This window comes from Taudactylus pleione, unplaced genomic scaffold (assembly GCF_031769625.1).
Source record: "Taudactylus pleione unplaced genomic scaffold, aTauple2 ptg000484l, whole genome shotgun sequence".
Classification (NCBI taxonomy): Eukaryota; Metazoa; Chordata; class Amphibia; order Anura; family Myobatrachidae; genus Taudactylus; species Taudactylus pleione.
The window spans coordinates 602,703-721,248 of record NW_028284886.1 but is presented as its reverse complement, the minus strand read 5'-3'; the positions used below and the strand labels follow the sequence as shown (position 1 = coordinate 721,248).

The 118,546-nt window shown below is 48.2% G+C and overlaps 1 protein-coding gene across 2 annotated transcripts; it reads left to right on the top strand.

Moving 5' to 3' along the window:
• The first annotated feature begins 7,025 nt into the window (after positions 1-7,025).
• LOC148502732 (transport and Golgi organization protein 6 homolog) lies at positions 7,026-117,314 on the top strand. Of its 2 annotated transcripts, XM_088449379.1 has the most exons (18): positions 7,026-7,132; positions 10,570-11,231; positions 11,422-11,538; positions 12,295-12,445; positions 13,726-13,862; positions 15,121-15,286; positions 49,227-49,300; positions 52,960-53,072; positions 53,592-53,768; positions 56,072-56,195; positions 57,410-57,598; positions 57,682-57,813; positions 71,283-71,645; positions 71,721-71,778; positions 86,201-86,353; positions 98,955-99,106; positions 99,520-99,633; positions 116,185-117,314. In XM_088449379.1, exons 1-18 carry the CDS (start codon positions 7,069-7,071, stop codon positions 116,359-116,361), a joined length of 3,123 nt encoding a protein of 1,040 aa, XP_088305505.1. In that variant the 5' UTR covers positions 7,026-7,068; the 3' UTR covers positions 116,362-117,314. The 2 variants fall into 2 exon arrangements, with proteins under 2 accessions (XP_088305505.1, XP_088305506.1); XM_088449380.1 differs by lacking the exons at positions 98,955-99,106; positions 99,520-99,633 and having other exon boundaries at positions 116,185-116,275.
• Positions 117,315-118,546: the final 1,232 nt, after the last annotated feature.

Genomic DNA, 118,546 nt, shown 5'->3' with positions numbered 1-118,546 from the left:
TTAATCCATCATTGTACTTTATATACCCTTATTGAATACGAAAAACCCTAAAAGTCATTTTTAGGGAGCAGGGGTAGATCCAGAACAGAATCACAGGGGGGCAGGGTTGGGCTCCATGATAGGGGAAGGCGGGGGTGTTATTTTGCTGGGGGGAGCCGCCACTGGTTATTAGTCTATTGCTTGCAGTCTGTGTGTATTATGAAGACCGTGAGCAATTCCAAGTTATTACTACAAACAGCTATTTGAGATATACCTGACACCCCTATAGCACCACACCTTAGGCCCGGGGAGTAACTGTGTTTTCCACCCATTATGGAGACAGTGCAGGATTCTTTTGCTTTTCCATTATTTTGTATATGGAGACGATGAGCTGGGAACATCAGGCCATCGCTTATTTGTACCATCTTTTCATAAAAGCCTACAGAGTGTCTGGGAGACTCCCAATCATGGCCGGAATGGCCGTCTGAAAGCCTAGCCGCCTCCATTAGCTCTCCTCTTCATCAGCAATGTCAGGGCAGGCTGCCAGGGACATTACTGCAGAGGTGTTGTGCCGGGTACACACTAGACGATATGTTGTCCGATCCGGGAGTCGGATGACATATTATATATATTGTACACATTGGCGAGTGTGTACCCGCTATGTTGCTGATGATGGAGGGATTGTGCATCGTGTAAAAAAAAATCGGTAAGTGTGTAGGCACTTTAAACATCAACCCCAGTCATCGCATTTAAAGATATGTAATAAGGGCCTGATTCAGCAAGGATCGCAGTTGCTAATATGCACGCAATCGTCCGCTTGTTGCGCAGTGCGCAAACTAGCTATTGTGATCGGGACAGCGATTGCAGAGGCTACGCAAGACTCTCGCAGAGTGATTGACAGGAAGTGCCGTTTGGGGGGGTGGCGGGGGAGTGGTTGGGTGAACGCAGGCGCGGCAGTGCGTTTCAGCACAGTTGCATTTGCATGCATAAATTATCCACTACGATACCAGATGCCGCCTGAGGCCTCATAGCCTGCGCTGAAGTTAGCAATTCCTGAGTGCGGTCTGTCCTGCCTTACCTGTGCGTATGAGTCCGATGTTACCGATTATTTCGCTATGTTGCTAAGGTATACGGAAGTAAGGGGAAGCGGGCGTCCTTATGTTAGGCTGCGATCGCAATGCGAATGCCATTATTTGCATATCACCGCTGATATTATCAACTGCGTTGTGTGCATATTAGCAGAATAGCAATTCTTGCTGGATCAGGCCACAAAGAAACTTAACATCAGAATATCAGTAATCTCAACTATTATCTCAGTATTATTATCAGTATGCAGAGAAGTACTCACCAACACAGGGTAAATTTGAAAGCAATTCTAGTTAAGTTGGTTTTGTGGAATGAGAGAGGGGCTTCCCAACATCGCATGATATATATAAGCCGCGATTCAATTCAAAGCGATGGTGAATAGCCCCGGGAGGGAGCTTCCGGAGCTATTCAATTCAGCGTGATGTTTGGCCTGACTAAAGGATGCTCCTGGGGGTGCAAGGAGAAATACGACAAAAGTGCTGATCGCGCGGCTGTTTGCCGGTTTAGCGCAGCGCTAATAGCCTTGCGGCCAGCACTTTAGTTAGATAAAGCCGTTTCTCGAGAACCGGCATTCTCAGAATTAACAGTGTGCTGAATTGAATTGCGGTCATAGATTCTTAAAACATCATGTTCTGGATACTGATACTCTTAAGTCAGGTTATCAGGGTAAAAAAAGTGGGTTGGATATTTGAATCATTCGCTACACTCAAATTAATCTAGATAAGTCTGTATTTTATTTCTAAAAAAAAAAAAGCTCATCCCGTAAGATTCAAAATACTTGGGAAGACTGAGACAGGTACATTACTGTAAGTAAGAGGAAACATTTTTGCATTCTGTATCTAATCTATTCTTTTACAATATCTATATTTCACTGCTCTATCTCCCCCAAGTGTTGAAAGCAGGTATGACACATCTCTCTCAAACCCAGTGAGATATTTTTATGTGGCTCTGAACTCAAAACACAGATAAAAATAAAAACCAGCCCATCACTGATTCATGTCGCTCATATATCTCACTTCCAATTGGTGGACATATGGAGACAACAACACCCTGTGTACAGTCATTTCTCTTGGCATTCTCCGAACCACAAGTCTTATGTCAGGATAGGTCTGGTTCAATCTCATCAGCTCTAGCACCTGGCAAGTAGAGTGGAAGAATTACAGATAGACACTGTAACAATCTCCAGACTTGTAGGACGCAGCAAAGTAAAGCCGTATGCGAGGATCGGAACACTATATTGTAGAGATATATATCGTACTGATCAGGCGTTTGCGATGGTCGTTCATTGCATCATCCCATCTGCTGTTCTGCACAGATGGGACGCTGCAATGAACGACCCGGGGCAGTTATACGCAGCATGTAACCATATATTACGCCGTCATACGCTGGATTGTGCAGTGTGTACAGCGCGCGTGATGTATCGTTACATCTCATCGCACTGTCGTATCGTGTGTATACTGAATTTAAGATCCGAAATGCAGCTGGAAACTGAAGTACATCTATAAATCTGAAATTATTGCAGATTAGTCTGTAAAAAAGTTCAAAAGTCCTTTTTTTATGTTAGTCCTCTTCCACTCGTTCCTCAAAGAGAAAGAAAAGAATATACCATTCAATAGATGTAGGTGGGTATAATGGAATTGTAATATTCCTACTTACATCTAAGATTTGGTAGTCCGTCTCCAATCAAATTTCCTCTCAGATTTGGTGTAACCCTTGAATGTACAATCCTGATCATGCGTACCCGCTGTCACAGGGAGGAGGTCACATCACACACCCGCCGGTGGCCTACTATACCCATGTGGATGGTAGGGAATGACGTTGGACACTGGCTGATGACGTCAAGGTCCTCTCCGTGAAGGGGAACTAGACACCACAGCGGTTATAATAAAACAAGGATTACAAGTGCACAACTCCAACATTATTAATTATATATAATACATTTTGCAATAGAATTTTGCAATAAATGATGAGGTTTTAGCATAATCATGGCCATGGTTATGGGCCTACCCACCGCGCCCAGGTCACCTCTGTAGGTAGGTCCCTAACATACTGGGGTTGACATCCAGAGTGCAGGACACCCCCAAACAAGCCCAGCTGAGCCACCCCAGGGCATCACTCTAATGAGGAAAGGTGAAGTGTAGAAAGGTGTAGGATAGATAGGAGCAGCTGCTGCTGCATGTAGGGAGGTGAGAAATAAAGATGTGAAAATAATACATATATATTAAACAAACAATGAAAGTGCTAAAAGTGCAAGAAAGGAAATATGTGTATATAATGCGATGCCCTGAAGCAGCCCAACCAAATCAATCCAGGGGACCCACGCCCCAAACATCAACCCATAGCTGCACTGCAGTATAACCATTTGTAGGACTTACCTAGATTGTGCCTCTTACTAAAGTGCAGTCAAAAGGCCAGATCCCTGCTTAAGACCAATAGGGGACAGGTGGGAAGGGGTGCTAGCCTAGGCTGTGGGAGTCACAGCGGGTGTGTGATGTGACCTCCTCCCTGTGACGGCGGGTACACATGATCAGGATTGTGCATTCAAGGGCTTACACCAAATCTGAGAGGAAATTGAGGGAGAAGGACTACCGAATCTTAGATGTAAGTAGGAATATTACAATTCCATTATACCCACCTACATCTATTGAATGGTATATTCTTTTCTTTCTCTTTGAGGAACGAGTGGAAGAGGACTAAAAAAGAGGACTTTTTAACTTTTTTTACAGACATCTGCAATAATTTCAGATTTACAGATGTATGTATAATCACTGATACAGTAAAGAAAGTTGCGCCTGGTAAATTTTGGTAATGCATGTTCTTATATATATATATATATGTGGTGGGGATCACATTTTTACTAAGCAGCATTTTCACCTGTGTGTAGCGCAGAATGTTATAATTGTTTTCCACTGAAGTACACCTGGCTAGTCTCCCGGGTGTCTGGGAGACTCCCAAATTTCGGGCAGTTCTTCAATAATCCCAGGAGAGTAGACATCATCCCAGATCGCTGGGGAAGTGGGCAGTCCGGGGGTTTCATGATGAGATTTGCGGTGAATTGTGTCATCATGGCCTCTTAGCGGTGCACAATGCCAGAAATGTACATCAGGGTACGGGGGCCACAAACGTAATTCACTGTGAGTATATTACTTCAGTATTCGATAGCTCCTCCAGTGGGTGTCATCTCATCCAGCTATTGCCTATTTCCCACCGGTGCATCCTATGTAGTGTGCCAAAGATGGCTGCCTCGTCTGGTAACTTCATGGGTAGAATGAATAATCCTTGGAATTTATGACCCAAAATGGCTGCCTCACCTCTGTATTGTGTGACTGCTTGCAGGAATCAGGGCCAGCTGTGGAAGGGAGAGGTACTAATCATCGCACAGGACAAATCCAGGAGGTTAGATCTTGTTTTACATATGAGACCATTATTTTGCTCACTTTCTTCAAATGAATAAGCCTATTATATTGGTAACTGCCAGAGCCGTAACTAGACTTTTTGGTGCCCTGTGCCAGAAAAAGCATTGGCGCCCCCCCTCCATTTTTTAAATAGGGACTGAAAAATGGCCATGGCTTCATGGGGAGGGGCCAGGGAAGAGATAGGGGAGGCCAGGAGATGCTGGGGATAAAAGAAGAGGAAGCTACCAGTAAGAATTATAATAAACAGGAAAACTGACAGGCCCAAACAGCGCCCCCTGCCTTTGCGGTGCCCTGTGCCATGGCACTGGTCGCACTACCCTAGTTACGGCCCTGGTAACTGCTATTGGCGAAAACTGGCGAATAGTTTAAATTACTTGCAGGCTCAACTGATTAACTGAGTGTGGACTATAGCGAGAGCATATCTGAGTTGAACTAGGGATGGCCATCGACCATTGATGATTGGCAAACATTGATGGTTAACCACCAATGGTCGTTAGCTTTGCCATCGATGGCGGAGATCCAATGATTCCCCGCCATCGATGACTCAGAGCTCCACATTGTTTTAATTTTTTTTATCTCTGGGACACAGAGCATAACTCCACCCCCGCCATGACCCTTGAAGGCCAGTCCCCCAAATCTGATTATCCCACTACCCATGGAACTACTAGAACAGGACTGACCATTGGTGGGTGAAATCATTGATAGTTTCCTGTCGATGGTTACATGCCATCAATGTTAGCCACCAATGGTACTCTACTGAACATTGATGGCTAACCCACCGGTGGCCATCCCTGAGTTGAACTTATATTGCAGATCTCTCTTCTCGAGCTTAACCCAAAAACAAACCAGGCCATATCAATCCTGAAGTTGCGCTGGCAATAGCAGCGGTCTACAGAGTGCTTGTTTCCAACAGTGAAGTTTAGCTCCCAACATTTGGCAGGAGGGGAGATGGATGCTCTGTGCGCATCATAAAAAGGCATGGCCTTGTAATATGGGGGGTGGCTTTGCAGTATAAGTGCGTGCCCACATGGCACTTCCCGCTACTCTCGGGGGATGTGGCCTAATCACGGGAGGTGTATCCACACTCCTCTTAGAAAAAAAAGAACTAAGCACTGAGGTTAGGGGCACTGTGAGCCTCTCATCCAGGGGCAAATCCAAGCAAATCGGTGTGATCACTCCCCCCCGACAGGCAGTGGAGAGGAGACTGCTGCTGCTACCCAGCAGCAGTAGTCTCCCTGGTTCCACTGCAGCCCAGCACACAGCAGCATGCGCTGGGCTCCTGACAGGTAAGGAGCAAGCCAGCAAGCCCGATTCATTTAATTAATACTCCCCTCCCCTTTTTCGGCACCCCTGCCTGGTCTATAGGTGGAACAGGGGAATCTGGTGAGACCAGTTGCAGGCAGGAGTGTTAAAATATACTAGTGATGAGGGCAGAAGAACTTTGGGTTTCTAAAGAAAATAAAAGAGGTGCCGGTACTCGACACCATCAGAAAAAAAGCACTGCCCCAGGTCTCTGCATTTATTTTCAAATAGATGGGGTGTCTTAAGGATGACAATGCACCAATCCACTGGGCACAGTCACCCAATGATTGGACCAGCTTAACACTGGCAATATCCATAAATCATGTCCTCCTTGGTCACCAGGTCTACACCCAATTAAGTCATTATGGGACACACGGGAATGAGACTCCTGCACAATGGCAGGTATTGGTAGACTGATTGCCACTGGGCACACAAGTTGTACTGGCAGACGTGGAGGCCTAACGCCTGCTCAAGTTCGTTCTACTGGTGTTTTCATTCGTGTGTCCACTACCTGTACGTGCACTCACCCCAGGTAAAAATCACTTATGTAGCTTAGCCCTATCAGCAGACGGGTAGGGGTGAGGGTACGGGTACTAATTGCCTGTGCCCGGGCTTCCTTAGGGGCTTGTGGAAGCTGTACAGGGGGATGAATGCCCTCCCCCCCCCGCTTTGTGGTGGCGCACACAGTGGTTTTCATTTTTTCGGAGTGGGCACAGCCACGCACCCAGTATTTGGTGACCTCTCCCCCCATCACTGGCCCCATCATTGCTCTCTATGGCCATGCCTATAAGCAGAAAGACTACTGTTGCTGAATAACCCTCGTCTTATAGTGACACAATGAGGAAATAAATGACTAACCCGGTCAGTGCACAAGTTGCCTTATCTGAGCTCTGCTATGGGTGTTTTTTATTACTATTTTACTAGATCAGATTATTATTATTATTTACTTATATGGGGCCACAAGTGTTCCGCAGCGCCTTACAAATGCAGTAACTGACTGGTTGCTTGCAGTATTACAGCACATTATATTAATGTTAGTAAAATATTATCTTTTAATTTGTATTTGACCTCAGCATGCTGATATGTGCACATTTTGAAGCTATGAAATCATTTCCACCCCCCCAACCCCCAGTGATACTCGCAAAAATCACACTCAGACTCAGTTGTTCCATCCACACAGTGAGAGAGAGCATGCCACACCTTGCCACGCGCAATATGGCTGCTTTCCACAGGATTCGCGTCATGATGACGTAATACACCTGCGCCGTGTGTTGGGTGTAGAAAGATGGCAGCCAACTTGAACGTTGGGACGGTGATTGAGGCGCTGAAAGTATTGATTACTCCAAAAGGTGAGCAGAGGCTGGGAGAAAGCTGAGGCCGCCTGCAGTCCCAGAGCTGGGGTGGAACTACATCTCCCAGCATGCTACTGGCGTCAGAGCATGCTGGGTCCTGTAGTTCCATAGTATCCCACAGTCCAGCCCTACTGCTGTTTATCCTGTACACAGATGCATTATTATAATTCAGTGCAAAAAGATGCTGTATGTCTGACCTGGCCTCTGTGTTGTGTGACAGACACCCCCCTGTATAATCACGTGCCATCTATACTAATATACTGTCATGTCTTTGCTTTAGGATTTTTCTGGATCTATAAAGTTTGTGTAAAATAAATATTACTGGTCATATAACAGCAAATGAGAGGAAATGGAAACCAGTTTTAGTTAAAAAAGTAAACATTAGAAGAACAAAACGTGGTGGATTGTACAGAGGGGGTGCCCTCCATATTGAAGACGTCACCTGATCCTAGATAGAGCAGAGATTGTATCATTTATGTAAATCCATTATAGTGTCCTTCACGGAATACCTGCTTTAGACATGAAGGGTGCAATTCACTTAACTGCGAGGTGCCGGTGTTCCTACCATTTCCCTGGCACCCCGCAGCCACCGGCATCCCAATTTTTCCTTCTATCCCATAGAGGTGTGCAGGAAAATGTGCTGTATTGTTGTACTGTAATTCTCGAGGGTGAGCGCAGCTGAACTTGGTGCCCGCTTATCTCTGGGAATAAAATATGGGGCTTAGGGGCTTAAAAATGAAACGTTGGCATATTTTCTGCATCTGGTCACTTCATATTCCACATCTGCACGCCTTGCCTGTACTGTGCTTGCACAATAGCGTAGCTGTTCCGCCTCTCCAAGCACAAGGTGGGTAGGTTTGGACATCAAAGATCGATAATTCAAATATGTCAGTGTTTGGGGTTTATACTTGGTGCAGTTTCGGTTTGATAAAGGTAATTAGATTTATCGTCTGGATGAATACATTTGCCCCTATGCAGACTTCAGTATTACTTCTCTACTCTTGCCCGATTTCCTGCAAACATTTAAATTAAAAAAAGTTACTATTCCCTTTAACATGGCCCATTTAGTATGTACACACACTGTATAGGCTGCCAGTACACTGATAAGATTCCTTTGCAGTTACATCTGCCTGTCCTTGTAACACTGCCAGCCATTTGCAGCTCTCTTGTCATTCAGCACAAAGGTAATATTGTATTACTAGGGTACATACTTGTGCCAGGCATGTGGTGTCTGTGTTCCCATACAGCAGTGATAAGGTAATATTGTATTACTAGGGTATATACTTGTGCCAGGCATGTGGTGTCTGTGTTCCCATACAGCAGTGATAAGGTAATATTGTATTACTAGGGTACATACTTGTGCCAGGCATGTGGTGTCTGTGTTCCCATACAGCAGTGATAAGGTAATATTGTATTACTAGGGTATATACTTGTGCCAGGCATGTGGTGTCTGTCTTCCCATGCCGCAGTGACAAGGTAATATTGTATTACTAGGGTACATACTTGTGCCAGGCATGTGGTGTCTGTGTTCCCATGCAGCAGTGACCAGGTAAATGACTCCTGTTGCTAAAAACCACTCCAACCCTGTGCTTTTAAATGATAACCCTTCACCAGAAGTTGTTCAAGTGCCTCCCAGGCTGCTCAGATCAATCAGAGGCGGTCGCAAGAAGCGATCGCTCTCTCTGAATGAGGGCGGGCGCTTCTTTTTTTTTTTTGTGCGGCCTCCTGGTCGCAAGCTAAGCTGTGGGTTACCACTCACAGCTTAGCGAGCGACCAGGGTGATGGTCGCGATGGTCAAGACCATCGCGACCATCGGGGCTTGCGACCAGACCCCAAGGTCTGGGCACTCGCAAGCCCCAGGGAGCTTTCCCGGCCCGCCTACAAAACGGGGCGAGCTGTCGATCAACATTGACAGCCGCCCCTTTTGTAGCGAGCACCGGAGCGAGAGAGTTTCACTCTCGCTCCGGGGCTTGCGCACACGCAGTGCGGCCGCTACACGTGCGCAGGGCTACCCGTCAACACGGTTGCGAGCACATCGGTGCTTGCGACCGGGTCTGAATGACCCCCAGAGTCCCTCACATTACTACTTCACCCTTGCTGCGGTCTGTGATGGAAGAAGCTAGTCTCCCGCTCGCATGTGCAGGTTATCAATATTCCAAGCGATCGATTATTTTTCAGAGGGATACGTTCAGCGGCAGTCGGGATGCCGACGCTTACATTACCGGCACGGGAATCCCGACGGCCAGTCAGATACCCAACCCCTTTTCAAATGATGATCACAATGTATCAATACCAGGCATATACCAAAGATCAATCCGGACTCTACTGATGTCCGACCCTAAATGGGGGGCTACAAGTGCAAGATATGCACGACTGTATATTGCACCGTTGTGTATATGTGTAGAGTGATAATTGGGCACTAGGACACATCTGTGTGTTGTACACATATGCTGGAGTGCTGGTCTACAACAAGCCAGACGTTTGAGGTTAGTTTCACTAGAAATGAAAAATAATTGTTATTCTTTCTTAGTAACGCATTCGACTTAGTAGTTAGTAGAATGCGTTACTAAGAAAGAATAACAATTATTTTTCTTTTCTAGTGAAACTAAGGACCTCATTCAGACCCGCTCGCAAGCGGGTCGATGGTGGGGCACGGCGCGTGCGCAAGCCCCGGAGCGAGAGAGATATTCTCTCACTACGGGGCTCGCTACAAAAGGGGCGGCTGTCGATGTCGATCGATAGCTCGCCCCGTTTTGTAGGTGTGGTGGGGGGGTGGCCAGACAAACGGTGGCCAGACAAACATTCCTTCAGGAACGCCTGCCGTTTGTAGGCGGCCCTACTGACATCACCAGGGATGTCAGTAGGGAGCTTCCTGCTCTGTTAGAGCAGGAAGCTGCCTGGGGCTTTCGGTAGATGAGACCCGACCCCAAGGGTCTCGTCGCAAGCCCCGATGGTCTCGACCATCAGCAAGTCACTCGCTAAGGCTGTGGGTGGTAACCCACAGCTTAGCGAGCGGCCAGGAGGCCGCCTTTCAAAAGAAAAGCGGCCGCCCTCATTCAGAGCGAGCGCTCGCATTTTGCGAGCGGATCTGAATGAGGTCCTAAGTCCATTTAAACTATTGTTATATATTTATTATTTTCAAACCAAAATAGAAAATGTTTTTTTTGTAGTTACTATGGGGGCAATTTAGTCACTAGCGACTGTCAGAAGTTGCCAGCGTTCGGACCATTTCCTTGTCAACTCACGGCCACAAGCTTCACAAATTTTCCTTCTCAGCCCATCGGGGTGCACAGGAAAATCAGAGATGTGTCTCTGTAATGTTTGCTTACATCGCTGAGAAATGAATTGTGGTGTTAATGTTAGTATACTAGCTTCTATGTAATACATGAAGTGCCAGTGTATTCTGATCTATATGTGTAATGTATTTATTACAGATGCTGGGTCAGTCGCTCATGGTACCGATGAACAAGTTGCCTTACTCAGTACATTGCAGCTCAATGTGTCCTGCCTGCAGGAGGAACTTCAAACGGCTCCTAAATGGGAGGAACTACGGATCCTGAGGGCCAGGGTCTCCCGGGCGGCCACATGGCTGGAAGGAGGCTCGGAAATCCCCGCAGATCCATCATGGAAGTTCACGTCAGAAGCTCTGCTCTTACTCCTCTCTCTTAAGGAGTGTATGACTCAGTTGGCTGCCTCTTTCCAGCCCCCGAAACCCAACCTGAGGACTCCTGAGGCTGCCCCAGCGCTGAGCCCAGACACACTTAGCATTGCTCAGCAGAAGACCGTCCAGTCTGTTCTGCAGTTTGTTGTGTCTCTGGGAATCTGCCCATATCTACTGCCCGGGATTGGCCTCCCCTTGAAACATCGTTCCACATTTGGAGCCCTCGTGTGCTCAATGGCGTCATGTGACCTGCCCCAAGTTTGTACCCGCAGGCTGTACATCTCCTGCACTGCTCTATTGGAGGTGTCTGGCCATTCGTCACTGGGGACTATACTCTTTACTCAGCATCTTGGGGACCTCATGGCTGGGCTGTGCCAGCTGGGATACTGCCCGACCAAAGCAAACTGCGATCCGGGCACAGAGGGGAGACTGAAGGTAGAATACATTGCTGGAGCCACCATGGGCGGTGACGGTGTATATGATTACTTTATGTTGTCCGTTTCCTGTTCCCTTGGATCGCATACAACACTGGCCTGGAATGAACAACTAAAATACATTAAATGTTTATATTCTATGTCTGTATCGCTCCAATAGCTTTTCTTTTTTTCTCTTTTTTTTTTCCAAGAATCTGACGGAGAGCGAGAGGAGCCAATGTAAGGAGGCTCTGAGGGGTCTCCTGGATCAGTTATACCAGCCGCTGGTCATCAGAGAGCTGCTGGTCTTGCAGGGGAGACCCAGACAGGTACAATTTCTATATGACTGTAGTCCAGTCTTATCTAATATAGGGGGGAATGTATCAAGCCATCTACAGAGGAGAAGCTGCTTATAGCAACCAATCAGCATCCACCTATTATTTTATAGACTCTGCCTAATCAATGCTAGCTTGAAGCTGATTGGTTGCCGTGGAGAACTTCTCCACTGTTGAAGGTTTGATAGATTCCCACCAGTGTTCTTTCTGTTTAGAGCTGTGTCCAGTTAACCGTTTACTACTTTAATAGTTTTTTTTTAGTAACTTTTTCTTTAGTGTGTTTGTTTCTTTTAATTGCTATTTTTTAGAATAGACATTTGTGATGTCTTTTTTTTCTAATAATATCTTATTTGTGGAGTTGCAGTCAGTGGATGATATTTTTTTATTTTGTATTGAGAAAGTATAGTATTCATTCTGACAATTATTTCACTAATGCAATACAGATTCATGTAGTCACACACAAGCCGTCCTAGTTCTGTTTCTGCAAATGCATCCTCAAGGACCTTATTTAATGAGTGTGCTAGAAGCACCAGAGCAGAGAGCGACACCCTAGGCAGGAAAGAATAACCGCAGGTTCCAAAGGTTCCACATTTAACGTTTACCGGTTGTCTTCATATCCATTTAGGTGCATGTTTCAGGTTTACTTTCTTTATCTTCATTGTCAGGGTTTGTTAATCGTCTTTGGTAAAGAAAGAACACATTAGCTCTATATGACTTGACTGCAGACACTGATTCCTACCCTATTTCCAGGGTCCCCGTCCTTCTGGTGTTGCAGCCACAGTGCAGCGTGCCCCGGCTCCTGCCTGGCTGCGCCGTCTCTGTGGGCAGCTGCTGACTGAGCGACTTATGAGGCCACATGGGGTCCAGTCTGTGGTGCGCGGGATCCTAGAAGGAGCTGGAGGTTGGTTTAATATTAGAAATGCTTTATTGCGCTTAAGGGATTGGCCGATGCCAGCACAGTGTCAGTGATTGTCCAAAGCCAGGAACTAGCCCAGTGTCTGTAATCATCAGTTGTCCAGTGCCAGGAACTAGCATAGTGTCTACAAGCAGCAATTGTCCAAAGCCAGGAACTAGTACAGTGTCTGCAATCACCAATTGCCCGATGCCAGGAACTAGCACAGTGTCTGCAATCACCAATTGCCCAGAGCCAGGAACTAGCACAGTGTCTGCAATCACCAATTGCCCAGAGCCAGGAACTAGCACAGTGTCTGCAATCAGCAATTGTCCAAAGCCAGGAACTAGCACAGTGTCTGCTATCACCAGTTGCCCGATGCCAGGAACTAGCACAGTGTCTGCAATCAGCAATTGTCCAAAGCCAGGAACTAGCACAGTGTCTGCAATCACCAATTGCCCGGAGCCAGGAACTAGCATAGTGTCTGAATCACCAATTGCCCAGAGCTAGGAACTAGCACAGTGTCTGCAATCACCAATTGCCCAGAGCCAGGAACTAGCACAGTATCTTCAAGCAGCAATTGCCAGGATCCAACACAGTGCCTGTAATCACCAATAACTCAGAGCCAGGAAACAGCTTAGTGTCTGCAAGCGGCAATTGCCCAGAGCCAGGAATTAGCAGTGTCTGCAATCACCAATTACTCAGAGCCAGGAACTAGCACAGTGTCTGCAATCACCAATTGCCCAGAGCCAGGAACTAGCACAGTGTCTGCAATCACCAATTGCCCAGAGCCAGGAACTAGCACAGTGTCTGCAATCACCAATTGCCCAGAGCCAGGAACTAGCACAGTATCTTTAAGCAGCAATTGCCAGGATCAAACACAGTGCCTGTAATCACCAATAACTCAGCAATTGCCCAGAGCCAGGAACCAGCACTCTGCCTGTGATCATCAGCTATTCAGAACTAATGCTGTAATCACAAATTACACAGAGCCAGGAACTAGCACTGTGCCTGTATCGAATAAACGTGTTTCCCCACTTGAAACTACAAATGTTATTCCACTACCTCATATACTAAGTCCCCCCCCCACATCTCTTTTATTGGGAGCTCATTTGGATTTCCTTACCCCATGTTTCATGTCATTGGGCCTGATTCAGAGATGGAAAATATGCAAAAGCTGCAGGAGGCGCCTTGTGTTCTGCATACAATCCGCTTCCTTAGAGCCAAAAAATGGGCAATTGGTGATTTTTTGCAACACCAGGTAAGGAGCGGACTCTCTTATATTACAGTGGGTGCAGCTGGGGGACGCGAAGCGGAAGCTGCTGCCAGCAATTGGAAGAAGTGTGATGCCGTAGCCAAGATCCTGGCATCCTGTCCGCAGCAGTCACTGACCGTGGAAGAATATTACCAGAAGGTCTGCCCACAGGTAACAGACCACGGAACTGTCACTATTGGTCACTGCCAAAAATTGCCGTATTTGTCTTTTATTCTTAGTTATTGGTTAGTAGAGAACATGGGCCTGGTTCTGAGCGGAACTCATCGGCGGCTGCTGTTTTCATTCGCCCGCGACTTCCTACTTACTCTAATGTGAGAGTCCGCCAGTGTGTTCAGCAAATTCTGAACGACTGCACGGAGAAGCTTATCCCGCCCACTGTTTTTACATCCACAGCCGGAGTCGCTGTCACTAGTATCGTGACAATGTGCCCACGTTCAAAAGATCCTTTAAAAACAGGCTGTGTCTGCACGCTACGGTCACGTATTGAGGCCGGCTTACCCGCCTACGACACTCCTATGAAACTGGGCATGGTCACTGTTCAGATAGGCCCATTTCTAGTGTGGTTTCTCTACTGGCAGATCAATCCGTCCGCACTGCCGATGTCCTTCAGTGAACGTCTGCCTGATCCGGCTTAGCCGGCGATATTCTTTCTTTGGCGCATTCGCAGTATGCTGAAATTCGTGACATCTGTCCACAAATGCTCTTGCGTCTGACTCAGAACCAGGCCCCATAAGTGCTCACTGTCACCCTGATTTTGGGGAGTACCACTGTGCACAAGCCTGCTCAGACATTTGAGGAAACCATTTTACATTGTACTGCATGCAGCTGTTGCTGGCTGTGTCTGGCGCCCCTATTGCTTTCATTCCTCAGAACAAGGCAGCAGAGGAACTGTGCTAGATCAACCTGTAGCCAATCGCAGCATACTAAATTTATCAGCAGTGCAAAGTATTTCAGATTGACTAACTCCCGTGCCCCCAAGTGATAGCTGTAGTATCCAATTTCTGCATTAAAACATTAAGGGCGGAACTCAATTGTTGCTCCTGTCGGGCGCGATCAGCTGGCAGCACTCCATTTCAGCTCGCAGCCCCAGGGGGGTGCGAGCCGAAATAGGCGAAAAATGACCTGTTTGGGCGTCCAAACTGCACTTTTCGCGATCGCGCCCAGCACTTTGGTCGGGGGAAGCCGATTTATGTGGCTAAACCCGACCCTTTGGGCGCGATCAGCGCAAAAAAGCAGTAACAATTGAATAGCGCCCCGTGATCTCTCGTCACTTTAGACGGGAGATACGGACTGCGAAAACAATTGAATATCGCCCTTATAATGCAGTTTAGTGATGAGGTTCCTTTCAGACTAGTGTTGGAAACACCGGGGTGGTAAATGCAAATTTATTTTCTTCTGTCGTTCCCAGATCCTGGACTTACTACACATCCAGGACACGCTGACAGCACGTCAGTTTCAAAGAGTCGCTACTGAAACTTTCCTGAAGATGGCACGGGATCACCCTCAGCTGGCAGAGGAACATCTCATTCTACCCATGCTGCAGCCCTTACTGTGCTGCACCATGGCACAAGCAGGTGAGCGGCTGAACTGCCACAGAGAGACGGAAATGTATGAGCCACTTACCTGTAGGCTGTAGTGAGGAGGTAGTTCTTCCCCCTAAAATGCTTTCATCTCATGCACCCGATTGCTGATGCTGAATACGTCTATTTGCAGTTAAATTCCTTTTTGTCTTTCAAAAATATATTTATTGTGGCTCAAAACAGTACAGTAGAAAACGTCAGGAAATCAGGACATTAAAGAATAAAACAATGAGCAGTTTGGTGGGATTACAGAATATATACCTAACTATCATTTACAGTTATGTTTATTCAGAGATCATAGCTAGAGAGGCCAATCCCGGGTTGTTATTTCAATCCCAGGATTCGGGATTGAAAAACGCTCAATCCCGGGATTACTGGGATTGAGTTGGACAATGGGGCCGGCAGTGCGGCTAAAGGGGCGGGCCGAAGTGGGGCTGCGCAGTGTGATGTCACACTGCGCAAAGCTCCCGGGTGAGTGCTTCAAGTGCTCAGTGCTACCCGGCATATCAAAAAACGAAATAGCGCATGCGATCATTAGTCCCGAAATCCCGGGATTGGAAGCTCCAATACCGGGATTCATATCCCACCAATTTTGGGCCAAAATCCCGGTATCCAATCGATCCCGATCCCAAGATTGGTCTTCATAATCAGCGCCTTTATTTAAAACGGCAATAGAAATAAATGCCAGACAAGCCTTGTTTAGCATGTATCTCTATTGCCGTTTTAAAATCATCAGTCAAAGCCACTTATGATCGGTGAATTTGACAAACGGCATCTAAGTAAATTTACCCCTCAGTGTGTGAGGGGCTGGACGCTCAGTGTATAAGGCCATAGACTAGTCATGTGTGTTGATGCATTACTCTTCATGCACTATGAAACGTCTGATTCTCCGATGTGCATTATTTATTCAGAAATTGTATTAATTTTTTAACAAATTTTTATCACGTATTTCATTTTAGAAAAACGTATTTAATTTTAGTTACAGTGCAGCCCAGGTTACGTGACCAGCGAGTACCTGGCGCATCCTATAGACCAGGGGTGGCCAGAATTTTGTACTCTGGGATCTACATTTAAAGCTAAAAATATTTTGTAATCTACCGAGTATCTACATTTGCTCACAAGCGTGAAAAAGGGGAGTGGTGTGCAAAAATGTGGGCGTGACCTCACAGCAAGGGGCATGGGGACTGTCCTGCTAAAATCACACATTGGCCCACCAGAGGGGAAAAAAAAACATATACACCTATTGGCCCTCACATAAAAAAAATATATACATTAAATTGCCCCAGCCCCCTACAGAATACTGACCTGTCTGAGAACGAGGAACTCCAATTTTTTATTGGACGCTGCTGAATGCTGTTGGACAGGGACGGGCCAACGCGATCGGCTGGTTGAGTGTCTGCGGTCGGCCACCCCTGCTATATACACTCCGGGTAATTACATTCTATCAGCTGCCTGTGCCCAGATTGCATACAAATGCTATCATTAATAAATGGGCCCCTGTATGTGATATAGCTTCTACTCACCCCTGGAGACCTGCGCTTTGCTCTCTCCATATCTGGGGGTTGTAGTGCACCAGAAACAATAATATTATTATGCTCTAAAAGACCATGGGAAGTATATTTACAGCAGCTACTTTAATCCCACCAGCGTCTGATTGGTTGTTATTACATGAGCCAGTGCTTTCTATGCAGACGATACAGATAAATGGTCGGAGTGGCCGCAACATAAGAGCAATTCTTATGTAACTTGTGTTCAACTCTACATGAGCCCCATTAATGTATATTGGGCACAATATGGTGACACTTGATAGTTTATACAGTACAGGTACAATAACACATATGGTACAGGTGCTTGTTTATACAGGACAGGTACAATAACACAATAATATTGGAATAAAAGAGAGGGGGAGGGAAATAACGGACCCACCCAACCTTCCAGTCATTCCTAAGTTCCAAGCCCAGAAAATAAAGACGTTCTCCTCACACAGATATTACTGCACCTTCCCTGGAGTTGATGTCACCCTGCTTTGGAACCTGGGTAAAAGCCCCCAGACCTCTCACAGCTGCCCTATCCCAGCAGATTATGACACAACATAAATAATAGATTCAAACAGAATTTTATTTATAATTGTCTCTAAATACAGATAATTGCTGCAGCTGTGGGACACGGGAAGCAGTCACTTTGGTGGCAGGAACTTGGCTTCAGCCGTGGGATACAGGTGGTCTTCAGTTAGGATGTGGAAGCACCTGCAGCAGATTTGTTTATGAGAGTCAGCTGTGGGATACGGGAGGACTTGATTGGACTTCTACTCCCTCAACCACAAAGCAGCCCTAATTCAGGTGTGTGGGAGGTGCTGGGATACAGGAAACCTTCCCCCTAAGGGCGCCTCTGGTCTTCCGTTTAGGAGCCGGAGCATCAGATGTCTTTCTTGGCTTCAGCGCCTGGAGACGGGAGGGTTTCGGATTTAAGGCAGGAGCTGGTTCAGATCTTGTGCTCCGGTTCATCTGTGGCAATATCGGCAATTTACTAACGAGCAGTGGAGATGCTGGTAGTTTGCCCAGGGTTGCCCAGCTACAGCCATCATCGGCAGAGTCTCTATATGGCTGTGCTTTGATGCCGTGTCTTTGTGCAGGGCACTGTTCCTGCCGGCCCATGTTAGACGGCTGTTTGGAGGCTGAGTTGTGTAACAGCCTGGCGTAGATTCTATTTTCTGCCTTCTTTTTATAGTCGTAGAAATCCTCACCTAGGTTATATGGCTTTCTAGGTGAGACATGTTTCCCCTCTACATGTGTGTCCTTCATGGTGGCATATGGACTTGTACAGCTGTCCGGCCTGGATGAAAATGGACTTGTTGATGCAGAGCTACATGCTGGGCTCCTCGATGGAGGGAGATGGGAGAGTTTCACATCTGAGGCATGATACACTGGTCCAAATGTTTTTCTTGGATTCATCTGTGGCAATAACGTCAATTTAGTAATGAGCAGTGGACATGCTGGTGGTTCGCCCAGTGTTGCCCTACTACAGCCATCACCAGCAGAGTCTCTAGATGGCTGTGCTTTGATGCCATGTCTTTGTGCAGAGCACTGTTCCTGATGGCTCACGTTGGACGACTGTTTGGAAGCTGAGTTAGGTAGCAGCCTGGCGTAGATTCTATTTGCTGCCTTCTCCGTATAGTCATAGAGGTCCTCACCTAGGCTATATGGCTTTCTAGGTTTCTCCTCTCCATGTGTGCCCTTCATGATGGCATATGGACTTGTTCTGCAGCTGTCCTGGCTGGATGAAAATAATGTGGAGCTACAAGCTGGGCTCCTTGATGGTATAGAACCACGACTATACGTGGCCAATTCTCTCATTTCTCTGGGAAATTGTAAATAATTCACTGACGAAAACCCCTGCTGCTCTGTAGGCTTACAGGCAGACAGTGGTACAGAATTGCCAGCCAGCAGGGTTCTTAACAGTCACCTGACAATGCCCTTTATGACATAACACTGCTTACAGGTTCTGATGTCACCACTTATGCCTTAAAGGGCCAGTGACACGCTAAATTGTGTTTGTATATAATGCTTTTTATATATAGGGAAATATAGGTTTAGGAACACTTCAGCTGCCATTAAAGTGCAGTAGATTGGCATTGCCCAGGTTAGACCTGTGCAATCTAGATGGTGTTGCCTCTACCCCATGAAAGCCCTTCCGCCATCACTGAGGCCACACTGAGAGGCTTCCACCAGAAAGCAATCATAATAAATATAATGGATAAATTCTTATACAATGTGTCAGTGGAGGCTGAGTGACCCTGAGTCACTGCGGATAAGGAGGATGATTCATGCACCTTGTCCCTGGTCAGATATCATTCATATAGTAACACACCTGTGGAGATCTCAGTGGCTGCCTGTATTCCTGCACCTATATAGCTAACGGCATTAATGACAAGCACAGAATATAATTGGGTATTGTGGCGGCCAGTGTGTTTGGAGAAGTGTTCGCAATGGTTGCCTGTATATATCGAAACTTGGAGAGATTCAGGGGGAGATGTATCGAGCCTTGGAGAGAGATAAAGTGAAGAGATATTAAATACCAACCAATCAGCACAGTGTTTGAAAAATGACAGGATCTGATTGGTTAGTACTTTATATCTGCCACGTTAGACACTGATTGGTAGGTTCTTAAGCTCTCTCCACTTTCTTTCTCCAAGGATTAGTACATCTCCCCCTCCCTCCCAATGTCACTAATGACGAGCATAGAACATAATTGTTATTTGCAGTGATCGGTGTGTAGTAGTGAGAATGGAAAATGTGTAAGAAATAACAGGGACGAGATGAACCAGCCATACTGAATACACAGGCATGTAGCACCAGTATATAGGAGTCCGGGGTGAGAGCTGCAGGTGCTCAGCGCTGCCCGACATAAAAAGAAACTAAATGGCGCATGCGATCGTTAATCCCGAAATCCTAGGATTGGAAGCTCCAATTCCGGGATTCAAATCTCGACTATTTTAAACCAAAATCCCGGGATCCCGCCGATCCTGATCCCGGGATTGGCCTCCCTAATCATGGCCCATTAGCCTAATGATGAACGGAATGTATTTAACAGGGGCATTTTAGGACTGGAGGGTGCCCATGTGCAGATGTTGGAAGTTCCAGCATTACCTTCGGAAATATGGCACCGCCACCATATTTTCGGTGATTACTTCAGAAACATGGCGCCAGTGCAATATTTCTGAAGATATCGTCAGAAGAAAAGAGCAGGCGAGACCGGACACGGTGGCTGAAATGGATGCAGTGTGGGCCCCCTGGATCCAGGGGCCCAGGTGCACCTCACACGCCCTGCCCTCACTATAGATCCGCAACTGTTATTCAAAGATTGTGCAACCAATTGATGCGGACCAACGTTCCAGCAGGAGTGAAAATATTTTTTTCTACTTCAGGGTCCATAGGGTATCCACAGGATACCTTGGGGTATAGGTGATGACGTCAGACATCGGGCACCATAGGATGCACTAGGGTCCCCCTCCTATACCCCGCCCCCGAGCCAAGGCATCTCAGTTTAGTTTGGTGCCTGGCCGGAGTCGGATGCACCTGTTAGAGGGGGGCCATGAAGATCCCCTGAAGTTTTCTTCAATGCAGCTGTGGATGCACATCTGGAAGTACAGCATGGACAGTCAGTCCTGACGTCCATGCTGTCTTCCCTACACCCCCGCCGGTACCAGAACGCCGGTACCGATCCGGGGATGCTGGTAGGCATCTGGGGTCACAGCTAGCGGTGACCCCAGATGTTTAGGACCATGGCCGGATTTAAGGGGGTCAGCAGGTAAGCAGCGGGGTCCCACGGTGGGTCCCCGCTGATACATGGTCCAGAGTCCCCAGGCTGGGGGCTCCCTGGGGACTGGCTGCAGCGTGGAGCCAGGTAAGAACCTGCGCTTCCACTAACCCCCTGGGACAGCAGGACCGCGGCAGAGCGGTAGCGCTGCGGCGTCCCAGGGGTTAAGTGCATGCCAGGGGAGCGCGCCTTCCCTGTCTCACAGCCGGCGCCTCCCCCGCTGCACACAGCCCTCTCTGCACACGCCGACTGGCCCTGTGGCAGCGTTCCTCCCCCAGGCGAGCCTCCTCTATGCTCCTCGGTGGCCATCTTCGAGAACGCATGGTGAACGCTGCTGGAAGTCTGGACGGAGGCATCGTGGTCTGGGTCCCCCCGCATACCTCTCCTCCGCTATGGTCAGGTCTGTGTATGCAGCGCTGTGTCCTACCAGACTGTGTCTGTGTAGTTGAGTATCAGCGCTGATAGTACAGGAATTCGTTTTTCTGTGCATTGTATGTGACTGTGCTAGCGCTGCTGTCTGTAGTTTTAATTTCTTACTGTCAGCCTTATCACTGTCCCTGCTCTTTCTGCTAAAGTCCTTGCGGTGCGGTGCTGCAGGGTGGTCTCTCGCTATACTAAAAGTATTGGTGAGAGGGGTCACATACTTTCCACCATTATGTCTGAGAGTGACTTTCCTCCCCAGCTTCAGTGTACTACGTGTAAAGTACCTATAGCGGAGGGGGAGGGTAACGCGGAGGGCCTATGTCGGAAGTGTTTTTTATTGGCGCGGCCAATTACGGTCACAGCACCGGTACCGGAGCCACCCTGGGCTTGTTTCGCTCAGGCGCTTACAACCTTAGTGGGCCAGTTAGCTCCGCAACCCGCGTTCTCACAGATGGGATTGTCCCAGCAATCAGTGGTGTCGTCACCCATGCAGGGTTTCCCGAGGCAATTGGTGGTACCCCGCAGTCTCCCTATTTCCCCTCTCCCTATCTCTCAGGAGCCGGCGTGGGTTAATTCTCTGACAAGTTCTGTACAGCACTTGTCAGAGGTGTTACAAGGGGAGTCTGTGTTGCGGCCACATAAGAGGCCGGTGGCGTCTCTGTCGGCTCCTTATGAGGATGACGAAGTGACGTCTGATGATGGGGAGATTCTGGATCTTTCCGACCAGGAACCTCTCCGTACTAAAGAGGCGGACGCTAGGTCCAAGGTATATATTCCTGGACTTATTCGGGCAGTCCGCACAGCTTTGGTGATTGAGGACGAAGTTCCTCCGGCTTCAAAATCCAAATATGCCTTTTTTAAGGATGTTAAAGGTGACGCCACAGTCTTTCCTCTTTCGGGTCAGTTGGTGGACCATTTAGAGGAGGCGTGGAAACAGCCTGGCAAACGATACCAGCCGCAGAGGCGTTTGGCGGTGGCTTATCCGTTCGCGGATAATTATTTTTCTAAGTGGGAATCCCCTCCACAGGTGGATTCTTATGTGACACGCCTCGTCCGTAGTGCCACTTTACCCATGCCATCCATGTCCTCCCATAAGGATGCTACGGACCGCAAGGTGGAGATCTGCCTAAAGTCCATTTATTCCCTTGCGGGGGGGGGCAGCTAGGCCGGCTATGGCCATTTGCTGGGTTGCCAGAGCTATGGAGCGCTGGGCTGATACGTTGGAGGCGTCCTTCGAATCCGACTGTTCGGCTGAACAGACGGAGTTGATCGGAAATCTCCGGGATTCGGCCACTTATATCAACGAAGCGGCTTTGGCTATTAGTACCCTGGCGTCTCGAATTTCTTCGGCAGCTGTAGCTGATCGTCGTACCTTGTGGTTGCGATCTTGGAAGGCGGACGCTGATTCCAAAAAGGGTTTGGAAGCGTTGCCTTTTAACGGAGAAGTTCTCTTTGGTCCGGACCTGGACAAAATTGTAGCCACGCTGGCAGCAGCCAAATCGGCATGTCTGCCGTCTGCTGCAGCTCCTTCCATTTCAGGTACGTCGTCCTTTCGGCCTTATAGGTCCCAGGGTAGGCCTTAAGCACAGTCCTTTCCCCGACAGGCTGGCCCCAAAAAATCGGCCAAGCCCCGGAAGCAGGCCTGGAGTACCAGACGTCCGGCCCCTAAGTCAGATGACAAGCCTGCGGCCTGACGGGCCGGGCCTCCCTTTGGGGGATCCCAAAGTGGGAGGCCGCCTGCTGCAGTTCGCCCGGTGTTCGGTCACCACGACAGACACTTGGGTTCTCGAGGTGGTCTCACACGGGTATGCCCTCTCCTTCCGGCACAGACCCCCGTCTCGTTTTTTCACCACGGGTCTGCCATCAGACCGGAACAAAGCCGCGGAGCTGCGGAAGGTCTTTCACACTATGCTCCAGGCTGGAGTTATAGTGCCTGTTCCATTCTCCCAGAAGGGCCAGGGTTTCTAATCCAATCTCTTTTTGGTGTAGAAACCCAATGGGTCATTTCGTCCGATACTCAACCTCAAAGCTCTCAACAAGTCTTTGCGGGTGCCGAAGTTTCGGATGGAGACCCTACGGTCCATCATTCTGGCGCTGGAACCTGGGGACTACATGGTGTCATTGGACATACAGGACGCTTACCTGCATGTCCCTATTTTTCGCGCCATCAGCAGTTCCTCAGTTTTGCAATCCGCAGCGACCAGTTTCAGTTCCGGGCGTTACCTTTTGGCCTGGCGACAGCACCACGTGTTTTCACCAAGGTGATGGCGGTCATGGCGGCTTCCCTGCGGCTGCAGGGAGTACGCATGTTGCCGTACTTGGATTACCTTCTCTTAGTGGCAGGATCTCCGGAGCTCCTTCTATGCCACTTGGACCTGACCATTGCGGTACTGCAACGGCACGGCTGGTTAATAAACTGGCAGAAGTCCACCCTGATCCCATCTCAGCGGATTCTGCACCTCGGAGCCTTATTGGTCTCTGGACAGCAAAGGATCTTTGTGACGGGGGAAAAGATCTCTGCCTTGCAGTTGCGGGTGCGCAGTTGTCTGCATAGCCGCCGGGTGTCTCTACACTCGGCGATGAGGTTACTGGGTTCCATGGTGTCGGTTTTCGACATGGTGGAATATGCCCAGTTTCACTCCAGACCTCTGCAGCACCTGATCCTGTCCAAATGGAATGGACTGCCTCAGAGCTTAAAGTCCCAGACGATGGTGCTTACTTCGGAGGTTCGTCTGTCTCTTGCCTGGTGGTTGCAGACGACCCATCTCAACAAGGGTCGTCCGTTCTGGGTGGCGAATTGGGTCCTGTTAACAACGGACGCCAGTCTTCGGGGCTGGGGAGCAGTCTCGGGTCCACACTTGTTCCAGGGCAGGTGGACTCAGGCAGAAACAGAGCTTCCAATAAACATCTTGGAACTCTGAGCGGTTTTCAATGCTCTCCAGCAGGCTCACCGGGTTCTTCAAGGTCACCCAGTGCAGGTCCAGTCGGACACCGCTACCACCATGGCCTACATAAATCGGCAAGGAGGAGCCCGAAGTCGGGCGGCTCTCGTAGAGGTGTCCCGAATCCTGGTATGGGCGGAGCGCAATCTTCCAGCCATATCAGCAGTCTTCATCCCGGGAGTGCTAAACTGGGAGGTGGACTTTCTCAGTCGCCAGGACGTTCATCCGGGGGAATGGTCTCTGCACCCTGACGTTTTTCAACTACTGGTGGACAGGTGGGGTCTTCCAGAGATCGACCTCATGGCGTCCCGGCACAACAACAAGTTGCCGGTGTACGGGTCTCGCACAAGAGACGAAAAGGCGTCTCTGGTGGATGCTCTGTCCGTCCGGTGGACGTTCCGGTTCGCGTATCTGTTTCCTCCGGTTTCCCTTCTTCCGCGAGTGATCCGGAAATTCAAACAGGAAGGAGGGACGCTCCTGTTGGTAGCTCCCGCATGGCCCAGACGGCACTGGTTCTCAGACCTGCAGGGTCTGTCCGTGGACAGTCCTCTGCGTTTACTGCTACGACCGGACCTTCTGTCACAGGGTCCTTGTCTTCACCCGGACCTGACTCGGCTGTCTTTGACGGCGTGGCTGTTGAGACGGCCATGTTGAGGTCCAGGGGGTTTTCCTGCTCTGTAGTGCGAACCATGCTAAGAGCTCAGAAACCGTCTTCCGCGAGAATATACCATCGCGTGTGGCATACGTTCTTCCAGTGGTGTCGACCGAGAGGTTATGCACAGCGGGAGTTTCGTCTGTCTAGAGTGCTAGACTTCCTGCAAGCGGGACTAGACCATGGGCTTCACCTTGCTTCTTTGAAGATGCAGGTGTCTGCCCTGTCTGTCTGGTTTCATCGTAGGATTGCTACAATCCCCGATGTGCGCACCTTTATGCAAGGTGTTCTGCGAATTCAGCCGCCATTTGTTCCACCTGTGGCGCCTTGGGACTTGGCTGTGGTCCTGAGGGCTCTCCAGGGACCGCCGTTTGAACCACTGGGCTCAGTGGATCTTAAATGGCTAACAGCTAAGACTGTTTTCCTTCTGGCCATAGCTTCGGCCAGACGTGTTTCTGATTTAGGGGCTCTCTCTTGTAGACCCCCTTTCTTGATTTTTCATGGGAACAGGGCAGTGCTACGCACTCGTCCTGAATTTCTTCCCAAAGTTGTTTCCCGGTTTCATGTTAACGAGGAAATAGTTGTACCGGCTTTTAACTCACCTGGCCTTTCAGTGAGTGAGGCCACTTTGGATGTTGTGTGGGCCTTAAGAACTTATGTTGACCGCACTTCTTCGTTTAGGAAGTCGGACGCCTTGTTTGTCCTCTATGGCTTCCATAAAAAGGGTTGGCCTGCTTCAAAGCAAACTTTGGCAGCCTGGATCCGTATGGCGATTTCAGAAGCCTATCTTCATGAAGGCCTACCGGTTCCTCCTTCTGTGAAGGCTCATTCCACTAGGTCTGTGGGTCCTTCCTGGGCAGCTCGACGTGGTGCCTCTGCAGTCCAGATCTGCAAGGCAGCCACGTGGTCATCTGTCCATACCTTTGTGAGGTATTACGCGTTTGACACCTTTGCCTCTCAGGATGCTTCCTTCGGGCGGCGGATTCTCCTTTCAGCACAGGAGCGTCCCCACCCTTAAAGGATACTGCTTTGGGACATCCCCAAGGTATCCTGTGGATACCCTATGGACCCTGAAGTAGAAAATATGAGATATGGTAAGAACTTACCCTTGTTATCTCTATTTCTACGAAGTCCATAGGGTTCCACAGGACTCCCGCCCTGTCGCACCTGTGCTGCAGATGGGCTTTACTCTGGTCACCGGTTTTTCCGTCTCCCTTTGGTGAGAATGTGATTCTTGTGTGTGTCCATATCTTTTTTCTCTCTCTTCCTTCTCCTCCTCCGGCCTGTTGCTTGGTACGAAACTGAGATGCCTTGGCTCGGGGGCGGGGTATAGGAGGGGGACCCTAGTGCATCCTGGGAGGCTGAAAACTTAACTCTATAGTGCCCGATGCCTGACGTCATCACCTATACCCCAAGGTATCCTGTGGAACCCTATGGACTTCGTAGAAATAGAGATAACAAGGATAAGTTCTTACCATATCTCATATTATTTTTATTCAAATTTTTTGCTGAAAACTAATTTGAAAATATTAGAAATTAAAGTTTCCTTCTGTAATCATGATTGACAAAAATTGGATATCGCCCATTTTCTGTTATATAAAGTCTATTATGTAAATCAGAGGTAATTTTCACCACATAATGCTGTCATTCGGCATTAAATTCCATTTTGTGACGTCTTGCTCCTTTTTGTTTTGCACAAGTTTTCCCATTTAAACGGGAAATTAATGGATTTGTGCTACTAGATTGCCGGGTCTGGAAGGAGCTGCGTAATACTGGGGGCCTTTCTTGCCCAATACGGCCTGGGTGCACTCAGGGTGCCTTGTATTGTGCTCACATGCAGAATACGGCCTGGGTGCACTCCGGGTGCCTTGTATTGTGCTCACATGCAGAGTACGGCCTGGGTGCACTCCGGGTGCCTTGTATTGTGCTCGCATGCAGAATATGGCCTGGGTGCACTCCGGGTGCCTTGTATTGTGCTCGCATGCAGAGTACGGCCTGGGTGCACTCAGGGTGCCTTGTATTGTGCTCACATGCAGAATACGGCCTGGGTGCACTCCGGGTGCCTTGTATTGTGCTCACATGCAGAATACGGCCTGGGTGCACTCCGGTTGCCTTGTATTGTGCTCACATGCAGAATACGGCCTGGGTGCACTCCGGTTGCCTTGTATTGTGCTCGCATGCAGAATACGGCCTGGGTGCACTCGGGTGCCTTGTATTGTGCTCGCATGCAGAATATGGCCTGGGTGCACTCCGGATGCCTTGTATTGTGCTCACATGCAGAATACGACCTGTGTGCACTCCGGGTGCCTTGCATTGTGCTCGCATGCAGAGTACGGCCTGGGTGCACTCCGGGTGCCTTGTATTGTGCTCACATGTAGAATACGGCCTGGGTACACTTCGGGTGCCTTGTATTGTGCTCACATGCAGAGTACAGCCTGGGTGCACTCTGGGTGCCTTGTATTGTGCTCACATGTAGAATACGGCCTGGGTACACTTCGGGTGCCTTGTATTGTGCTCACATGCAGAGTACAGCCTGGGTGCACTCTGGGTGCCTTGTATTGTGCTCACATGTAGAATACGGCCTGGGTACACTTCGGGTGCCTTGTATTGTGCTCACATGCAGAGTACAGCCTGGGTGCACTCTGGGTGCCTTGTATTGTGCTCGCATGCAGAGTACGGCCTGGGTGCACTCCGGGTGCCTTGTATTGTGCTCACATGCAGAATACGGCCTGGGTGCACTCCGGGTGCCTTGTATTGTGCTTGCATGCAGAATACGGCCTGGGTGCACTCTGGGTGCCTTGTATTGTGCTCGCATGCAGAGTACGGCCTGGGTGCACCGGGTGCCTTGTATTGTGCTCACATGTAGAATACGGCCTGGGTGCACTCCAGGTGCCTTGTATAGTCCTCTGCCCTCCTCCCCATGCTTTGTGTATAGTCCTCTGCCCTGATCCCCATGCTTTGTGTATAATCCTCTGCCCCCTCCCCATGCTTTGTGTATAGTCCTCTGCCACCCTCCCCATGCTTTGTGTATAGTCCTCTGCCCCCCTCCCCATGCTTTGTGTATAGTCCTCTGCCCCCCTCCCCATGCTTTGTGTATAGTCCTCTGCCCCCCTCCCCATGCTTTGTGTATAGTCCTTGCCCTGATCCCCATGCTTTGTGTATTGTCCTCTGCCCTCTTCCCCATGCTTTGTGTATTGTCCTCTGCCCCGATCCCCATGCTTTGTGTTTAGTCCTCTGCCCTCCTCCCCATGCTTTGTGTATAGTCCTCTGCCCTCCTCCCCATGCTTTGTGTATAGTCCTCTGCCCCCCTCCCCATGCTTTGTGTATAGTCCTCTGCCCCCCTCCCCATGCTTTGTGTATAGTCCTCTGCCATGATCCCCATGCTTTGTGTATAGTCCTCTGCCCTGATCCCCATGCTTTGTGTATTGTCCTCTGCCCCCTCCCCATGCTTTGTGTATTCTCCTCTGCCCCGTCCCCGTGCTTTGTATATTGTCCTCTGCCCCCTCCCCATGCTTTGTGTATTGTCATCTGCCCCCTCCCCATGCTTTGTGTATAGTCCTCTGCCCCCCTCCCCATGCTTTGTGTATAGTCCTCTGCCCTCCTCCCTATGCTTTGTGTATTGTCCTCTGCCCTGATCCCCATGCTTTGTGTATAATCCTCTGCCCTGATCCCCATGCTTTGTGTATAGTCCTCTGCCCCCCTCCCCATGCTTTGTGTATAGTCCTCTGCCCCCCTCCCCATGCTTTGTGTATAGTCCTCTGCCCCCCTCCCCATGCTTTGTGTATAGTCCTCTGCCCCGATCCCCATGCTTTGTGTATAGTCCTCTGTCCCCCTCCCCATGCTTTGTGTATAGTCCTTGCCCTGATCCCCATGCTTTGTGTATTGTCCTCTGCCCTCCTCCACATGCTTTGTGTATTGTCCTCTGCCCCGATCCCCATGCTTTGTGTTTAGTCCTCTGCCCTCCTCCCCATGCTTTGTGTATAGTCCTCTGCCCCCCTCCCCATGCTTTGTGTATAGTCCTCTGCCCCCCTCCCCATGCTTTGTGTATAGTCCTCTGCCCCCCTCCCCATGCTTTGTGTATAGTCCTCTGCCCCCCTCCCCATGCTTTGTGTATAGTCCTCTGCCATGATCCCCATGCTTTGTGTATTGTGCTCTGCCCCCTCCCCATGCTGTGTGTATTGTCATCTGCCCCCCTCTCCATTTTGTGTATTGTTCTCCGCCCTCCTCCCCATGCTTTGTGTATTGTTCTCTGAAACACCCCCTATGATTGTAGTGTGCCCTCCGCCCTGTGAAAAGCATACCTTTGCATGCGGCGGTCCGTGGTCTCCTGCCGATCCAGGCTTTGCCACTGCAGAGTCTGTACTGACGGCAACGTCATCAAATGATGTACGCGCCGGTGCAGGTGATCCAGGTGCCGGCTGCCGGGCAGTGCTACTGAGGCACTGACTGTAGAAGGGATACGAGCAGATCACCCCGTAGGCCCGTGTTACCAGCCGCATACAGTGTTACAATCGCCCTGAAAGCGGCAGGTGCTTAAGTGGCCAGTATGTAAGGTGGAACGGCGTACTGGTTCGTACCACCTTACTTAAACCACTGCTATCCTTTGGGCCTATTTTCCATAAAGGGCCTGGAGCTGTAGCTCCACCCGCCCCATGGTTAATCCGGCCCTGATTGTGCTCACATGAAGAATACAGCCTGGGTGCAGTCCCATCGATCCTGATCCCAAGATTGGTCTTCCTAATCAGCGCCTTTATTTAAAACGGCAATAGAGATAAATGCCAGACCAGCCTTGTTTGGCATTTATCTCTATTGCCGTTTTAAAAGCATCAGTCAAAGCCACTTATGATCGGTGACTTTGACAAACGGCATCTAAGTATATTTACCCCTTTTAGTGTGTGAGGGGCTGGACGCTCAGTGTATAAGGCCATAGACTAGTCATGTGTGTTGATGCATTACTCTCCATGTACTATGAAACGGCTGATTCTCCCATGTGCATTATTTATTCAGAAATTGTATAAATTTTTTTAACAAATTTTTATCAAGTATTTCATTTCAGAATCAATTGAGTCAATTCACCCAACACTAGTTACAGTGCAGCCCAGGTCACGGGACCAGCAAGCAGAGGAGTACCTGGAGCATCCTATAGACCAGGGGTGGCCAGAATTTTGTAGTCTGGGATCTACATTTAAAGCTAAAAATCTTTCGTGATCTACCGAGTATCTACATTTACTTGCGAGCGTGAAAAAGGGGAGTGGTGTGCAAAAATGTGGGCGTGGCCTCGAAGCAAGGGGCATGGGGACTGTCCTGCTAAAATCACACATTGGCCCCCCAGAGGGAAAAAAAAAAAACATATACACACATTTGCCCTCACATAAAAAAAATATATACATTAAATTGCCCCAGCCCCCTACAGAATACTGACCTGTCTGAGAAAGGGGAACTCCAATTTCTTATTGGACGCTGCTGAATGCTGTTGGACAGGGACGGGCCAACGCGATCGGCTGGTTGAGTGTCTGCGGTCGGCCACCCCTGCTATATGCACTCCGGGTAATTACATTCTAGCAGCTGCCTGTGCCCAGATTGCATACAAATGCTATCATTAATAAATGGGCCCCTGTATGTGATATAGCCCAGATGTGGGAGAGTCCGGCTTCCACTCATCCCAGACGACCTGCGATTTGGTCTCTCCATGTCTGGGGGTTGTAGTGCACCAGAAACAATAATATTATTATGCTCTAAAAGACCATGTGAATTATATTTATAGCAGCTAATTTAATCCCACCAGCGTCTAATTGGTTGTTATTGCATGAGCCAGTGCTTTCTATGCAGACAATACAGATAAATGGTCGGAGTGGCAGCAGCATAAGAGCAATTCTTACGTAACTTGTGTTCAACTCTACATGAGCCCCATTAATGTATATTGGGCACAATATGGTGACACTTGATAGTTTATACAGTACAGGTACAATAACACATTTGGTACAGGTGCTTGTTTATACAGTACGGGTACAATAACAAATATGGTACAGGTGCTTGTTTATACAGTACAGGTACAATAACACAATAATACTGGATTAAAAGAGAGGGGGAGGGAAATAACCGACCCACCCAACCTTCCAGTCATTCCTAAGTTCCATGCCCAGAAAATAAAGATGTTCTCCTCACAGAGATATTACTGCACCTTCCCTGGAGTTTGTCACCCTGCTTTGGAACCTGGGTAAAAGCCCCCAGACCTCTCACAGCTGCCCTATCCCAGCAGATTATGACACAACATAAATAATAGATTCAAACAGAATTTTATTTATAATTGTCTCTAACTACAGATAATTGCTGCAGCTGTGCGACACGGGAAGCAGTCACTTTGGTGGCAGGAACTAGGCTTCAGCCGTGGGATACAGGTGGTCTTCAGTTAGGATGTGGAAGCACCTACCCCAGATGTGTTTATGAGAGTCAGCTGTGGGATACGGGAGGACTTGATTGGACTTCTACTCCCTCAACCACAGAGCAGCCCTAATTCAGGTGTGTTGGGAGGTGCTGGGATACAGGAAACCTTCCCCCTAAGGGCGCCTCTGGTCTTCAGTTTGGGAGCCGGAGCATCAGATGTCCTTCTTGGCTTCAGCGCCTGGAGACGGGAAGGTTTCGGATTTAAGGCAGGAGCTGGTTCAGATCTTGTGCTCCGGTTCATCTGTGGCAATAACGGCAATTTACTAACGAGCAGTGGAGATGCTGGTAGTTTGCCCAGGGTTGTCCAGCTACAGCCATCATCGGCAGAGTCTCTAGATGGCTGTGCTTTGATGCCGTGTCTTTGTGCAGGGCACTGTTCCTGCCGGCCCACGTTAGACGGCTGTTTGGAGGCTGAGTTGTGTAACAGCCTGGCGCAGATTCTATTTTCTGCCTTCTTTTTATAGCCATAGAAGTCCTCACCTAGGCTATATGGCTTTCTTGGTGAGACATGTTTCCCCTCTACATGTATGTCCTGCATGGTGGCATATGGACTTGTACAGCTGTCCGGCCTGGATGAAAATGGACTTGTTGATGCAGAGCTACATGCTGGGCTCCTCGATGGAGGGAGATGGGAGAGTTTCACATCTGAAGCATGATACACTGGTCCAAATGTTTTTCTTGGATTCATCTGTGGCAATAACGGCAATTTAGTAATGAGCAGTGGACATGCTGGTGGTTTGCCCAGTGTTGCCCTAATACAACCATCACCAGCAGAGTCTCTAGATAGCTGTGCTTTGATTCCGTGTCTTTGTGCAGAGCACTGTTCCTGCGGGCTCACGTTAGACGAATGTTTGGAGGCTGAGTTAGGTAGCAGCTTGGCGTAGATTCTATTTGCTGCCTTCTCCGTATAGTCATAGAGGTCCTCACCTAGGCTATATGGCTTTCTAGGTTTCTCCTCTCCATGTGTGCCCTTCATGATGGCATATGGACTTGTTCTGCAGCTGTCCTGGCTGGATGAAAATAATGTGGAGCTACAAGCTGGGCTCCTTGATGGTATAGAACCACGACTATACGTGGCCAATTCTCTCATTTCTCTGGGAAATTGTAAAAAATTCACTGACGAAAACCTCTGCTGCTCTGTAGGCTTACAGGCAGACAGTGGTACAGAATTGCCAGCCAGCAGGGTTCTTAACTGTCACCTGACAATGCCCTTTATGACATAACACTGCTTACAGGTTCTGATGTCACCACTTATGTCTTAAAGGGCCAGTGACACGCTAAATTGTGTTTGTTTATAATGCTATTTTATATATAGGGTAATATAGGTTTAGGAACACTTCAGCTGCCATTCAAGTGCAGTAGATTGTACAGGTCTAACCTGGGCAATGCCAATCTAGCTGGTGTTGTCTCTACCCCATGAAAGCCCTTCCACCATCACTGAGGCCATACTGAGAGGCTTCCACCAGAAAGCAATCACAATAAACATACTGGATAAATTCTCTTATACAATGTGTCAGTGGCGGCTGAGTGACCCTGAGTCACTGTGGAGAAGGAGGATGATTCACACACCTTGTCCCTGGTCAGATATTGTATATGTCGGTGCGTTTTAGCAACTGTGGAGATCTCAGTGGCTGCCTGTATTCCTGCACCTATATAGCTAACAGCATTAATGACAAGTACAGAACATAATTGGGTATTGTGGTGGCCAGTGTGTATGGAGAAGTGTTCACAACGGATTGCCTGTGTATATATATATATATATATATATATATATATATATATCGAGCCTTGGAGAGAGCTAAAGTGAAGAGATATTAAATACCAGCAGCGGCGTGTGTGATCCGATCTAATGTTAATTATGTTGTGTAATCAGTGAATTAAGTGTGTTATAACATGCACTTAGTGAAAGATCATTTTAAAAACTAAATAGAATGGGTTATAATACATAAGAATTCTCATAGAAAGCTGCATGTATGATTAATGAGGGACGCTGATGCTGCTATTCTGTATCTACATATTTCCCAGAAGCACTGGCTGTAATAGGAGAGATCTCCTTTCTGGATAATTTGAGAATAGTAGTAAGCTTACTGAAGGGTGATTCCATCCGAATAACGTGACTAGTAAATAATTTTTTGCACACAATATTCTGGCAGATATTGTCTGATTAGTAATTCTATACACCCTGAATTTAGTGGTGTATAAGGATGATTACTCCTAGATGTTGATTTTGATCTGACAGTGAAAAACAGAATCGCATGAATAAAGATATGCATGTTAATGTGTTGATATATAAATGAACTATGCTATCTGATTAATGGGCATTTATGAGCCTATATAGGAATTCCCTATAGGAGTGATTGTATGATATGGCAACACCTCTTAATGTGATGACACACAATGAGCCACGCTACTTGGTGGACAGACAATTAACTAGAGAGCCCATATAAGGATCCTTTATGTGGATACATGACTATATAATATGTTAATATCCCTCAGAAACAACTTTTAACACACTTAATAATTGACTGAATTTTGAAAATATTTGATACTGAATGGATTATGTGTGACTTATGTGTGCTATTTTCATGAATTTGAATTAGACATTTAAACACACGGTCCTATTGTATTAATTAGACACAGTCACAAACGATAACAGTCAATCTTTATTATAACATAGTAGGTCAGGAGTCAGGACACATACGTCGCATTTTATTTTTAATCACATTTTCTTTCTTTATTACACTTAGTAATTTTTTAAACAATTTTCGCTGCTCCTCTTTCCCAATAGGGTATTAGCCTGTGATAAAAATAAAAGTTACGTTTTAATAAAAGTGCACTACTTATGACATTTCATTTCTGTATTTCTCTTTTTGTGTATATGATATAGGTGTCAGTGGTTGCACCCCTCAATCAAAGAATTGTTTGATTTCTACTTCAGGGTCCATAGGGTATCCACAGGATACCTTGGGGTATAGGTGATGACGTCAGGCATCGGGCACCATAGAGTTAAAGCTTTCAGCCTCCCAGGATGCACTAGGGTCCCCCTCCTATACCCCGCCCCCGAGCCAAGGCATCTCAGTTTAGTTTGGTGCCCGGCCGGAGTCGGTTGCACCTGTTGGATGGGGGCTATGAAGAGCCCCTGAAGTTTTCGTCTATGCAGCTGTGGCTGCACATCTGGAAGTACAGCATGGACAGTCAGTCCTGACGTCCATGCTGTCTTCCCTACACCCCCGCCGGTACCAGAACGCCGGTACCGATCCGGGGATGCTGGTAGGCATCTGGGGTCACAGCTTAGCGGTGACCCCAGATGTTTAGGACCATGGCCGGATTTAAGGGCATCAGCAGGTAAGCAGCGGGGTCCCGCAGTGGGTCCCCGCTGATACATGGTCCAGAGTCCCCAGGCAGGGGGCTGCTGCCTGTACTTTCATTTTCTAACTGTCAGCCTTATCACTGTCCCTGATCTCTTTCTGCTAAAGCCCTTGCGGTGCGGTGCTGCAGGGTGGTCTCTTGCTATACTAAAAGTATTGGTGAGAGGGGTCACATACTTTCCACCATTATGTCTGAGAGTGACTTTCCTCTCCAGCTTCAGTGTACTACGTGTAAAGTACCTATAGCGGAGGGGGAGGGTAACGTGGAGGGCCTATGCCGGAAGTGTTTTTTTATTGGCGCGGCCAATTACGGTCACAGCACCGGTACCGGAGCCGCCCTGGGCTTGTTTCGCTCAGGCGCTTGCAACCTTGGTGGGCCAGTTAGCTCCGCAGCGAACGTTCCCGCAGATGAGATTGTCCCAGCAATCAGTGGTGTCGTCACCCATGCAGGGTTTCCCGAGGCAATTGGTGGTACCCCGCAGTCTCCCTAATTCCCCTCTCCCGATCTCTCAGGAGCCGGCGTGGGTTAATTCTCTGACAAGTTCTGTACAGCACTTGTCAGAGGTGTTACAAGGGGAGTCTGTGTTGCGGCCACATAAGCGGCCGGTGGCGTCTCTGTCTGCTCCTTATGAGGATGACGAAGAGACGTCTGATGATGGGGAGATTCTGGATCTTTCAGACCAGGAACCTCTCCGTACTAAGGAGGCGGACGCTAGGTCCAAGGTATATATTCCTGGACTTATTCGGGCAGTCCGCATAGCTTTAGTAATTGAGGACAAAGTTCCTCCGGCGTCTAAATCCAAATATGCCTTTTTTAAGGATGTTAAGGGTGACGCCACAGTCTTTCCTCTTTCGGGTCAGTTGGTGGACCATTTAGAGGAGGTGTGGAAACAGCCTGGCAAACGATACCAGCCACAAAGGCGTTTGGCGGTGGCTTATCCGTTCGCGGATAATTATTTTTCTAAGTGGGAATCCCCTCCACAGGTGGATTCTCATGTGACACGTCTCGTCCGTCGTGCCACTTTACCCATGCCATCCATGTCCTCCCTTAAGGATGCTACGGACCGCAAGGTGGAGATCTGCCTAAAGTTCGTTTATTCCCTTGCGGGGGGGGGCAGTGCGGCCAGCTATGGCCATTTGCTGGGTTGCCAGAGCTATGGAGCGCTGGGCGGATACGTTGGAGGCGTCCTTCGAATCCGACTGTTCGGCTGAACAGACGGAGTTGATCGGAAATCTCCGGGATTCGGCCACTTATATCAACGAAGCGGCCTTAGATATTAGTACCCTGGCGACTCGAATTTCTTCGGCAGCTGTAGCTGCTCGTCGCACCTTGTGGTTGCGATCTTGGAAGGCGGACGCTGATTCCAAAAAGGGTTTGGAAGCGTTGCCTTTCAACGGAGAAGTTCTCTTTGGTCCGGACCTGGAAAAAACTGTAGCCACGCTGGCAGCAGCCAAATAGGCATGTCTCCCGTCTGCTGCGGTTCCTTCTGGTTCAGGTACGTCGTCCTTTCGGCCTTATAGGGCCCAGGGTAGGCCTAAAGCACAGTCCTTTCCCCAACAGGCTGGCCCCAAAATATCGGCCAAGCCCCGGAAGCAGGCCTGGAGTACCAGACATCCGGCCCCTAAGCCAGATGACAAGCCTGCGGCCTGACGGTCCGGGCCTCCCTTTGGGGGATCCCAAGGTGGGAGGCCGCCTGCTGCAGTTCGCCCGGTGTTGGTCAGTCACCACGACAGACATTTGGGTTCTCGAGGTGGTCTCACACGGGTATGCCCTCTCCTTCCGGCACAGACCCCCGTCTCGATTCTTCACCACGAGTCTACCATCAGACCGGAACAAGGCGGCAGAGCTGCGGAAGGTCTTTCACACTATGCTCCAGGCTGGAGTTGTAGTACCTGTTCCATTCTCCCAGAAGGGCCAGGGTTTCTATTCCAATCTCTTTTTGGTGCAGAAACCCAATGGGTCGTTTCCTCCGATACTCAACCTCAAAGCTCTCAACAGGTCTTTGCGGGTGCCAAAGTTTCGGATGGAGACCCTACGGTCCATCATTCTGGCGCTGGAACCTGGGGACTACATGGTGTCGTTGGACATACAGGACGCTTACCTGCATGTTCCTATTCTTTCGAACCATCAGCAATTCCTCAGGTTTGCAATCCACAGCGACCACTTTCAGTTCCGGGCGTTACCTTTTGGCCTGGCGACAGCACCACATGTTTTCACCAAAGTGATGGCGGTCATGGCGGCTTACCTGTGGCTGCAGGGAGTCCGCATGTTGCCGTACTTGGACGACCTTCTCTTAGTGGCAGGATCTCCGGAGCTCCTTCTACGCCACTTGGACCTGACCATTGCGGTACTGCAACGGCACGACTGGTTAATAAACTGGCAGAAGTCCACCCTGATCCCATCTCAGTGGATTCTGCACCTCGGAGCCTTATTGGACTCCGGACAGCAAAGGATCTTTGTGACGGGGGAAAAGATCTCTGCCTTGCAGTTGAGGGTGCGCAGTTGTCTACAGAGCCGCCGGGTGTCTCTGCACTCGGCGATGAGGTTACTGGGCTCCATGGTGTCGGTATTCGACATGGTGGAATATGCCCAGTTTCACTCCAGACCTCTGCAGCACCTGATCCTGTCCAAATGGAATGGACTGCCTCAGAGTCTAAAGTCCCAGACGATGGTGCTCACTCCGGAGGTTCGCCTGTCCCTAGCCTGGTGGTTGCAGACAACCCATCTCAACAAGGGTCATCCGTTCTGGGTGGCGAATTGGGTCCTGTTAACAACGGACGCCAGTCTTCGGGGCTGGGGAGCAGTGTCGGGTCCACACTTGTTCCAGGGCAGGTGGACTCAGGCAGAAACAGAACGTCCGATAAACATTCTGGAGCTCCGCGCGGTGTTCAATGCCCCCCGGCAGGCACATCGGGTTCTCCAAGGTCACCCAGTGCAGGTCCAGTCGGACAACGCTACCACCGTGGCCTACATAAATCGGCAAGGAGGAACCCGAAGTCGGGCAGCTCTCGTAGAGGTGTCCCGAATCCTGGTATGGGCGGAGCGCAATCTCCCGGCCATATCAGCAGTCTTCATCCCGGGAGTGCTAAACTGGGAGGCGGACTTTCTAAGTCGACAGGACGTTCATCTGGGGGAATGGTCCCTGCACTCGGACGTTTTTCAACTGCTGGTGGACAGGTGGGGTCTTCCAGAGATCGACCTCATGGCGTCCCGGCACAACAACAAGTTGCCGGTGTACGGGTCTCGCACAAGAGACGAAGAGGCGTCTCTGGTGGATGCTTTGTCCGTCCGGTGGACGTTCCGGTTCGCTTATCTGTTCCCTCCGTTTTCCATTCTTCCACGGGTAATCCGGAAATTCAAACAGGAGGGAGGAACGCTCCTGTTGATAGCTCCCGCATGGCCCAGAAGGCACTGATTCTCAGACCTTCGGGGTCTGTCCATGGACAGTCCTCTGCGGTTGCCTCTACGACCGGACCTTCTGTCACAGGGCCCTTGTCTTCACCCGGACCTGACTCGGCTGTCTTTGACGGCGTGGCTGTTGAGACGCCCATATTAAGGTCCAGGGGGTTTTGCAGCTCTGTAGAGCGAACCATGCTAAGAGCTCGGAAACCGTCTTCCGCGAGAATATACCATACGTTCTTCCAGTGGTGTCGACCGAGAGGTTATGCACCGCGGGAGTTTCGTCTGTCTAGAGTGCTAGCCTTTCTACAAGCGGGACTAGACCATGGGCTTCGCCTTGCTTCTTTGAAGGTGCAGGTTTCTGCCCTGTCGGTCTGGTTTCATCGTAGGATTGCTACAATCCCTGATGTGCGCACCTTTATGCAAGGTATTCTGCGAATTCAGCCACCATTTGTCCCACCTGTGGCGCCTTGGGACTTGGCTGTGGTCCTGAGGGCTCTCCAGGGACCGCCGTTTGAACCACTGGGCTCAGTGGATCTTAAATGGCTAACAGCTAAGACTGTTTTTCTTCTGGCCATAGCTTCGGCCATACGTGTTTCTGATTTAGGGGCTCTCTTGTAGACCCCCCTTCTTGATTTTTCATGGGAACAGGGCAGTGCTGCGCACTTGTCCTGAATTTCTTCCCAAAGTTGTTTCCCGGTTTCATGTTAACGAGGAAATAGTTGTACCGGCTTTTAACTCACCTGGCCTTTCAGTGGGTGAAGCCACTTTGGATGTTGTGCGTGCCTTAAGGACTTATGTTGACCACACTTCTTCGTTTAGGAAGTCGGACGCCTTGTTTGTCCTCTCTGGCTTCCGTAAAAAGGGTTGGCCTGCTTCAAAGCAAACTTTGGCAGCCTGGATCCGTATGGCGATTTCTGAAGCTTATCTTCATGAATGCCTGCCGGTTCCTCCTTCTGTGAAGGCTCATTCCACTAGGTCTGTGGGTCCTTCGTGGGCAGCTTGACGTAGTGCCTCTGCAGTCCAGATCTGCAAGGCGGCCACGTGGTCCTCTGTCCACATCTTTGTGAGGTATTACGCGTTTGACACCTTTGCCTCTCAGGATGCTTCCTTTGGGCGGCGGATTCTCCTTTCAGCACAGGAGCGTCCCCACCCTTAAAGGATACTGCTTTGGGACATCCCCAAGGTATCCTGTGGATACCCTATGGACCCTGAAGTAGAAAATATGAGATATGGTAAGAACTTACCTTTGTTATCTCTATTTCTACGAAGTCCATAGGGTTCCACAGGACTCCCGCCCTGTCGCACCTGTGCTGCAGATGGGCTTTACTCTGGTCACCGGTTTTTCCGTCTCCCTCTGGTGAGAATGTGATTCTTGTGTGTGTCCAGATCTTTTTTCTCTCTCTTCCTTCTCCTCCTCCGGCCTATGGCTTGGTACGTAACTGAGATGCCTTGGCTCGGGGGCAGGGTAGAGGAGGGGGACCCTAGTGCATCCTGGGAGACTGAAAGCTTTAACTCTATGGTGCACGATGCCTTACGTCATCACCTATACCCCAAGGTATCCTGTGGAACCCTATGGACTTCGTAGAAATAGAGATTACAAGGGTAAGTTCTTACCATATCTCATATTTTTTTTCATATATATGATATGAGGGTTCTATTTGTTCTATCCTAATTGAAAAATAATGATTCTTGTGCGACTGTAGATTTTTTGTTGGATTAAATACCAACCAATCAGCACAGTGTTTGAAAAATGACAGAATCTGATTGATTAGTACTTTATATCTGCTAAGTTAGACACTAATTGACAGGTTCTTTAGCTCTCTCCACTTTCTTTCTCCAAGGATTAGTACATCTCCCCATCCCTCCCAATGTCACTAATGACGAACTTCATTGTTATTTGCAGTGAACTGTGTGTAGTAGTGAGAATGGAAAACGAGTAAGAAATAACAGGGAGGAGATGTACCAGCCAGACTGAATACACCGGCATGTAGCACCAGTATACATGAGTCCGGGGTACTTGTATCTGGTCGCAGAGAGCGCATCCATCCTCAGACGCCGCACGGCTGGGGGCCGGGGCAGTGTCTGGGTGAGAGCTGCAGGTGCTCGGCGCTGCCCGGCATAAAAAAAAAACTAAATGGCGCATGCGATCGTTAGTCCCGAAATCCTGGGATTGGAAGCTCCAATTCCGGGATTCAAATCTCGACTACTTTAGGCCAAAATCCCGGGATCCCGCCGATTCTGATCCCGGGATTGGCCTCCCTAATCATGGCCCATTAGCCTAATGATGAACGTAAAGTATTTAACGGGCATTTTAGGACTGGAGGGTGCCCGTGTGCAGATGTTGGAAGTTCCAGCATTACCTTCGGAAATATGGCACCGCCACCATATTTTCGGTGATTACTTCAGAAACATGGCGCCAGTGCAATATTTCTGAAGATATCGTCAGAAGAAAAGAGCGGGCGAGATCGGACACGGTGGCTGAAATGGGTGCAGTGTGGACCCCCCTGGATCCAGGGGCCCAGGTGCACCTCACAAGCCCTGCCCTCACTATAGATCCGCAACTGTTATTCAGAGATTGTGCAACCAATTGATGCGGACCAACGTTCCAGTAGGAGTGAAAACATTTTTATTTTTCTTCAAATTTTTTGCTGAAAATGAATTTGAAAATATTAGAAATTAAAGTTTCCTTCTGTAATCATGATGGACAAAAATTGGATATCGCCCATTTTCTGTTATATAAAGTCTATTATGTAAATCAGAGGTAATTTTCACCACATAATGCTGTCATTCGGCATTAAATACCATTTTGTGACGTCTTGCTCCTTTTTGTTTTGCACAAGTTTTCCCATTTAAACGGGAAATGAATGGATTTGTGCTACAAGATTGCCGGGTCTGGAAGGAGCTGCGTAATACTGGGGGCCTTTCTTGCCCAATACGGCCTGTGTGCACTCCGGGTGCCTTGTATTGTGCTCGCATGCAGAATACGGCCTGGGTGCACTCCGGGTGCCTTGTATTGTGCTCGCATGCAGAGTACGGCCTGGGTGCACTCCGGGTGCCTTGTATTGTGCTCGCATGCAGAATACGGCCTGGGTGCACTCCGGGTGCCTTGTATTGTGCTCACATGCAGAATATGGCCTGGGTGCACTCGGGTGCTTTGTATTGTGCTCGCATGCAGAGTATGGCCTGGGTGCACTCCGGGTGCCTTGTATTGTGCTCACATGCAGAGTACGGCCTGGGTGCACTCCGGGTGCCTTGTATTGTGCTCGCATGCAGAATACGGCCTGGGTGCACTCCGGGTGCCTTGTATTGTGCTCGCATGCAGAATACGGCCTGGGTGCACTCCGGGTGCCTTGTATTGTGCTCACATGCAGAATATGGCCTGGGTGCACTCGGGTGCTTTGTATTGTGCTCGCATGCAGAGTATGGCCTGGGTGCACTCCGGGTGCCTTGTATTGTGCTCACATGCAGAGTACGGCCTGGGTGCACTCCGGGTGCCTTGTATTGTGCTCGCATGCAGAATACGGCCTGGGTGCACTCAGGGTGCCTTGTATTGTGGTCGCATGCAGAATACGGCTTGGGTGCACTCCGGGTGCCTTGTATTGTGCTCGCATGCAGAATACGGCCTGGGTGCACTCTGGGTGCCTTGTGTTGTGATCGCATGCAGAGTACGGCCTCGGTGCACTCCGGGTGCCTTGTATTATGCTCGCATGCAGAGTATGGCTTGGGTGCACTCCGGGTGCCTTGTGCCTTGTATTGTGCTCGCATGCAGAATACGACCTGGGTGCACTCTGGGTGCCTTGTATTGTGCTTGCATGCAGAATACGGCCTGGGTGCACTCCGGGTGCCTTGTATTGTGCTCGCATGCAGAATACGGCTTGGGTGCACTCCGGGTGCCTTGTATTGTGCTCGTATGCAGAATACGGCTTGGGTGCACTCCGGGTGCCTTGTATTGTGCTCGCATGCAGAATACGGCCTGGGTGCACTCCGGGTGCCTTGTATTGTGCTCGCATGCAGAATACGGCTTGGGTGCACTCCGGGTGCCTTGTATTGTGCTCGCATGCAGAGTACGGCCTGGGTGCACTCCGGGTGCCTTGTATTGTGCTCGCATGCAGAGTACGGCCTGGGTATACTCCGGGTGCCTTGTATTGTGCTCGCATGCAGAGTACGGCCTGGGTGCACTCCGGGTGCCTTGTATTGTGCTTGCATGCAGAATACGGCCTGGGTGCACTCCGGATGCCTTGTATTGTGCTCGCATGCAGAGTATGGCTTGGGTGCACTCCGGGTGCCTTGTATTGTGCTCGCATGCAGAGTATGGCTTGGGTGCACTCCGGGTGCCTTGTATTGTGCTCGCATGCAGAATACGGCCTGGGTGCACTCCGGGTGCCTTGTATTGTGCTCGCATGCAGAATACGGCCTGGGTGCACTCCCATCGATCCTGATCCCAAGATTGGTCTTCCTAATCAGCGCCTTTATTTAAAACGGCAATAGAGATAAATGCCAGACCAGCCTTGTTTGGCATTTATCTCTATTGCCGTTTTAAAAGCATCAGTCAAAGCCACTTATGATCGGTGACTTTGACAAACGGCGTGAGGGGCTGGATGCTCAGTGTATAAGGCCATAGACTAGTCATGTGTGTTGATGCATTACTCTCCATGCACTATGAAACGTCTGATTCTCCGATGTGCATTATTTATTCAGAAATTTTAACAAATTTTTATCAAGTATTTCATTTCAGAATCAATTGAGTCAATTCACCCAACACTAGTTACAGTGCAGCCCAGGTCACGGGACCAGCAAGCAGAGGAGTACCTGGAGCATCCTATAGACCAGGGGTGGCCAGAATTTTGTACTCTGGGATGTACATTTAAAGCTAAAAATCTTTTGTGATCTACCGAGTATCTACATTTACTTGCGAGCGTGAAAAAGGGGAGTGGTGGGCAAAAATGTGGGCGTGGCCTTGAAGCAAGGGGCATGGGGACTGTCCTGCTAAAATCACACATTGGTCCCGAGAGGGAAAACAAAAACATATACACCTATTGGCCATAACATAAAAAAATATATACATTAAATTGCCCCAGCCCCCTACAGAATACTGACCTGTCTGAGAAAGGGGAATTCCAATTTCTTATTGGACGCTGCTGAATGCTGTTGGACAGGGACGGGCCAACGCGATCGGCTGGTTGAGTGTCTGCGGTCGGCCACCCCTGCTATATACACTCCGGGTATTTACATTCTAGCAGCTGCCTGTGCCCAGATTGCATACAAATGCTATCATTAATAAATGGGCCCCTGTATGTGATATAGCTACAGATGTGGGAGAGCCCGGCTTCCACTCACCCCAGACGACCTACGCTTTGCTCTCTCCATGTCTGGGGGTTGTAGTGCACCAGAAACAATAATATTATTATGCTCTAAAAGACCATGTGAATTATATTTATAGCAGCTACTTTAATCCCACCAGCGTCTGATTGGTTGTTATTGCATGAGCCAGTGCTTTCTATGCAGACAATACAGATAAATGGTCGGAGTGGCCGCAGCATAAGAGCAATTCTTACGTAACTTGTGTTCAACTCTACATGAGCCCCATTAATGTATATTGGGCACAATATGGTGACACGTCATTGTTTATACAGTACAGGTACAATAACAAATATGGTACAGGTGCTTGGAATAAAAGAGAGGGGGAGGGAAATAACCGACCCACCCAGCCTTCCAGTCATTCCTAAATTCCATGCCCAGAAAATAAAGACGTTCTCCTCACAGAGATATTACTGCACCTTCACTGGAGTTTGTCACCCTGCTTTGGAACCTGGGTAAAAGCCCCCAGACCTCTCACAGCTGCCCTATCCCAGCAGATTATGACACAACATAAATAATAGATTTAAACAGAATTTTATTTATAATTGTCTCTAACTACAGATACGGGAAGCATTGACTTTGGTGGGAGGAACTAGGCTTCAGCCGTGGGATACAGGTGGTCTTCAGTTTGGATGTGGAAGCACCTACAGCAGATGTGTTTATGAGAGTCAGCTGTGGGACACGGGAGGACTTGATTGTACTTCTACTTCCTCAACCACAGAGCAGCCCTAATTCAGGTGTGTTGGGAAGTGCTGGGATACAGGAAACCTTCCCCCTAAGGGCGCCTCCGGTCTTCAGTTTAGGAGCTGGAGCATCAGATGTCTTTCTTGGCTTCAGCGCTTGGAGACGGGAAGGTTTCGGATTTAAGGCAGGAGCTGGTTCAGATCTTGTGCTCCGGTTCATCTGTGGCAATAATGGCAATTTACTAACGAGCAGTGGAGATGCTGGTAGTTTGCCCAGGGTTGCCCAGCTACAGCCATCATCGGCAGAGTCTCTAGATGGCTGTGCTTTGATGCCGTGTCTTTGTGCAGGGCACTGTTCCTGCCGGCCCATGTTAGACGGCTGTTTGGAGGCTGAGTTGTGTAACAGCCTGGCGTAGATTCTATTTTCTGCCTTCTTTTATAGCCGTAGAAGTCCTCACCTAGGCTATATGGCTTTCTAGGTGAGACATGTTTCCCCTCTACATGTGTGTCCTTCATGGTGGCATATGGACTTGTACAGCTGTCCGGCCTGGATGAAAATGGACTTGTTGATGCAGAGCTACATGCTGGGCTCCACAATGGAGGAAGATGGGAGAGTTTCACATCTGAAGCATTATACACTGGTCCAAATGTTTTTCTTGGATTCATCTGTGGCAATAACGGTAATTTAGTAATGAGCAGTGGACGTGCTGGTGGTTTGCCCAGTGTTGCCCTACTACAGCCATCACCAGCAGAGTCTCTAGATAGCTGTGCTTTGATGCCGTTTCTTTGTGCTGAGCACTGTTCCTGCTGGCTCACGTTAGACGACTGTTTGGAGGCTGAGTTAGGTAGCAGCTTGGCGTAGATTCTATTTGCTGCCTTCTCCGTATAGTCATAGAGGTCCTCACCTAAGCTATATGGCTTTCTAGGTTTCTCCTCTGCATGTGTGCCCTTCATGGTGGCATATGGACTTGTTCTGCAGCTGTCCTGGCTGGATGAAAATAATGTGGAGCTACAAGCTGGGCTCCTTGATGGTATAGAACCACGACTATACGTGGCCAATTCTCTCATTTCTCTGGGAAATTGTAAATAATTCACTGACGAAAACCCCTGCTGCTCTGTAGGCTTACAGGCAGACAGTGGTACAGAATTGCCAGCCAGCAGGGTTCTTAACAGTCACCTGACAATGCCCTTTATGACATAACACTGCTTACAGGTTCTGATGTCACCACTTATGCCTTAAAGGGCCAGTGACACGCTAAATTGTGTTTGTTTATAATTCTATTTTATATATAGGGTAATATAGGTTTAGGAACAGTTCAGCTGCCATTAAAGTGCAGTAGATTGGCATTGCCCAGGTTAGACCTGTACAATCTAGCTGGTGTATTCTCTACCCCATGAAAGCCATTCCACCATCACTGAGGCCACACTGAGAGGCTTCCACCAGAGAACAATCACAATAAACATACTGGATAAATTCTCTTATACAATGTGTCAGTGGCGGCTGACTGACCCTGAGTCACTGCGGATAAGGAGGATGATTCATGCACCTTGTCCCTGTTCAGATATCATTCATATAGTAATACACCTGTGGAGATCTCAGTGGCTGCCTGTATTCCTGCACCTATGTAGCTAACAGCATTAATGACAAGTACAGAACATAATTGGGTATTGTTGCGGCCAGTGTGTTTGGAAAAGTGTTCGCAATGGTTGCCTGTATATATCGAAACTTGGAGAGATTCAGGGGGAGATGTATCAAGCCTTGGAGAGAGATAAAGTGAAGAGATATTAAATACCAACCAATCAGCACAGTGTTTGAAAAATGACAGGATCTGATTGGTTAGTACTTTATATCTGCCAAGTTAGACACTGATTGGTAGGTTCTTAAGCTCTCTCCACATTCTTTCTCCAAGGATTAGTACATCTCCCCCTCCCTCCCAATGTCACTAATGACGAGTATAGAACATAATTATTATTTGCAGTGATATGTGTGTAACAGTGAGAATGGAAAACGAGTAAGAAATAACAGGGAGAAGATGAACCAGCCAGACTGAATACACCGGCATGTAGCACCAGTACACAGGAGTCCGGGGTACTTGTATCTGGTCGCAGAGAGCGCATCCATCCTCAGACGCCGCACAGCTGGGGGCCGGGGCAGCGTCTGGGTGAGAGCTGCAGGTGCTCAGCGCTGCCCGACATAAAAAAAAACTAAATAGAGCATGCAATTGTTAGTCCCGAAATCCTGGGATTGGAAGCTCCAATTCCGGGATTCAAATCTCGACTATTTTAGGCCAAAATCCCGGGATCCCGCCAATCCTGATCGCCGGGATAGGTCTCGTTAATACGTAAAGTATTTAACAGGGGCATTTCAGGACTGGAGGGTGCCCGTGTGCAGATGTTGGAAGTTCCAGCATTACCTTCGGGAATATGGCACCGGCACCATATTTTCAGTGATTACTTCAGAAACATGGAGCCAGTGCAATATTTCTGAAGATATAGTCAGAAGAAAAGAGCAGGCGAGAGCGGACACGGTGGCTGAAATGGGTGCAGTATGGACCCCCCTGGGCCCAGGTGCACCTCACACGCCCTGCCCTCACTATAGATTCGCAACTGTTATTCAGAGATTGTGCAACCAATTGATGCAGACCAACGTTCCAGTAGGAGTGAAAACATTTTTATTTTTCTTAAAATTTTTTGCTTAAAATGAATTTGAAAACATTAGTAAATAAAGTTCCTTCTGTAATCATGATGGCCAAAAATTGGATATCGCCCACTTTTTGTTATATAAAGTCTATTATGTAAATCAGAGGTAATTTCACCACATAATGCTGTCATTCGGCATTAAATACCATTTTGTGACGTCTTGCTCCTTTTTGTTTTGCACAAGTTTTCCCATTTAGACGGGAAATGAATGGATTTGTGCTACAAGATTGCCGGGTCTGGAAGGAGCTGCGTAATACTGGGGGCCTTTCTTGCCCAATACGGCCTGTGTGCACTCCGGGTGCCTTGTATTGTGCTCGTATGCAGAATACGGCCTGGGTGCATTCCGGGTGCCTTGTATTGTGCTCACATGCAGAATACGACCTGGGTGCACTCCGGGTGCCTTGTATTGTGCTCACATGCAGAATACGGCCTGGGTGCACTCCGGGTGCCTTGTATTGTGCTCACATGCAGAATACGGCCTGGTTGCACTTCGGGTGCCTTGTATTGTGCTCACATGCAGAATACGGCCTGGGTGCACTCCGGGTGCTTTGTATTGTGCTCGCATGCAGAATACGACCTGGATGCACTCCGGGTGCCTTGTATTGTTCTCCTACGCAGAATACGGCCTGGGTGCACTCCTGGTGCCTTGTATTGTGCTCACATGCAGAATACGGCCTGGGTGCACTCCGGGTGCCTAGTATTGTGCTCGCATGCAGAATACGGCCTGGGTGCACTCCAGGTGCCTTGTATTGTGCTCACATGCAGAGTACGGCCTGGGTACACTCCGGGTGCCTAGTATTGTGCTCGCATGCAGAATACGGCCTGGGTGCATTCCGGGTGCCTTGTATTGTGCTCGTATGCAGAATACGGCCTGGGTGCATTCCGGGTGCCTTGTATTGTGCTCACATGCAGAATACGACCTGGGTGCACTCCGGGTGCCTTGTATTGTGCTCACATGCAGAATACGGCCTGGGTGCACTCCGGGTGCCTTGTATTGTGCTCACATGCAGGATACGGCCTGGGTGCACTCCGGGTGCCTTGTATTGTGCTCACATGCAGGATACGGCCTGGGTGCACTCCGGGTGCCTTGTATTGTGCTCACATGCAGAATACGGCCTGGGTGCACTCCGGGTGCCTTGTATTGTGCTCGCATGCAGGATACTGCCTGGGTGCACTTCGGGTGCCTTGTATTGTGCTTGCATGCAGAATACGGCCTGGGTGCACTCCGGGTGCCTTGTATTGTGCTCACATGCAGAATACGGCCTGGGTGCACTTCGGGTGCCTTGTATTGTGCTCACATGCAGAATACGGCCTGGGTGCACTCCGGGTGCTTTGTATTGTGCTCGCCTGCAGGATACGGCCTGGGTGCACTCCGGATGCTTTGTATTGTGCTCGCCTGCAGGATACGGCCTGGGTGCACTCCGGATGCCTTGTATTGTGCTCGCATGCAGAATACGACCTGGATGCACTCCGGGTGCCTTGTATTGCTCTCCTACGCAGAATACGGCCTGGGTGCACTCCTGGTGCCTTGTATTGTGCTCACATGTAGAATACGGCCTGGGTGCACTCCGGGTGCCTAGTATTGTGCTCGCATGCAGAATACGGCCTGGGTGCACTCCAGGTGCCTTGTATTGTGCTCACATGCAGAGTACGGCCTGGGTACACTCCGGGTGCCTAGTATTGTGCTCGCATGCAGAATACGACCTGTGTGCACTCCGGGTGCCTTGTATTGTGCTCGCATGCAGAGTACGACCTGTGTGCACTCCGGGTGCCTTGTATTGTGCTCGCATGCAGAATACGACCTGTGTGCACTCCAGGTGCCTTGTATTGTGCTCACATGCAGAGTACGGCCTGGGTACACTCCGGGTGCCTAGTATTGTGCTCGCATGCAGAGTACGACCTGGGTGCACTCCGGGTGCCTTGTATTGTGCTCGCATGCAGAATACGATCTGTGTGCACTCCGGGTGCCTTGTATTGTGCTCACATGCAGAGTACGACCTGGGTGCACTCTGGGTGCCTTGTATTGTGCTCACATGCAGGATACGGCCTGGGTGCACTTCAGGTGCCTTGTATTGTGCTCACATGCAGAATACGGACTGGGTGCACTCCGGGTGCCTTGTATTGTGCTCGCATGCAGGATACGGCCTGGGTGCACTTCGGGTGCCTTGTATTGTGCTTGCATGCAGAATACGGCCTGGGTGCACTCCGGGTGCTTTGTATTGTGCTCGCATGCAGGATACGGCCTGGGTGCACTCCAGATGCCTTGTATTGTGCTCGCATGCAGGATACGGCCTGGGTGCACTCCGGATGCCTTGTATTGTGCTCGCATGCAGAATACGACCTGGATGCACTCCGGGTGCCTTGTATTGTGCTTGCATGCAGAATACGGCCTGGGTGCACTCCTGGTGCCTTGTATTGTGCTTGCATGCAGAATACGGCCTGGGTGCACTCTGGGTGCCTTGTATTGTGCTCACATGTAGAAAAAACCCAAAGATTTCCTATTACAGGTTGAGGTATTTAGTGGGCTTTAATAGGTGGGAAGGGAAAGTATTTTAGATGACATGCAAGGGCTAACATTGAGTTTCAAAGTCTTTTTCCTGGCAGACACTGTCCCGTTCTCATCTTTTTATTTCTCTTTGTCTTAGAGAAGCCGGCAGCCCCGGGTGAGACGCTGGTATCGGAACTGGAGCTGTCTCGGTGTGTGGAAGACATCGTTAAGGTAAAAACCCGGCCGTATTTCAGCTGGTGGGTTAATCTGAGTTATACAGAGAACACTGCAGGTTATTGAGCAGATTCCTGCAAAGGTGTCCCTGCATGGCATCGCTCGCATTCATTGTTTATCGAAGATGAGCACTTTTTCATTGTAGCTGCTAAAATGGGCACCTACTTCTGTTAACCCCTTCGATGCCGAGGGTTTTTTCACCCTTGTACTCGGCCCGTTTTTCCACTTTTGCGATCGTCATTTCTGCCTTGATGTTTTCAGAAAATACCAATACCCTGTAGTTGTTTTGGTCTTTCTAACACGTCCAAGAACCAAAATGGCCCAAAAAAGTTTTTTACTTCTTAATGCTGCAAGTACCATGAACTACTGTGATAGCCAATGTGCACATTTCGTTTTTGTATATTTCTCAGTGTATACCCCTCACTGAGAAATAGACTGTGGTTCCTGCTTCAGCATTAATCCACCTTTCCAAAACGGCAAAATAAAAAAAGAAATAAAAAGACGGAGTCTTTGCAGAAGTATTTCTTTTTGGCTTCTTTTTGACAGCTGTATTTAAATGCGTCCACAAGCCGAACATTTTTTTTTTTTTTAAACTACAGAACCTACCGCATTAAGGGGCTGGTTTTGAAGGATCTCTTCTCACGGACGCAAATAGCGAGTGTCAGCATAGAACTCATGCGCGGAACCACATTTACGCATTGTTGCCGTTTTTGGTCAGATCTGTCTTTTCGGGAAATTGGCGCTTTGGGGCGTGAACTGGGCGGTGACCGTGGGACTGCACAGAACTTCTGTCTTCTTGGAGTGCCGTGGGTGTTTAGCTGGAGTTCTGTGTTATCCTGAGCTGTCCTAACGGGGATGAGGCGCCTGGGTCAGACAGATCTCTTGCATCTAGCATCAGGCTGGTGCGAGTGGTGATACTAATTGTGACGGCTGCATTAGCCCTATGGAAGCTCGCATTAGCATAAGGTAGTAAAACAGGCTTCCGGGGCATCTCATCTATTCTATCTATCTATCTATGTATCCATCTATCTATCTATCTATCTATCTATCTATCTATCTCTTATAAATGATTATATTGATCTTTTATCATAAACTAGTATGCCCGTGGCGAACATTTCACCAATTTGAGCCCAGAACACACATTTGGAAAATGCTTTGGTAGATAATGGCTAGTTCATATGTTAATACGACGGAATCGGGTAATAAAAGACGTGTGTGAAACATAACCGCCTAAGCCAAGCCGTTTTATGGTTTTTGGTGATTTTTTTTTTTTTTTTCAACATTTCGCCAATTTGTAAGTGTGATGATATACAGTGGGGCAAAAAAGTATTTGGACAGCCACCGATTGTGCAAGTTGTTGCACTTTAGAAGATGAGAGAGGTCTGTAATTTCCATCATAGGTACACTTCAACTGTGAGAGACAGAATCTGAACAAAAAATTCCAGAAATCACATTGTATGATTTTTAAACAATTTATTTGTATATTCTTGCTGAAAATAAATATTTGGACACATACCAGCCAGAAAGAATTCTGGCTTTCACAGACCTGTTACTTCTTCTTTAGGAAGCTCATCTATCCTCCACTCGTTATCTGTATTAATGGCACCTGTTTGAACTTTTTAACTGTATAAAAGACACCTGTCCACACCCTCAAACATTCAGACTGCAACCTCTCCACCATAGCCAATACCAGAGAGCTGTCTAAGGACACCGGGGACAAAATTGTAGACCTGGCTGGGATGAGCTACTCGACAATAGGCAAGCAGCTTGGTGAGAGGAGATCAACTGTTGGCGCAATTATTGAAAAATTTAAGAAATAGAAGATCACTGACAATCTCCCTCTACCATGGGCTCCATGCAAGATCTTACCTTGTGGGGTATCAATGATCTTGAGATTGGTGAGGGATCAGCCCAGAACTACACAGGGAGACCTGGTCAATGACCTCAAGAGAGCTGGAACCACAGTCGCAAAGGTTACCATTAGTAACACACTACGTCGTCATGGATTCAAATCCTGCAGTGCCCGAAAGGTCCCCCTGCTTAAGCCAGCACATGTCCAGGCCCGTCTAAAGTTTGCCCGTGACCATCTGGATGATCCAGAGGAGGATTGGGAGAATGTCATGTGGTCAGATGAGACCAAAATAGAGCTTTTTGGTATAAACTCCACACACCGTGTTTGGAGGGAGAAGAATGATGAGTGTCATCCCAAAAACACCATACCCACTGTGAAGCATGGGGGTGGAAACATCATGCTTTGGGGATGCTTTTCGGCAAAGGGGATAGGACGGCTGATCCGTATTACGGAGAGGATAAATGGGGACATGTATCGTGACATTTTGGGGAAAAACCTCCTTCCCTCAGTAAGAGCATTGAAGATGCAACATGGCTGAGTTTTCCAGCATGACAATAACAGCAAACACACCGCCCGGGCAACTAAGGAGTGGCTCCGTAAGAAGCATTTCAAGGTCCTGGATTGGCCTAGCCAGTCTCCAGAACTCAACCCAATAGAAAATCTGTGGAGGGAGTTGAAAGTCCGTGTTGCCCGGCGACAGCCCCAAAACATGACTCATCTAGAGAAGATCTGCATTGAAGATTGGGCCAAAATACCTGCTGCAGTGTGTGCAAACCTGGTCAAGAACTACAGGAAACGTTTGACCTCTGTAATTGCCAACCGAGGCAAAGTATTGAGTTAAACTTTTTGATTGTCCAAATATTTTTTTTCCAAAAAAATATAAAAAATAATATAATAGAATAAAATTGTTTAAGAATCATACAATGTGATTTCTGGAATTTTTTGTTCTGATTCTGTCTCTCACAGTTCAAGTGTACCTATGATGGAAATTACAGACCTCTCTCATCTTTTAAAGTGCAACAACTTGCACAATCGGTGGCTGTCCAAATACTTTTTTGCCCCACTGTATTTGGCTTTGGACTCCGTTTCCAAGGGGTATTGCACGCTGAGCCCCTGTAGATGCAAATGATAATGCACTTTTACTTCTACTCACCGTCTCCCAGTCTCCCGCCAATCAGCAGCTGCCGGGAGCTCTCGTGGACAGCAGAGTAAAGAGGTGTTGCTTTCGAGGCGTAAACCCGATGCTGATTGGTTAGGAGTTGCAAGCCTAGAATCGATGTGTTGGAGAAAGGTGATTGAAGAACGCCCCCTACGGCAGCAGCCTCACGTGCTGTGCAGCCCGTGCGCCCTCCCTCATTATGTAATAGCTACGCCATTCAGTCAGCCGGCCAATCAAGAGCCGAACTGGGCAGAACGTAAACTGTGTCCGCACATGGCTAGAGCACCGGGTCCGCACATGGCTGGAGCGTCTGGTCCATGAGAGAGCACAGACCACCAGTAGTGCGTGAGAACATCAGCTGGCAGTGGTCACCCCTATCCTGCTTCCCTCGAATAACTGTGCCGGCTCTGTGTTCTGGTAGTTTTCTTGACTTTTCAGGTTAACTATACCAAAGAATTTATTATGGGTTATTTTTTTATTTTTTTTAATCAAATTTTATTAAGTTTTATTCCAAATTCTGTAATTTATTGCTGATTGAAGATACGGGGTATGGTAATGGAGGGTACATTGTAGGGAATAGTCACATAACACCATTATGAATGCAGGCTGTCCTGTGCTCTTCATCGCTGGTCCTGTGATTTGCAGGTGTTTGTGGTTGGCAATGACGTCACATCCACCTTGTTGAATTTCACCAGACAAGTCCTCTCCGTCATTTTCTCCACATACTGTTTCTCTCGGCAGAACGCCTCCCATTTACGGTAAGAAAACAGCCAAAACTATTTTATAGCAGGTAACACCCAGATACTAGTTTATATTTTGTAGGTCCGATATCTACATGGGCTGAAATCCGGTGGGCATATGCACACGTGCAGGCGTTACTGCTGTACCTGTGTGAGTGGGTCGGTTACAGAATTTTCAACCATGAAAGTGGATTTAAATGTAAAACCACCTTAGATGTGATCTTAGCGGAAGGCATACAAATAGTACAACAAAATCACAGACATATGCATGTAGAAATGGATTAATATTAAGAAAAAAAAGCCACATTTTAATAAACAGTGTATTGGGTGACAGTTGGAAAACTTACCCTGATGGGAAGTTGGGTCCAAACAATAGTTTGCTAAACTTTGTCCCATTTGTAATGTTTGTATGGCTGATATGTATCTCATTTGTAATGTGCCATTAAGGAGCAGAGTTCTTGTGTTTTATAAACAATTTTTACAGTGTGTTGGGATTTTCTTAATTCTTTTTAACCAATTCATGCCCGCTGCTCACAGCTCTCCATGCCAGGACGTACTGCTTTGGTTCCTAAAGAAGTCCGACAGAGACTCGGCAGTGGCAGCGCTGGCAGGACTGAGTGGCATGGAAGCCTCCCTCCCTTCTCTGCCTCACTGCTGTCACATCAAGCCAGGGAGCTTGGGCGGAGCCCTCATCATTGTACGGGAAGACCAGAGGTAAGAGGTATGGTCATTGTCACTGCTGTTACTCACCACTAGATGGCGCTCTAATTTACCAAACTCCAATGGGCAGCAAAATGAAAGTTCTGCTAATATTAGGAGCTTTTTTTTATTATTATTTTTTTTAATTGGCTGTGTAGTTTCAGGAAAAAGAGATAATAATATAACACGCTAAGTATTAATCCTAAATAACAGCAAATACTCAGTATGACAAAGTATTGATTGTATTAAACCCAACTGCCGTCATATACAGCCTGTTACCCGGGACACAGAGTGCATCGACTTAAACCCCACAAGTAACCCCAATGCCCCCCATACAGCACTTCTGTGCCCACAGTACACAGCCACACTCAATTAGACTGATTGATTTAATTAGCAAATCAAATTAGAAATGTATCTAATTTATGGATGAAGTTAGTAAAACATTTCAATATTGTTAAAATAGAAACTAAAAATTATTTTATGCTGAGATTTTCTTTCTGTAAATATCTGATTCCCTTTGTGTCGCTGTGTAATTCCCTAATCTGCTGACTCCATTGTGTCTATCTGTGAAGTGCTGCTCTTGTCTGTACCTGTCTGTCTGATCACCCTTGTACTGTGTAATGTTGCTATGTTCCTCCACTGTGCGGTGCTGCCGAACCCTTCTGGCACTGATTAAATAAAAGCTAATTATATTTTATTTTTTAATGAATGTGGATTTATATATATTCCTGTCTTTATTCATTTGCTGTAGAGGTTTGGTCTCCTAGGTCTCCTCTTCTGTCTCCTATTCCTAATGTTAGCGGCTCACATGCAGATGAGCGACAGGAGACAGATTCAGCAGGCATTCTAATAATTATAGGTACAGATCTACCCAGCTACATCTTTGCCGCTGGCGCGGCTGATCGCAGGTGCGGGGAATCACATGGCGTGATGCGTGTGCACATTTGTGGTGCGATTAGCCACAATGTAACTGGGCGCATCAGTGTATAATAGAACACAATGCACCAAAAGTATAAGATTCAGCAAATAAATTACCAGTGACTAAATGCAGTTACTATAAGTTACAAGCGAGGTAGCTTGGAGTGTACCAAGGAATACACTGGATGTATTTAATTGTCACCAATTACTCCTCGGTATGCTCCAAGATTACTCATATGTTCATTAATAATATTATTTACTTAGAAGTAATTCATTTGCTATATTGTATATTATGTGTGCCTTGTGTTTATCAGAAACCTATAGATTAGTGAACAAGTTTTTACCTTGTACATAAGTAATTGTACTTTTTATCGCATACATCTACTACAATAGCAGAGCGCTCGCTCATCCCTCTTGATTATCATATTTGTATAGCACATGGGTACGAATAGCCCATAGAGAGAAAGCAGCTCACCCCCACTAGGATCTAACAACCCCCCTCGGTGAGGAGGCCTTCCCTCCATTAATGCCCAGATTTATCAATGAGTGATGATCTTGTTATCACTCATTACTAATCTTAAATGGTGCTCCAACCAATCAGCTCCTGTCATTTCTCAAACACATGACATTTGGGAGCTGATTGGTTGGAGCACCATTTAATATTAGTATCTAGTGATAACAAGATCATCACTCATTGATAAATCTGGGCCTCAGTGTTCTAATAATGACTTGTGCTATTGTTCAACTGTGTGTCTTGAAAACCGATGTATCTATGCTGCAGATCTGTTGGGATATGAAGTCTGCCTGGCATGGGGGTACCCTCACACATTGTTTAAGAAACTGTATATCCCAAGTCTTTTCTTTTAGTGCTATCAGTGGCACCGCAGACATTTGCTAAGCTGTTTCATATCTGTAATACACCGTGTGATGGAGACAGCTCATTCAAATGCAATTATATGCAGTGACAGACAGACAGTGTACATGAACTTGTGAATGGAATGATTTGCAATGTAGGCACTCAGTAAAGCGCCAATTCTATAAATTAGTGGCGTGCAGGGAAATTTCATGTCACCTTGGCGCTAAGAGAGGGTGAGGTTTTGTTTTTGTAATGATGCAATTTTTGCTATAGTGATATCACAATTGCAAAACAAGTTGCCATTTGAAGGACAATTTTATACATTTCAAAGCTGTTTTAATATAGGACAGTTTCAGTGTTACTTTTAATTATTTGCTGCTCCTCAATTTTTGCAGTTCATGTGAATATTATATATGTCCCTCAATGTGTCATTTATACCATTAGTACGCACGCACTGCAGTACACAAGTCTGTGAGGCAGGGAGCGCCACCTCTTACTAGCCAGCCTTATATCCTTACCCGTCTCATCTGACTGTCTCTTCCAGTGACGATGACGCTCTGTATGACAAGGTCTCCTGGGACCAGTGGAGGGTACACTGTTTGGTGGATCTGCTCTCTGTGAACCCTCATACCGGTCTGGCCGCTGACTTCTTCCTTTACTGTCTCAAGGTAACTGTGTAGAATTTTCCTCCCAGCTGAGGTTCCTGTAAATGTCTATAATATACTTATCCATTCCTGTGTTATTACATATACAGTAATTGTCAGACACACGTATGTTAGTAAATGTGTACAAGTAACATTATTTCGGCATGTATAGTGGATTATTATTATTATGAAGTCCTAGATTGCACATTACAGAATTCTGATGTGAAAGTTGTTGATGAAATGATTTATGTAGGTTGTCAGAACAAATGTATCATAGACCCCCTCAGCAGACTCAACCATTACCTGCAGCATTGTTGCCGGCCCCCAGAGAAGAGGCAGCCTCTCTTTGAATGTCCGTTGTGAAACTTCTGAATCTAAATAGAGTAGTTTCACATCGGCCATCTTGGATTGAAAACGAGGCTCACTCTTCTCTGGGAGCCTGCAACACCCGGGAAGAGACAGTAGTGACCGCCAACCTGGCCACACGCCCCGTAACTCAACTGAGTGAGGGGGTTAGTGTATGTCCTGGGGGGTGGGGATGGGAGCACAGATTTTTATGTCCAGTGGGTGGGCGAGCGCGGAGACTGCATGGCTCTTGCAGGGGTGGGGAGAGGAATTGCGGATTATGTATGTCCAGAGGTGAGGGGTTTGGGGGGGGGTTTAGTGGAAGAGCAGATTAGTGCATGTCCCGGGGAGGTAGATTGGGTTAAGTTATGTCTGGGGGTGGGGGGTCACACACACCACTTGCTGTTTGTCTGTGCATGCCTATGGAATATACAGTTACAGAATCAATAGTGGCTCATTCCATATATCTGAAAGTTTCTATTACAGAGTCACTGACTGGTGTAATACGGCTTCTCATAAAACAGAATTAACTGGCGTATAACTCATGTAGGTCATTATTTTATTACTTCTACAGACAGCACGTATGACTTTCTTACATGGAACTCTACATTTTCTCTCTACTTTGTTACTGTGTAGCTGGCCGCACACTTTCACATTATTTTTGCGACAATATTAGCCCTAATGTCGCAGAGCTGTTACCTATATGGACCCACGAACGCGCCATGAAACAATTGATTGTAGTCAGTTCGGCCATCCGTATCCGCTAACAAATTAGACACAGAACTATATCATTGGTGATCGGCCATCGGGTCTGATTGCATGCAGCCGCCATTCGACTTATCAGACTGATTGCCCGGTTTCCTGTACTGATGGCTGTCTCTGGCCCTGTGTAGAAGCTGACCCCCATTACTGAAGGAAAGGAAGGAGCAGACCATAGCACAAGTCCAGGTGATAGCCTCCAGGATATGGAACAGAAGCTTACACTCCGTTATCAGACTCAGGAGAAGCAGCTCCAGCTCCTCCAGGTTCTCTCCGTGCTGTGCGAGAGGATCTCAGACTCCATTTTCACAGACGTCAAGCAGGTGAGGAAACAGCCTACTCCCACCCCCCCTACCCCACAATATCGCCTTTATGTTACATTTCACACCTCAATGTTTGTGCACAGGTGGTGGAATTCGTAGTGATGACGCTAGAACGGGCCTGTGCCAGCCTTGCCATCTCGGAGGGAGGCACTGTGGCATCGCAGACGCTAAGTATGGCCATGGGACTGGTAGCCGCCATGCTGGGAGCTGTTGAGGTGAGCATAATAGGTAGTCAGTGCGCGGTAGGTTGGGGCATACAGTGGTTGGTTAATCTTATTAGTGGCTGGTGATGAAACTTCATTCACAGTAAGAGGAATGAGTCACATGTATTATGGCATGAGCTGACAGGATCAACACTTCCGCTGATCACCTTTGTCATGGGAAATGGGTCATGTTAACTGTGTAATTACTTCCCTAGGTCAGCGTTACAAACATTCACAGGGTTTTATGCTATGTGTCATAAATTTCACTATTGCTAATACCGAGTTGCATTATGGCTGTTGCTTTTGGCAAACTTTGTATTGTAATTTGGATCACCAAACCTCAATACTGGCATCTCCATATAAGAACCAAGATGGTATATATGTTACTCAGTGTTACCCTGACATTGTATCACAGCTCTGTCCTGCTAGGATATGGGGCAGGCCAGAAAGCTGGGACTGCAGTCATTTTACTGTCCCTGCGCATTCCTGTCAGCAAGTCTTCCAAGCTGTCATTCACTCTTATCTGCTCTAACAGCTCCTTCCTCCAAACATGTCACACATAGACTGTTTTAACAGGAAAGGGTCTAACCAATATCTCCCTTACATTTTATCTGTCTCTGTGGTTAAGCACAAAGATGGTATCCTACATGATCATCACGGTGAGCTGGACGCATGGGGGTTCCGGACTATAGATAGACAGTAAAAAGGTCGACAGTGTCTAGATAGACACCAGATGTTAGATAGTCAACAGGGACAAAAGGTCGACACACTAAAGGTCGACATGTACAAATGGTTGACAGGGTCAAAAGGTTGATATGAAATGGTCGACACATTATTTATTTATTTTTGTTAGGTTTAGGGTTAGGCACTTACTGGAGGGTTAGGCACTAGAAGGGACGGTTAGGGTTATGCACCAGGAGGGGGAGGGTTTGGGGCTCAAAAAAAATCATGTTGACTTTTTTTTGTTGACCATTTTCATGTCGACATTTCGACCATGCCGACAATTTGTACCTGTCGACCTTCTTACATGTTGACCTTTAGTGTGTCGACTCTTTGTCCCTGTCAACCTTTTGTCCTAGTCGGCCTAGTGACTGTCTAACATCTTGTTCTATCTAGACACTGTCGACCTTTTTACTGTCTTATCTGGTAATCCACACCCGAAGCATGGGTCAGTGTGTTGTACAATCAGAAGATCAGTTCTGATATTATTTATATATGAAAATGTTGATTTTTGGGATAAATTGGTCCCTAACATGACAGCTGTTATTTGCAGCAGTAACATGCCATACTGACCGTACACTGCAGTGCTGTAACATGCCACACTGACCGTACACTACAGTGCTGTAACATGCCATACTGACCGTAGACTACAGTGCTGTAACATGCCATACTGACCGTACACTGCAGTGCTGTAACATGCCATACTGACCGTACACTACAGTGCTGTAACATGCCATACTGACCGTAGACTACAGTGCTGTAACATGCCATACTGACCGTACACTGTAGTGCTGTAACATGCCATACTGACCATACACTATAGTGCTGTAACATGCCATACTGACCGTACACTGCAGTGCTGTAACATGCCATACTGACCGTACACTACAGTGCTGTAACATGCCATACTGACCGTAGACTACAGTGCTGTAACATGCCATACTGACCGTACACTATAGTGCTGTAACATGCCATACTGACCGTACACTGCAGTGCTGTAACATGCCATACTGACCGTACACTACAGTGCTGTAACATGCCATACTGACCGTACACTACAGTGCTGTAACATGCCATACTGTCTGTACACTACAGTGCTGTAACATGCCATACTGACCGTACACTGCAGTGCTGTAACATGCCATACTGACCGTACACTGCAGTGCTGTAACATGCCATACTGACCGTACACTATAGTGCTGTAACATGCCATGCTGACCGTACACTGCAGTGCAGTAACATGCCATACTTGACCGTACACTGCAGTGCTGTAAAATGCCATACTGACCGTACACTGCAGTGCTGGAACATGCCACACTGACCCTACACTGCAGTGCTGTAACATGCCACACTGACCGTACACTGCAGTGCTGCAACATGCCACACTGACCGTACACTGCAGTGCTGCAACATGCCACACTGACCGTACACTGCAGTGCTGTAACATGCCACACTGACCGTACACTGCAGTGCTGCAACATGCCACACTGACCGTACACTGCAGTGCTGCAACATGCCACACTGACCGTACACTGCAGTGCTGTAACATGCCATACTGACCGTACACTGCAGTGCTGTAACATGCCATACTGACCGTACGCTGCAGTGCTGTAACATGCCATACTGACCGTACGCTGCAGTGCTGTAACATGCCATACTGACCGTACCCTGCAGTGCTGTAACATGCCATACTGACCGTACCCTGCAGTGCTGTAACATGCCATACTGACCGTACACTGCAGTGCTGTAACATGCCACACTGACCGTACACTGCAGTGCTGTAACATGCCACACTGACCGTACACTGCAGTGCTGTAACATGCCATACTGATCGTACACTATAGTGCTGTAACATGCCATACTGACCGTACACTGCAGTGCTGTAACATGCCACACTGACCGTACACTGCAGTGTTGCCAAGGTAACTGAGCGCTGCCCTTCTGGTCCTCTACATCATGGAGGCTCTGTGACCGGCGGTCGCAGCATAAAGCAAGGTTGGGGTAATGTGCAGATGGCCTTCGCTGGCATCGAGTGACTGCAGGTCCCCCATGGGTTATAATATGTGGGCGGCTGAGCTGGGAGGTGCCCGTCCCCTTGACCGGAGCTCCCCGGGTGAGTTACAACGTGAGAAAACCTACTCTATATTTTGCCAAGCTGCATTAGATCACAGGTACTAGCAGTGGAAATGCTCACTCCCCATATATACCATACGTACATTTCCCAGGGAACTATTTGGTAGCCCAGACACAGTACAATGTCCCTTTTTAAAGTGCAAGTGGAGCCATTATGGAAGGAGCCATTATTCATGACAATGCGACTTATCCGCTAGCTAGGAACGCCGTAACCTGATACAATAGCTGATATTTTATGAATGGCTGCAGGATACCAGGTGATGGCAATAATCAAGGCCCAACCCTTCAGTAAATTGGCACAGCACAGGCACACAGGAGCCTTCAGAGTGCTGGCAGAGGAGCTAATTACAGCTAATTACAGCCTCGCCTGTAACTCCGCCTGAAATCTAGATTGTTGTGTGTGCTGAGATTTAACCACGTCACGGCCAGGGCGAGGAAAGGAAACCTCTGTACTGATCTCTGGCTCCACTTCATGTCAGAGTCCTGCACATTCCACCAGCCCTCCAGCTTTGTAGGTCTATCCAGTTACATGTGTGGGCATGGAACCTCTGCCCGGAGCATGCCAGCTTGTCTACCTGCGAGTGCTTCATTCTGTGGGGAATGTTAACCCCCGCATGTCCAAGCAGTTGTGATGATTTGTATGTGAGCGGTAAAGCTGGCAACAGGACAGTTAGTCCTCTTTCCGTAATATCTTATCCCCTGTCAAAACCTTCATATAAACAGTGTTTTAATAAGGATTGAATGCAGTACATAAGACCAGATGGGGTTTCTGCTCCGATATCTTCTTGGGCCACAAACCAGGCAGATCCTTTCGTCTCATTCTGAACCTGAAGTCCCTGAACATCCAGCTTCGGATGGGCTACGTCAGGTTGGAGTTTCTGAGGTCCATCATAAACTGCTAAGCTAGCACACCTTCTCGGGGCGGGATGTAGTTTGGAAGCCGACGGTCTAAATGCCGACCGCCGGCTTCCAGACTTTCTAATCCCGGCGTGGTACTAATGACAGGCGTCAAAAACTCGACGCCTGTCATTAACCAGACGCCGGAAGACCGGCGCTCGGCATTCCGGACGAAGGTAAGCCGGGCGCGGCCTGCTTTTAGGTTTAGGGCTCCCAGGGTGACTTAGGGTTAGGCACCCCTGGGAGGGTTAGGTTTAGGCTAGGGGAAGGTGGGGTTAGGGCTAGGCACCCCCCGGTGACTTAGGTTTAGGCTGCGGGGAAGGGGTGGTTAGGTTTAGGCACCCCTAAGGGAAGGTCAGGGTTGGGGGGGGATTTAGGTTAGCTATACTTACCTTAGGGAGGATCGGGATCTTCACCCTTGTCGGGCTGCTGCTGTCGGAATTTGAACCATGCGGCCGGCGGTAATACCTACTACACCCGTTGGGGCAACTTTGGGAATGTCCCCAGTGTTCCAATGACCCCCACGAAGATGAAATAGAAACTTTGATTTTTATCCCAAACCCTTTTCTCCGAGTGGACTGTGGAAACCCATCCTTTCTACTTCAGGGTCCTTAGGGGGTCCACAGAGTTGACCTTGGGGTATAGCTGGATCTGGATCCACGGGCACCACACAGTTAAAGCTTTGCTGCTCCCAGGATGCACTTGGGTCCTTCCTCCTCTATACCCCGCCCCCGAGCCACAGGCACCTCAGTTTTAGTTGGTGCCCGGCCGGAGTCGGGTCACCCTGGGCAGTGGGGCTGCATAAGCTTTATTTTTATTTTTAAAAAGAAGATTTTATTTAATTATTTTTTTTTACTTCTTCAGAGCGGCAGCATCAGACTGTCCATCTGGACGTCCACGCTGCCGCTCCAACAGACCCGCTGGCGCTGCGACGCCAGTACTGATCTGGGGATCGCAGTGGGACCTCGGAGTCAGTACTAGCGTGGCTCCGGGACCTCCCACTGACTGCTGCCGGGTTCTACGGGGCCAGGTAAGCCGCGTGCAGCGCTTTGCGGGGCTTACGCATCTGGTGCAGTCTCCTCCCGGGTCTCAGACTATGGGTCCTTATGCGGGATTGCCTGTATACATGCAGTCTCCCACGGTGACGCAGCAGTCAGTGGTACCCTTTCAGGGGTATCCTCAGACGGTACCCCCTCCCTGGGTGGATGTCCTCTCCAGCTCTGTTCAGAGCCTGGCGGCCTCGTCATCGGCTTTTCAGTCAATGTTGCACAGTGATTTGCCCCCAAAGGCGTCCAAGCGACCCGTGTCGGCTTCACTGGCGGCGCAGTTCACGGACGTGTTTTCGGATGACGGAGAGATCCACGAGGACTCTGACTCGGATGCCGGGGCCCAGGAGGTGGAGGCTAAGTCCTCCATTAATGTGCTGGCTTTGGTTAGGGCGGTGCGGGCCATCCTTCATATAGAGGAGGAAGTATCCTAATTTTAAAAAGGCCAAAGTAGCTTCGACTGTTTTTCCCCTGTCCGACCAGTTGACGGATCTTATGGCGGGGGCCTGGCAGTTGCCCAGCAAGAGATTCCAACCGCAGAAACGGTTGGCTTCCAACTTTCCTTTTCCTGAGGCTCATTGCAGGAAATGGGAAACTCCGCCTGCGGTGGATTCCCATGTCACCCGCTTAATTAAAAGCGCTACGTTGCCTTTGCCGTCGATCTCCTCTCTGAAAGATCCCACGGACAGGAAAGTGGAGACTTGTTTAAAGTCTATCTACTCACTCTCTGTCGCTGTGGCCCGTCCGTCCATGGCCATCTCTTGGGTGGCTAAGGCCATCGAGAGCTGGGCCAACGTTTTAGAGGATACCTTTCCGGATGATGCTCCGGATATCCAGAGAGCGTTGATAGGACAAATGAGGGATGCGGCTTCCTATATTGGGGAAGCATCGTTGGATGCAAGCTTGCTGACCTGTAGGGTATCGGCGGTAGCTGTGTCGGCACGTCGGTCCTTGTGGCTGCGGTCTTGGAGAGCTGACGCAGACTCCAAAAAGGGCCTGGATGCCTTACCTTTTAATGGAGAGTTGCTTTTTGGTCCAGACTTGGACAAAATAGTGAATACTCTGGCAGTCTAACTCAGCTTTCCTCCCTTCGGCTTCTGCACCTACCAAGGTACGGAGCTCTGCCTTTCGGGTTCAGGGCAAGGCCAAAGGTCAGTCCTTCCCGAGACAGTCGGCGACCAAGGCCGCTTCTAAGCCCAAGAAGCAGGCCTGGAGTGCCAGGCGCCCTTTTTCCAAGGAGGAAGATAAACCTTCTGCCTGATGGGACGGGCCTCCCTCTGGGGGACCCCAGAGTGGGAGGCAGACTTCTTCAATTTGCCCAGTGCTGGCACAATACCACCACGGATGCCTGGGTTCGAGAAGTGGTCTCCCAGGGGTACGCCCTGTCTTTTCGGCACAGACCGCCCCACCAGTTTTTCTGCACGAGTCCTTCTCAGGACAAGACCAAGGCTTTACAGATCCAGGAGGCTATAGAGTCCTTGCTGAAAGCAGGGGTCATTGTTCCCGTTCCTCAATCACAACGAGTGACGGGGTACTATTGTACTCTGTTTCTGGTGCAGAAACCCAATGGTTCTCATCACCCTATTCTCAATTTGAAGTCTCTGAACAAATTCCTCAGAGTTCCCAAATTCAGGATGGAAACGTTACGTTACATCATTCTGGCGATGGAACCTGGGGATTACATGGTGTCCCTGGATATACAGGACGCCTACCTCCATGTTCCGATAGCACCTTCGCACCAGCGGTATCTGAGGTTCGCTATCCTTCAGCATCATTATCAGTTCCGGGCGCTACTCTTTGGTCTCTCCACGGCACCGAGGGTATTCACAAAGGTTATGGCAGTCATGGCCGCACATCTTCGGAACCAGAATGTACGGCTGCTGCCGTATCTGGACGACCGCCTGTTGCTGGCGAGCTCCCCGGAGGTACTGCTTCAACATCTCCACCTGACAATCGCTTGCCTGCAAGCGCACGGGTGGTTGATAAATTGGAGAACTCTCCCTGATTCCATCGCAACGGATGGTTCATTTGGGAGCCCTGCTGGATTCTCGTCAGCAAAGGATCTTCCTGACTCCGGAGAAGATCTCCTCCTTCCAGCTGCGGATACGCAGTTGCCTGAGCAGTTGCCGCCTGTCGGTCCATTCGGCTATGACAGTTCTGGGGTCCATGGTGTCGACATTCGACATGGTGGAATTTGCCCAGTTCCATTCCCGGCCCCTGCAGGGGCTGATTCTATCGGAATGGAACGGGTTACCTCACCGGATCCATTCTCAGATGCTGGTGTTGTCCCCGGAGGTTCGGAAATCTTTGGCTTGGTGGCTTTAGACAGCTCATCTAGTCGAGGGGCGCCCCTTTTGGATCCCGGACTGGGTCCTGCTCACGACGGAGCAGGGGTTGGGGGGAAGTGACCGGCTCGTTGTCACTTCAGGGTCGTTGGTCTGCGGAAGAAGTTCTTCTCCCCATCAACATCCTGGAACTGCGGGCAGTATACAGGGCCCTGCAGTCGTCCGGCCCCGCTCTTCACGGAAGGGCGGTTCAGGTGCAGTCCGACAACGCCACCACGGTGGCATATATCAACCACCAAAGAGGAACTCGCAGTCGGGCAGCGATGTAGGAGGTGTCTTGCATCCTTGCTTGGGCGGAGTGCCACATTCCAGCGATCTCAGCGGTGTTCATCCCCGGAGTCCTCAATTGGGAGGCGGACTTCCTCAGCCGTCACGACGTGTATCCCGGGGAATGGTCGCTTCACCCAGAGGTGTTTCAGCTACTCGTAGACAGATGGGGGCTGCCGGAACTGGACTTGATGGCCTCCCGTCACAATCACAAGTTGCCCGTTTACGGGTCAAGGACAAGAGACGCAAGCGCATGTCTAATGGACGCGCTGTCAGTGAAATGGACGTTTCACCTGGCGTATCTGTTTCCTCCGATATCCCTACTTCCTCGGGTCCTGCGGAAATTCAAGCAGGATGGCGGCACACTCGTGCTGGTGGCTACGGCGTGGCCCAGACGTCCTTGGTACTCCGATCTGAGGAGCCTCTCCATCGACGCTCCGTACCTTCTTCCTCAGTGTCGGGGCCTGTTGTCTCAAGGGCCCTGCCTTTACCCGGATCTGGGTCGGCTGTCTTTGATGGCGTGGCTCTTGAGACAGCCGTCTTGAGGTCTCAGGGTTTCTCCAGTTCGGTTATTGGTACGATGCTTAGGGCACGCAAGCCTGCTTCCGCACGGATTTCCCACAGGGTGTGGCGCACTTACTTTCAGTGGTGTGAGTCCAGAAGCTATGATCCTCAGGTGTTCCGAGTTTCTAGAATCTTGGAATTTCTTCAATCAGGTTTGGACCTCGGCTTACGCCTTGCCTCTCTGAATGTTCATGTGTCCGCTTTGTCCGTGTGGTTCCAACGACGGATTGCTACCCTGCCAGATGTTCACACCTTTTTCCAAGGTGTTCTCAGGATCCAGCCTCCCTTCGTGCCTCCTGTGGCTCCTTGGGACTTGGCGGTGGTGCTACGGGTCCTGCAGGGTCCTCCTTTTGAGCCTCTTGAGTCAGTGGAACTCAAGTGGCTGACGTTTAAGACTGTTTTTCTCCTGGCAATTGCTTCTGCCAGGAGGGTGTCAGAATTGGGGGCGCTTTCCTGTCACCCTCCTTTTCTGATTTTTAACCAGGACAGAGCGGTGCTCCGCACTCGTCCTGAGTTTTTACCTAAAGTGGTCTCGAAGTTCCACATCAATCAGGAACTTGTGCCAGCTTTTCAGTCACCTGATCTTTCAGCTGGCGAGGCTTCCTTAGATGTAGTCCGGGTGCTTAGAATCTATGTGGACCAGACTGCTTCGGTTAGGAAGTCTGATTCGTTGTTTGTCCTCTTTGGTTTTCACAAAAGGGATTGGCCTGCCAACAAGCAAACGTTAGTCCGTTGGCTTTGTTCCGTTATTTGTGAGGCTTATGCACAGGAGGGTTTACCTGTGCCGGCCTCTGTTAAGGCTCATTCCACTCGTTCTGTGGGTTCCTCTTGGGCTGCTAGGCGTGGCGCCTCTGCTGTTCAGCTGTGTAAGGCGGCCACTTGGTCTTCAATTCAGACGTTTTTGAGGTTTTATGCGTTTGACACTTTCGCCTCTCAGGATGCATCCTTTGGGCGCCGGGTTCTCCTTTCAGCACAGGAGCGTCCCCGCCCTTAGTTGAACTGCTTTGGGACATCCCCAAGGTCAACCCTGTGGACCCCCTATGGACCCTGAAGTAGAAAACAAGAGATATGGTAAGAACTTACCTTTGTTATCTCTGTTTCTACGAAGTCCATAGGGTCCACAGGGCGCCCGCCCTGACGCACCTGGCTTCATATGGGCTGTGTGGCTGGTCACCGGTTTTCCGTCTCCCATTTCTGTGAGTATGGTTTCTTGTGTGTTCCAGTCTTCCTTCTCTCTGTTTAGTCTCCTCCTCCGGCCTTGGCTGCTTACCACCTGAGGTGCCTGTGGCTCGGGGGCGGGGTGTAGAGGAGGACGGACCCAAGTGCATCCTGGGAGCAGCAGAGCTTTAACTGCGTGGTGCCTGTGGATCCAGATCCAGCTATACCCCGAGGTCAACCCTGTGGACCCTATGGACTTCGTAGAAACAGAGATAACAAAGGTAAGTTCATACCATATCTCTTGTTTTACGCTCTTGTTCTCATTCTCCTTGTTGTAACATTTGTTCTATAGGTCTGTATTGCTGGAGGACCTTGTATCTATGTTCCCCCATTTGTTCTGTCCCGTGGCTTGTTAGAAATAACCGATTACCCCTATAGGTTGCAGAGGTATAGAGGGGGAGCAGCTTAGAGCAAAATGTAAAATGCCTATGGGGAGATATATCAAGGCTTGGAGAGAGGGGAAGTGGAGAAGTTTCCCAGAGCATTGTCCTGTTACACGCAGTGCTAGGTAAATGTAGCGAGAAGCTGATTGGTTACTATAAGTGACTTCTCCACTTTATCTCCCTTGAAGGTTTGGTACATCTGCCCTCTAATCTCCAGCTGAGCCTCTATACCCCAGTGTTCCCCAGTGGATTCAGGCGATTCAATTAACGGGCTGTCAATGTTGCAATTCAATTGTTTTTGGGTGCCCATTAATTATCGCTCTTGTCGTTTAGCCGCTGTACGCGGTCCTGGTTAGGACACAGAAACAGAAGTTTGTGCACCCAAAAGCAAGACTTCTGCTCACCTTCTCGGGGGCAAGCCAAAATGCCTGTGCTGACCGCTATCACGCCTGAACAGAGGAACAACTGCATTGCTCCGTCGGGCGCGCCTGGCGCTAAAATTGTAATTGCCCCCAGAGAATAGAAACCATTTCATAGCCCTCTTTTAAATGCCTATTATATATATATATATATATATATATGCCTCATATCTGGTGGCTACTGTGGCAGCAGCCATTTTGTTGGCTGAACTGCCATCTATCACTAGTATCGTTACCTCATGAATGTGAGAGAGGTATCATAAATATCAGCCAGTGCTTCTTATTGTCACCGATTCCCAGCAAATTGATAGGCTGCCACATGGTTCAGCCCACAACATGTACTGTATGTCTCACCTGTGTATAGTGTCAGGTATTTTGTCACAGCCCTGAGTGTAAGACAATGGGGCTTGTATACAGTTGAATACAACTGGGACTTCATTGCACCCACATTGTGTACTTAGAGCAATATGCAGATATTTGCTTGCGTGCAGTGTCGTATGCGTCTCTGCGCCCCGGCCACCGCTATTTATACGCCTGGTTTCATACCCGTCGTCATCGTCAGTGAGCACTTGAGGCGTAATTTGCACATATCTATGCTGAGCTCGCAGTTCCATTTACACCCCCTAGCTCCAGTGCCAGATTAATGTTGACAAGGGCCTGGAGCTGAAATTTATGAAGGGCCTATTGTGTGCTGCTGCAAGGGGTGTGACCAGCACTGTCGGATTTACCAAGCTACAGAACGTGAATCTTATAGTAGTCTACATTTTGCATGCAGATGCACCCGCAGTCTCACATAGAATATAGGCATGCAGCATATCATTTTAATCAGCATAAGCTGTTTGTGCATCCTATTTGCATTGCTTTGTGAATAAGATGCATTTTAAAGGGAAAAAAGTTGCATGCAAAAGATGCTCGGCACTATCAAGTGCTGTTTAACGCTCAAAGAGGCTAGATGAATGTGGACATATCTGTAATACAGAAAGCATCTCAGTGTCCGCCATATAATACAGAGAGCATTGTAGTGACTGTTATATAATACAGAAAGCATCATAGTGACCGCCATATAATACAGACAGCATTACAGTGACCGCCAAATAATACACCAAGCATCCAAGTGACTGCTAATACACAGCTACACACCATGGCTCCTCCATTGGGATAAATCATACAACAAGCTGCTGGCAGTTCTATATACGTATACAGGGGCAAATGCAGGATCTCTAAAGGGAGGGTTTCCACGTCACACCACTAAAGTGGGCATGACCACCATGCAAGGGGGTGTGGGTATATTTATGGCTAACTCTAGGGCACATCCACATGAAATATGATGCCTTAAGCTAGGTATCCACTACTAAAGCAACTGAGTGGCTGAACGGCAGCCGGCTGACCAAGTGGCCAATTTGGTAAGTGATACATACTTACCAAAGGGCCGCTCGATGTCTGAAAAAACAACACAACTTGGCGGGCATTTAAATTTGCCCGCCCAGTTGTGATGTAGGGGCGGATCTAGACTTTTCTTTTAGGGGGGGGGGTTCCTCCCATTTTCAGGCAATAACCTTACGTCATCGCTTTGTGTATACATTCCTGTCTCCATCTATTTATCTTTTTGCTTCTTCTTTCCTTTTTTTCCCCTTTCATTTTCAATTTTACACTCTGCTCCTTTGTTATTATGTGACATGTATGCTGTGTGCATGGCTGCAGTAAGAAGGCCCCCCACATGAAAATACCAAACATAAGGGCTTTGCATAAAAGAAAGAAAAAAACACATAGGCCCCAGCATGAAAAAAAAAACAACAAACATTCGCTACCACATGAGAAAAAACCCATAAAAAATTAAATAAAAAATTTCGATCAATATCCATCACACTTACTGTCAGCCTGATTCTGTGAGCTTGTGGTGGGCTGCTGTGGCATCCTTAATGTAGCTGCTTGGCATTGGTGGCTAGTGCAGACTCAGGGGGAGCAGTGACAGTCCTCTCCTCTGAGCAGTCCTCTCCTGGCACTAAGCAGTCAGTGCCAGGAATCCCTGAATGGTTCCTTGAATGTACTGCAATGCATTCACTGCCACAGCGCAGCCACCGCCTTCCTCCACTCAAGAAAGCGCCACATTGAAGCTCAATCTTGGGAAAGTGAGTCAGAGCAGACTGTGTGTGGGCCGCAGCTGATGCCTGTGCCTGCCCCCTTAGTCCTCTCCTCCTCTGAGCAGCCTCAGTGGCAGGCTGTTAGACAGAGAGGCAGGTGGATCACTCAGTGATGTGGGAGGAAGGGCTTGAAGTGGCAACCACGGGTGCCTCCACAGCTCACCCCGGCCGTCTCCGTCTGCCCTGCCTGGAGCTGCACTGCTGCCTGCAGGATCAGCAGGTGGGTGGGGTTGAGGCTGTTTGTTACGAGGGGCGTTCGCACTTCTCACCCCCACACCCCCCGCCCGATCCGCCACTGTTGTGATGTCAGTATGGGTGGTTCCTACGGCTAGTGCGTGGGTTGTCAGTGGGTCACCTGTACACACAGGCAGAGATACCAATATATATGCAGGATATATCGGCATTGTCTGTGTTGCAGGGCCGACCTGATATGTCTGTGAACAACGTCGTTCACAGACATATCGTCTGTACAGACCCGCAAATGCACTTTGCTATATGTTATTTGCTGGCTGCATGAACGGCATATGGCATAGTGTGTACCAGCATCACACTCACAAGGCAGGAATGAGGCTTAAATGGGCAGTACCTGTGTTTTATTTTTTTTATATAGATAAAAGGGACTCACTTGATTCTTCCCCAGTGCAGGTCCCACTTCTCCCTGCACCCCCAGCACTGGGCAAACTAGCAGGCACTGTTTCTGCTCACCTCTTCTCTTGGGTTTCCACTTCATGCACACACTCTCCTACAGAGGGTCCCTGGAACTCTTCTTACAAGCCAGTTCGTCTGCTCCTATCCCTCCTGCACTTCTCAATGCTCGACGACTCCTCCCTATCCCATTCATTGCCTGGCTGCCATAGATGTGTCACTGCAGGGTCCCGTCTGCACCGAGTAACAACACTATGCTTTGCTCCATTGATGACCTGGGGGGCGGAGCTTCGGCCGGTCCGGGGGCGGAGCTTCGGACGATCCGGGGGCGGAGCTTCGAACGGTCCGGGGGCGGAGCTTCAGTGGGCCCGAGGGTAGGCGAGGTTTCAGGTGGCCGGGGACTCCAGGAGGCTAATGATCGGAGTAGTGACAGGAAGAAAAAAAATTGCCTGTCATCACTGCCTGCTCTACAGAGGATGCTGAGGGCCTATTTTCATGGGGAGGCCTGGAGCTGGAGCTCCACCCGCCCCATTGTTAATCCGGCCCTGCCTAGCTCAGCTTCGCCTCGTAATAAGCCCTCTATGCTCGTTCAGCTGCAGGTGGCGTTGCATTAGACTCTGCATTTCTCATAGTTGCGCACGCTCTGCAAAAAACATGCAACATGCATTCGCAATACTGACCCGCGGTCAACTTTTATCCACAGTTGACGTCATCAGATTTCAAGCACCTGAAGAAGTTACTTCCAGCGTTGGAAAAAGTCTCCCTCTGCCACCCAGAGCCGGTTATTCAGGAGCTGGCGAGTGACCTGCGTGTTACCATTGCCACACATTGTGCTGTGCCACTTACACACAGGGCAACTACCTCCCAGGACACAGAGAAAAAAGAGCCAAGACATCATAAGCCAAGCACGGACCATACAACCGCTACCCTGCGTGACATTCAGGAGGTGCTGAGCTCCGCAACAGACCCTGACATCCCCACACGGGCAGCGGCCCTGCGCACTCTCACCCGTCTGCTGGAGCAGAGGCACCCGGAGGTGATGGAACGCAGGGAGCAGGTGATGCAGGTAAGCTAATGTCTCGTTGGCCAGTAGGTGGCGCTGTTTGCAGAATATTCCAGTAATGCCCTCACTTTGTTTCAGCTGTTCTTAGAGAACTTGGAGCAAGGGGACCCCTTTGTGTACCTGTCGGCAATTCAAGGTAACCTCTCACTGACATATCATTTGAGTCATGACCTTACTCCTGTTTTCTGTTTTTAAATGTTCCAGATTGGCATTCAAATCAAAGAAGTAAAATAGAAAGGAACCAAATATTCTCCCAGCCAAAACTAGTGTTAAATGTTGTGGCATCTGGGATGTAACCAAGTTGCTGGAGTACAATGCGGCTAATACAGAGTTAAATATGCGTTTGTGGGGAGTATCTATCTTGCATGTTTTCTCACCGCGCATGCTGCGGAACCAGGCGTACGGCAGTGCGAGCAATGCAGTGTGGTGCGCATTTCATTTCCATCCAATACCCCTTTCACACTGCCTGGGTATTGCAAGGTTGACCTGGGTAGTGACCAGGGTTGGACAAGGGAACTACCCGGGTCACGGTGCAGTGTGAACAGTCCAACTCGGGTTATCCGACCTGGGTTTTGCTTAAAATGAGCTGATTGGCGGCTGTGCAGGAGTCACCTCCCACTTTTTATGACCTCACACGTCTAGCAGGGTAGACCTGGGTTTAGTAGTGTGAACGGGGGCCTACCCGGGAGTAACCCTGTTCGAAGGTTCAGTGTAAACGGGTCGGACCCAGGATATTGGTGTGAAAGGGGGTTTAAGTTTCATAACACTTACAACTGAAGGGGGATTGTAACTGGACTGTACAGGATGTTCTTACATAAGCAATGTTCGGAGAGGGCGTGTTGCTGGAGTTACGGGCTGCGCTGAGTTGGGCGGAAGTGTAATTACGTAAGCAGTTCTACACAGAGGGCCTAATTCAGACCCGCTCGCGAGCGCAGGACGCTCGCAAGCGGGTCGATGGTGCCCTAATGCGCATGCGCACGACGGAGGGAGCTCCGTCGTGCGCATGCGCGAGACCCGCATAGCGACAGCCAAGCTGTCGTTATGGGTCTTGCTCCAAAGGGGGCGTGCTGTCGATGGTGACTGACAGCACATCCCCTTTGGTGGGCGTGCCGGGGGCGTGGCTGCCAGACGGAGGCATTCCCATGGGAACGCATACCGTCTGGGTCCGGCCCCACTGACATCACTAGTGATGTCAGTGAGAGTGATTTTGTCTCTGTTAGAGCCAAAATCACTCCAGGGCTTGCGGCAGCGAGACCCTACCGCAGGGTCTCGTCGCAAGCCCGATGGTCTTGACCATCGCGACCATCATCATGGCTGCTCGCATAAGCTATGGGTGGTCACCCACAGCTATACGAGCGGCCAGGAGGCCGCTCCAATAAGAGGTAGAAGGGCCCTGATTCAGAGCGAGCGCTCTGGTCACAGCATCTGGCTCTGAATCAGGCCCAGTATTTCAGGTTAGCCGATGTGAGGATAATTAACATTGTAATTAGTACTAATATTTTATTGCAGCTCCTACAGACCAGACCATGAGAGGGGCATTGTGATATATGAACGGTCCAAGGAGCACATGAACTAAAATATAACTGACATTTCTACTTCAGGGTCCATAGGGTATCCACAGGATACCTTGGGGTATAGGTGTGACGTCAGTCGCAGGGCACCAAAGAGTTAAGCTTTCAGCCTCCCAGGATGCACTAGGTCCCCCTCCTATACCCCGCCCCCGAGCCAAGGCACCTCAGTTTAGTTTGGTGCCCGGCCGGAGTCGGGTGCACCTGTTGGAGTGGGGGCTAGAAGAGCCCCTGAAGCTTATTCTTCATGCAGCTGTGGCTGCACAACTGGATGAACAGCATGGACAGTCAGTCCTGACGTCCATGCTGTCTTCCCTACACCCCGCCGGTACCAGAACGCCGGTACTGATCCGGGGATGCTGGTGGGCGTCTGGGGTCACAGCTAGCGGTGACCCCAGATGCTCCGGACCATGGCCGGATTCAAGGGGGACAGAGGTAAGCAGCGGGGTCCCGCTGTGGGTCCCCGCTGATCACATGGTCCTAAGTCCCCAGGCAGGGGGCTCCCTGGGGACTGGCTGCAGCGTGGAGCCAGGCGACCAACCTGCGCTTCCACTACCCCCTGGGACAGCGGACCGCAGCAGAGCGGTAGCGCTGCGGCGTCCCAGGGGTTAAATGCATGCCAGGGGAGCGCGCCTTCCCTGTCTCACAGCCGGCGCCTCCCCCGCTGCACACAGCCCTCTCTGCATGCTGCCGACTGGTCCTGTGGCAGCGCTCCTCCCCCAGGCCAGCCTCCTCTCTGCTCCTCGGCTGCCATCTTCTCCAGAACGCATGGTGAACGCTGCTGGAAGCGCTGGAAGGAAGCATCGTGGTCTGGGTCCCCCCGCATACCTCTCCTCCGCTGTGGTCAGGTCTGTGTATGCAGCGCTGTGTCCTACCAGGCCCTGTGTCTGTGTAGTTGAGTGATCAGCGCTGTTAGTGCAGGAATTGTTATTTTTCTGCATTGTATGTGACTGTGCTAGCGCTGCTGCCTGTAATCTTTTCTCTCTAAACTGTCAGCTTTATTACTGTCCCTGTTCTTTCTGCTAAAGCCCTTGCGGTGCGGTGCTGCAGGGTGGTCTCTCGCCTATTTAATACTTAATTGGTGAGAGAGGTCACATACGTGGTGCCATCATGTCTGAAAGTGATTTTCCCCTCCGGCTACAGTGTACCACGTGCAAAGTACCGTTAGCGGAGGGGGAGGGTAGCGCGGAGGGCCTTTGCCGGCAGTGTTTGTCCATGGCGCGGCCTATTACGGTTACAGCACCGGTACAGGAGCCGCCCTGGGCTTGTTTCGCTCAGGCGTTAACAGCTTTAGTGGGCCAGTTAGCTCCGCAGCCCGCGTTTACTCCGATGGGTTTGTCCCAGCAGTCTGTGGTGTCGTCACCCATGCAGGGGTTCCCACGACAATTGGTGGTACCCCACAGTCTCCCTATTTCCCCGCTCCCGGGTTCTCAGGAGCCAGCGTGGGTTAACTCCCTGACGAGTTCTGTACAGCACTTGTCGGATGTGTTGCAAGGGGAGTCTGTGATGCGGTCTCATAAAAGGCCGGTGGCGTCTCTGTCCGCTCCTTATGAGGATGACGAAGGGACGTCTGATGATGGGGAGATTCTAGATCCTTACGATCAGGAACCTCTCCATACTAAGGACGCTGATGCTAAGTCCAAAGTATATATTCCTGGACTTATTCGGGCGGTCCGCACAGCCTTGGTGATTGAGGACGAAGTTCCCCCAGCGGCTAAATCTAAGTATGCCTTTTTCAAAGATGTGAAGGGCGATGCCACAGTCTTTCCTCTTTCGGGTCAGTTGGTGGACCATTTAGAGGAGGCGTGGAAACAACCTGGCAAAAGATACCAGCCGCAGAGACGCCTGGCGGTGGCTTATCCGTTCGCGGATAATTATTTTGCGAAGTGGGAATCCCCTCCACAGGTGGATTCTCACGTGACCCGTCTTGTCCGTAGTGCCACATTGCCGATGCCATCCATGTCCTCCCTTAAGGATGCTACGGACCGCAAGGTAGAAATCTGCCTGAAGTCCGCTTATTCCCTTGCAGGGGGGGCAGCACGGCCGGCTATGGCCATTTGCTGGGTTGCCAGAGCGATGGAGCGCTGGGCGGATTCATTAGAGGCTTCTTTTGAATCCGACTGTCCGGCCGATCAGGCGGAGTTGATTGGCAATCTCCGTGATTCGGCCACCTACATCAACGAGGCGGCTCTAGACATTAGTACTCTGGTGTCTAGAATTTCTTCAGCAGCGGTAGCTGCTCGTCGCACCTTGTGGCTGCGATCCTGGAAGGCGGACGCAGATTCCAAGAAAGGTCTGGAAGCGTTGCCGTTTACCGGAGAAGTTCTCTTCGGTCCGGATCTGGACAAGATTGTGGCCACGCTGGCGGCAGCCAAATCTGCCTGTCTCCCGTCGGCCGCTGCTCCTTCTGGTTCGGGACCATCGTCCTTTCGGTCATCTAGGGCCCAGGGCAGGCCCAAACCACAGTCGTTTCCTCGACAGGCTGGCCCTAAGAAATCGGTCAAGCCCCGGAAGCAGGCATGGAGTACCAGACGTCCGGCCCCCAAGCCAGATGGCAAGCCTGCGGCCTGACGGTCCGGGCCTCCCTTTGGGGGATCCCAGGGTGGGAGGCCGCCTGCTACAGTTCGCCCAGTGTTGGTCGACTACTACGACAGACACTTGGGTTCTGGAGGTGGTTTCCCACGGATACGCCCTCTCCTTCCGGCACAGACCCCCGGCTCGCTTCTTCACCACGGGTCTCCCATCAGACCGGAACAAGGCTACGGAGCTGCGGAAGGTATTGCACACTATGCTCCAGGCTGGAGTTATAGTGGCGGTTCCATTCTCCCAGAGGGGCCAGGGTTTCTATTCAAATCTATTTTTGGTACAGAAACCCAATGGGTCATATCGTCCGATTCTCAACCTCAAAGCACTCAACAAGTCTTTGCGGGTCCCGAAGTTTCGGATGGAGACCCTACGGTCCATCATTCTGGCGCTGGAACCTGGGGACTACTTGGTGTCATTGGACATACAGGACGCTTACCTGCATGTCCCTATTCTTTGGCGCCATCAACAGTTCCTCAGGTTTGCAATCAGCAGCGACCACTTCCAGTTTCGGGCGTTACCTTTTGGCCTGGCAACAGCACCACGTGTTTTCACCAAGGTGATGGCGGTCATGGCGGCTTCTCTGCGGCTGCAGGGAGTCCGCATGTTGCCGTATTTGGACGACCTGTTATTGGTGGCAGGATCTCCAGAGCTCCTGTTACGCCACTTGGACCTGACCATTGCACTGCTGCAACGGCACGGCTGGCTAATCAACTGGCAGAAGTCCACTCTAATCCCGTCTCGGAGGATTCTGCATCTTGGAGCCTTATTGGACTCGGGACAGCAAAGGATCTTCGTGACGGAGGACAAGATCTCTGCTTTACAGTCAAGGGTGCGCAGTTGTCTGCACAGCCGCCGGGTGTCCTTACACTCGGCGATGAGGTTACTGGGCTCCATGGTGTCGGTGTTCGACATGGTGGAATACGCCCAGTTTCACTCCAGACCTCTGCAGCACCTGATCCTGTCCAAGTGGAACGGGCTGACTCAGTCTCTGAAGTCCCAGACGATTGTGCTCACCCAGGAGGTTCGCCTGTCCCTTACGTGGTGGTTACAGACGACCCACCTCAACAAGGGACGTCCGTTCTGGGTTCCAAATTGGGTCCTGTTGACAACGGACGCCAGTCTTCGGGGCTGGGGAGCAGTTTCGGGTCCACACTTGTTCCAGGGCAGGTGGACGCCGACAGAAGTGGAGCTTCCAATAAATATCTTGGAACTCCGTGCGGTCTTCAATGCTCTCCAGCAGGCACAGCGGTTTCTCCAGGGTCGCCCGGTGCAGGTCCAGTCGGACAACGCTACCACCGTGGCCTACATAAACAGGCAAGGAGGAACTCGCAGTCGGGCGGCTCTCGTAGAGGTCTCTCGGATCCTGGTTTGGGCGGAGCGCAATCTTCCGGCCATATCAGCGGTTTTCATCCCGGGAGTGCTCAATTGGGAGGCGGACTTTCTAAGTCGCCAGGACGTTCATCCGGGGGAATGGTCCCTGCACCCGGACGTTTTTCAACTACTGGTGGACAGGTGGGGTCTTCCAGAAATCGACCTCATGGCGTCCCGGCACAACAACAAGTTGCCGGTGTACGGGTCTCGCACAAGAGACGAAGGGGCGTCTCTGGTGGATGCTCTGTCCGTCCGGTGGACGTTCCGGTTCGCATACCTGTTCCCTCCGGTCTCCCTTCTTCCACGGGTAATCCGGAAATTCAAACAGGAAGGAGGGACGCTCCTGTTGATAGCTCCCGCGTGGCCCAGACGGCACTGGTTCTCAGACCTTCAGGGTCTGTCCGTGGACATTCCTCTGCGGTTGCCGCTACGACCGGACCTTCTGTCTCAGGGTCCTTGCCTTCACCCGGACCTAACTCGGCTGTCTTTGACGGCGTGGCTGTTGAGACGGCCATGCTGAGGTCCCGGGGGTTTTCCAGCTCTGTGGTGCGTACCATGTTACGAGCTCGGAAACCGTCTTCCGCGAGGATATACCATCGCGTGTGGCATACGTTCTTCCAGTGGTGTCGACCGAGAGGTTATGCACCGCGGGAGTTTCGTCTGTCTCGGATTCTCGCCTTCCTGCAAGCGGGACTAGATCATGGGCTTCGCCTTGCTTCTTTGAAGGTACAGGTTTCGGCCCTATCTGTCTGGTTTCACCGTAGGATTGCTACAATCCCGGATGTGCGCACCTTTATGCAGGGTGTTCTCCGCATTCAGCCGCCCTTTGTTCCACCTGTGGCGCCTTGGGATTTGGCTGTGGTCCTGAGGGCTCTCCAAGGACCGCCGTTTGAACCACTGGGCTCAGTGGATCTTAAATGGCTAACAGCTAAGACTGTTTTCCTTCTGGCCATTGCTTCGGCCAGACGTGTTTCTGAGTTAGGGGCTCTTTCTTGTAGACCCCCTTTCTTGGTTTTTTATGGGAACAGGGCAGTGCTCCGCACTCGGCCCGAGTTTCTTCCCAAAGTTGTTTCCCAGTTTCATATTAACGAGGAAATAGTTGTTCCGGTCTTTAACTCACCGGGTCTTTCCGTGGGTGAGGCCTCTTTGGATGTTGTGCGGGCCTTAAGGACTTATGTTGACCGCACTTCTTCGTTTAGGAAGTCGGACGCTTTGTTTGTCCTCTTTGGCTTCCGTAAAAAGGGTTGGCCTGCTTCAAAGCAAACTTTGGCAGCCTGGATCCGTATGGCTATTTCTGAAGCTTATCTTCATGAAGGCCTACCGGTCCCTCCTTCTCTGAAGGCTCATTCCACTAGGTCTGTGGGTCCTTCGTGGGCAGCTCGACGTGGTGCCTCGGCAGTTCAGATCTGCAAGGCTGCTACGTGGTCTTCTGTCCATACCTTCGTGAGGTATTACAGGTTTGACACCTTCGCCTCTCAGGATGCTTCCTTCGGGCGGCGGATTCTCCTTTCTGCACAGGAGCGTCCCCACCCTTAAAGGATACTGCTTTGGGACATCCCCAAGGTATCCTGTGGATACCCTATGGACCCTGAAGTAGAAAATATGAGATATGGTAAGAACTTACCCTTGTTATCTCTGTTTCTACGAAGTCCATAGGGTTCCACAGGACTCCCGCCCTGTCGCACCTGTGCTGCAGATGGGCTTTGCTCTGGTCACCGGTTTTCCGTCTCCCTCTGGTGAGAATGTGATTCTTGTATGTGTCCAGATCTTTGTTCTCTCTCTTCCTTCTCCTCCTCCGGCCTATGGCTTGGTAACTAACTGAGGTGCCTTGGCTCGGGGGCGGGGTATAGGAGGGGGACCTAGTGCATCCTGGGAGGCTGAAAGCTTAACTCTTTGGTGCCCTGCGACTGACGTCACACCTATACCCCAAGGTATCCTGTGGAACCCTATGGACTTCGTAGAAATAGAGATAACAAGGGTAAGTTCTTACCATATCTCATATTTTATTCAACATAATTTAAAACGGCGTATAGCTGCAAATGGTTAATATACCCAATTAAATCTATGTTGCCAGTACGTATGGATTGTTAAAATGAAATAGATGTTGGCATCATACAGATATAACTTGTATCCGACATACGACCTGGTGGTGAGTCTTAATGAGAGTCCAGAAAACAGCCAATATGTGTATAAAGAGGCTGTATATGGATAAATACTCCTTCATATATAACAGTCTCTGCCACAAGAGATGACAGTTTGTCCTGGTCAGTATATTCCATTGGTTATTACCAGATAGACTGGAATGAGTTTAGCTGTAATCCACAAAGCCGCAATGGATATCTGGCAGTTGAATAGATGTGGATGTGACAGCCGCCTAGTCATGTGGTAGCAATACAGGGTTTATGCCAAGTAGTCTCAGCCCGTGTGCAGGCGCTGGTTAGAATAAGCTGCTAGCGCTGATGGTAAAGCTCTATCTGTGGCCAGTACAAAAGCAGCCTCGGTCTGCTCGTGATCGCTGGTGACAAGATGCTGGAATCACTGGGGATAAGTGTATTCCCTGCCAAATGCAGGAGTGCAGGGTGAGCAGCCTTAGTCCAATGGTGAGGGGTAATGATAGCTCACTATTGGAGCTGCTCTCAGAAGTGCAATTGTGGACTATAATTAGCTGGTAGCATGAAGTGTCATATGGGTATAATAAACCATGCAGACAGTAATGTCCAATATATTCTAACACGTTTCTCCGCCGTATTTAATGGCAGTTTCTTCAGAGGGAAAGCATAATTACGCCCCTTTTTATACTGATCTTTTTTTCACCAATATTCGGATTGGTGTGATCGTGCCCTGATGATGACGGCTATTGTACTAGGATAGGGGCAGTCTCCCCACAATGTCTGCATACGAGTGAATATATGCATTTATTTATCTGCACGCAATGTGGGAGCAATTACATCCAACGTGTGTTCAACGTCAGACCCAAAGTTTTCAATCTCCAATATGCCTGTATTACGCTAATGGGACAGTGACAATCGTTACTGACATGGAACCACAACGTTTTTATATTTATAGGGGTCATCGTGACTGTTGCGCTAGCATGGCATTTATTATATTCGCTGCCATTATCTTTCCAGTAGGTCCGAGGGGGGGGTCTTCACCTACCTAACACCATGTGGGCAATGCAGATGTACCCTATACATACTTGTGCTCGTGCTCAAATGATATTGGATCCAATACACTGACAGAAGCTTCTTGATTGGTTGGCTCGTACACAAGGGTTTGGAAGCCTTGTACCTTGTCCTCTGTTAGCAGAACATTAGAAGCGTGTTCTCAGATCCTCCCGGCAGCATAGTGCACCTCATTGCCCACACCTATAGAACTTCTCTGTGTTATCCAATGCGTCTGTATTCTGCAGGCTGACCAGAAAAGCACTAGTGAGTACGTGTACAATTCCATTTGCGTACGTTATTTATGGATTTTGTACTGTCAATTTGCATTTAATAAGCTTTTAAGAGCGACACCTGTGTGTACGGGACCTATGAACTCTGCGCTTTCAGAAAGACTCATCATCCATGGTGAACCCAATGCAAGGGAGCGTAGGGGAAAGCTGCTGCTGATAGTGTTAGGGGGTCTCCGCAGAAGGTACTCCCATGAGCCCTACTTAGCAGATTTCTCCAGATGATTAGACTCTAAAGGATCTATTTACTAAGCAGTGTTAGGAGACAGAGTGAAAAGTGACAAGAAAGTGATAAGGTACCAGCCAATCAGCTCCCAACTGTCATCTCACTGGCTGTGTTTGAAAAATGACAGTTGGGAGTTGATTGGCTGCCACCTTATCACTTTCTTATGACTTTTCACTCTGTCTCCTAACACTGCTTAGTAAATAGACCCCTGAGTTAGGTGAAGGCAGATGTCACACATAGGCCACGCATGGTCGCCTACATGGGAACAAGGGCTCATGGCAAAGTCTTACTCATGTCGTGTACAAACTTTATTCTTTGAACCTTCAATAACGGTTTATTTAATTTCTCTAAATCATTATGCTGAAGCCGGGAATAGAACCACAAACTGCTCGATAATTTCTCCCTGACCGGTTTTCCCACCACACAGCTGCGTCCAGTGCAAAGCAATGAAACTCATTAATGGAGCCCTGTGGAAAAGCTATACCTGACTATGAATATTAATCCAGGCCCGTGTTCCCGTGCATTGAGCAGCTATTATCAGGGTGGTGATAGCAGAGAGAGGATAATTAGTTTATCCTGCCAGAAGCAAGTGAACAGCTGAAACGCTGTCTGGGGGAAAACGCTGATATAACGCATGCGATCGTCCCTATTTTTCGTGTAAAGCTTTTAATTCCCACTTTCCCATTTCCCATGCCCGTCTTACTGCCTCTGTTCAGAAAAAAATGCATTTTGGAATGAAAATGGATCATAGGGGCTGATTCTGATGTAAACGTAATGCTGATACTTACGCAATTCAGCAAAATATCGTCCGACTGCGCACGTGTCAAGAAAATAAATAAAATGATTTATTTCATTTAATTCTGTAGCCCTGGGCAACACAACCATTTTTACGCTGTTACTTCAACTTCCCCCATTATGGCCTCTGAGGTTTAAAATAAAATAAAAAAAACTATTAGAAACACTAATTTATTTGCAAAAGTTGCACTGGACTATGTCAGCCAATCAGACTTTTGCATTCATGTTCTAATGTGCTAGACCGATGAAAGCCAATTGATGATTGGTTACTGTGGTCAGTGCAGTATTGTGGGTGAGCCCTATTTATGTAATATACGGTACAGACCTTCACATGTGTATAGAAGTACAATTGTGCTGAGCTTCTTACAGCATCTCTTCTGTATTAATATCTTATCCTATTATACAATATCAAATTGTTTTTACCCCATTTTGGTCCCTCTGGTTATAAATGGGAGCACGATTCATTGCACATTACACACTTATAGCAAGCGGCCATTTTAGTGATTGTTCTTGGAAACAGCTATTTGTGTGTGTCCCCCTCACACGTCGTTCTGCTCCAATGATGCTGGTAACAAGTCTGGGGAGGGTGGGGGTGTGGTGAGAGCCCCCTTTGTGGCAGTGGGACAATACCACCTATGTTACACATCCTTCACAGGTCTGAGCGCAGAAGCCGGGCGGGGAGCGGCCTTTCATCTAACTCCCGAGAGGCCTCTCACTAATGATTAATAAATTACTAAGGGCGGAGTCCAGCTTCAAAGGGGCACATGGAGAGGGCATTTCACTGTACAGGTAGTGGGATAGCTTAAGTGCTGGCAGCTTTTCTATGTGCTGAATATATAATATTGTCCATAGAAGATATCACCTGCATGCACGTACTTTGTTCTTGGTTTGCATATTCCCATGAATTATAGCTGGCTTGTATTAAAAGTTATTGCACTGTATAGAAAAGCTAGCATTGGCCCTTTTTGTGTGGCTGCTGGTAGGGGGTAGCCTATTGATCTTAGGGCCTGAATCAGGGCGGGCGCTGTTTTTTTTAGTTGCGGCCTCCTGGCCGCTCGCATAGCTGTGGGTGACCATCCACAGCTATTGCGAGCGGCCAGGATGATGGTCGCGATGGTCAAGACCATCGCGACCATCGGGCTTGCGACGAGACCCTTGTGGTAGGGTCTCGTTGCCGCATGCCCCAGAGAGCTTCTGGCTCTAATATTGCCGGAAGCTCTCCCACTGACATCACTGGTGATGTCAGTGGGGCCGCCCACAAACGGCAGGCGTTCGCTTCGGAAAACGCCTCTGTTTGTGAAGCCATCCCCGGCCACGCCTAAAAACGGGGCGAGCTGTCGATCAACATCGACAGCCACCCCTTTTGTAGTGAGCCACGGAGAGAGTGCTTTTTGTGCTCGGTCACGCCGCGCGTGCGCACTGGGCCACCATCGACCCGCTTGCGAGCAGGTCTGAATCAGGCCCAGAGAGAGAGATCTCTCTCAACTGATCATCTTGGTGAAGCCATGCTGCACTGCAGATGGGGCAGATTTAAAATGTGCAGAGAGATTTAGATTTGGGAGGAGTGTTTCCAAACTGACATATAAATTGTAGAGTAATAATAAAGCTGTGCAGTATTTGTGGGCTACATGGAAAAGCAGCCAGTATTTACCCCACATGTAAAAAAATTCTGTATTTACACCCCTTGCATTGCAACATGGGGCCTGATTCAGACCCGCTCGCGGGTCAATGTTGGGGCAGTGCACATGCGCACGAGGGAGACGCCTCCGTCGTGCGCATGCGCAAGACCCGCATAGCGACGGGCAAGCCGTCGCTATGGGTCTCGCAGCAAAGGGGGCGTGCTGTCGATGGTGAGTGACAGCACGCCCCCTTTGGTGGGCGTGCTGGGGGCGTGGCTGGCCAGAAGGAGGCGTTCCCATGGGAACCTCTACCATCTGGGGCCGGCCCCACTGACATCACTGATAGAGCGAAAAGCATTCCTGGGCTTGCGGCAACGAGACCCTACCACAAGGGTCTCGTCGCAAGCCCGATGGTTGCGATGGTCTTGACTGTGGGTGGTCACCCACAGCTATGCGAGCGGCCAGGAGGCTGCTCTAAAAAAGAGAAGGAGGGCACTGATTCAGAGCGAGCGCTCTGAAAGATCGTCCAGCTCTGAATCAGGCCCATGGTTTGTACAGGTTCCCAGCTGAGAGAGATATCTCTCTATTCCGGTTTGTAGCTGAGCTAATTTTCCCTCGGTTTATAAATACCTAATTGCACAGTCATGGAGTAGATGTCAGTGTTTGGTCCCCCCCGAACAGAGATCACTTTGCCTTTGGTGGGGTAAGCTTACTAACTTGGCCAAGCTAGCACTAAGAAGCTCTGGGGCCCATTTATGGCGCACTTTATCATACGCAATGAGTTTTATAGCTCACTGCGTATGATAATGGTGCTCCAGCCAATCAGCTCCCAACTGTTTCATGACATTGTGTATGTTTGTAACATGATCCAGAGCCAGGGCCGTTTCTAGGGGCAGGCGACCCGTGCAATCGCAGGGGGCGCGCCGCCTCCGACCCTGCTGTAGAAACAGCTTGTGAACTGCCGGGTGCCCGCTGAGATTCAGTTACCAGCGGGCGCCCGGCAGAGCAGCCGGATACGGAGGCTCCGGCTTCCGGCTCCCCCTGTGTGAACTATAGGAGGACGTCATGACATCTTTCCCATAGTGCAGAGGAGCAGCCGAGCGGAGCGGACGCCAGAGCGGGGCTGAAGGTAAGTATTACTGTTTTATTTTTTTGTGCAGGCAGTCTTTACTAGGGACATTCCTCTGGGGGCACTTCTGCTGGGGGTGCCACCACTACTGGGGGCACCTGGGCACAGCTACTAGGGACATTACTCTGGGGGCACTTCTGCTGGGGGTGCCACCACTACTGGGGGCACCTGGGCACAGCTACTAGGGACATTACAAGGGGGGCACTTCTACTGGGGGAGACACCACTACTGGGGGCACTCGGGCACTACTACTGGGGACATTACTTGGGGGGCACCACTACTGGGGGCATTACTCAGGGTCCAGGGGCACTACTACTTGGGGCTTTACTACTTGGGGCACTACTACAAAGGGAGCATTACTATTGGGGGCACTAATACAGGGGCATAAATACTGGGGAATTTATACAGGGGGCACTACTATTGGGGGCAATACAACTGGGGACACTACTACTGGGGCACTACAACAGGGACCATTACTACTGGGGCATTACTGATGGGGGCATGACTACAGGGGTCACTACTAATGGGGCATGGCATAGGGGGCACCACTCCTGGGGGCACTACTACTGGGTGCACTGCATAAAGGGCACCGCTGCTGTGGGCTCTGCATAAGTTGCACCACCACTGTGGGCACTGCATAAGGGGCATAAATACAGGGGGGGCACTGCATAAGGGGCACAACTACAGGGGACACTGCATAATGGGCACTTTTGCCTGAGAGCCAGTGGGGGGGAAGCCTAAGACCTGTCGGGATGGAATGGTAAGGGAGGGGGCTGGAATGGTAAGGGAGGGGGCTGGAATGGTAAGGGAGGGGCTGGAATGGTAAGGGAGGGGGCTGGAATGGTAAGGGAGGGGGCTGGAATGGTAAGGGAGGGGGCTGGAATGAAGTGTGTATTATGTGAATCTTGTTTTTTCAATGTGTTTTATGTGGTTCTGGATGTAATAATGTATTTGAGGTGGATGTGGTTTTAAAACGTAGTTTATGTGCCTCTGGCTTTTCCAATATATTATGTGGAAGTGGTTTGTTGCCGTGTATTATATGTGGATCTGGCTTGTATTTCAATGTGCTGGGTTCGCTCCCAACGCGACTAAAACCGGGTGTGATGCAAGGTCATACTTCTGCAAATGTCACACCAAAGGCATGCACACAGCAATGCGGCGTGGGCTTGTGACAGCTTGGCCACACCCCATTTCTGTCTTTTTTTTAGCTACATGTATTTATCAGCACTTTGCCTCTGACAGGTTAGACACCCCTGTACTCAGTAGTCACAGTGGCTGACATTCTGTGGTCTTTCGAGATCACGCTCCCTTACCATGATACCACACCCCCTCACGATGAGGCCACGCCCACTCCGCAATATTACTGCTTCTTGGGGGGGAGCGCATTTTGACTGCTCGCACTGGGAGCCTCAGACCCTAGAAACTACCCTGTCCAGAGCTGCCTAATATGATGGTAGCTTTTTCGGTAGATTCAATTAGCGGCTAGACTTACCGCGCGGTTTCCGCTCTGCCCTGAGTTATTCAATTACTGCTCGCTGCCCCAAGGGTGCACTTAACGTGGAGATACGAGGAAAAATCTGCGTTAAGTGCACCCTCCCTCTGGGGCTCACTGTGCGGGGTATTTACATAACTCTGGCCAAATAACGCAGGTGGAAATGGCTCCAGGCGTTAAACCCAGGATCTGCAGCCGCGCAGTATGTCCAGCCGCTAATTGAATCTGCCCCATTTTAAAACAAAACACATAATAATAGTACAAAGCACAGATGATCCTTACATCACCATAAATACAATTCCATCTTGTTTTGGTAAACAGGCATTGCGGTACTGTCTGGGGACATCCCTGATCGCGTCCTGCCGGTCCTTCTGGCGCAATATGATAGCGGTGCGTCATCCAACACAAAGGCACAAACTCCGGAGACCAGGATGAAGGTGGGAGAGGCACTGATGAGGTGCACCAGAACATTGGGTGAGTGCGCTTACCAGGGGCACATGGGTGACCACCCATCTACCACGTACTTTCATTTGGCTACAAACTCCATCTGTAAAATGTACAAACCAAAGGCCTATTTCACTTTATTATTCTCTGTGTTCCAATAATAAGGCCTGCTGCTTACTGTATGTATGCTGTGCATTTTAGTAAATCTGTTTCAGCAATAAAAATATGTTTATAGGGGATGTAGTTATGTTCCAGGCAGTCAGGATCCTGGCACCAGCTTCCCGACTGCTAACATGCCGACGGTAAGTATTGGGGTTAAGGGGAGGATTAGGGTTAGGGTTAGGCTATGGGGGGGAGAGTTATGTTTAGGCTGCAGGGAAGGAGGGTAGGGTTACGTTACTTAGCAGTAGCTGTCGGTAGTCTAACCCAGTCGAGATGCTGGGATCCTGAAAGCCGGCATCCCGTACCCAACACATTTATAGATGTGGGATAAAAACTGCTGGAAAAAGTGTGAAAACTAAAAGGAAATCAGTGATTTTACATATTTTTAGGTATATTTAAAGCAATCTTCGGTAAAGTTTCAACTTGTTTGATCAGCTTTGTGTCCCACACACTGTACAATGCGGCACTAAGTAATTATTGCTCTGGGCGGTGATATTATATCTGTGATTTTAGATGTTCTGGGGATGTAAGGTGACTTGTTTAGGGCTGTACATAGTACTCTGACATTCCTATGTATATTAATCTCTGCCTCACCTCTAACTTGGAAGACTTTCATAACATGTTGGCTCCTGTGTGCCCGACATCTTGGTTAAAGGAACTCAAAATGTGTCTTACATGTGTACAGGAAAGTACATGTGAAAGTAGATTCTGTTTAAATAATTTTCTAAAAATCTTTCAGTAGAAGACAATGGGGTAAATGTAACATTATGCAACTTGTAGGCTCTGGCGAGTCTGGCCAATGTTTTTAAGGCGGCAATCATTTAAAAGGCAAAACCAGGTTGTTTTTGCCTCTTAAATGATTACCCCTTTAAGAAGGGCCGAGGCAGCGATGTTCTGCTGGGCAACCACCATTCATGTGGATGTTACTTTGATACGTACCACTTACCTATACATTGTAGCAGACCAAGTACACCCCTTCATGATAACGGTGTACCCTGATGTCAGAGGTCTCTTTCAGCCGGATAATACACCCTGCCACACTGCAAACATTGTTCAGGAACAGTTTGAGGAACATGACAAAGAGTTCAGTGTGCTGATTTGGCCTCCAAATTCCACAGATCTCAATTCGAAAAACCAGTCTGGGCCACGGGGACCCCACCTCGCAGCATAGGCCAAGGTACACATCAGAACGACGTCCAAAAGGCGTGATGGTCGTTCCAATTTGCCTTCATCCCAGAACACATGATATAAAGCGTACACACTATGCAATCTACCGAACGACGGCACAATATATCATGTGGGAACATTGTATGAAATTCTCCTGTACACACTGTGCAATCATCGTGCAGATCACTGGCAGTTTAGGTGACGTCTTCAGAGGAAAGCTTGGACCAATATATCGTGTGGTCTTCTGGTTGGATGTACACACTGCACGATGTGCACCACATCATTCATGACATCTTCCCATCTGACGTGCAGCTCATCAGCTGTGATGTACGACGCACATGAACTCGCGATTGAGTGCGCACACTATGCTATGTGGACAATGTCATTCAAATTTGCCTCAAAACGACAAATGTTCCAATATATATAATGTGTACCCCACCTTACAGGACTTAAAGCATCTGCTGCTATCATCTTGGTGCCAGATACCACAGGACACCTTCCGAGGTCTTGTATAGCCCTTGCCTCAACAGGTCAGATCTGTTTTGGTGGCACGAGGGGGACTTACACAATATTTGGCAGGTGGTTCTAATGTTATGGCTGATGGGTGTATATAGATAGATATATAGTGATCTGAGGGCATAAGCATCAATGTAAGGATACATGTAGATTTCTATGAAGCAGTTGTTGACAACGGAGCATGGAGCCACAGCATATACAGGAGTGAAAGGACAAGTTCAGCAAGGGGTCTGTTACTAATATTCTGCTTGTGTAGGGTACAAAAATGTCGCTATTCAGAATGTCGACATGGACAGGAGGCCAAATGTATACCTTTACAATGGACATTGCCAGAATGTTGATGTTGTGAATGTCCACAGTCAGCATGTCAACCTTGCGGTTTTGCGTTGATGATTTGTGTCCCTGACCACAGCCTATCCCTGACCACAGCCTATCCCTGACCACAGCCTATCCCTGACCACAGCCTATCCCTGACCACAGCCTATCCCTGACCACAGCCTATGCCTGACCACAGCCTGATCCTAACCTCAGCCTATCCCTGACCACAGCCTGATCCTAACCTCAGCCTATCCCTGACCACAGCCAGATCCTAACCACAGCCTATCCCTGACCACAGCTTAACCCTAATCCAAAAATGAAAAAATTTGTTTGTTCGCATTCTGCATCAGGACAATCTGTATGTATACTTTACTTTTGGGCCTTTGAGCACTCAGTCTAAAGACTACTTAAGTTGCACTTGCCATCAGACTTGTATAACTCTCCCCCTAACATGACAGTTCACCGCACCTCCCAGGTGTGCCAGAAGTGGCTGTCTTGTTCCCTGGGGCTCATTGGAAATTCGATTACAGCTATGGTCATCTTTGATCAATATTGACACCCACTACCGCATTGTACCTACTGCATAAACCAGTACATGTGGGATATATGGAGTGCACAGTGGGCGGCAACCTGTACTATCGGGACATATATCTGAGGTGGCCCATTGTTGTCCTAAAAGAACTGGTCTGCTTCCTCCTATTTTGTGGTATGTCTGCCTCTGCCCGGCATAGCTGTCTGTGTGAGGTCATATAAGAGGATAGGTACTAGTACCCAACTAAACACAGGGTTTTGAATTTTGTACTGAATTCTTATTGTCCAGATAGCTGAATAAGTTGGTTTATTTTCAAGTATTTTCAGTTCCTTGGAGGGAACTGGGGAAAGTCTTGAGGCATGTGTAGGGATCATTAAGTAGATAGGATTAGGTGTGTCAGTAGCTGCCCAATTGATACTGATGCACTTGGTCTTGCCCACTCAAAAAGTTTGAGAATTTGAGTGGAGATAAGGGATTGTGTGAGATCGGGGTGAAGGGCCAATGACAGCGGCACATCCACCCAATGCTGCTGCTTGTTTTATCCAACATCTCTATGCCAGGCTGCTGATCCTTGTAGAAGAGAGGCTGTAAAATATCTGTAGACATTGGGGAGCGGACCCAACCCCCTGCTTGTCACATGAGCTGCATAAGGATGGTGGATGCTGATTACATGGTTTTTATTGCTCCATTTGAAGTTTGAGAGGATACCCTGGAGTTGTTTAACATACTCCGGTAATTCAACAGGATTATAGTGGGGTTGGGTATAAAGGAAAGATGGTCTCAGAGAAATGGAACTAATTTCTGGTCATGATAATTGACAAGCAAACTGGACACATGGGGTTTGCCCTATTGCCTGTGACAGTGTTCCAATGCGTAATACGAAGATACTAGAGGGCAGCGGCCGTCCCTGAGTGGTGCCAGTAGTTGTTTAATTCTCTTCACAATCGATTTGTTGTACATTGTTAGATCTTTATTTAATGAAGAGATAACTTGGGCATGAGGTAGGATGTTTTCCAGCTTAGAGTATAACAGTCGTGGGAACCTGTAATGATTCCTCAGAAAATGTGTAATATGGAGGCAAGTGAGAATATTGGAAGGTGCCGTAATATGACCTCGGCATGCTTTCCTGAGAGAGATTGGGAAATAGGTTCCAGTAACTTGAAGGGAGAATTTGTTTCCTCACACAACTCTTCCCTGAAGGAGACTATGAGATGGCCTCCTGTAATTCCTGTCTAATTACGGGAGAATGATTGGCTTTCATCCATGAGGTATTTCATCATCTTTTCCACACGTATAGTGTAAATCTTGTGTCATTTTGTAGGTTATAGAGGCCTTTATAGTGTGTGTATATAATTATATACACTGAAGTGCCTAAACTCATGGGATAGGTACCTACTATCGTGTAGGATCCCCTATGTTAGGCGAACGTGGTGGCCACACCATTCGTCGGAATTCTCCAGAATTCTCAAACCAATTCCGGACAACTTGGGATGATGACAAGATACATTATCCTGCTGGAATATTCCATCGTTGTGGGGGTACATGAAGTCCATTAAGGGCTGCAAATGGTCATCAAGCGATGCAACGTAGCAGTTACCGGTCAATGTATACCTTCACAATGGACATTGCCAGAATGTTGATGTTGTGAATGTCGACAGTCAGCATGTCAACCTTGCGGTTTTGCATTGATGAATTAAGTGTCCCCAACCACAGCCTACTATCCCTGACCACAGCCTACTATCCCTGACCACAGCCTACTATCCCTGACCACAGCCTGATCCTGACCACAGCCTGATCTTGACCACAGCTTAACCCTAACCCAAAAATAAAAAAAAAATCATCTGTTGGCATTCTGTATCGGGGCAATCTGCATGTATATTTAACTTTTTCGCCTTATGGGTCCTGCAATGGTTTGAGTCACTCAGTCTAAAGACTACTTAAGTTGCACTTGCCATCAGACTTGTATAACTCTCCCCCAACATGAAAGTTACCCGCACCTCCCAGGTGTGCCAGAAGTGGCTGTGTTGTTCCCTGGGGGTCATTGGAGATTGGATTACAGCTATGGTCATCCATGATCAACATTGACACCCACTACTGCATTGTACATGTACATAAACATGTACAGTGCATCCGGAAAGTATTCACAACGCTTCACTTTTTCCACATTTTGTTATGTTACAGCCTTATTCCAAAATGGAATAAATAAATTTTTGTCCTCAAAATTCTTCACACAATACCCCATAATGGCAACGTGTAAAAAGTTTTTTCTTTAGATTTTTGGAAATTTAATAAAAAAAAAAAATCACATGTACATAAGTATTCACAGCCTTTGCCATGAAGCTCAAAATTGAGCCCAGGTGCATCCTGTTTCCACTGATCATCCTTGAGATGTTCCTACAGCTTAATTGGAGTCCACCTGCATGCTTTCCTGAGAGAGATTGGGAAATAGGTTCCAGTAACTTGAAGGGAGAATTTATTTCCTCACACAACTCTTCCCCTGAAGGAGACTATGAGATGGCCTTCTGTAATTCCTGTCTGGTTATGGGAGAATGATGGCTTTCATCCATGAGGTATTTCATCATCTTTTCCTCCCGTATAGTGTAAATCTTATGTCGACTAATTTTGTAGGTTATAGAGGCCTTTATAGTGTGTGTATATAATTATATACACTGAAGTGCCTAAAGTCATGGGAGAGGTACCTACCATTGTGTAGGACCCCCTATGTTAGGCGAACGTGGTGGCCACACCATTCGTCGGAATTCTCCAGAATGCTCCCTAAACCAACTCTGGACAACTTGGGATGATGACAAGGTGCATTATCCTGCTGGAATATTCCATTGTGGGAGTACATGAAATCTATTAAGTGCTGCAAATGGTCATCAAGCGATTCAGTGTAGCAGTTACCGGTCAATGTCATGTTCAGACGGGCCAGCGGACCCAACCCATGCCATGTGAACGCATCTCACACCATTATGGAACCAGCACCAGCCTGCACGGTGCCTTGTTGACAACTGGAGTGTATGGCATTATAGGATTCTGTGCCAAACACCGTATCCTTACATCAGCCCGAAACAACTGGAATCAGGATTCAACGAACCGCGCCACATGTTGGCAGTATTCTAGGGTCCAATTAGCGACATCATGAGCCCAAGTGAGGTGCTGTGTCTGGTGTCGTAATGTTAAAAGGGGCACTCGGCTGAGTCTTCTCCTATATCCCACGGAAACTAAAGAACGTTGCACTGACCTGCTGGATATGCGTCTGGTACCTCCTGCATTGAATGTCGTGTGTGATTTGAGCAGTGGCGTAACTTCATCCCAGGTGCCCGGAGGCAAGATAAATGTTGGTGCCCCCCCCCAAACTAAAATGTACCACCCCCCAGCACCTATGCCAGCCCCAGCTGCCGCCGCCCCCCTTATGCAGTTCCTTTTATATAATGCCCCCAGTAGTGGTCCGCCTATGTAGTGCTCCCCAGTAATGGTCCCCCTATGCAGTACATCCAGTAGTGAGCCCCCGGTAGTTGCCCCCAGTAGTGAGGCCCCTTGTAGTTGCCCCCAGTAGTGAGCCCCCGGTAGTTGCCCCCAGTAGTGAGCCCCCTTGTAGTTGCCCCCAGTAGTGAGCCCCCTTGTAGTTGCCCCCAGTAGTGAGCACCCTGTAGTTGCCCCAGTAGTGAGCACCCTGTAGTTGCCCCCAGTAGTGAGGCCCCTGTAGTTGCCCCCAGTAGTAGGCCCCTGTAGTTGCCCCCAGTAGTAGGCCCCTGTAGTTGCCCCCAGTAGTAGGCCCCTGTAGTTGCCCCCAGTAGTGATGGCCCGCACCGCGCGCACACACACACAAAAAAACAAACAAACACTTACCTTTATCCCCGCTCCACTGCTGCTGCCATCCATCCCATGTGTCTGCTCCTCGGCACTATGGGAGTGACGTTATGACGTCACTCCCATAGTACACTGCGGGACCCGGAAGACGGAGGGAGCTCCGTCCTCCGGCTACCGCCAGGAGGATAGGAGCCGGGCGCCCGCTGGTAACACAGCGGGCGCCCGGCAAATGGAGGGTGCAGGGGTGCGACCGCACCCCTTGCTCCCTCCGTAGTTACGCCAATGGAGGTGGAGCGCCATTCAGCGGCGCTCCTTCTCCATGCAGCTCCCGGGGACAATGGAGCCAGGTGCCCCCTTCAGTGCTGACGCCCGGCGGCAAATGACTCCATTGTCTCCGGGAGTTACGCCACTGGATTTGAGCCAGTGTCGCTTGTATGTTACCACGGACAATTCTGACCAGACGAGCTGGTCATGATCATTAAGCACCCGTGGTCGGCCACTGCGCTGCCACGGTGCGAGGTAATGCCTTCCATGAGGTATTCCCGGTTCACACGTGACACCGTAGATCAAGGAATGTTGAATGTCCCATCCGCTAACATGCCCCGTTCGAACTCCGATAACTCACATCGCCTATATATACAGTATATATGGAATGAAGGTGCGGCCCTCCTAGCTTAATAAATGCTCCTTGCGGCTGGATATAGTGTCAACGTTTCAGTCTTTTATAAACCCCTTCGCTCCATTGACTTTACCTGTAAGGGGACTTTTTTCATTTTTTGGAGCACGACTGAGAAAGTGACACCTTTTGCTTTCTGTTGGTTCAATGTACATAAACTTTGTTTAAGGCACAAAATTCTTAATAATGTTGTATAAAATGACCTGCAGGCTGTGTGTATAAGGTGTATAGGAAACATAATTGCATTCTGTGTTTAGATTTGGGTCCCATTCCCAATATATCTCATTATGGTATGCAAATTTGTATATTCTCCCTGTGCTTGCGTGGGTTTCCTCCGGGTACTCCGGTTTCCTCCCACACTCCAAAAATATACTGGTAGGTTAATTGGCTCCCAACAAAATTGACCATAGTGTGTATGTGTGTGCGCATGTGATAGGGAACTTAGGGCCTGATTCAGACCCACTCGCGAGCGGCTGTCCGCTTGCAAGTGGGTCGATGGTGTGCACTGCGCATGCGCACGACGGAGGGAGCTCTGTCGTGCGCATGCGCGAGACGCGACGAGCGAAGGACTTTCCTTCACTCGTTGTGTCTGATCAAAGGGGGCGTGCTGTTGATGTTGATTGACAGCACGCCCCCTTTGGTGGGCGTGCCTCCCAGACAGGGGCGTTCCCAAGGGAACGCCTACCGTCAGAAGCCGGCCCCACTGACATCACTAGTGATGTCAGTGGGACTGATAGAGCCAAAATCACTCCGGGCCTTGCGGTTGAGAAACTCAACCGCAGGCTTCGGCTCGCAGTGGCGATGGTCGCGATGGTCAAGACCATCGCGACCATCAACCTGCACGCTCGTATATGCTGTGGGTGGTGACCCACAGCTATACGAGCGTCCAGGAGGACGCTCCATAATTATGGAGGTGGGCCCTGATTCAGAGCGAGCGCTCTGGTCAGAGCGTCCGGCTCTGAATCAGGGCCTTAGATTGTAAGCTCCACTGGGGCAGGGACTGTTGTGAATGGTAAGATATTCTCTGTACAGCGCTGTGGAATATGTGTGCGCTATATAAATAACTGGTAATAAATAATAATAATAATAATAATAAATATTCCAAAATACCGAAAAGTCCGATATCTCAAATACTTCTGGTCCCAAGTAATTTGAATATGAGACACTCAACCTGTATATATAATATGTAAAAAGGCCTATGTAAATAAGTTTACCCCTTATATATTTGGATGAAGCGTTGGCACGATTCAATGTGAATTGTTTCATGGCGCACTGGTACCTCCTATTCACTGGGATGTGGGAGGCCGGGCCGGCATCTCGGAAGGGCAGGACAATCCCTGACATTTCAGGGGAGGAGGTTAAGTATAATATATGTCAAGTTTTTTAGTTTTTTTCTTCTGTTTCATTTAGTTTTGAAATGTGCATTGTCATACTAATTCATAGCATAAAACATCCCTGTCTATGCATTAGACAATATATTGTGTAAACTAACAATGAAAACGGAATTTCCTGAGGACATTTGGGTGAAGAAGTTGTTTTGCTCTTAGGGAGAGTAACATCCTGGGTGTGAGACTTTACAGTTCCTCATGGTGAGTCTTAGTTACTCGGAAGGGGGAAAGAGTGACGGGGGGGGGGGACAAGGAAAGGGGTGGGAGAGAAAGTAAAAGATGTACATATATAAGTGTGTGTGTATATATATATATATATATATATATATAAATGTAAAAGATGCTTGTATATATGTGTGTGTTTGTGTGTGTGTATATATATATATATATATATATATATACACACACACACACACACACACACACACACACACACACACACACACACACAGTCAGGCCATTGTGGTGGTGAATAGAGGCCAAAATATAAAAATTCAGTCAATGTCCCAATATTTATGCACCTGACTATATATATAATATTTGTGTATATATATTTATATATAGAAAAGTAAAAGAAGTGACGGTTAATGCGCCGGATGGTTGATATATCTGTGATTAGTAAATATTTAAGATGTAGAAAGTCTGAGAAAAACTTGTATGAATACACCCCCTGTATTGTTTATGTTAAGGTGGCAGCTGTGTCCAAGAGGAATAGAGCTGTGGTTATCCAGCCCTGAGAGAGAAATGTATAACGATATACTTGGATATTAGCGCCTTCTGGTGTTTAGAATGTATATATGGAACATTGATTATCACATCAAACATAGATAAAGAAATGCATCTTAAAAGCTGGGCATCCACTACACAGTCTTCTGTCAGATATCTGTCCAATCTGGCTGGTTGGAATGAAAACCTGGTAATGTATGAGAGCCAATGACAATCGTCCATATGCTCACAAACACTGGAAAACAGACAAAAATGGTCGTTCAGACAAATTGGTTAAAACACACAAAACCAATTTGACCAATCATTTTTGCCCATTTTCCAGTGTTTAAGACCATATGGTCGATTGTCATTGGCTCCCATACATTACCAGGTTTTCATTCCAACCAGCCAGATTGGACAGCTATCTGACAGATAATTGTATAGTGGATTTGAAAAAATCTCTTATCTTAGTCTCATAAAGTTCATCTTAGGCAGACAAGGTTAGCTATTTATATATACATGGAATCAGTATGATATACCGGCGGACGGGATGTCGGTGGTCAGAAGACTGACAACGGCATCCCGATGTGCAAGATACCAACAAGGGCTGGTAAGTAGGCTAACCCTCCCCCGGCGGTGCCTGTCCCTAACCTCCCCCCGGTGGTGCCTAAACCTAACCCCCCATCCCCGGCCTGGGCTGACTAGTTAGGGGGGATGAATGCTTTGGCCAGGGGACCCCATCAAGTGTCCCCCCTGGCTGTGGCATTACCCCCCTGCTAGTGGAGCCTGGTGCAGGTTCATCAAATATGGGGGACCCCTACATGTTTTCATTCCAAGTTCCATTGCGCTTCATACACAGATACACAAGTGTCACATATCACATTAATGATCACAGTCTGCTGCTGCGTCCTAGTCGCATCGCATTGCGACGTAGCTGCATTTTCCACATAAAATATACCCTATGCTAGCAGTGTAGCACGGGACCTGGCAGCTCTCTTGGCATGTCACGCTGCATGGCTTATTGAGGTTAGATGTATGAGGACACGTCTGTATATTACCATTATCCTGTTTGGGGTCAAGTGCAATAACCGCTTCCAGGAGTAACAGGGACATTTACACATTAGGGCAAAGACTTAAATAAGCTGAAATGTCCTGAAAAACCTAAACTTTCTTGTGCTTCATTCAATAGACAAACACACCCAGACCCAAGCTAAGCCACCTCCAACATGGCTGTCCAGTCACTGACCCAAGCTAAGCCACCTCCAACATGGCTGTCCAGTCACTGACCCAAGCTAAGCCACCTCCAACATGGCTGTCCAGTCACTGACCCAAGCTAAGCCACCTCCAACATGGCTGTCCAGTCACTGACCCAAGCTAAACCACCTCCAACATGGCTGTCCTGTCACTGTAATAGAATAAGGGCACCTAGCTAGACTGTTGGAAATAGGGTCACAGTGGGAACATGTAACTTGGGTCATGTATAGAACAACCTCAGTGCAGAGGTAGTGGGTAGCAAACCCTAATCCAGGCTGACTCCCTTCCCCCTGTCATGCACATACCATTAGGCTGTACAGTCGTTGCCTTTCCCAGTGGTCTCTGCAATGGAAAATCCCCTGGGGATCTGCACGGGGAGGCTGCTGTGAGCCGTATGGATGTATATAAGTATAAAATGTATATGTGTAATTATTAGGCATTGCCTTTATAAATCCCTGTATGAATTTGACTATATAGATATTTATGCTGTTATTTGTGGTGATGTGTCTATAAATACCCCACTTGCGTGTTGTATAGCGTGACAGCATGCTGCTTTTCTGTTTTACTGTAGATGTTGTTATGGTAACCTGATTGTATAATAACAGGTCCTAGTCAATAACGTGCACTTGTAATGTTCTCACAATCAGTGTCATATGGAACTGTAAGTGTATGAGCCTTAGACAGGCGCTCCTTACTGAGGCTTTATGTGGCTGCAGCGTGTTCCTTCAGCATTAGGGGGATTCCATGTTACAGTCCTGGGAGTTTTGCAGTTACCTTTAGTTCTCAGGTTCCAATACCTCTAGTGCAGGGATGGGGAACCTCCTGGCCGGGGGCCGCATAAGGCCCCCGGAATGATTTGGTCTGGCCTTCAGAGCTTTTTTCTGCTAGCCTCATTTGTACCTAGAATGTCACCCTGTAGCCAGAATCTATGCAGCAGTGCTGCCTGGAGCGTCGTTAGGATGCTTCAGATTGTCACACCGCTGCCCTTACAGCTCCCCGGAACATCCTCAGGATGCTTCGGGCATTGCTGTAATCATCAGTGATTGTGGCCACGCCCCATGTGACATCACACGGAGGGGGCATGGCCTAGACCAGGCAGCAAATAATGTTATATATATCAAAATGGCCCTCGGCAGAAAAAAGGTTCCCCATCCCTGCTCTAGTGTATATTCTAATAGTCTATACTGTGATAACACATTGGGCCTCATTCAGGGGTGGGCGCAGTAGCAGCTGGGACTGCGGTTTCTTACACAGCCGTGACTGCATCTTTATGCTAATGCCGCAGCCGACAGGCTTCATGCCAAGATGCCCATTGGCTGCAGCACTAATCCATCCCTGTGCGTATTAAGTAGTGTTCACGCTAAGCTGTTTTAGCAGGGCGCCACGCTGTGTCCGATTTCAAAATGGCAAAATGTGCCCTGCCCTTATGGTGGCGCCCTGCTGAAACAGCCTGCCGGGTGCTGTCCCCACCCACGGGCCACAGTATCCCAAGGAGCGGGGGCAGTTGCAGTGCAGAGCGATGAGGTGAGAGCTTGGGGGCAGCCCAGCATGTCTGTAAGTGGTGGGTACGCCCCTAAGAGTGATGAAAAGAGGGAGTGTCTTAAGGATATGTCCATTTTTCTGGTGACCACGCCCCCTTTTTCGGCATGCGCACAAGTGCCCTTTTTATGTTCCGGCACACAATTAAGATACACCATCGGTCGAACCATCGAAGATTGCATCAGCCTTATGGTGGTGTAGAATCTACTTCTGAACATGGCTGAACACATCACGTCTGCATCTGGCTAGCCCCTCGCACCTGTTATGCAAATTCGATCTGCATCAATGAGCGGCAACCATCGGGACGATTGCGCAGTTCGGATACATGCGCTCACCTCTGACTCGGGAACATCGTCAAACGTTGTGAGCATAACTGCTTACAGCCTGGATCCAGCTCACGTGCAAATATTACAGCGGCAGTGGTCAGCCCTGTCTCACGGTTATAAGGAAAACGTATTTGTTCTCTTAAAATAAGATACTCCCTAAAGGGTGGTTAATTAAAATACAACGAAACTTAATAAAACACCAAGATACATTTACATTCCATTCCATTGCTTGCAGGGGACATGGTTCTCCGGCACAAAGATGCTCTGGTTAACGTCTTTCTGAGAGGTTCCCGGGATCCGGACAGCTCGGTGAGGGCTAGCAGCCTTTCCAACCTTGGTGAGCTCTGCCAGCAGTTACAGCTCTCGCTGGGGCCTATCATCCATGAGGTAGGTTACAGATGTCTTATCGGTGATTCTCTCTAGCCCCACAATAAGGGTAAGGTCACAAGGGTGTTTTAGAACTCTGGTGTCCTGGCCAGGAATCAAGTGTCCTAAAGTGATGATCTGTCCAGTCGGCGAAACGCGGAAGATAATGGAGAAAGCCGTTTTCCTGCCCCATCATAGCGATTCTGCATGCCTCACTTAGTGGGATTGCGATGGTGTGAGAGGGGGAACCACATTCCTGATTTACATTGTTGCACTGAGATGGTGAATTTTCATCATGTCATCACTTTAGAAAGCTGTGGCGTACTGGTAGAAAGCTGACGCATTTCAGAAACACTGACGTGACCTTACTCTAAGGAAACTGCTCTCTACAACTTGTATCTGTACATAGCTTAGATTTATTTCCTCTTCTTCAGGTCAGCTCCTGTTTATCAGCTGTGATTAGTACTGATCCAGAGGCCCAGGTGCGAAGGGCGGCCATTCACGTTGTCGTCCTGCTCCTGAGAGGGCTGAGTGAGCGAGCCACAGAGGTAAATATGTTTTAGAATTAATGATTTACCTAAACGCCTTAGGGGCATATTAATTAGCCGTGAAAAGCCGTTTTCGGCGGAAAAGTATCGCTGATGACGTCATTTCGCCAGGCGAAAACTTATCCCCGTATTCAATTCCAAAGACTTTTCACGTACGCGGAAAGTCAATGCATTGGAATAGGTGAAAAACATTTGCCTATGAAAGCAGGCGAAAAAAGTGCAGAATTGCGGTTTTGTGGTGCAGAGGTGGGGAAACCACCCTGCACCCTTGGGACAGCCCCCCAAAGGTAAACTGCGCCAAAAAAAATCCATTAAAAAAAATGAATAACATCCCCAAAAATTACTTTGAAAAAGGGGGCGATAAAGTACATAGTTGGGGTGCATGTACCCCAAATTTGCTGGGACTAGTTATTTTCTCAGAAAAAATTGCTAAATGCCATTCTTCACCACTTGTGCAAAGACGCTAATTAGCAGCTATTGAGAGCATTTAAGTACCCCAAATAGCTTCAGTAGGGCTGGGGGCATCTACATTGGTCCCAAATGTTAGAGCATCTTTTGGGGGGTGTCAGGGTAATTTCCCCAAATTTGACCCAAATTTGACAGCACTTTTTGCCTGTTTGAGTTTCCCTCGGGTCCTGTTTTCGCATCCTTTGGAATTGAATAGGGCGAAAAGCGGGGCCGCACACGAAAAGTTTTCGCCACCAATACACTCGACGTCGGCGAAAAGTACGGCAGGCGAAACCTTTCCAACTTTTCGCGTCTAGTTGAATATGCCCCTTAATGTTACAATGTGTCTTTAGGATTGTCCTTGTTCCGAGCCTGTATATGTGGCACCAGGCTGTCATTGAGCGAGGCTGGGAATCCTTTGTTTTGCTTCTCAGTATGATTACTGCCTTCAGAGAAAGCAGAAACCTCTGTATTGTCAATGGAATATGCAGAAACATAACCACCAAGCCAACCATTCTTATACCTACGAGGTGAATGGAATCTGGCAGCTGTACAGAGCAGCCCCAGACCTGTGCTGCACAATTCAGTTACTGTTAGATCCTGGTTACACCAAACCTATCAGTGCTGGCAACACACAAACGAGCACTAGATGGATGAAAGCTAATTGCTGATTGGCTGCTGTGGTTTTACTGCAGATTTTCACTGCTGAACAAGGTAAATAACTCTGACGTTATCCTAAACTTTATCAGGGTCTTTCTTGTTAAAAATAAAAAACCCCAAAAATGGTTAGAAAAACATAAAAAATAGACCGCTGTCATCCTTTATACCCTCAGACTGAGGATATGTTTCGATGAAGCATAAATAACACCCGAATAGCAACATATTGGATCTGCTACCCAATGATTGAAGAGCTGGACCCTATAGTGGTTTAGGCCCCTTCCCACATGCATTTGTCAAAAGTGCCCAAAAAATTAGGACTGGTTGGGGTAATCCACGCCCTACTGGGCCTTAGGGTGGAGCATAGGTTGCCTAATGGATGTTCTGGCTATGAATATCCTTTTTCTCACCCTAACATCTTATGTACAGAGACAGCTCTGGACTTTCTGCGTACATTGGAGTACAGAAGACATATCTGGGGCACCTATAATCTAGGAGGGGTTGGGTATGGGATGCCTGTGGTCAGAATACCAACAGCGGCATCCCGACAGTCAGAATTCCGACCCAACTAGGTAAGTACCCTAACCCTCCCCTCCCGCAGCCTAATCCTAACCCCCTGCAACCTAACCCCTCCCTGCCTCCTAACCCTCCCCCCATACCTGCAGCCTAACCCTCCCCCTAGTACCTAAACGTAACCCTTTCCCTACCGTTTGGATGCTGGCGATCAGGATCCTGCTGTCGAGATACCGGCAGGGGCGTTTCTAGAGAGGAGGGGGCCCATGTGCAGTCTCCTACACGGTCCCCCTCCTCTCTGCCCGGCGGGCAGCAGCGCACCGAGCTGTGTGCGGCCAGCGCCAGAGTTATAGACTGTGGGCACTAGAGTGTGCCCAGAGTCTATAGCGTATGCACAGGTCACTGGGAAAATGGGCGTGCCGGCCATTGTCCCTGTACAGCGCATGCGCAAACGACGGGAAAATGGCCGCCATGGCAATTTTCCAGTCGTTTTACAGCGCCGGACGCCCCCGCCGACGTGGGACTCCGGAGAGGTAAGTATTATTATGGATGCAGGGTGTGTGGTGCGGGGCTGATTACACTTTGGGGTTTCACTAATTGATTGATAGAAAGTGATTTGTTCTAAGCTGCGTCATTTGTTTTATGGTTTTTTTTTCTTCAAAATGTCTGAAATGTGGTTTTAGTCACATTTTAAACCTCTTAGTTGGCAGCAAAAGCCCCCTTATTTTTTAGCTAGAAACCCCATCCCATAACCAGTAATACGTCATATTTAAAATTTTATTAACTGTTCCATTATAGGCTTTCCTCAGTTACATTTTTTCTTTCAACGCTTGAATCATTTGCTAATGTCATGTTATGGAAATGAATGTCCTGTCCTTTCAGTACTACAGTAATGAGATGCCACTAGTGCAGGAATTACTGTAACATGTTTCATTGTACAGATTATAAATACAGAGCTGGTCCCGTTGTTTAATCCTTACCCTTATAGGTTACTGCGAGACAGTCATGTGACAGCGTTGTGTAATCCTTAACCTTATAGGTTACTGCGAGACAGTCTTGTTACAGAGCGTTGTGTAATCCTTACCCTTATAGGTTACTGTGAGACAGTCATGTTACAGAGCGTTGTGTAATCCTTACCCTTATAGGTTACTGCGAGACAGTCATGTTACAGAGCGTTGTGTAATCCTTACCCTTATAGGTTACTGCGAGACAGTCTTGTTACAGAGCGTTGTGTAATCCTTACCCTTATAGGTTACTGTGAGACAGTCATGTTACAGAGCGTTGTGTATTCCTTACCCTTATAGGTTACTGCGAGACAGTCATGTTACAGAGCGTTGTGTAATCCTTACCCTTATAGGTTACTGCGAGACAGTCTTGTTACAGAGCGTTGTGTAATCCTTACCCTCATAGGTTACTGCGAGACAGTCATGTTACAGAGCGTTGTGTAATCCTTACCCTTATAGGTTACTGCGAGACAGTCTTGTTACAGAGCGTTGTGTAATCCTTACCCTTATAGGTTACTGTGAGACAGTCATGTGACAGCGTTGTTTAATCCTTACCCTTATAGGTTACTGCGAGACAGTCATGTTACAGAGCGTTGTGTAATCCTTACCCTTATAGGTTACTGTGAGACAGTCTTGTTACAGAGCGTTGTGTAATCCTTACCCTTATAGGTTACTGTGAGACAGTCTTGTTACAGAGCGTTGTGTAATCCTTACCCCCATAGGTTACTGCGAGACAGTCTTGTTACAGAGCGTTGTGTAATCCTTACCCTTATAGGTTACTGCGAGACAGTCTTGTTACAGAGCGTTGTGTAATCCTTACCCTTATAGGTTACTGCGAGACAGTCTTGTTACAGAGCGTTGTGTAATCCTTACCCCCATAGGTTACTGCGAGACAGTCTTGTTACAGAGCGTTGTGTAATCCTTACCCTTATAGGTTACTGCGAAACAGTCTTGTTACAGAGCGTTGTGTAATCCTTACCCTTATAGGTTACTGCGAGACAGTCATGTTACAGAGCGTTGTGTAATCCTTACCCTTATAGGTTACTGCGAGACAGTCTTGTTACAGAGCGTTGTGTAATCCTTACCCTTATAGGTTACTGTGAGACAGACTTGTTACAGAGCGTTGTGTATTCCTTACCCTTATAGGTTACTGCGAGACAGTCTTGTTACAGAGCGTTGTGTAATCCTTACCCTTATAGGTTACTGCGAGACAGTCATGTTACAGAGCGTTGTTTAATCCTTACCCTTATATGTTACTGCGAGACAATCATGTGACAGCGTTGTGTAATCCTTACCCTTATAGGTTACTGCAAGACAGTCATGTGACAGCGTTGTGTAATCCTTACCCTTATAGGTTACTGCGAGACAGTCTTGTTACAGAGCGTTGTGTAATCCTTACCCTTATATGTTACTGCGAGACAATCATGTGACAGCGTTGTGTAATCCTTACCCTTATAGGTTACTGCGAGACAGTCATGTGACAGTGTTGTGTAATCCTTACCCTTATAGGTTACTGCGAGACAGTTATGTGACAGCGTTGTGTAATCCTTACCCTTATAGGTTACTGCGAGACAGTCTTGTTACAGAGCGTTGTGTAATCCTTACCCTTATAGGTTACTGCGAGACAGTCATGTGACAGCGTGGTGTAATCCTTACCCTTATAGGTTACTGCGAGACTGTCTTGTTACAGAGCGTTGTGTAATCCTTACCCTTATAGGTTACTGCGAGACAGTCTTGTTACAGACCGTGGTGTAATCCTTACCCTTATAGGTTACTGTGAGACAGTCATGTTACAGAGCGTTGTGTAATCCTTACCCTTATAGGTTACTGCGAGACAGTCATGTTACAGAGCGTTGTGTAATCCTTACCCTTATAGGTTACTGCGAGACAGTCATGTTACAGAGCGTTGTGTAATCCTTACCCTTATAGGTTACTGCGAGACAGTCATGTTACAGAGTGTTGTGTAATCCTTACCCTTATAGGTTACTGCGAGACAGTCTTGTTACAGAGCGTTGTGTAATCCTTACCCTTATAGGTTACTGCGAGACAGTCATGTTACAGAGTGTTGTGTAATCCTTACCCTTATAGGTTACTGCGAGACAGTCTTGTTACAGAGCGTTGTGTAATCCTTACCCTTATAGGTTACTGTGAGACAGTCATGTGACAGCGTTGTTTAATCCTTACCCTTATAGGTTACTGCGAGACAGTCATGTTACAGAGCGTTGTGTAATCCTTACCCTTATAGGTTACTGTGAGACAGTCTTGTTACAGAGCGTTGTGTAATCCTTACCCTTATAGGTTACTGTGAGACAGTCTTGTTACAGAGCGTTGTGTAATCCTTACCCCCATAGGTTACTGCGAGACAGTCTTGTTACAGAGCGTTGTGTAATCCTTACCCTTATAGGTTACTGCGAGACAGTCTTGTTACAGAGCGTTGTGTAATCCTTACCCTTATAGGTTACTGCGAGACAGTCTTGTTACAGAGCGTTGTGTAATCCTTACCCCCATAGGTTACTGCGAGACAGTCTTGTTACAGAGCGTTGTGTAATCCTTACCCTTATAGGTTACTGCGAAACAGTCTTGTTACAGAGCGTTGTGTAATCCTTACCCTTATAGGTTACTGCGAGACAGTCATGTTACAGAGCGTTGTGTAATCCTTACCCTTATAGGTTACTGCGAGACAGTCTTGTTACAGAGCGTTGTGTAATCCTTACCCTTATAGGTTACTGTGAGACAGACTTGTTACAGAGCGTTGTGTATTCCTTACCCTTATAGGTTACTGCGAGACAGTCTTGTTACAGAGCGTTGTGTAATCCTTACCCTTATAGGTTACTGCGAGACAGTCATGTTACAGAGCGTTGTTTAATCCTTACCCTTATATGTTACTGCGAGACAATCATGTGACAGCGTTGTGTAATCCTTACCCTTATAGGTTACTGCAAGACAGTCATGTGACAGCGTTGTGTAATCCTTACCCTTATAGGTTACTGCGAGACAGTCTTGTTACAGAGCGTTGTGTAATCCTTACCCTTATATGTTACTGCGAGACAATCATGTGACAGCGTTGTGTAATCCTTACCCTTATAGGTTACTGCGAGACAGTCATGTGACAGTGTTGTGTAATCCTTACCCTTATAGGTTACTGCGAGACAGTTATGTGACAGCGTTGTGTAATCCTTACCCTTATAGGTTACTGCGAGACAGTTATGTGACAGCGTTGTGTAATCCTTACCCTTATAGGTTACTGCGAGACAGTCTTGTTACAGAGCGTTGTGTAATCCTTACCCTTATAGGTTACTGCGAGACAGTCATGTGACAGCGTGGTGTAATCCTTACCCTTATAGGTTACTGCGAGACTGTCTTGTTACAGAGCGTTGTGTAATCCTTACCCTTATAGGTTACTGCGAGACAGTCTTGTTACAGACCGTGGTGTAATCCTTACCCTTATAGGTTACTGTGAGACAGTCATGTTACAGAGCGTTGTGTAATCCTTACCCTTATAGGTTACTGCGAGACAGTCATGTTACAGAGCGTTGTGTAATCCTTACCCTTATAGGTTACTGCGAGACAGTCATGTTACAGAGTGTTGTGTAATCCTTACCATTATAGGTTACTGCGAGACAATCATGTGACAGCGTTGTGTAATCCTTACCCTTATAGGTTACTGTTAGACAGTCATGTTACAGAGCGTTGTGTTGACAATAAAATTCCTTTCAAAGGAAATCTGTTAGGAAAATATTTTTTAATATATAAAATTAAGCAATATATTAAAAATTACACAAGTTTTTAGGCGCTCACTGAGCAAGGCGGGCACATGGAAAATTTGCAACCAATCAGATCTGTCTTGATTTATATCCTATTACAATGGTTCTCGAACTCGGTAAGGACCCTACACATTTTCCAGGTCACCCAGCAGGTGCACAGGTGTAATCATTACTCACTGACACATTTTAAAAGATCCACAGGTGGAGCTAATTATTTCACCTGTGATTCTGTGAGGAGACCTGGAAAACATGCACTGTTTGGGGTCCTGAGGGCTGAGTTTGAGAACTTGTGCCCTATTAGATTTGATTAGACTATGATCAGACTAAGGACCTCATTCAGAGCCGCTCGCAAAATGCGAGCACTCGCTCTGAATGAGGGCGGCCGCATCCATTTTCTGATCCGGCCTCCTGGCTGCTCGCTAGGCTGTGGGTTACCACCCACAACTTTAACGAGCGACCAAGATGATGGTCGCGATGGTACAGACCATCGCGACCATCGGGGCTTGCGACGAGACCCATGTGGTAGGGTCTCATCTGCCGCAAGCCCCAGAGAGCTTTTGGCTCTAATAGAGCCGGAAGCTCTCCCACTGACATCACTGGTGGCAGGCATTCGCTTGGGAACGCCTCTGTTTGTGATGCCACCCCCCCGCCACGCCTACAAAATGGGGCGAGCTGTCGATCAACATCGACAGCCGCCCCTTTTGTAGTGAGCCACGGAGCGAGAGAATTTCTCTCTCGCTCTGGAGCTTGCGCACGCGCAGTACGCCCGCTGCGCGTGTGCACAGTCAAACATCGATCCGCTTGCGAGCACGTCTGAATGAGACCCTAAGTTCATTGGCAGATTACCGCAATTTCTGTGCATGTGGTCACCTGCCAATCGCAATAAGGCATTGTGACTAGAGATGAGCAGTTTGGTTTCGGCTCAGATCTTCCTGCCCTGTTCGGATCCCAGAACGAGGCAAAATGTAATCTTTCACGGACATCTCGACACAGAGATCCGAACTCTGGGCCTGATTCAGAGCCGCTCGTAAGCGGCCGCTCGTTCGTTCCGACCGATGTTCGCACAACTGCGCATGCGTACGGATTTTAATATGCATGCGCGAACCAGTCAGTGCGGCCGAAAATCGTGTGCTCGCTAAATAGCAAATGCCTGCTATTTTGAGTGACAGAATGAGGCGTATGTGGGTGGTAACAGGGGAAGGTGCTTGAAAACGGGGAGTGGAGATCAGAACGCAGGCGTGCCTAAAGGTCAAAACGGGCGTTTTAAGGGTGTGCATAATTACTAAAGCAGCATCATCGACCACGTCACTTGGTTGTTTTATAGTTAGAACTGCTTGCATGATTGTGGTAGGAAAAACCAACCACAAGAATAGCGAGCAGTTCATACGCCGTCCGATGTACTCGATTAATCTAATATATAGCGGACATGATGTATTATGCGAGCGGCCAGGGGGCGTTTTTTTCAAAATTACGTTTGCATGGTTTGTTCGCTCGTTCAGACATAGAGGCGTGAACAGACCGCAAAGAGCGAACGGTTAATTTAAATAGCCAGCCCCTTTTTCTGGACAAGCGAGCGCAAATAGCGTCCGGCTTTGAATCAGGCCCTCTGTGGGAAGATCCCAGCCAAAACCAGAGTTCTCATCTCTAATTGAAACCGATTGGACATAGGGCCTGCTTCAGCGGCTGCGATCACACAGGCAGGTCTGCTGCGAAAATATGCTAATGTTTGCAATCGCACAGCCAGCATAGAGACGCCCACTACCGCTATCTCGTATCCGTAAAAACTTGCTGTCCTGCGTATACATCGGTAACATTGAGTAACATCGGTCCCTCATGCACAATTACAGCAGTTCTGACCTCGCAGTGGCTAATTTATGCACGCCAATGTAACGGTGTTCACACAGACAGGCACGCCTGTGTTTCTCCGACCACTCCCCCGTCACCACCCCCATATGCTGACGTCCCTACACTCACTCTACGATGGCTTTGTTTCTGCTTGCGTCATCGCAGTGCGATCGCACTGCAATCATGCGCAGATGCACTGCGGTGCGTACCCATGTGCAGTATGCATCATCGATCGATCTGCGCACGCAGTTGCAATTGGGATCCATGCTGAATTAGCCCCATAGTCATTCAGCTTGTGAATGAACAGATCTTTGCAATTTAATCTTCAGTGTGTTTCCCGCCAAATTTGTAAAAGATGAGATCATGACATCAATACAAACCTGATGTGATCTGAGACAAAAAAAAATCCTTGGGCAATGTACTTAAGAGATCGGTGACGATAACAAGAAACTGTACACAATACAGATAGCAAAGCTTCATAATATTTAACTTCCATACAACACATCACACCTGTCGTACAATTTTATGTACAGTTTGCAGGTCTCTGGTTGAGCAGACCTACGTTTAATGGTGAATACACACGGTCAGATTTTCTGTCAGATCTGAATGATAACGATTTTAAAAATCGTTCATATCTGACAGAAAATCTAACGTGAGCCTTCAACGATGAACGATGCGCGTTCCTGATTGTCAGATATCTGACATCTGATGTGTTTGCAGTCAGATTTGGATTATTCCATTCATTTGAATGCAGTCAGAAATCGTTCAATCTTTCATATCGTTGGCCAAATCGTTCATCTGACACATCTGACCGCGTGTATGCACCATATATCTGCTTCAAATGACTGTGCACTCTGCAGCGTAAAACTCCATGCATGGAACCCGGCTGCCCATCTCAGCCTTTGCTTCCATTGAAGGATCTTGAAATGACGTTTACGGTTTCCTGCGCCAGGATCGTTATACACAACACTCAGGGTGCTGGTGCAAAGTTGGGAGCAAAGTGGGCAGAACTTACTGAAAAAAAAAGAGAGTGCACGGACAAATACCAGCATACGTGCCTAGTTTCCACTTAGTCATCATCCTTGTGTATTTGCCCCTTATGTGCAGACAATACACCTCCTAACAGGTGTACATGTTATTTGCTAGTTTCCTCTGCCTGGTTCCCTTATATGTACACTTACTTTTGAATGTCAGAGACTCATTACAGTCCCGTCAGGGTTAATTTCATTCTGCGTAGTACAAGCAGCCTGTGTGTATGAGTATTTTAAGCTCGGCTCCTGCACGAATTCAATTTCTTAATTACCCACTGTGATAAACTGCCAATTTCTGCTGCTCTGTTCATTTCTCATGATGAGGGGGGCAGAGGAGGCGCTTCCCGGGCTTCTATTTATAGGCTCGCTGCAGAAATGTATTCAAATAGGAGAGAAAGTCTCGGGTGCTAACAAAAGTGTAAATCCAAGAGCAGATCGCGCAGGTGCACAGATAATCTCGTTCTGATGCCCGCAATCATGTTTGACAGGCACTATGCCGTGCCCAGTCTTAAGGTGCCTATCCACTGGAAGGCAGGCAAAAGACTGCACGATGACGACATTGTAAGCGTGCAGACGTTTGTCAGTCTGTGATGAGCCTGCACTGAGCGAGCAGTCGTTCAGTGCAGGCTCATCAATCATCTGCTAACGTGCTGAACCCGGCGTTATCGTCAGGTTGACCAACATGTTTGTCCGATGATAGATGTCTACAAGACCAATTTTTTATACAATCTGCAAACGATTATCGAACGAACGATATAGTTATCGTTCAATTGCTCATTTTAATCGTCTAGTGTATAGGCACCTTTAGATTACCTCGTAAAAATATGTATTTGTCATTAAACATGTTTATTCCAAATATAATAAGAAATGTAGATATTTTATACATCAATAATAATTTCAATACTATGGTAATAGTCCCTTTCATGCTAAGGGGAGCGAGTGGGGTAAATTACAGTTGCCGCGGTGTGGAAACATCGGCAACGGCGCCTTAGGTCGCCCCAATCTAGCAGCTGATTTGCGGATTGTACTGCGCATCCCCGTGAGACTGCTCGCAGCTAATCGAATGGACGCCTAATTGTAGCTCAATTGTAACCCCTAAAACTTATATAAGTGACCTTTCTCTCTATCAAATTTCAGTAGTCTGTGGCTCGCCAGCTGTCACAGACTACAAGTCCCAGCACAACCTGTCAAAATTCTCAGAATTGTTAGAGAGCTACAGATGTGTCTTCCTACATCTATCCTCAATACGCCGCACAGCGCGACTTGCCTGGCGTGAGTGAGCCGCCAGGTCCAGTGCTACACTGCTAGCGTATGGCGTTGTTTTTTTATTTTCCTTCCCGAAAGTGAGTCTTAGGCGCAACGAGATGCAACTAGGACGCACCAGGAGACTCTGCTGATTAATTTAATATGCAACAATTGTATAGCTGTGTGTGACAGTGTATGTAAACGGCACTTGGCGTGGAACAAATCTGTGGACGCTGCATGGAAGCATTTTATAGGCTGATGCAGAGACTACGTCGCACACAGCTATAAAAGTGCCGCTTATCAAATGAATCCAGGCAGTCTGCTGCTGCGTCCTAGTCACATTGCATTGCGGCTTAGACGCATTATCGGCAAAAAAAATTAGAAAGACAGCCGGCGCTGGCACGGGACTTAGGGCCTGATTCAGAGCCGGACGCTCTGACCAGAGCGCTCGCTCTGAATCAGGGCCCTCCTCCATTAAAATGGAACGTCCTCCTGGACGCTCGTATAGCTGTGGGAGACCACCCACAGCATATACGAGCGTCCAAAAAGATGGTCACGATGGTCTTGACCATCGCGACCATCAGACTTGCGACGGAAACCCTGCGGTAGGGTTTCCCAGCCACAAGCCCTGGAGTGATTTTGGCTCTATCAGAGCCAAAATCACTCCCACTGACATCACTAGTGATGTCAGTGGGACCGGCTTCAGACGGTAGGCGTTCCCATGGGCACGCCCCCAGCACGCCCACCAAAGGGGGCGTGCTGTCAGTCACCATCGACAGCACGCCCCCTTTGGTGCGAGACCCGGAGCGACAGCATGGCTGTTGCAGTCCGGGTCTCGCGCATGCGCACGACGGAGCTCCCTCCGTCGTGCGCATGCGCAGTGGGGAACATCGACCCACTTGCGAGCGTACTGCCGCTTGCGAGTGGGTCTGAATGACCCCCTTAGCATGCCGAGAGGGGCTGTTTGGCGCAGCTGCAGCAAAGATGTGCGAGGACACGTATGTATAAAATCCGTATGCCTAATTTGCTGAAAACCCATCGTTTGCCTTAACTGTGTGTCACATAGGGCTACGTGGTGACTGCAGGAGGACAGGATATTTCTGTGACTGATTCTGCAATGAGGAGCATTATACACTAGTTTATCAGCAGCGCGGTGTCAGCTCAGGCCTTGATTTCACATCTTATCCTGCTTAGTGCTCAATCCAAGCTACGATATGCCATCCTTCCATCACCCCAGGGGTCCCAAAGCCTCCGAGCCTCATGAGTTTGGCTGCTTATATCAGGGCTGGACTAATTACTGCCATAGAGATTCCTGTAACGCAGGAGACTTAGAGCTACAGGATTTTTTTCATTTTATGTCCAATTTTTTTTATCCCTAACACTCTTGTTAAATTACAGGTTTTTTTTCTGCTACGAAGCTCCTCTCACTCCCCAACGCTCTCATCTATGAACCCCTGTTTAGAAGGATTGTTTGTACATACACATATAACTATAACAATGTTTTACTATCTGATCTCTGCCCTGTGCGTAGATGCTCCCCGTCTCAGCCTCTATAGTGCCTATTGATTTTTCCTTTTTGCACTTGTCTGCAATTTCTTTGACACCAGGCACAATCTATAAAGGTATCCCTGACTCCTCCAGAGGTCAATAAAAGACAATTCACAACTAGAAGCGTAGAGTTAACCCTATAGTACATCCATGGGTTATTGTGTCCTTGGGTGTAATGTGTATGTATGTCAGGATTTCAAGGATGTTTTATTGCATCGCTTTGTTACTTTATGCATGTTTGTCTCCGATAAAATGTATTATTGTAGCCTGTAGTCAGAGAACCTTTGGTGACTTCTGCTCTGCACTAAACCCTGGATGGGCGAAATACAGCACTCGGGCCTTTTACAATTGGTTCTAGCCCATGCATCTCGTCCCTCCGCAGCCTGTAATGTAGTCCGCAAAGTATTTAGCAACACAATGCAAAAGGTTTCTAAAAGCTTTAGGGGCCCCATTCAGAGATGTACACTATTCCGATATTTACACAGTTGAGCGATTATCGGTGGACTGTGTGTGCGTCACAGTTGCAATGCTGCTCGTAGAGGGGTTTTCTTAGCAGAATGACTGACTGTTTGGCAGGGAGTGGCGTCTGCTATCCCGTACACAGATAAAGTGGTTCCTACATCTCTGTTCAGGCGGCCATTCTGCGTAACCATAGGAAAGATCTGCGTATTTGTACGCACTTGCCGGGATCTGCAAAGCCGGCGGTCTCCCGTGCCTCATGCAGAGTTTTACAAAATTCCAGAAGGAACGGTTTACTGTAGTGAATTTCTTTCTGCTGTATGTTTTCTACCAACAAAGTATTTAAGACTTGGGCAGCGGTCAAGAAATTGTGGAGTAGAAACAGTTCTCGTAGTTGAATGTATGTAAATGTTAAGACTGACTGGTGTAAAATTGCCACAAAGTTAGGATCTCTATGAGAGTAGAGTACTAAAGAGGACTAGAGGTATCTTAGCTGACCCTAGTCATCTGAATTCTATGGTTTTGGAAAGGTTACTATCTAATAAATGTTTGAGGAGTGTGTGCGGTTATATAATCATGTTTTCCCAACATCTGTTCCGTTTACTGAACTGTCAAAAAGCACCGACTTGGGCCTGGTCCTCTGCTCTCACTGTCACTTATTCATTTTTTTTGGCAGGGTTTTTTATTTTACATAGCCATGGTTTCCGATCGGTTGTCATAGCAGCAGAACAGGTCGTAGTCACAGCTAGGCCGAAGCTTTTACGCTCAGCTGGTTTCCATGGCGACGCATATAATCTGTTCCAGACGGAGCGGCACGTGTATGCTATGAGGCTTATTTCACTGACAAGAAGTGTAAAGTCTTTGCATGGAATGGCATTGAGAGAGATGGTAGTAGTGATAATAGCTCACTGCTGCTGCTGCCATCTCTGTGTGACTGCTGGGCACACTGATCCCAATGGTCACTTTCCTGGACCATGGTGGAGATGTATCAAATCTTGGAAAGAGATGAAGTACTAACCAGCTTCTAACTGTCATTATTCAAACACAGCCTGTAACGTGACAGAGGCTTATTGGTTGGTACTTATCTCACTCCACTTTATTTTTCTCCAAGGCTTGATACATCTCTCCCCCTTACATCTCCTCCACTACCCACACTATCTGGATCAGTTTCACCAGACCGCCAGACTTTTTCTCTCAGGCATCCTGTTTCCCCATCCTTTATCATCTCTCCTATTTCCCCATCCTTTATCATCTCTCCTATTTCCCCATCCTTTATCATCTCTCCTATTTCCCCATCCTTTATCATCTCTCCTGTTTCCTCATCCTTTATCATCTCTCCTATTTCCCCATCCTTTATCATCTCTCCTATTTCCCCATCCTTTATCATCTCTCCTGTTTCCTCATCCTTTATCATCTCTCCTGTTTCCCCATCCTTTATCATCTCTCCTGTTTCCCCATCCTTTATAATGATCTCTCCTATTTCCCCATCCTTTATCATCTCTCCTATTTCCTCATCCTTTATCATCTCTCCTGTTTCCCCATCCTTTATCATCTCTCCTATTTCCCCATCCTTTATAATGATCTCTCCTATTTCCCCATCCTTTATCATCTCTCCTGTTTCCCCATCCTTTATCATCTCTCCTGTTTCCTCATCCTTTATCATCTCTCCTGTTTCCCCATCCTTTATCATCTCTCCTGTTTCCCCATCCTTTATCATCTCTCCTATTTCCCCATCCTTTATCATCTTTCCTATTTCCCCATCCTTTATCTCTCCTATTTCCCCATCCTTTATCATCTCTCCTATTTCCTCATCCTTTATCATCTCTCCTATTTCCCCATCCTTTATCATCTCTCCTATTTCCCCATCCTTTATCATCTCTCCTGTTTCCCCATCCTTTATAATGATCTCTCCTATTTCCCCATCCTTTATCATCTCTCCTATTTCCTCATCCTTTATCATCTCTCCTGTTTCCCCATCCTTTATCATCTCTCCTATTTCCTCATCCTTTATCATCTCTCCTATTTCCTCATCCTTTATCATCTCTCCTATTTCCCCATCCTTTATCATCTTTCCTATTTCCTCATCCTTTATCATCTCTCCTGTTTCCCCATCCTTTATCATCTCTCCTGTTTCCCTATCCTTTATCATCTCTCCTGTTTCCCCATCCTTTGTCATCTCTCCTGTTTCCCCATCCTTTGTCATCTCTCCTGTTTCCCCATCCTTTATCATCTCTCCTGTTTCCCCATCCTTTATCATCTCTCCTGTTTCCCCATCCTTTATCATCTCTCCTGTTTCCCCATCCTTTATAATGATCTCTCCTATTTCCCCATCCTTTGTCATCTCTCCTATTTCCCCATCCTTTATCATCTCTCCTGTTTCCCCATCCTTTATCATCTCTCCTATTTCCCCATCCTTTATAATGATCTCTCCTATTTCCCCATCCTTTATAATGATCTCTCCTATTTCCCCATCCTTTATCATCTCTCTTGTTTCCCCATCCTTTATCATCTCTCCTGTTTCCCCATCCTTTATAGTGATCTCTCCTATTTCCCCATCCTTTATCATCTCTCCTGTTTCCCCATCCTTTATCATCTCTCCTATTTCCCCATCCTTTATAATGATCTCTCCTGTTTCCCCATCCTTTATCATCTCTCCTGTTTCCCCATCCTTTATCATCTCTCCTATTTCCTCATCCTTTATCATCTCTCCTATTTCCCCATCCTTTATAATGATCTCTTCTATTTCCCCATCGTTTATCATCTTTCCTGTTTCCCCTTCCTTTATCATCTCTCCTATTTCCCCATCCTTCGCTCCAACATAGATTTCCTCTACTATAAAGTCAGGTTTTATCTCCCAACATTGCCATGCAAACATGCTTTACTTATTTATTATCCACCCATTCTTATAACCCCTGCTTTACTGCTTGTAACTCACTGTTCTGGCTACTTGCACCACCTTCCCCTTGCTCCAGAGGTTTCCAAACTCCGCCATTACAGTCCACGTTTTAAGGATATCTATGCGTGAGCATAGGTAACTTAATTAGTACCTCAGTAAATTTGATTTAACCATCTGGACTCAAGCATGGATATCCTTAAAACCTGGACTGTAATGGGGAGTTTGGGAACCTCTGCCTTACTCTCTCACAGCCCATTTGGCTTTGTCATCTACTACAGAGAGAAAATTGACACCAATCACCAAGATATCTCTTCTTGCCGGACCCCGCACAACACACCCACCTTCTCCTACACCCATATCATCATCTCATCACCCTACAACCTGCCCTTGCTTACCTATGTTCTTTGCCCTCTCTCCCACACTGGATGTACACCTCTTCAGCCTGTCTATTTCCACTGGCCTATTCTCCCACTGGGATGTAGTTAGATTATTGGCGGCCGGGATGCCAGTCGTCGGAATCCCGACAGTGGAAACCCGACCTGGGACTAAAGATAGGTGTCAAAATCCCGACGCCTACTTTTAGCCCCACGCCAAAATCCCAAAAGCCGGCATCCCGAACGAAGGTACGCTGGGTTTCTTAGCCCTTAGCTGCGGTGGTGGGGGGGGGGAGGTTTAGGCATCCCTGGGGGGACTTAGGGTTAGGCACCCACCGGGGATGGTTAGACAACATGGAGGGGGCACCCCCGGGGGAAGGTTAGAGTTAGGCACCCCCCCAGGAAGGTTAGGTTTAGGATGCTGGAAAGGGGGGAGTTAGGGTTAGGCACTAGGGGGGGAGGTTAGGCGCCACTAAGGGAGGGTTAGTAGGGGAGAGGGGTAGGGATAGCATACTTACCACCCCTGTCGGGATCTTCAGATATCGGGATGCCGCTGTCAGGACTATTGAGCCGCCGGTATTCCCTCCCAGTGGTGTACAATATGTTTATGCAATTAAAATAAATATAAATGACCACAAAAATAATATTATAGTCTTTATTTTTTTACATGTTTTGTTGGAAGCTGGAGTCCCCACTAAATACTGTTATGATGTGTGTTCTCCTCGTTGAAAGATGTCTCTGACCCTCCTCTCCCACGTGTTCCCCCAGGTATTACGTGACGTGCTCCGGGACTTGTACCGCTTGTTGAAATTTGTGGTGCGGTGCGAGTCGGACTCTGTGTCTGTACTGCACGCACAGCTCGCACTGGAGGAATTGGACACCATCATGAGGGCGATTCTGTTCCCCCCACAGAAACTGGAGAAGAAAATTATTGTTTTACCTTAAGAAATGTGAAACCCATCCTGGAAATATCTCTGTATATGTGTGTGACAGAAAGGGGCATTTTGGAGGCTTAGACAGCTCTGTTCCCACAACAGCAGCAATAAGGATTTTAACTGGACATTATCTTTATTATTATCCTACAATGTTTTATAATGTTGCTTCATTACCTAAATTGTGTTTTTAAAAACACACAATAACTTGTAGTAAAGGTAATGCTATTTGTGGTATAAATGTGATTAGAGGTCATTCTATTCTTTAGAGGAGCATTGGTTACACACAAAGAAGGGTAGACAATTAGAGGCGAAAAGTCAGAATATTTTGGCCTGTTGACTTTCCGCCTCATTTGCCTGTTTCAGAGGCGAAATCATTCCGTGCGTTCCCCGATTTTCGCCTAATTCGATTGCAAAATAGGCGAAAAGGGAATTAGGCGAATGCGGAACAGGCGAAAAGTACTGAAAGAATTGGGGAAATCAGTCTGTACCCCAGAAAAAGATGCACTAACAGGAAATCAATATAGATGTGTACTAATAGCCCTAATAAAGCTATTTTGTGTACTTAAGTTGTGTAAATTGCTTGCTATTAGCATCTTTGTAAAAGAATAGCATTAAGCAGTATTTTTTGGTGAAAATAAGTAGTCCAGTGAAATTCGGGGTACTTGAAAATGGGCGCTAGCATATTTGTATGTCTCTAAAGTGAACTTTTTAAAAACGTGAAAAATCCACCTGCTGCGTGCACCTGCAATCCCAAAAACACCTGACCCATCCTTGCAGCACCCCATGAAACCTATTGCGCTCATTTTTATGCTTGTCCCCCCACTATTTACATTTTTACCTCAAAAATTCAATTTTTTTTTTTGGGGTGTTCTTAGGATTTTTTTTTTTTTTCAGATTTGTCTTTTGGGGGGCTGTACCAAGGGTTCTGAGTAGTTTCCCCACGTTCGCAACCCAAAATAAAGATTTTGTACTTCTTTTCACCTGCTATTGATTGGAGAATCTTTTTTGGAGAATTCAATGCATCGAGTTTCCGTTTAGGCGAAATTGTCCTGGAATTGAATTTGGCGAAATTTAAAAAAAAAAAAAACAGGCGAAAAAGGCTTTTCGTCTCTAATTGAATATGGCCCAAACTTCCCAGGTAAAATATAATTTTACTGCGTGCAGTACCTCTTGCTGGCCACTGGGGTAATTTACAACGTGGTCTTGAGAACACTTTTACTTATTTATTAACCGTTTCTTGTATAGTGCAACATATTTCCTTATACGCGTTTTACAATTGGAAACATTGAACAAAAATAGGTAATAACAGATAGACATAGAGGTAGGAAGGCCCTGCTTGCAAGCTTACAATCCATAGGGATATGGGCATTGATACACAAGGATAGGTGCTATATATTCCATTTTGGTCTAGCCAGAATGCAGAGTTTCTTGGTGGGCTTTATGATCCAGTCACACAGGAATGTTGGCCAAATGTCAGGAGGATATGCAAGAAAGACTGTGTGAGGTTGTGTGTGGACTGTGAAAGGGGATCTAATTAGCTGTGGAAGCTATGAAGGTTATGCGGGCTGTTCAGGAATCTGGAGTCTGAAGAGGTGAGTTTTCAGGGAACAGTTGAATGTTTGGAGACTAGATGAAAGTCTTATTGTGCGTGGGAGGGCATTCCACAGAGTGGGTGCAGCCCATAAAAAGTCCTGTAACCATGAATGGGAGCAAGTAATGCACGGGGATGAGAGACGCAGATCTTGTGCTGAGTGGAGAGGACGGGTTGGGAGATATTTTGAGATGAGTGAAGAGATAGATGTATGTTGGTGTGGTTTGGTTAATAACCTTATGTGTAAGTAAATGTATTTTGTATTGATTACGGTAGAAAACTGGCAACCAATGGAGGGACAGAGTGGAGCAGCAGACGGTGAACGTTTGGCAAGGACGATCAGCCTTGCAGCTGCATCTTAATAGATTGTAATGGCGATAGCCTGTTTTTGGGAAGACTAGTAAGGAGACTATTGCAATAGTCAATGCGGGAAATAATGAGTGCATGGATTAGTTTTTGCAGTGCTTTGTGTGAGAAATGGTCGAATTATGTTTTTTAGATGTATGTAACATGATTTTGAGACAGATTGAATGTGGGGAACAAAGGACAGTTCAGAGTCAAGGATGACACCTAGGCAGCGAGCTTGTGGGGCAGGGTGGATTGT

Excerpts from the sequence above, each read along its gene's own strand:
- LOC148502732 (XM_088449379.1), top strand. The coding sequence starts at position 7,069 with ATGGCAGCCAACTTGAACGTTGGGACGGTGATTGAGGCGCTGAAAGTA. Across the intron at positions 11,232-11,421 it reads GCACAGAGGGGAGACTGAAG|AATCTGACGGAGAGCGAGAG; the intron begins GTAGAATACATT and ends TTTTTTTCCAAG. Across the intron at positions 56,196-57,409 it reads TCTTCCTTTACTGTCTCAAG|AAGCTGACCCCCATTACTGA; the intron begins GTAACTGTGTAG and ends GGCCCTGTGTAG.